Source organism: Diadema antillarum, unplaced genomic scaffold (assembly GCF_040938485.1).
Source record: "Diadema antillarum isolate AM-2024a unplaced genomic scaffold, OU_Dant_1.0 seq00001319_RagTag, whole genome shotgun sequence".
NCBI classification, from domain to species: Eukaryota; Metazoa; Echinodermata; class Echinoidea; order Diadematoida; family Diadematidae; genus Diadema; species Diadema antillarum.
The window spans coordinates 299,994-444,172 of record NW_027272091.1 but is presented as its reverse complement, the minus strand read 5'-3'; the positions used below and the strand labels follow the sequence as shown (position 1 = coordinate 444,172).

At 39.8% G+C, this 144,179-nt stretch overlaps 3 protein-coding genes across 3 annotated transcripts; 1 reads left to right on the top strand and 2 right to left on the bottom strand.

Moving 5' to 3' along the window:
- Positions 1-14,409: 14,409 nt before the first annotated feature.
- On the bottom strand, positions 14,410-15,408 carry LOC139708209 (beta-1 adrenergic receptor-like). Its single transcript, XM_071620181.1, has one exon. The coding sequence runs from the start codon at positions 15,406-15,408 to the stop codon at positions 14,410-14,412; it is 999 nt and encodes a 332-aa protein (XP_071476282.1).
- Positions 15,409-23,231: 7,823 nt separating this feature from the next.
- Positions 23,232-24,248, bottom strand: LOC139708207 (trace amine-associated receptor 6-like). The gene has a single exon (XM_071620180.1). It carries the CDS (start codon positions 24,246-24,248, stop codon positions 23,232-23,234), a length of 1,017 nt encoding a protein of 338 aa, XP_071476281.1.
- An 8,794-nt stretch (positions 24,249-33,042) lies between these two features.
- LOC139708193 (transformation/transcription domain-associated protein-like) lies at positions 33,043-120,940 on the top strand. The gene is made up of 80 exons (XM_071620168.1): positions 33,043-33,125; positions 38,989-39,161; positions 40,087-40,136; positions 41,056-41,166; positions 41,581-41,769; positions 43,999-44,055; positions 44,469-44,603; positions 44,876-45,042; positions 46,847-46,943; positions 47,695-47,833; positions 48,676-48,754; positions 49,847-50,051; positions 54,765-54,856; positions 56,225-56,634; positions 57,174-57,236; positions 57,823-57,950; positions 58,479-58,668; positions 59,060-59,154; positions 59,872-60,037; positions 60,950-61,116; positions 61,923-62,123; positions 62,600-62,689; positions 63,113-63,264; positions 63,828-63,928; positions 64,437-64,532; positions 65,175-65,356; positions 65,943-66,140; positions 66,870-67,058; positions 68,101-68,337; positions 69,302-69,398; positions 70,332-70,453; positions 71,470-71,640; positions 72,069-72,254; positions 73,020-73,139; positions 73,878-73,970; positions 74,917-75,039; positions 75,984-76,108; positions 76,972-77,083; positions 77,489-77,641; positions 78,209-78,393; positions 79,091-79,244; positions 80,008-80,189; positions 81,098-81,293; positions 82,602-82,700; positions 84,910-85,155; positions 86,663-86,737; positions 87,561-87,699; positions 88,710-88,803; positions 89,421-89,590; positions 90,093-90,268; positions 91,056-91,198; positions 91,767-91,869; positions 92,871-92,981; positions 93,819-93,995; positions 94,503-94,640; positions 99,402-99,521; positions 100,462-100,605; positions 100,973-101,125; positions 101,739-101,897; positions 102,525-102,752; positions 103,495-103,590; positions 104,243-104,457; positions 104,915-105,083; positions 105,724-105,839; positions 106,492-106,704; positions 107,397-107,507; positions 108,130-108,324; positions 108,974-109,122; positions 109,674-109,738; positions 110,482-110,757; positions 111,436-111,535; positions 112,650-112,950; positions 113,717-113,918; positions 114,089-114,196; positions 115,438-115,554; positions 116,654-116,869; positions 117,412-117,553; positions 118,231-118,427; positions 118,851-118,998; positions 120,831-120,940. The coding sequence occupies exons 2-80, from the start codon at positions 39,065-39,067 to the stop codon at positions 120,938-120,940; spliced, it is 11,823 nt and encodes a 3,940-aa protein (XP_071476269.1). The 5' UTR covers positions 33,043-33,125; positions 38,989-39,064.
- Positions 120,941-144,179: the final 23,239 nt, after the last annotated feature.

Below are 144,179 nucleotides of genomic sequence, written 5' to 3'. Positions count from 1 at the left end.
CCGGGTTGATATGGAATTAATAGGGGTCGATATGGTTTTAATACCTTATGGACCCTGTTCAAAATCCGGCCGTGTGTGACTGTAGCATGAATTACCCTCCATTCCGGGACTAATCCGGCTCATTTTCACCCGGATCAAATCCGTTTTGTGACCCGGCCGTATGTGACTGTAGCTTTACTGTGAAGAAGGCAAGCAGACAGCAAGTTATGATAAAAAAACTGTGGAGAAGTGGTAGAGAAAAAAAAAACCAAACACACACACAAAAAAACCCCCAGTACTTTAAGAAAGGATCTCAATTGCTAGATTATCTATATTCAAGGGAGCACATTCTTAATTTTCATAAGCATACATAACAAAATGATCTGCCAAGGACGATCAAAAGTTAAAGTATGTATTTTTCAGAACATAAAAATTACAAAAAGGAAATGTAACAATAAACTGTAATTAAGACAGAAATAGAGAGATCAACATAGTGTGGCTTGTAAATTTCGTGGACTGCATTTAGTGTGGCAGTTATACTCGTATAATTGCAATGCATCCATCTTTTCTATCAACATTTTCTTTGCCACCTTATCTAAAAAATGATCTGCCAGTTACAAAAAAAAAAAAAATATTACTTCCTGCGTTTCTACTCCATGTCCTGAAGATGCTGATATTACTTTTCTTGCTGAAATTGCTTGCATAAATAATTGTAAATTGCACTGCTTATAAAGAGCTTACAAAGCCCTATACTAAAACATTGTTGTAATTAAGAATATGATAGTTATGTGATTGATATAAGCATAACTTTTCTTGTTTTTCAATGATATTTTATTGATTTCATTCAAATCATTCATAAATCAACCCATTCTGGGTGTACCATGAACATAAAATGGTACAAATGCCATTCAAAACACAAATCCATTTATCAACTTATACTGCCAATCATCTCTCTTCAACATAACAACTTGATTATAAATCAATCCTACTGACCATTAGTTTGTGACCCTGCATCACAAAACAAACAAAAAGTCGCCAGACATGGATTTTTAGTTGAGGACAGATTCTTAAAGAGCAGACTCTAAGCTATAAAATGATGTGTAACTCACACCAAATTGACTCCCCTAACCTATCTATTACAGACTAGAAAGAAAGTGCACACTCTGGGAAAGTGCGAACTGAAAAGAGGCTCTGAAGAACAGGGTCTATTCAGGCGCTTAATCCGAATACCGAGCCGTGCTAGCTGTGCGATGAAAGGGACAAAACACAGGATGTAAACTAGCGGAGCAACAACAATGAAGAGAGTATCAGATTAAGCTAAAATTGAGCATGTTCTATTAATACATTCTACCCATAATTAATGCCAACATCCTTTCAAAAGTTATTAGACTTGAAAGTGAAGAGTGTGTAAAGGATTTCAAGAAATAAAAAGGGGACGCTATAGAAGACATACCTGATCATTCTATTCTTCCCTCAAAATGGGTAGTAGAAAAACTGCGGAAAACACACTTTCCCATTCATGTTATGATCCCACACTAAAGAATAATGTAGAAGAAGGATAGCTCTTTCACAAAATATGAAAAACTCAAGATTGATTAGGTTGACCCATTTCATCTTTTTTGAGTCATTTATACATGAAATCAAGGGGTGCAACTTTTTGTTCGTTTTGTGATGCACGGTCACATTTCTTCACGAGAAAGTATTGACATGTACAAAAAATATATTCTTTGACTATACTGAATCACGTTACTCACACTCACAAGGGTATATACATAAAAAAGCAACAAAAATACGTTATACAAAGCTAGAATGAAATCATTTCATTGAAAATCAAATCCCCATCCCCCCACCCCGATTCACTGAAACCTACCCCACACCCACACCCACAACCACCAAACACATACACCCACAACCACCACACACTTACACACTAAACACCAACACACATACACACATACACCCCACACACAAACACACCCGAAGCGATCCACCTTCCTTCCTAATGAAAACGACTTCCAAATGTTGATTGATACGTAAAATATACAAGCGTGTATTGGAACGTATATGCAGAAAAGCATCGTCCGCCCGCACCCAAATACCGCTCCAAATTCACATTCAAATTCATCAAACAAATCTCATCAAACTCCTAACTGCTGATAAAATCCTATAACCTTTATGCCAAACAAAAACTTACCCCTCCCCGCACGCGGCCAATAACACATTATATTGCCTTCACCACTGATAACAACACTGTACTAAAAAAAAAGAAAAACAAAACAAACCAATACTTAAGCTCTTGTTTCAGAAACATTTTCCCATTTCAGCAAATGTAATCCCAACTTATTTCTTTTCAAAGCAATTTCTTTTTCTTCATCCCGAAAAGTTATTATTCTTTTACAAATTTCCTCAAAAGTAGGAATTTTCCCCTCCGACCTAGATCTAAAAATAATATATTTCAAAATGAAAATTATTGTATTTTTAAATTCTACTTTTGGATCCCTTCCCATAACACCAAAATGAACATCTCTCCACTCTATATTTCGAACATCTGCCATCTCAAACCTATCTATCACTTTCTGCCACAAATTCTTAACATACACACAATCCCAAAATAAATGTTTATATGTTTCTACCGATTGCTCACAAAAAGAACACCGGTTCTTTGCTACGAAACCAAACTCAAAAAGATTTTCCTTTGCATAAACAACTCCATGTAATAATTCATACTGAACTTCTCTAAGTTTTGTTAGAAGTGTTGTCATTCTTGGTCATAAAAATATATCTGTAATTTCCTTTTTCGAAAACAAATAATCATTTTGGCCATCTTTCATTCGTAAAATATACGATTGCTGTAAGTTTGTAACTAAGAGTTCATACACCTTTCTAAATGAAACATCAATAAAATTACATTTTCATTTTTTTTTGAAAACACACACACGCACACACTTTAATACTCACATACATAGTTCAATAGCAAACGTCCACATATTGAAATTTATGTGTGCTTTTATCATATATACGCATGGGAATTAAAGGTTCTGGTTACCTTTGGCAACAGTGATCTAAAATGGCTCAAGATATCACATTTGATCCATGTGTGTTGGTCTGTTGTGTCGCAAAACATCCTACTACATAACATTTTTGCAATAAAACTTGAAATATAAGGAGATATCAGTGTTATTTCCCAATAAACCATAACTGTAGACGGTTTCGTCTGGAAACATTCTTATTATATATAAAATCATTGTTCAAATTTTGTGCATTTAACAATACTTAAAATCGATTATACGGATGCAAATTTTCACAGTAGTTGTTTCTATCCCTAACTATTATAAAGCACTAACGCTGGGTTTTTGTTTCACCTGCAAATGGTATTATCTAGGTATATGGCAGGCTTAAAGTGACTGTACTGGACGAGGTGAGGATTCAGGTTTATAACATTCCTATGTGAGATAATGAGAAACCTCTTATGAAATAATATGAAAGAGCATGTAATTTTAAGAAGGATTCAACATTTAATTGATGAAAATTGGTTTTCAAACGGATGAGATATCCAAAAAAGTGATAGTAATAAAAGGCGACAGGCCACGCCTGTCGCCTTTTATTTTATCTCTTTGTTTCACCTTGTTTTTGGATATCTCAGCCATTCCAAAACTGATTTTCATCAATTGATACCCCTTAGAATTGCATGCTCTTTGACATCTGATAGAGTGGTTTCTGAATATCTCGCAAAACGTTAAAAGCTAAATCCTCACCTCAACCAGAACTACAGCCCCTCTAGCACTGCATCTGTGCCGTTATGATTCTTCATGACAGCAACTGTGAGAATTTTTTTTTAATGATATCATACATGTACTTTATATACGCATTACATGATTAATGAATGGTTGAGTCCCAGTCTGTCATGAACACAAACACACACACGCACACATATATTATGTATATATATATATATATATATATATCAACAGCATGTGTATTTGAATTCGTGTGTTTTTAGCAGGATTTTCAGATTAGATTTTGCTGTTGAGTTGATTGTTTCGTGCTACATTGCACGATCTTAATAATCTGATGCATCCACAGTACTGCATTGCGCATAAAAAAAAGATAATAATAAAGTCTTGTATGTTAACCGCACCTTCCCCCTCAGTTGAAACAACACCGCGTTTGGGCTGAATACCATGGGCGTCACCAGGGGGGGTGCGTTGGGTGCGAACGCACCCCCCTTCAGATCCTTCAAAAAAAAAAAAAAAAAAAAAATCAGTCTGCGAGCGACCTCAACGCCGGACGCTAAATAATTATTCTTTTCTATTTTTTTTTTTATATTTTTGCACCAGGGACCAAAAAAAGAAATTAAAAATTCGTGGGTAAAAACAATTCGCACCCCTGGTTGGTTCTGGCAGCAATGATTTTATACATATCTACTAGTATTCTGTTTTATCGACCGTACTGTACATCCGTACGATACGGAGCAGGGGATGCTCTAAAGTGCAGATTTTGGACATCCTTCCCCCGCTTGGTCACTTCGACGCCACCTCGCTGGTCATACCTCCCCCAGTCATGGACATAAACCGACACCCTTGACTACCAGTGGCGGATCCAGGGGGAGGGGCGCATCGGGCGTCCCCCCCCCCCCCTCTTAATTTCCAAAGCGAAAAAATATAGCTTCAAACGGCAGTTTTTGGACTGTAAAATGTCAAAATTTCCAAGCTCACTCGCTCCGCTCGCTCGCATTTAGTCGTAATGCTATTCTCCTGAAGTTGCTGCCAGTAATTGCCGGCAGTTGCGCCCGGTGCGCCTCCCCCCCCCCCTTAATTTCCAAAGCGAAAAATATACCTAAACGGCAGTTTGGGGACTGTAAAATGTCACAATTTTCAAGCTCGCTCGCTCCGCTCGCTCGCATCTAAATTCTCTTGATATTGCTGCCAGTAATTGCCAACAGTTGTGCCCGGTGCGTCCCCCTTAATTTCTAAAGCAAAAAAAAAAAACAGATATAGCTTCAAACGGCAGTTTTGGGACTGTAAAATGTCAAAATTTTCAAGCTCGCTCGCATTTAATCTTTATGCAATTCTTCTGATGTTACTGCCAGTAATTGTCAGCAGTTGCGCCCGGTGCGCCCCCCTCCCCCTTAATTTCCAAAGCGAAAAAATATAGCTACAAACGGCAGTTTTTTACTGTAAAATGTCAAAATTTTCAAGCTCGCTCTCTCCGCTCGCATTGAATCGTTATGCAGTTCACCTGATGTTGCTGCCAGTAATTGCCAGCAGTTGCGCCCGGTGCGCCCCCCCCCCCTTGATTTCCAAAGCGAAAAAATATGGCTAAGAACTGCAGTTTTTGGACTGTAAAATGTAAAATTTTCAAGCTCGCTCTCTTCGCTCGTTCGCATTTAATCGTTATGCAGTTCACCTGATGTTGCTGCCAGTAATTGCCAGCAATTGCGCCCGGTGCGCCCCCCCCCCCTTGATTTCCAAAGCGAAAAAATATGGCTAAGAACTGCAGTTTTTGGACTGTAAAATGTAAAATTTTCAAGCTCGCTCTCTTCGCTCACTCGCATTTAATCGTTATGCAATTCACCTGATGTTGCTGCCAGTAATTGGCAGCAGTTCCGCCCGGTGCCCCCCCCCCCTTAATTTCCAAAGCGAAAAAATATGGCTAAGAACGGCAGTTTTTGGACTGTAAAATGTAAAATTTTCAAGCTCGCTCTCTTCGCTCACTCGCATTTAATCGTTATGCAATTCACCTGATGTTGCTGCCAGTAATTGGCAGCAGTTCCGCCCGGTGCCCCCCCCCCCCTTAATTTCCAAAGCGAAAAAATATGGCTAAGAACGGCAGTTTTTGGACTGTAAAATGTAAAATTTTCGAGCTCGCTCGTTCCGCTCGCTCGCATGTAATCGTTATGCTCTCCTGATATTGCTGCCAGTAATTGCCAGCAGTTGCGCCCGATGTGCCCCCCTTAAATTCCAAAGCGAAAAAGTATAGCTACAAACGGCAGTTTTTTTTTACTGTAGAATGTCAAAATTTTCAAGCTCGCTCGCTCCGCTCGCTCGCATTTAATTGTTATGCAATTCTCCTGATGTTGCTGCCAGTAATTGCCGGCAGTTGCGCAAAATATGGCTCCAAATGGCAGTTTTGGGACTGTAAAATGTCACAATTTTCGAGCTCGCTCTCTTCGCTCGCTCGCATTTAATTGTTATGCCATTCACCTGATGTTGCTGCCTGTAATTGCGAGCAGTTGCGCCCGGTGCCCCCCCCCCCCCCCCAATTTCCAAATCAAAAAAAAAATGTGGCTACAAACGGCAGTTTTGGGACTGTAAAATGTCAAAATTTTCAAGCTCGCTCGCTCCGCTCGCTCGCATGTAGTCGTTATGCCATTCTCCTGATATTGCTGCCAGTAATTTGTCGTTTCACACCGTCATTCCATAATCCATTTATAGGGGGACAACTCCCTCCCACAACCTCCCCCCTTGCTCGTTCCGCTTGCTCGGGCTCGGTCGCGTTCATGACATCAGTGTAAGAATTATTGCTAGAAGTTTATTTAGATTATACCATTTATAGGCAAATTGTTCAATAACAATTTACTTCAAAATGTACTGATACCTTAAACAAGTGGGACTGTTTCAAGTCGATAAAACACGCAATAAACTTGCATCAAATTGCACTATTTACAACATCAAAATGCAAAAAGTGCTCATCGTGGGAGGGGGACACTCCATCCCACATCCTCCCCTCGCTCACTCCTCTCGCTCTTGCTTGGCCGCGTTCATGATATTCAGTGCAAATATTAAAACAGGAAGTTTATTTGGATGATACTATTTTAGAGGCAAATTGTTCAATAATAATTTTCATCAAAATATAGTGCTACCTGAAACAAGTGGGACTGTTTCAAGTCGATAAAACAAGCAAAACATGCATCAAATTGCACCATTTACAACATCAAAATGCAATTTCAGTTCTAACCGTGGGAGGGGGTTGGCCCCCTCCCACATCCTCCCCCCTCGCTCGCTCCGCTTGCTCGGGCTCGGTCGCGTTCATGACATCAGTGTAAGAATCAATGCAAGAAGTTTATTGAAATGATATAATTTATAGGCACATTGTTCAACAACAATTCCCATCAAAATGTACTGCTACCTTAAACAAGTGGGACTGTTTCAAGTCGATGAAAACACGCAAAAAGCCTGCATCAAATTGCACCATTTACAACATCAAAATGCAAAAAGTTCTCACCGTGGGAGGAGGGGGACAACATGCACTTCCACACCCTCCCCCCCCCCCTTGCTCGCTCCCTCGCATACTAACACCCCCCCCCCCCCCCAAGATGAAATCCTAGATACGCCGGTGCCCTTTCCCTGCTTGGCTTCCCTAAAAAAAAAAAAAAAACCCGTAAAAGTCTAGGGATTGAGAGCTTCCTATGTTCCAAATGTCTGTCCAAAAAATCTCGTTACATTTAGTGTCAAAACGCACCCCCCCCCCCTTGAAAAAAAGCTGGTGACGCCCCTGAATACATATTTGTTATGCATAAATCTTGTTGCAGAGCGTATTGGACATCAAATCATTCACAATTATACAAAAACAAATGCAGAGCCATGACAGGTCTGAGTGTGTCAGTATGGATTGTGTGCCTAGGGTAACTATGAGAATGTCTAACCCTAGAAGCGAAGTCGAGTTGGGTTTTGACCAGTGTCCATAGTTACCGCATGCACCTACTGGCGCGCACACACACACAAATTATGTATTATCTGTTTTATTGAACGATGGACACATAAAAATCCATTTCTTGTCAACCTTTCGTCTGGTGATTACGGACGCATGTCAATAACATGACTAGCAATTCCTTTTTTTGTACTGATCATAATAGGAATGAACATGTTGTTATTCCTGGCTGGATACGTATGATGTATTCAATAACGCGCATGTCAAATTTTGAATGTTCCTTTAACAGCAGTTATTGTCAGTGATCGTAATAATTATTTGTTAATGAACGAGTGGCCAGTAAACAATCAACGCGCAGGTCTCGATCGATGTGAGTGAAGAGTTTGCTCGACACGGTTCCATAATGTTGTATAATGTAGTATTGTATGACTCTCGATAACTTGATATTACACTATGATGATAATAAAATGGCAAGCCATTCTGCACCTAGGAGGAGAGGGAATGCTGCCCTGAAGCCATGTGATGTATCAAGGGGCTTAATCATGGTGAACATAGCTTAAAGGGATGTACAGTTTTGGGTTTAGATAGGCTTCAGGTTTTCAATGGTTTTTTTATGAAATTTTTTTTTTGAAAATGAGAAACCTCTTAAGAAATATGGAAGAGCATAATGGAGGAATTCAACACTTATTTTATAAATATTGGTTTTGAAATGGCTGAGATATCCAAGCAGAGTGATCCTACTAAAAAATGGGATCCACCTTCTATTAGGATCACTTTGTTTTAATTTGTCTTTGGATATCTCAACCATTTCAAAACCAATTTTCATAGAATGATCTTTGAATTCCTTCTAAAATTATGCTCTTTAACATTCATAAAATGGTTTTAATTTTCTCTCAAAAAGTTAAAAGCTAAATCCCCCCTAAACCATGACATCTCTTTGAAGGGAAATTTCATCCTGATATTACTGTCGCTGTGTTATATGAAAACAGACGAGTTAGACAAGTATTTCTTTTTTTTTGTGGGGGAGGGGTGGTTTCGGACACATAAAAAAGTTATGGTTAACATCTAAATATTGTATTAACCGAACGGAGAGCTGCTCATCACCGAGATTACACAGATTTGACAATTTGTGTTGCTCTCTTTAGTATTACAGGCCATTACTTATAAATTGATGTGTCCGATTTTTCCCAAAAAATTTTCATTAATTTATTTCTCTGATTTTTCTGTTTTCATACAAAGCAACATAATATCACGATTAAATCCCTCCAATCTGCCAATTCCATCTTAAAAACAAAGATGAACTATGGTATATAATTAATTTTGTTTTATTTATTTGATTTTCTTTTTCATTTCCATATTATTCTATTGCAATTTGCTGACCAAACCACACAAAAACCTTTAGGGTATAATGTACTTACATTTCTTTCCAATTATGGATTTATTTTGTGATTTTCATATCATTTTGTTACATTCAGTTGCCAAACTATGGTTTATGTGTTTATGAAAAAGATGTATGTATTGTCATCATTACCACAATATTACCATACTACAAGCTTTGCTTTTCATTGGCTCACTATTTTCGATCGCCATATTTATTTGTTCTTGTTTGCAAAGTGTGCGTTGTTCTTTTTTCACTACATTATCATTCATGTATATATATATATATATATATATATATACATATATATATATACATCTCCCATCTTTCTCTCTCTGTCTTTATATATATATATATATATATATATATATATATATATATGTGTGTGTACATACATAATTATGTATTATACTGTATGTATATTTATCTATCTATCTATACTTATTTATGTATACTATGCCTGTGTGTGTTTGGGGGGGGGGTGTATGTATTCATGTGTGCGACATAAGAATATATCTTTTTATCGACTCTCAAATCAATTACTGCACTATATATTACTGCTAATTTCACTACGCCCAACACAATTACACACACTCAAATCTTCTATGAATGTTCGTATCATAAGGATAAAAACATGCATATCCTGCAAAGTAGCACATCTACACGTATATACACACATTATATTCAATGCATGTTTATATAATATTGTTCATCCTCAAGTATTGCAGAGCACTTTAGATGCGTGATTAGGAATATCATCCAGACAATATGATAATGACAATTATAATATCATCCAGGAAAATGATAATGATAATTACAATAACAAGAATATAAACCTATATCACTGTATATGTATACTTTTTGATAAGATGTTAATTTCTTTCTGGCAAAAACTGATCAAGGTTATCCGCATCGTGCAGACAACAATGCCGTCGCCCGAGGGTAGTCCCCTTTTTTTCATTTCGAAATCACTGACAAAGAGCTTGTGCTAGTAATCATCATCTCTGGGTGCTATTTGGAAGAAGTGTGGAAAATTGGATTCGGGATTAGGTTATTTGACTTGCGTAAGTATATATGGCAAAATTTGCAATGCGCCCTTGTAATATACTTGATGAGTATGCAGCCTCGGAACAAAGGAAAATGTTCCGCAAAATGGAGAGTGTTGGTTGTTGTTGGATTTTATTGCATTTCTGGCATACTATTTTGTGTGTACGAATGACATTACTTTATTCAGTTTGAAGGTGCAATATGCAATCGTCGCGTTTGGGATTTTTTTTTTAACTTTGTAAATGCGTGAAGATGTTTTCAGTTTTCACAGGTCATGTTTTCAATATCACTTCCGTTCTACAGATCATTGAAATAAAGCAAGTAACTATTCTCGTAACCAAAACAGTTTTAGGTAAAGCATGGACACTCTATACACACGACGACAATCATTTTTATGTCTACCTTAAGCCAGGGTAACACCAAAGCCGAATTCTCCCGAATAAATTTGGACCGATTCTGCCCGAATATGGCCTGAATCGGATGGATTCGGTGGATTCGGAACCTATTCGTCTCTGATTCGGGGAGCTCCCCGAATCAGAGACGAATAGGTTCCGAGTAGGTCCCGAATCAGAGCAAATTCGCCAATATGGCTATATTCGCGAGGCTATTTGGGTCATTCTGACCGCATAATCGACCTATTCGGCTACTATTCGGCAGCATTCTGGCCTATTCGGCTCACTCGCCTGTATTCTGCTCTGCATTCGGGTAACGATTCGGATGGATTCGGGGAGGTATTCGGGGCATTCTGGGCAGATTCGGCTCTATTCGTGATATTCGGGTCTATTTGGCTAGATGATTCGGGCCGTTACTCCCTTGATGATACGAATAGGCCCGAATCTGCCCAGAATGCCGAGAATGCCTCCCCGAATCCAACCGAATTCCATCCGAATACATCCCGAATGTAGCCCGAATGAATTTTGTCGGGGCCACATTCGGGAGTAGTTTTGAGGGTATTCGGCTGGTTTTGAACATTTCAAAACGAGCAGAATCCCTCCACGAATGTTCCAGAATCCCTCCCGAATTTTTACCCATTCAGGGAAGGAGACAGAATGCTCCCGAATCCACGCGAATACGTGTATTCGGGTGGATTCGCAGCTGATTCGGCTCCGGTGTAACTGAGGCTTTATCTTTGCCCATATATGTATTTGTATACATTACGTGATGCATCACGCGGCACGGACGGGTTACCGTCATGCCCTAGGGTTCCGCGTTGTGTGACCCTATCTCGTGTTCATAAGATGTATATTTCACAAACTGCCACCATGGTGATCAAATGTTTAGCAGTCGGCGATATTGATCCCAATGTTATTATTTCATCCCTCTTTTGAGTTTTTTTTCACTAATTGCAATAAAAATAAAGTGGACTCCCGTTATAACGAAGTGCTCGGGACCCGTCCGGCAGTTTTCTTTCGTTATATCGAAATTTCGTTATAACCGAACAAATAAACAATAAACAAACACAGAACCGATTATGTTGCGGCCTGAATTTTTACTTTGTTGTATAACCGGAATTCCATTATAACCGTGTTTGTTATAACGGGAGTGTAGTGTAGTAATGATAATTATAATAATCAACAATAATCTTCTTTTTTTCAACAATTTTTCCAGGTTAGCATGCCTGTACAGTGACGGGGCGATCGTTAACGGCCCGTTAACGATCGCCCCGTCACTGTACGGGCACGCTAACGTGGAAACACTGAACTGCACATTACTTGAATATGAGACCATTCTGAAGCAAATAATTTTCACACAAGAATAGATATACATGTATAATGTAATCTTGAATGAATCCCACAAGGATTGGAACAATCATCCCCTAGCATTCCCACTGATTCCCACTAATCAGGTACTAGCCATCCCCTTTAAGAGAAATTAAATTGATAGTATAGCCTATAGTTATATGTATATTGCATAACAGTTGCGCTATAATAGACGATGCACAAGAGCTGTGAAACAACTAAAAAGTTCGTAAGAACGCTATGTACAAACTTTCTGTATTGCATTGTATTGTATTGTATTGTATTGTATTGCGCATTGCATTGTATGTGTCAAGACGACAGCGGTTTGAATGGGCTGCGGATGTTTAAAACGGATGTGAGCGTATTTCAAGTGATTAGACTTGAGTCGGTCACCCCACGGTTGTGTAGCCGGGTGGAGGCCTTGAAGCAGTGTGCACGGTAGCTTGCCGACTTGTGCCGCGTTTCATTTTATCGCAGAAAAAAAGGTGCTCTTCACACACCAAAGCTCGTGCATGGTGCTCTGCAAGATCACGCCCTGTTCCGGATTTTTTTTTTTTTTTTTTTTAAGGGTCACACTACTGTATACGTTACACTTCGTAGATGAGAACAAAGGTTTGTACATCATTTAAAGGTCCTGTTTACCTTGGGAGCAGTGATTAAAAAAAATCAAGATATCATGTTTGATGCATATGTGTAGGTCTGTTGTATCACAGAGCATCCTACCATATAAAATTTTTCACAATAAAGCCTAAAATATCAGGAGATTATCAATATTTTTCTCAATAAACCATAACTGTTGAGACGGTTTAGTCTGGAAACATATTTGTTATAATTATTGTTCACATTTTGTGTATCTAACAATACTTAACATCGATTATACAGATTCAAATTTTTACAATGACTGTTTCCATCCGTAACTCAATTATAGAGCTATTTTAAAGCACTAATGTTGGGTGTTTTTTTTTTCATCTGCAAATGGTAACCTATGCCTTTAATGCGATTAAGCTAGTGAACATTGAAAGCCATAGACAGCCGCCTGAAATGGCTTTCGGTGGACCCTATTTTCAACAACGAACGACACGATAATAATATTGACCTTCCCCCTGCTGATCCTGAACATCAGAGGACAATTCTAATGGAGCAATCATGGATGTAGAAGGCTAAAATGATTCTCAGGAGAAATAAATTTTAGATTTGGTATATTTTCGTTTAAAATTTTGGTTTGACAACGTCTGTATGACAATTACCCTAACTCTGACAACAACGATTACGTAACAATCCCATGACCAACCACACAACAAGGTAATGGGATGGAAGTTACACTCCCTCTTAAAATGTTATCTAAAAGCAGTAAAAGCCATCTTTGCAAAGCAAGAAAAAGAAAAGATGATCCCTGCTGCTAATACGATCAATGTGTAGGTAGACGGTGGATAGGACCTTGCAGTGAAAGGAAATAAAAACCCCAAAACCAACAATGAATAAGCCATTTGTGAATGGAAATTTCTTTTGAGGACAGCGTGAATGTGCGTTTCTAACGTGATCGAGCATAATAATGTTATGAGTGTTCGTAAAGGTCACAGATCCCTCGAGTATGATATACGACGTCTTAATAAACCAACGTGGCCCCTAACATGACAAGCGAATCGTGCAAGTCATGATAGCAGTCAGTGCCAACCACTCTCCTCCCCCACCCGACCCCCTTACTGCTCTTGCAGCTTTATGCATTATAACTGCCATTTACATACAGATGATGTCAGCAGCTCACCATCCAAAAAAAAAAAAAGATTGAATTTCCAGAATTCCACCTTCACTACATGTTTCAGTGTTCGCAATAACACTCAACGATGATAATACACGAAGAATTCTTGCCATGCACCAGTTTGAAAGTGTCATTGTCAACCTACAGGTGCGGGTTACTTTACATTTATTTAGAATACTGTAAACTAAAAGACAAGGATGATAATGATATCACACAGCACTTACATGTCGCTACCACTCTAGATAAACCATACCGAGGCGCCGAGGGAACAATGGGAGTCAAGAATACTGCGACACACTCTAAATAAAACATGACATGAGGTGACAGTGATTGATTGAAAGTACGGCGAGTGAAACTACTGATTGTGGTACATCTCGTTAGCTATATGACACCCATTTGAACCAACAGGTGTGATAACGATGAGCTCCTCACGTTCAACCAGCGACAATAATGCTAGAACGTGAATATTACAAATGTTGTAGATGGGAAGTGCATTGACATAGATTACCATATACATCTGAAGAGCAACACAGTCATTCCGACAGTGGGCATGTTTGATACTGAAGCATAATGGTGACATGACAGAAGGCCATATAACTTACCATACAAACATCAAACTTTCCTCCATGTTTTTAGAAACAGTCCTTAAAGATTCCAAAACGTGTTATTGTTTCATGTCCAACTGCGAAGAAGAAAATGCAATTGCAAAAATTATGCCACTTAATATATGCAGTTACGATCTATACTCAGTTCACTTCTAGCATAGGAAAAAATATCTCTGTTGATATACCAATTTACCTTTATTTATTCATATGTTCACTGTGCTAATAAGACTAAGAAAAAATCAACCGTCCAGTCTAACGCAGTTCCGTAGAGAAAACGTCATTATCTGTAGTAGTGTGATCGGAGAGTTCTGGTCGCCCGATGATTTGGCCGAGCAAACGGAGAGCGACACGGCGGTAAGACGGGCTGATGATCCAGTAAATGATCGCATTCCACCAGCTGTTGCAAATGATGAGGTAACGTACTGTAAGCGTGACCTCCGGCGGTACCTGGACTTCGAGCATAGTTGGGATAAGCGACGCTAGTGTGCCGGGCAGCCAGGCGACATAGAAAGCTAGCGTAACGGTGACGATTGTCTTCAGACCCTTCAAGCCGGGGTCTGACATTGGACCCTCCATTATGCGGTTCATGGCGCTGATAACCGCGATGCGACGCCGCTGGCGCTGTGCTATCATCAGTAGACGGGCGTTGGCGTAGGTAGTGATAATAACGGCGCCAAATGGTAAAATGTAGTAGACTGCAAAGCTTGGGTGAATGGCAGACGTACAGATTCCTGCAAATGGTAGGCATTCACCAGAGATACGGCTATACAGTAAACCCCCTCCAAAATTGATGAACGAGATACATACGATCGACGCGATTGCGACGGCGCAGCGACGGCGCGGGAAAAGGGTGTGGTAGCGAAGCGGTCGGGTGACCGCGATGTACCTGTCGATTGAAGCGATCGTGAGAATCCACATGGATGACCACACAAACGCAGAGCAGGTCCAGGTAATCAGGAGCGCCAAGATCTCTGGCAAGTCGAACACTATGAACGTGATGCCGGAGCTTGAGCAGATGACGCCGACGAGGAGGTCGATCACCGCGAGAACCACGAAGAGGAGCTTCGTGTTTGCGCTGAATTGGTTTCTTAGTTTCGGCACGACGGCGAGATTGATCACATTTCCTACAATTGCGAGAAATGTGCTGATCGTATACAAACAAATAATTTGGTTTCTCCACTGACGCAACCAATAAACGGGATTGTCACTGGGAGATGCTGAAAAGTTGGACAATGTGCTTTCATTAGCCATAGCTGTGTAACGATAACGTGAGCTTTTATTACCAGCTAAACACTGACCAGAACATTGTGTGATCTGGGTGCCGGGATTGTCCCTAGTGTCTTCGTTTCTTGACCAGTAAAAGGATATCTGGAGAGCGCCACAACAATCTATCTTAATATCGCGTCGGCAGTCAAGATCTTACCCCGGTGTGAAGATTCGCATGACATTACGCGACACTGACAAGCAACTTCAGCGCATATCTCGTATTACTTTCATCGGAGATTAGTATCTTCTTTGGCTAACATCAACTGAAAGAAACCAAATGATCAGCAAATCAAAATCTGTGCCCGAGGCAGTTAATTTTATATGGTCGAAGTACGCATGCTTGTTAATGACGTAACTGCGTGATGAGTGAGCTGACAAGGTCTTCAGCGGTGCCTTTACACTGGTTTGAGAGGTGGGTCTCAATTTCAATTATTTTCCTTCATTTTTTTCTTCATCACTTTTCATTACTACTTGAAGCTATGTCGTGCTGCGAGAATAACAGTGCTCTTCTTTCTTTGCAATGATAAGAGATTGGACTTTAAATGATCAACCCACATCACTATAAACTGACCATTATTGTGAAAGCGCAGGGCGCACGGCAGACCTTATAGTATTATGAGCCATAAATAACTTATTCTCGCATGCCATGACACAGACAAAAGCTGTCACGGAAACAGACACACAAACAGACACGCCCAAATATATTTATGTGATTAAAACCTAAAATGGCATTAAAACGCTTTATCCTGGCGAGTAAAGCGCATGTTTTAGGATAAAGCGTTTTAATGCCATTTTAGGTTTTAATCACATAAATATATATGGGCGTGTCTGTTTGTGTGTCTGTTTCCGTGACAGCTTTTGTCTGTGTCACTGCATGCGGGAATGAATTATTCCCGCATGTATTCCCGCATATATATATATATATATATATACATGTATCATATGATTATAATCATCTGTAACTGTGTTATATACAGTATATCCATACTACGTACTTATCGTGTGCTTAGAAAGTTAACGATAGACAATAATCAACTCGGTTTATTCTTTGTTATCATAATATTATGTAAATATAACAGGCCCTATGCTTTTTCATGGTTTATTATATATATTATATTATATATATATATATATATATATATATATATATATATATATATATCCGTTTACAGATAATATGCATGAGAATGGATGTACAAACGCCACAATTGGTTGAAAGAGAAAAACTTGCCATGCTGGTCGGGTGTGGATGTCTCAGAACGTGTAAGGATCAGTCTACATGGCAACAAGGAGCACTGAGACTGTACTCCAGAATAATGTCCATCCTTCGCCTCATAATCACAGATGAATGTCGATGATAGCGCGACGGAAGACAACTGTCATGGACATGATGGAGAAAACAAAATTCATCCGTTACAGCCCCATTAAAGATGGCTTGGCTGGCCAGACGCCGTTGCTTGGAGTTGTTTGGTTGTTATTCTTGTATTGTGGTTTGCTATCGTTGTTGTTTTTTTTTTCTTTCTGCATGAGTTTTTCTGGTTTCTTCCCCCCCCCCCCCCCCGCTTGTTTTAAAGATCCCAGTACCATAAAGCGAGGCAATGCAATACGCATTCATCACGTCGGAATAACAATAACTCTCATTACCTAAGCCGCGGTCTATCACGGCTTTCTTAGCGGACCTGTGTGGACAATAACCATCGCTCACGTAAATGCAACACCATGCGCCAGAGATTTCCCTTCTATATGGATATTATGTAAAGGACGGGGCAACTTCTGCGGTTCGTGGAAAAGGATGTTGACCAGTTTATGAGAGGCACAGTCGTACATTTCATGGGGATGTGATACCACGACATCTCCAATCACTCAAATGTTAGTGCAGCCAATATAATTATGTTATACCCCGCACCATGAAAGCCGAACAAGTCGCAGAACAGAATATGTTTATTATTAAGAGTATATCCTGATTACGAATTTTGCAATCTTTGTCAAAGAAAGAGTGGCATACTGTGTTTGGGTTCTAAAGTAGGTTAATTACAATAATGGCTGTCTAACATTCCTCCGAGCATTGAAGCTGGGCACCGCTCTATGGTATACCTCCAGACAAAAAGTGGAGACGAATAAAAAGTTTTGCATTTCATAAAATTGCAAACTTTAATTCAACGTAAAGTGTAAATGTAATACCAGGATTTGTTTCGAACAGTTTCCATAGTTTAGTAAAGAATTAAAAGATGTACAAATTTATTTTTTCCTCCTCGTAACGTGCAAATCGAAATGAAAATCAAGATTAGGCAGATGCATAGGTCCTTTTAAAAAGTTATTAGTTTTCCATGATGGGCATTTCATGAAGCTTTTTGTCAAAAAAAATAATTGACAAAACGTTTCATTAAATGCTCCCAGTTCTTACAAGGTACTCCGTTAAAGTGCGCTTTCTTCCTGCCTCGAAAGCGCTATATCCCTGAATACTGCCTGTTCTCTTTTTTCTTTTTTCTTTTTCTCTAAACGTTTATGAGTACCATTTTGTAGTTGAATAAGCTCAGGAAACATCTCGGGGATGTCGGCAAAATTGTGGGGTTTTTTTTTCTACTTCATCTGTCACACATCCTTGGTCTAAATCTACACACAGGCAGGTGTGGTTTAATGTCATCACAGCGGATATTAACATTGTATCATTGCCAATGAGTGATCGACCCGACATACTTTAAAGGGGATGGCTAGATCAGTGGGAATGCTGGGGGATGATTGTTCCAATCCTTGTGGGATTTATTTAAGAGTACATTATATTTCTTTTAATGTGTGAAAATTATTTGCTTCAGAATGGTCTCATATTCAAGTAATGTGCAGTTCAGTGTTTCCAGGTTAGCATGCCTGTACAGTGACGGGGCGATCGTTAACGGACCGTCACTGTACAGGCATGCTAACCTGGAAACATTGAACTGCACATTACTTGAATATGAGACCATTCAGAAGCAAATAATGTTCACACAACAATAGATTTATAATGTACTCTTAAATGAATCCCACAAGGATTGGAACAATCATCCGCTAGCATTCCCACTGAGTCCCACTGATCAGTTACCAGCCATCCTCTTTAAGACGTCGCGTCGCATGAATCTCTCATCATTAACCTATTATACCTATGAAAGGAAACAAACACATCTTCCCACTCTGTATACACGCAGCCACACACTTGCCCCCATTCTTGGCGGAAAGTCATGATTAACCATATGTTTATTGACACAAATCTTTATAGTTATTACAAACACTGTCTAAACACTCTTTCCAAATAAAAGACTTGATAAACAAAGAGGAAAACAATAAACCTTGATGGTGTTTTCTTAATTCCACGTTACATCATTTATTTCATCGTGCATAGAATTAAAAAAAAAACCACAAACAAACCACCACTTGATGTACTAACAAGGCTCCATGGAATGCCGTCAAGGAATTTGACTTACTGCTACCTTCACTGTCTTGTCAGCATGCAACCCAACGTTAATATTAAGTGAATCGGAGCGACTATTTTGCAATTACTTCTTGCCAGAAAATACAGAACCAAAATTACCAATTCTAAGTACCTCACAGTGAAGATATTAAGCAAAAATGTTATGATTATCTTTCCGGATTTCACACATTCTGAAAGTGGGCACTGCTCATAATATTTGAAGCTGGCATACACAAACAAACAGACACATGCGTTACAATCTTACTTACATTTATGTATGATACATAATGTGTACGTGTGTGTGTTTTGTTTTGCCGTATGTATACGTTTTTGCACGAACTTCTTTATTGACATGTGCATCAATTTATGCATTTCCATAAATTTAGGGTGAACAGTGAATAACTGATTGTGAGATCAAAGCTGTCGCTTATCATAGGAAACTAAATATTGTTCAATGCATGAAACTTTCATGTGCATACGCAACACATACAAGTACTTACAGATGTATGCAACGATAATTTATTATACATGTAGGCAATGCACACAGAATGTCGAATAACCTGTCTATAGCGACCACACGTCTATAATGACCACTCTTTTCACCTCTTTTGGGTGGCCGCTAAAACAGGTTTGACTATTATATATATATATATATATATATATATATATATATATATATATACATACATATATATCCAAGAGGGGTCCACTAACAAGCTTCGTCTTTTCAGTGGGTCCCTCCGTGTTTTCACACAGTGCATATTGACAATTTACTTCACTTTTGTTTCCTCAGCAACCATTGCATTGTATTGTTACTGTAAGTTTTCATTTACTGTTGTTTTCTCTGTACAGATATACATGCATCATTTCTGTCACTGAAGAGTGAGATTTACGTTCATATATCATAGTTATTTTACTGTGGAAAAAAATGAATTTGGACTTCAACTTGAATATACGTAAATTTTACGTACGTAAATAAATAGCGTAGTGACACAAGACTGCAAGGCAAAACAGAACGAAGCAAAACACACTACGCAAAATCTAGACCCCCCCCAAAAAAAAAAAAAAAATGTCGGTTGCATTGCTTTCTAACCTCTATCAAGCTCAAACACACACCTGATGAATGTACAGAAAAAAAAAACACCCGACAAATAATTCGATACGCGACGTTTCTCAACACGTAGAAGCAAATTTCCCCCAAAATTACCAAATAGTGAGAAAGCTTGATACACTCATGAAAACCGTTCTTGAAACACAGATGATTGTGTATCACGTATGAGTTATTGTCAGGTTTCACTGGACAGGGTAAGAATAAAAAAATAACAACATTGTAGAACAGCTTGATTTTATTATTCTAATACTGCGAAAATGAATTCTATTGTAAGTCCATCAAAATTGATTCATGTAATAACCACTTATTTCTGAATCGCTCAGATATGCAACTTTTAACTTTTAAACCAACTATATTCGTTTGACAAATTCTCGAATTTATAGAGAAAATACCACGATGGTGCAATTTTTTTCGGGGGGGGGAGTAAGTTTTTGTTAATGCGGGGAAAACCATAAGAAACGTGATGCTTGCCTTAAAAAATCGATGAAATGAAAAGGAAAAAATGGAGGAACTTACTGCGAACGTCCTAATGGACTTAGAGGCTTGCCTTGATATCTTGACAAATGCAGACTAGCAAAGTGTGCCTGCGATTTTTAAATGGCATCGCACTTCCTCCATGACCTTCAAATGCAAAAGGCGACAATAATGACTGCTTTGAGAAAGCTCTCGGGGTTTTTTTTTTTATTCATTTCTTTTTTGTGGCTATCCAGAAGAATATGTCACTCCATTATGGGGTGGGATTATAGAGATAGATCCCTCTATTATGTATTGAGTGATCTATGTTTTACAAGCCTTGCTTTTTATTCTTATTTTTCTGTCAATCTTGCAAGGTTTGCTTGCTGTTGCTGTTTATTCTACTTGAGTGTATATACATAATGTATTTCATTCTATACTCGACGAAACACATGCACTGGGTACGTATTTCTTTCACATACTTCAGACACTATTTGTGTCATGTAGGGGCCTGCGCATTTGATTTTGTTTCACCCTTTTGTTAGCAGTGGTTGGATGGAAATAAATGAATGATAATTGAATTGAATTGAGCTTAGATTCCATTTCTGTGGAAATGGCAGGGGAAAAGGATTGAGTTGGTGATTTACAGTAACTATGTATTATCTGGACTTGATGGGGGTGATTCATTTTCCGTGCTTCATATCCTAAACGTTAGCTGAAACTTGGGGGATACTAGTAACACCTACCAGAGGAATTCAAAGTTCGATAATCTCTTATTGTATCTGGTGAATTTGTACTCTCAGTGCAGAACCACATGATGGTGATAGTACTCAAAGGGATGATAATTTAATCTTTATAACTTGTGTAAAAAAAAATCGCTTTCACATTTGCCAAGCAAAGTATCATTAAAGTTTAATTGTTCACATACCGCAAACATTAAGAACAGAAGACTGTTCTTCTGAAAATAAAAGAGAGAAATGTCTATGCACTTTTGTCGGTTCGTCGTCGCAAACATAATATGCCATCAAAGAGTTGCGAACAGAATTTCTGCATGCCCACCAGACAATACAGCTGTACTTTCATAATAGATGTGCCCATTCTTCTCCCCATTTTACCCTAGAAGGGGTGTGTGAATCGGATTAAGGGTGGTACATTAACAAGCAACACCGAACGTCTCGTATAGATCACGTTGTATGTAGAGACGCTAATGTTCAATAGGGTAAGACCTACCAGATAGTTACTTAAGTGCATCCATTACTCCCCACACTGCGTCCCTTCAAGCGCTCTCCAGTCTGGTCTGAAACCAACGTATTGCACATCATTCGATATACAGAAACATGAACATGATATTGCCTACAAAGGAAATCTAAGCCACGAAAAAGTTACAATCCTGATTGCTCATAATAATCTACCCGATGATGAATTACGAAATGCCCCGCAAACAACGGTGTGGTCATGCCCGCAGCTCGCGGTTATTGCATCGGTTTCGTCCCATTTCTGTGGAATGTACTCGTTTTTAATATGATTTCGTCTTGTTTTGACTGGCAGTTTTTTACAGTCCGCACGCGATTTTCCCTTAATACCCATTGCAATTTATCACCTTCGAATATATTCGGCGGACAGGTCAAAAGTATCCCAGTCTCACCGATCGCCATGGGTTTGAACAATTGAGAAGAAATGTATGGAAGTAAATGTGCATAGACAGAGTATAAATATTGTATAATCGACATCGGAAAACTGTGCTTTAGTTTCAAGACGGGTGTTTTATGCAATTCTGCAATTCGTAAGCATTCAGAACCAGAGAGAGAGAGAGAGAGAGAGAGAGAGAGAGAGAACAAAACCCCGTGAAAGATGAGCTCGACTTGCCTCTGGCAAGGAAAATAGTATAAATGCTTCACTTTAACAGGTGTTATAAAATTAAGCAGTATATAGAGTCAATATCATTCAGTAAAATGGCCAAGGGGATCGTTTTATCGATGCATTCATATTCGATTTAAGATTGCTTTACCTCAAATAAAGGCAATATTGAACAACGTTGAATGTCCAAACAGTTTCGTTAGTTTGATTGTATGACAATCGATGTTTTTCTTTCGACTCTCCCTTCCTCTTCTTTTGACGTGTTTTCCTTTCAAAGACGCTCATTAGTAATGGCTTGTGAAAAAAAGAGAAATGATATATCTCTTTGCCTGGTCATTTAAACGAATGTATGCAATACAGTTACACATTCACATTACATTGTTGTCAAACACATTTTTGTATGCCCTTTCGTGATGTGCAAAGTACATACTTTAGGTTGCGATTACGATTCTTCACGATTTCTGACAACATTTACACAGTCTAATCATATTGGAAGTTTTCAGTGCAAAAATCTGTTGTAATTTTTTGGGGACATTAACTGTACATGTATTATAGAAACGTTAATGTGTCTATAATACATGTACATTATGTCCCCAAAGAAATTACAATTTGGTTAAGTTGTCACAGAGAAATGTGGATCTTTGTAAAGCATGTCTTGGGTTTGATTCTTCCAAATTTAGCACTCATGTACTCATGGATACTCTCGGTAGGGCAAGTAATGTGCGAACACAATGGACAGAACTTGGAGGGAAGGGATTCCCGACATGCTCTACAAAACTCCTCATTTCTCTTTGACCACTAAGGGGCTTTCAGTAAGATGTGGGTAATACGTTACAATTTCATACCCTGAAATTCTATTTGGATTGATTCACTATTTTTAAAGTTACCATGGCGGAGGGTCCCGTTGTAATTTTTTGGGGACATATTTTGTACTACAATTCACACTTAGTGAGATTCCACTGAGAAAACGTTATTTTCGGTGCTTGTGAAATCAACTACTTCATGGCGCCCGATCATCTGTCGAAGAAGACGAATGGCGACCCGACGATAGGACGGGCTGATGATCCAGTAGATGATGGCATTCCACCAGCTGTTGCAAATGATCAGGTAGCGGATGATTATAGTGAGTATTGGTGAGATCCTAACTTCAAGCACCAGATGGAATATGGACGTGAGGGAGCTGGGTAGCCATGCAATATAAAAAGCTACAGTGACAACGAAGATTGTCTTCAGACCCTTCAGACCGGAGGGAGGGACCCCACTCTCAGCCGCCGCCGCCGCGCTGACCGCTACTTGCCCGCGGGATGCGATCTGACGCCTGTGGCGCCGCGCTATCAACAGTAGACGAACGTTGACATACGTCGTGATGCACTCCGCGCTCACTGGTAGAAAGTAATAGACCGCAAAGCTCGGGGCGACGGTGGACGCGCAAATGCCCGAGAACGGGTAGCATTCTCCGGAGAGGCGAGCGTGGAGCAGACACGCTCCAGAATTAACGAATGAGATGACGACGATGGAGAATATCATGATAGCGAAGCGTCGGCGCGGGAAAAGAGCGTGGTAGCGCAGCGGTCGAGTGACGGCGAGGTACCGGTCGATCGAGGCGATTGTAAGAACCCACATCGAGGTCCATACAAAGGCTGTACAAGCCCACGTGATGACTAACCTGAGGCCCTCGGGCAAGTCGAATACACTGAACGTGACGCCAGAGCTGGCGCAAATGAGGCCCACGAGGAGGTCGGTCACCGCGAGAACGATGAAAGATAGTTTGGTGTTTTCACTGAACTGGTTTTTCAGTTTGGGCACGATGATAAGGTTTGTGACATTTCCTAAGATGGCCAGAATTGTGCTGATGGAATACATGCAGATCGATATTACGCTGATTGTCCACTGCATCGAGAGATATTCTGGATTTTCGGCAGAAGCCGATGTAGAATTGACGAATTCGTTTTCACTTCCCATAGTTAACTTTTAACCCTGCGTCACACTGTTCAAACTGAAATTGAAAGTGGTGACGAACTCTATTCAGTATTTGACGTTGACTGAATGACAAAAAAAAAAAAAAAATCTCATTTATTCAATTCAGGTGGAGTTGGATATACTTCGTCCTAAGAAGCGATTGATTTTGCTCTTTTTTTCTCTCCGTTCATAGATCAGTAGTCGGTTGAGAGAGGGGAGGTGATGTAGTCTGTTGGTGCGTGACATCTAAGGAGGTTGTTGAATTCCGTATCGATTTTGCACCTCTTCCTGCGAGTCGGCGATTGCTTTTATTTGATCGTAGCTATTGCTATGATGTATTCGTTGAAGCATCGGCCAAATGTTGCTCCTTCCTTTTTTCCCTCAGCGGCAGCACATTAAATACTCACTGTCAGTATCCAGGCACAGCGAAATTCTCTGAGGTGCATGTCAATATAGGTATTGCACCAATTTGTCGCCTGCGACCTTGAAACAATAGTATATTGCACGTTTACAGCAGCAAGAGCTGTGAAATCTGGCTGTAAATCGTTCTGTTCTCTCAACCCATCACCTCTCCCTTCGTGGAAACTTTATGCCCCATTATCGTGTCAATGTCACTACGCAGGTGTGTCAGGCAGCCATTATCACCGGCGACGTCAACGACCATGATTACGGGAAGGACGAACTCTTCTCTGCTTACCCGAGCTCCCTCCTTCCCATTCGAGGGAAAATAATGCGCGGCGTTGCGAAGGTGACACTAACGACGAAAAGCAACACTCAGAGAGGCTAGGGGCAAGGATTTTTTTTTAAAATAAAGAAACTCGTGGAAACAACTTCCAGCTCAAACACAATCATAATAGCTTATGTGAATTGGTAAGAGGATGTATTGGGAGAACCACACAAAACAGACAATGGCAAGACGGATATGAAATGCAAATTGCAGTTACTACGAACTCTTGCTATATACCCCCACAATCCCTCAGGGGAACGTCGGACAAAGATTTGAGGTTAATGGCGTTCGATAATACGTAGACAGCCAGCGGCTTTCTGTCGCAGACTTCAGATACTCTGAAGCTGGGACAAAGGGTAACTTTAGTCCAAGAAAAGCACAAGAAGAAAAAAAAGTACAGTCCTCCTACAGTCTCCTGCACTTACACAAAAGCTTAAACAAACACACAAATATAATTATAAGCGGCTTAAGCGATTGATAAACGAGGCGAAACTCTGCAACTCCTGCACTTCTATAGTATTCAAAGAATGATAAGAATAACGAATGCAGTACTTTCATAATTATGTTGAAATATGATTTGTGGTATTTTCCAATGCAGACAATGAAAAAATCCTCCAGAGATAATTAGATTATTAAAGAATGTCAATGAGATAGCATAATTTGGAACGTAGGACCCTATACTTCATTAGTTAGTGAATTCAAATCAGACAGGTTTTTAATGAACGTGGGTGCACACTCTCCGCTCTCACCGCTCTCTCCACTCTCTCTGCTCTCTGTCTCTCCTATATACTCCTCCTCCTCTTCCTTTTCCTCATGTTTAGTTTGTTTTAGTCTGGTGGATGCCCTCCTCGCCAGCTCAGACATGAAAAACAAGTGGGACAATATTGTCTCTTTAACAGGATGGTAGTTTCGGTTGAGATGGGGAATTCAGATTTTTTTTTTTTTTTTGCGAGATGATTAAAAACCACCTATGAAATATTAAAGAGCATGCACTTCTAAGAGGTATTCAAAGTTTATTTGATGAAAAACAGCTTGAAAATGGCTGATATATGCCAAAACAAAGTAAAATAGCATTATTAATATCTTTAAGATTTCATTGCAAAATAACATCATTAATAATGATTTTCAACATTGACAGACAACAGGATATACAGTGTAAACATAACTTGATTTGATTTGATTTATTGGTTTCTGTATCATCATTGTACATACACATTCATATACAAACATAAATATTAGTTGCATTTTCTTCTTCATCGCCTTTGCTATTATTAACGATGATTATCGACGTCGAAAAAAAAGGAATGTTCATGAAGACAAAACTGTATCACACCCGCACATATCGAAATTGTATATACATGCTGAAATGATACCGTGATGGGCTCAGGGGCAGATCTAGGAATTCCGTAATGGAGAGGGGGGGGGATTTCTGGTGCCACTCCCGGGTTTCATCGGCTGACAAGGAAAAAAAAAGGCTTCAGCGCAATTTTCTGATGCCATGCAATCGAATAGAAACATTAAAGGGGGCGCCCGGTGCGCCCCTCCCCCGGATCCGCCACTGGGCCTGAGAAAACGTGAAAAACTGGAAACAATAAGGGAGTGGGAATACAATGTGCCTGGAATTGTGCAAGGTGCATGCATCGTGCCGTGTGCAGAAGTGCATGGACCTCACAAGAATACTTCCACGTCAAATAAACTCTAAATTCCTCTTGAATTGTATTATTTATGCTCTTTCATATATTTGAAAAGAAATTTCTCATTATCTCACAAAAAAGTTAGAAACCTGAAGCCCCATTTCAACAAAACTACACCCATCATCCGTAGTCATGGTAGTGATATCAAGTACATCCAGAACAAGTCAATATTGGCACTTAAAGGGAGAATTTCTGACCAGTTAAACGTTATAGTCTTGAAAGAAAGAGTAAAGTATTACACAAGTACAAGAGTTAACATTTTATCAAAATTGACTAAAATTATGGAAGTTATATGTAAAATGTTTAAGTTTCGCTGATCAAAATCTTTACTATTGTGCTTGTAAAATGTTATACCCTTTCTGTTGAGACTTATTTCAGCAGATTCGAAATTCACCCTTTACACGTCGAGACCCTTTTATTCTTTCTCCCGTGTTTGGAAAAAAAAAAAGCTCCACGGGTGCCACTTTTTTTCAAACTTCGTCTCATTAAGGCATCTATTCTCGTCAAATTACCAGTTACCCGAGGGAAGCAATTCGTCTTGCACATGATCTATGGGAATTAACTTTCAGTGGCCCATTGCATGGTCCCCAAATCTAAAAAAAAAAAAAAAAAAGGTTTAGTGTAGGCCTATAATGTCAGTTGATTCGCATCGATTCGATTCGATACTATTAAATTTGATTTGATTTGATTTGATTTATGGATTTGATTTGATTATTTCTCAAGCTATAGGCTACATGCACACGTAAACGATGAATAATAAGTATAATGTACAAGAGAAACAAAGTATGTATTAGTAACCATTCAACAGGAACGGGGTAGCATTTCAATGATTTGGTCTTAGTATCTTGTGTTATCATTTTACACAGAGGAAACCAGGCGTATGACCTATATAGGCCCTACTGCCCATGAATAATGTAGGCCTACAGTGCGCATCACACGACAAAGACGGCTTTGTGATACATTGTCCAACTTGGCTTCTTGAATGTTAAGCTGACCCACCATCAATCATAATTATCCTTCAAGATTCGCTTTATCCATCGGACATGTCGGATTTTCTCCAGCTTTGTCTTTTTTTTAAATGATAATTTCCTGTATGACAAATTCTGCTTATGTAGGCCTATTAATATCATTCAGCCTCCTGACTATACGGAAATATAGGCTTGACCTGCCAATGATATCAATTCTTAAACCGGGAGCGCGGACCTGTAGGCTATAGTCTTCATTATGTATGCCTCACAGTCAAATAATTGCTGCTAAATATGGGTAGGCCTATAGGCCTACTCGCTCAGTTCAAGTCATTTTTTTTTTGATTGTCCATCCAACAAAAAGTGAAACGCGCTCTACAGTGCATAGACCTATGCAATTCTCATCGAGCTCTATTCAATTCAATTAATTTATTCAAATCATTTATTTTCATGCTTCTCATTTATGAACATTACAACAGAATTAATAATACAAGTTCTTTTACCTTGTAAACAATGTGCAGAAAACAAACAATATATGTGGTGATAACACAGTAATTGTAATGATAACTGGTAAAAATCGAAATAGGGTTGACCAAAGAGAAGTATGACGGGACCTACATGAAAGCTAGCTTGTTTGGCTGTAAGCCCCGAGTAATAAGTGTTTGTGAAAAAGAAACGGAGAACGGATAGAAGATAAGACCAGGGGCCCGTTGCATAAAAGTTATTATTATGGTAACTCTGCCATCCAATGATAACTACCATGGCAACAATACTCAACAGCCAATCAAAATCAAGAATTCCATGGAAGTTACCATTAGATGGCAAAGTTACCATAATAGTAACTTTTATGCAACGGGCCCGTGGTGATTTAATGGTACCAAATAAGAATAAGAAAAGCGGGATATGCCTATGTGATTAAAAAAGAAGAAAAAAAAACCCACTATACTAAAATGTGAACCATTACTGTGACCAAGCTATCATTGGTTTCCGGAGGAGAACATGATTTGCATATAAAGCCTACTTTGGAATAAAACTGAACATTGTTGCATTGAAACTATCACAAGGATAATATGATCAGACGGTAAGACACAAAAAGTAACATGTATAGCCATTAATTCATTTGGTGCCTGTCGTCAAGCTCTGGTAAGAAAGTGAGAGAGAGGTAGAGGGAAGGAGGAAGAGAGGGAAACGAAGTAGAATGTGGAATTGCTAATGATCAATTCAGTGGCGTATGAAAACCGTGGGTCAAGACATGGGGGGGGGGCACCTCGTGGAAAAATATTATATTGAGGGTGTGTATTGTGCGTGCGTGCGTGTGTATGTGTGTGTGCGCGTGTGTGCGTGCGCTGTCAGTCTGCAAACTTAATGGGGACTATACATAACGATATGTGATACATTCCACAGCGCAGTCATTGAGCAACATTGTAAGTATTTCCTTATAATACATGGATTACGGAATGACGGTGTGAAACGACAAATATTACTGGCAGCAACATCAAGAGGATTGCATAACAATTAAATGCGAGCGAGCTTGAAAATGTTGACATTTTACAGTCCAAAAACTGCCGTTTGTTGTTATATTTTTTCACTTTGGAAAGTAAAGGGGGGGGGGGGTACACCGGGCGCAACTGTTGGCAATTTATACTGGCAGCAACATCAGGAGAATGGCATAACGATCAAATGCGAGAAAGCGGAGCGAGCGAGCTTAAAAATTTTGACATTTTACAGTCCAAAAACTGCCGTTTGTTGCTATTTTTTTTTTTCGCTGTGGAAATTAGAGGGGGGGGGGGGCTCCCAGTGCGCCCCCTCCCCCCTCGATCCGCCACTGGTTGTCAAGGGTGTCGGTTTATGCTCATGATTGGGGGAGATATGACCAGAGAGGGGGCGTCGAAGTGACCAAGCGGGGGAAGGATGTCCAAAATATGCGCTTTAGAGCATCCCCTAATTGTTTGTGTTTGCGTGTGTGTGTGTGTGTGTGTGTGTGTGTGTGTGTGTGTGTGTGTGTGTGTGTGTGTGTGTGTGTGTTTTATATACATGGGAATGTTAGGAAATTGCCTAGGTCAAGTCTTATTATTGGCAATGCAAGGCATTTTAATATAGACTAGTATGTAAAGCAACACTGCAAAATCAATGATCTAGCTTTGATATAGCGAAGCGTAAGATACAAAGATGTACATTCTACATCACATTGGCAACATTGCAGTGACTCTTTTTGCCGTTCGGATGTTCTGAGTACACTGCGCACATCCTGCTTTGATATTCAGAATTCCAACCAGGAATCACGCTGAATCACAATCTTTTGTCGGCTCCGGGCTTTTTGAATAATGTTTCACACTATATTATACCCGTTTTATTATGGTTAAGAGAAATCCTAGAAAAATATTTCATTTCATGATCACCCTTTCATGTCGATTTCAAAAGCAGTTTACTAACCCTTGAATAACCATTCTAGTAAGGTTTTTTGTTTTTTGTTTTTTTTTTTTTTTCAGGTGAGAGTTTCTTCACTTTGTCTCCCTCTACAAATTAAATTTGTTAAGATCGCAACTGCTGATCTGTAAATAATATATCAACAAACATGTCGGGAAAAGGGAACCAGTGGGACTCGAACCTGCCATCTACTGCTTTCCGGGCAGCGACACTACCACCAGGCTGTCCCTGGTTGCCGACAGTGACACGATGAACATGGAACAAATACCCAAGCTCCAAAATTCCGACATTGTTATGTTAAGTAGTCCAAGGCGGACAAGGCATTATAGGATAAATGAAAGAAAGATATTATTCAGAGGAGTGAAGGTTCAGGTGAGAGTTTCTTCACTTTGTCTCCCTCTACAAATTAAATTTGTTAAGATCGCAATTTGCAGCGTGTTGACAAGAATGTTTGATCGTACAATAACATACCACAATATTACATTCGAGTCATAGAGTCATACAGCCCATGAGTTATACAGCTCACGAGTCATACAGCCCATTAGTTCGACACTAAGCTAACAAGAAACCCCGTGTTTTATCTGTCGAAATTATGAGCTGTTTTTTACCTAGTGTCGAACTTATGGGCTTTAGTTGCCTAGTGTCGAACTCATGGGCTGTATGACTCGTGAGCTGCATGACTCATGGATCGTGTTTTCAATGTCGAACTCGAGGGCTGTGCATGTGACTCATGGGTGTCGGTCTAGTGCAATAAACCCCATCGAATACGGCAATTCTATTTATTCATTTATTTTATTTATCTATTTATTCATTCATTCATTTATTCATTCATTCGTATTATTTCATTCTTCAGATAAAAAAAAAGTAATATAACAAGCATTCATAATATATACACAATATGTACTGGTATAAAAATGTTAAAAAACATTTCAGCAACCAAATACTAGTACAGTAGAACAAACGGAGTGCATTATAATAAAGAAAGATGAAATAGGATGTATCAGTAAAAGCCTATGAGGCTTGACAGGAAGATACACCAATTATGTATGACATTAACATGATAAAAATAACTACAGCACAAAATTACACAACGTGTGTTTGTGTGTGAGTGTTTGTGTATACATGTAAAGGATGTTTTACCGAAAGTTGGGTTAAACAAAAAAAAAAGACAAACGATGACTTAGTTTTAAATGAGTTCAGAAATTGGATATTAAGCAACGATGGATGAATTCCACATAATTGGCCCAAAATACCGAACTGACTTATACATGCAGGGAATGGGAAGTTTCTCTTAGATTTGTGAAAGAGTTGTCTACTTGTGGTATCACATTATGTACATCCAGATTCAAAGAAAATGTTTCTATCAGATACTCCGGTGATGTGGGCCTATTCGAAAAATGAAGATGCACAATCATACAAATACTTAATTTATTAATATCAGAAACATTTGAAGTTTGAAGTTTTCAAACTATAAAGGTATAGATGAAGCAAAGAATTCGGCTTTTGAACAGATATACGCAGAGCCTTGTTTTAAGACGCCAGTGCAGTTCGGAGAGTTTGGACTGGTATGCAGTATTGCAATACCTAATATAAATGGAAGAATAAATGCATTGTACATCATAGTCAAAATCGAAGGGGGACAAAATGCTCTATAAATATGTTGAAGTATACCAATAATGCTGGATATTTTCGAACTGACATGATTGATATGAAAATCCCGTGTAAAATGTTGATCTAATGTCACTCTCATGTACGTTACTACTGAGCAATGTTCATTTTCAATGTCATTTATATATAATGATATATTATCATAACTTTCACTCAAATTTTCCGAATAACGAAATGCAATACATTTTGTTTTAAGAACATTTAATGATAATTTATTACAAAGAAGACAAGTGTGAACTAAAAATCAAATTTTCATTTTTTTTAATCAATCAAAACTGAAAAATCAGAATGGGATGATATCAAAGTAGTGTAATCTGCAAATGATAAAAACTGAAAAAAGGTGCACATTTTACATTATCATTTATATAAATCAAAAACAAAAGGGGTCTTAAATATGGACCCCTGGGGAACACCGCATATATGAATTGCTATCAAAGTATATTGTACAAAGTGTATTGTTTTCGACCAGTTAAATAACTATGGAACCACCCGTATGGTATACCACGAATCCCATAACATTGCAGTTTTTGACAGTAAAACTGAGTGGGAAAGGGTAGGCCTATAAAAAAAAGGCCTTCGATTAATCCATAAATACCACAATTGCATGTTTATTTTTATTTATCATAACATTTAATACCCTGTCATGTAAATCAATTATAGCAAACTCAGTTGAATAATGAGAACGGAAACCAAACTGATTGGAACAAAGAATGTCATTCTGATTAAGAAAAGTATAAAACCTATCATATACTATTCTCTCCAATATTTTTGCAAAAAACGGTAATATGATATAGGTCTGTAGCCCTATCGCATACTTGCCTAAGTGGCTTATTGCAATTTATTCTATAGTTACTCGGTATCTATTTATTACATGATCAACGCGTTTGATTATCGGTATCATCATTATGGCTATTGTCGTTGTTCTTCTTATCATGATTGGTAAACGCTCAATACTTTTAGGGTTATTATAGTCATTCGATCAATACAGGTAATCTTTCTCCAGGAAGCTTGGAATCTGATAATGCTCCCCAGTACAGTGTACTTTAATATAAGGTTTTGAATCATTCACAATTTACGTTACATTACATATTTTTTTATTGAATAATGTTTTCAAGGAATTTATAAAGTTTTGTAATTTTTTGAGGACATATTTTGGAAAATATTACTTTAAAACAAGAAATACAATTATTACATGTATTAATAATGAAGTGTAAATAACTTATTGTGACAGAGCCTGAATTGACCGTCGATTCTGACCACGAATGAGATTCGCATTCAACAGTACATACATAGCGTGCAGCATAGGCGCGGATTACCGATCGGTCGCATGGGTTTCTGTATGTTCAAATGGGAGAGCGAATTGATGGGAGTGGGATTTGAAGCCTCAAAGAAGGATATTGTAAGTAGAATGTCGCTATTACCATGCACCTGCATAGTAAAATACACATTTAATGCGTGAATGAGTGTAGACTTACACAGTCAAATGTTCGATTTTCAGTTATTTTTATGCTAACATGTTAGACTTAAAATGTTGACCACCCAAAAGCTCGCAAGCTAGAGTAAAAGCCCTGTCCTACTCTCCAGGGGGGTGTTTCATAAAGGCCTTTCATAAAGCTGTTCGTAAAGTTACGAACGACTTACGAGCGACTGGTGATAAGTTCTTGTGCCAAATTATGGAAATTCTGATAAGTATAGCACATCAGAACTGATCACCAGTCGCTCTACAAACAGCTTTATGAAACAGGGCCCAGGTCTAGTACGTGTAGGACTCCTACTGACACTGCACTGTATACCGCTACGCTACGCTATGCGCTAATCCATTGACTTGGCTTGCGCTTGGGGACCTCATCAAGTCTTACTCCTACTCTTAGGTAGTCATACACCTCTCCTTCCCTTCTTCGTTATCTAATTTCTTCCAGTATGGAGAAAAGGGTAACCTCGAAGCGCTCCATTTTATTAGTTTTTGTACAGTACAGGGCTGTGTATAGTTAGTTATTTGAATAGTATGGAGGTACATATATCCTAAAATTGCCAAACTCTTTTTATTTTAATAATTTCTCCAAATGGGCAACACAACAGTATGCATGGCCATGAATCTAATTCAACTAACTGTCAAAGATCTCCTAGCTAGTAACTCCTCAGCATAATTGAAATGCTGAGGAGTTTAGCTGTAAATCGTAATCGTATTGTATTACCGAACATGTGCCCTCTGTATAGGGAAATTTATGCATTACATTTGTAGATCTGTATTTTCAGTCAATGTTATTAGTGCAGAATAAAATGAGCATGGACATTTTAGCGATTATTACTAAAATTTGAGGTAAATATGTACCGGAGCAGAGAAATATTAATTTCCCACTGTGCTCATTACATTCCTCACATTTTGGTAGTTATATCTACCGAAGTATTATTCATTTATTTATTTTTTTTAGCAAATCTTGAATTTCATGAATGTCAAGTGACTTGTGAAAATTTTGCATTGTGAAAATAAGAGCACTGCGCATACACGTGTGACTACACAGAACCTCTAGATAGTCTACTGTAAAACATGATACATGTATATTTGCGGCATGAAATTTTCGACGGCCTATTTCACAGCATGAAATTTTCGCGAATTGCCACTGGCATTCTATGCATATAATGTAGAAAAGAACTTCCGCATGCATTTTGATTTCGTGAATCTTGGCGCTCGCAAAATTGGCGAAATTAAAATGCACGCGAACATTCCTCGTTTTACAGTATCGCATACAGTACCGGTATGCAAAGATTGTTGGTCTAGATCTACACGTAGATAGATCTACACTATAGATTGACAGAGCTCTGCTAGCTTGCTGGAATGCCAAAGAAAGGATGCAAATGATAATAAATAATAATAATGATAATTCTTATAATAATAATGATAATAACAATAACTAGAAAAGCACTCTGAGAGCGCAGACCTCCGCCAAGCATGAAGCATATTTCCACCACTACACTGATCTTGTTCTTCCATAGAGATATCATACGTACACACAACATCGGCACTAAAAGTCGCCACCAGATTTCCAAATATAGAAACCTTTGTGACGTCATAAGCCTTCAGCTGCACGGCGCGCCTCGCCCCAGCAGAAACTGGATCACGCACTTTAGTGCGCGCAGGCAAACCTCAAATACGCGCAGCCTGAACTCCCAAGTTCATTGACCCTACCTGCCAAAACATCAAAAATCCTTCATAAATTCCCCCAAAATTCTCGGATCATTAACAAAAGTTAATCGTTTGTTACTTGTGTCATTCTCAACCATTCCTGCAAGTTTCATCCCAATCCGTTAACTACTTTTTGAGTTATTTTGCACACGGACAAGCTACTAGTAACTAACTAACTAACGAACGAACGAACGAACACACAAACCAACGGTAACGAAAACATAACCTCCTCCCTTGTCGGAGGTAATAATAGAAACTGCAGAATCACTCAGAGAGCGCAGACCTCCGCCAAGCATGCAGCTCATTTCCACCCCTGAACTTGTTCTTCCATAGAGATATCAGTGATTTCCACCCATACGTACTTATAGCATTGTGTGCTGAAAGTCGCCCGATACTGTACGAGCTGAAATTTTCGCGTACAGATATTTTCGCGAATTGCTACTTGGAGGACATTTTCACGTCTTGTTAATTTCGCGGTTGCGAGGGTTTAACTGATTTGCGAAAATAAAACCACTGCGGAAATTTCAGCTCGTACTAGTCGTACAGTATCCCAATATAGTAGCGTTTGTTATGTCATAAACCCTCAGCTGCAGGGCGCGCCTCGCCCTAGCAGAAACTAGAGCACGCACTTTAGTGCGCGCATGCAAACCTCAAATACGCGCAGCCTGAACTCCCAAGTTCATTGACCCTACCTGCCAAAATATAAAAAATCCTTCATAAATTCCCCCAAAATTCTCGGATCACTACCAAAAAATTTACTCATCTGTTTACTTGTAGGTCATTCTAAACCTTTCCTGCAAGTTTCATCCAAATCCTGTTAACAACTTTTTGAGTTATTTTGCACACTGGACAAACTAACTAACAAACGAACAAAACGAACAAACGAACAAACAAAACCAACGGTAACGCAAACATAACCTCCTCCCCTTGGCGGAGATAATAACTAGAAAAGCACACTGAGAGCGGCAGACCTCCACCAATTAGCTACTTTTCCACCAATGATCTTGCTTTTCCCAAAGAGATTTTTTCCCATTTCCGCCACTGGGGGAAAAGCTCTTTGTGCGGCTCTTATATAGAGATCAGTGATTTCCACCCATAGTCGTAATACTAGTACATGCTGAAAAATCGCCCTCCGATTTCCCAATATAGAAGCCTTTGTTTTGTCATAAACACTCAGCTGCGCTGTGCGCCTCGCCCCCTAGCAGAAACTACAGCATGCACTTTAGTGCGCATTTGAAAACCTCAAAAATGCGCAGCTTGAACCCCCAAGTTCATTGACCCTACCTGTCAAAATGTCAAAAATCCTTCATAAATTCCCCAAAAATTATCAGATCACTAGCAATATTTAATCATATGTTTCTTGTGTCATTCTCAACCTTTCCTGTAAGTTTCATGCAAATCCGTTAACTACTTCTTAAGTTATTTTGCACATGGACAAACAAACAAACAAACAAACAAACCGACAAACCAATGGTAACGAAAACATAACCTCCTCCCTTGGCAGAGGTAATAATAATGGAGTCTTGTAATGTGCCATGCCTGTCACACATTGGCACTCCTGGCACAGAAAGGTGAGACCTCTTCTCACATTGCTTCATTCAGGGAAAGATTATAATTTAAAGAAAGCACACAGTTACTGAAACAAAAAGGTTTTGAGTTCCTTCTTGAAGAGAGGGAATGAGGTCTCCATTCTCAGTTTCAAAGGCAATGAGTTCCAGAAAGAAGAGTCAGACTGGGTGAAAGCTCTGCTGCCCCATGAATGATGAGTACCTGGAACTCGAAGGATATGAGCAGTGGATGAACGAAGAAGTCTAGTTAGTCTGCCGTGCCATGTAAAGAACGGAAAACCAGGATTAAGATCTTGCAGACAATTCACTCGTCAACTGGAAGCCAGTATAATTTATGGAGGATGTGAGAGATGTGTGCGGTTTCATTCGTTAGAATGCATGTAACAATCAGATATCTTCCTCACCTCTGGGGCTACCTGTGTTGAACGTTTTCCAAGGCATTTTCCAGGCCCCTAACTAGGATCTTTTATTGGGGGGGGGGGGGGGGGGGGGGGGGGGAGGGAGTCAAAATTAGAAAGAGTGGACCTTTTTAGTTCAAGTTTATGTTCAGTTCTGTTATTTTACACATACGGTGCACTCCCGTTATAATGAACACGGTTATAATGAAATTCCGGTTACAACGAAATAAAAATCCAGGTTGCAAAATTATTGGTTCTATGTGGTTTTAATGTTTATTTGTTTGGTTATAACGAAATTTTGATATAATGAAAGAAAGCTGGCAGTACCGAGGACTTCGTTATAACGGGAGTCCACTGTACTGCGCAATACCAAGGAGCAAATGGGGAGGGGGGGGGCTGTTTTTTTTTATTTTTGTTTGTTTGTTTTGCATATGCTGTACATTATTTATCTACAATGGTACATGTACAATATGTGTAGCTACAAATTTAAGCAGTATGCACGTGTATGTTGTGTCTCAAAATGGGAGCTTAAAGAATCCATCTTTAGAGACAAACTCAAGATTTATACAGTATGACCAGGCTAAGTATCATAACTGTTGCACAAAACCAGTCAACTGCTCGTGTTTGATACAAATGTTTCTATTTTTGTTTTTTTTTTAGAAATCAAGAGGAGTACCTATAGGTAACCTCATATGCATAATATTCCTGTGGAAAATGACAGATGGATGAGGAATGATATTAGAGATTGATGAAAATTCTCATTCAGCAAATTTCACTTAAACCATTTATTTAATGTACGTGTATATTCAATGACAAGTTTCTGGGTTTGGCAGTGCAGATGTGGACTAGTAACTTGATATTACAGAGTCATGCAATACAGAATCTGCTAATTAAGGGCTCTCATATATTAAGCTTTCTTGTGGCATCTCGCACTGTGCTTAAATGCCAAATTAATGAACATCAAGTGCAAGTTGTTACTCCTTTTCAGGTGATACAGTCTTCAAAAGATCCGCATTGAAGCTGAAGTGATCAACATGTACAATGTACATGTAAACCATCCAGGGTTCCCAGCCCATCTGGGAAATCAGGGAAAATTATTTTACTTTTTTCCAGTCAGGGAAAAGTCAGGGAATTTTGATTGGCCCAAAAATCAAAAGTAGTCAGTAAGACAACATGTATTGGATGACACGGGATGAAAATTGGATTGAAACTGGATATGAGTTGAAATAGTTAATATGGAAATTTGATACTTCATCAGGGAAAAATCATGGAATTTTGTTTTCTTGAAATGCTGGGAACCCTGCTATCTTTAATAGAAGCAGATGACATCTATCTTTAGTGCAATATGGAAGTTTGCCCAGTGTATAAAAAAAGCAATGTCCTCAAAGAGTGCCTAAAATATATTTCAGTGAACAGTAATCTAAATTTGTGCATGTATTGCTATATAGGGATCCCAGGAAATTTTGTTTGTTGAATTTTTTTTTTTCTAAACTATTATTTGGGGGAGGGTGGGCAGATAGTGCTCATGATTGGTTGGGTCCAGGTCAATGACCCCTCCCCTCCTGATGGGAAGGATCTTTGAGTTGAGACCTTCCAAGTCATGGTTCTTCTTTTGGTGTTTGTTTGTGCGTGTGTGTGTGTGTGTGTGTGTGTGTGTGTGTGTGGTTTTACTTTGTTTGTTTGTTTTTACAACCCCTTGAGGATGACACCTGAGAATACTTGGGCAGGTGTCTATTGGAAATGCATGCTTTAAATAGCAAAATCTGTCTGTCCTCCGCGGGTTAAGGAGCCAAAAGGGGGGGGGGGGGGGGGACTGCAGCCCCCTCTAGTGCCTGTAGTGCCATAGTCCAATTGTGAATGTTGCAACATTGTGAATGAATCAATAATTGCCTGACATGTACAAATTAGAATATGACTTTCTTGAGGCTGAAGGACAATATTTGGGAACAGAAAGGCAGAACAATTCACTCAGTTACATAAAGATGTACATAATATGATGTAAGATTGCACTTTTGAACAAAGCTGCCTTGTTTTTCTTTTATGTGTTTTGGTTGTTTTTTTTTTTCCATCTCACTTGACTTTATTGAAATCTGAATGTTGTATCCATCACAGGACCTGAGAAGGGAATGCTGAAATGCAGTCATCCACCAAGTGCTGAAGAGAGAATTTTGCCGCGGAATAGTTCTCAATGATGCCAGTGCCAACAGGCTCAGGTGGAAACGACCCTACATCTGTGATGAACAAATATCGTAACAATGTTACAGTCCTTGCAGACTCGAGATCAAGTGAGTCACCCCGTGTTTTTTCCCCTTACTTTAAAAATCTTTGGCAATGAGTAAAATTACTAACAAAGAAACAAACAAACAGTAAGTGAGTTCAATTTCTTTGCCCCTTTTCCCCTTGATTTTTGCTGCTGGGTCATAATGAATGAATTTGTTTGCACACATTGAAACTTCTTGACAGGAATAAAGCCTTATTACGGAATGGGGAGGGGGAGGCTAAAACGTGGGGGAGCTTTGAATGCTTCTGGAGAAATTTTGCATTTTCACCTGCTCATGGAAATGATGCATTTGCATGATGATGATGACCACAAGTATTGGAGAAGCTGGAGGCAAGGTTCTTTGTTTGACACTTCGGCGACGTGCAAGCTCACTCATTCTGCTTTGTGCTGCTATAGTGCACATGTTTTATAAGGATGATGTGCTTGCGTGTTGTTGGGAGACATTTACAGAGTGCTTTCCAACTTGCCAGCCATGTTTGTCGAAATAAGCTGAAAAGATCTGAATGCAAATGATTTGTTTGGTGAATGAAAGTACATGTAGGGCATATTCACCAGAGGTGATGCACTTCCATGATATAACAGATTTTTATTTTTGTTGGGATTTTTTTTTTTTTTGTCATCGCCCGGCATAATGTTTACTTTTGTTATGTGTAAACAAGGAGTGTAAAAATGTAAACAAAGCAATTTAAATGTTTTTCAGACATAATCATTGGTATCTAAACATTTGGATAACATTCACAATACCAGGAATTTCAATACCTAGGTATTAAAATATGAAGGCCAAGTATTAGCAGTGAACAATTCTTCCATTCACAACATGTACATTACCATAAGTCTAGCTGCATCATGTGCTTGCTTGATTACAAATGTTGTATGCCTATGTGTGTTGTGAATAATATTGCTATATTTTATCATCTGATTATACACAGCGGATGAAACAAGGCTTAAAGCAGCACAAGAAATTAGTGAAAATTTTGAGGTGAGTGAATTTCAAATAGTATCCACTTTTCCGATGGCGGTTATATAAAATTGTAGCAATAGTTCTTGTGACGAGAGTCTGTATAAGAAAAAGAAATCAAAGAAGAAGATACATTCTAAGAAAGAACAGCTGGTACCTGTTCTTTCTGAAAGCCACATAATACATCTTTTGTATTTCAACATTTTTTTCTTTCTTTCTTTCTTGGAACTGTCTCATCTACTTGTAAGAAAAATTTCCTTGCATTGCATGATACAATACCCTGGCATCATGCAGGAGCCAAAACATTTTGCTGATTGATCCAAAATCACTGAAGGATATAGTAGTCATAAAGCAATCACTGCTGACAGTCATGTGTATGACAAGTCCCGAATGAAGACTGATCTTTATGCAAATTTAATACATATTGCATGCAATATACTGGCGCGATAAGACGTGGACTGTCACTGCACACATTTATATGTAGTAATGAAAATGCAACCTTGGAGGTCCATTCATTTCTGCAAGACTGAGAATCCACAGTGTTTGTGTACATTTTGCAGCTCCAAACAAAATTGAGGCAAACATTGAACGAAAGTAGGCATGTTATGGCAATACCCTTGATATGTGTTGTTTTAATTTAAAGACCACATAGCAATGCCCCAATCCCCGAAAACAATACTACAATGGACTCCCATTATAACAAAGTCCTCGGGACCGGCAGTTTTCTTTCGTTATATCAAAATTTCATTATAGCCGAACAAATAAACAATAGAAATACATAGAGTGGATAATATTGCGGCCTGAATTTTTACTTCGGGTTGTTACCAGATTTTTGTTATAACCATGTTCGTTATAACAGGAGTGAACTGTATGTAGATTTTGTTCTGAATGTCACGGATTGCAATGAAAACGCTAACATTGTTCTTCTCTCGACAACCAGGTGATCATCTCCTCATCACAGTACCACACCTTCTTGGAGACGGCCATTCCTCATTTCCTGAAGGTCCTGAAGGATGAGAAGCCTCAGTTCATTGCCGAGTCACCGCTCCAGGTTAGTTCGAGTGCGTACATAAATAGAGTGCCAAAGTGTGATATCACAACCATTCATCACCATACAAACTGGTTCTAAACAACCTCACCTGGACCAAATGTTTATGTTCACACCTGGTTCCAACTAAAGCTATAGATTAAAGACTGTGATGTAATCACTTCCCCATCAGTATCTTCTGTGGTATAAAGATCTCACTTTATTTATGTGTGTATTTTGCTGTTTCTTCAATACTTGTTTTTTGAACCACTATTTCTTCTTCAAGATGTAATTTTGTGTGCAGTTCAGTCTTATGATTGCAAGACATGAATATCTCAAGAAAGTGCCTTTTATTTTCTATCTATCTATCTATCTGTCTGTCTATCTATCCATCCATCCATCTTTCTATCTATCTTTCTATGTATCTATCCCATCCAGCACCTGCGCAAGCTCTTGCTGGAGCTGCTCCACCGGATGCCGACCAACGAGCTCCTGCGGCAGTTCGTGCGCCAGATCCTGGAGCTGATGTTCTCTCTGCTGGAGACGGAGAATGAGGAGAACGTGTTGGTTTGCCTGAAGATCATCATCGAGCTGCACAAGTACTACCGGCCCACCATGCAGCCGGAGGTGAGATGGGGAAAACGTGTGGAGTGGTATAGGGAAGGGCATATCTGGGCCTTGTTTTATGGAGAGTTATAATTGATTATATAGTTGATTTCTGTCATAAGTCTATGGCAGCCTGTGTGGTAAGGGAATTTACAATCAATTATATCTTTTGATAAAATGGGGGCCCCGACAACTATGCACCCCCACACAATTATGTACCCCCGTACAGCTGCCACCTATGGACAACTACCCCTGCCGGACAGTTAACCCCCCAAGATGAACCCTGACATTTTTGCGTGCATGAAACTTTTGTGAATTTTGTGAGGAGCTGAGATTTGCAAAAGTCTTTGTACACACAGTGCATTTAATGCCAGCAGCACTTCACAAAAGTTCCATGCTGTGAAAAAGACTGTCGGCTCCAATTCGCAAAGTTTCATGCCATGAATATTTTTGGTTTTTGGGGGATAATTGTTTGGAGGGTAATTGAACAGGGGTTAGGAGTTGTTGAATCAGATAAGGCTCTCCATAGTCCTCCTCAATGCAAAATTAGCTGTTGTGGATGAGATCACGAACTATCTACCACAAAATCCCTGGTTTGTGCTCTGTGGCTGCAGTGGTTGGGCCCCTATTGCTGTGTTTACACCATGTTCCCAGCGGTCATGGCAGTCAAGTTTCAGGCCACCGTGGACAAAATGGGATGGAAGTGAGACCACGCGGTGAGATGGGATAGGCAAATGTGACAGGCTGTGATACCGTGGATGCCTTGTCAGATTTTTAAGCTATCAAAAAATTTGCCTCGGCAGTCCCAGTGCCGATGAAAAACCTTGTATGCCGTAATAAAATAGGGTGAATGCAACAAAACACGATGGCATGTAATAGGCCATAACAACACTTGGAGGTGGTGCGTAGTGGGACACAACAGAAAATATTGATAGTTTAGCCTGACCAGATGCCGTGAGAAAAGCGTCTGATAGCTATGTTCACCGCGGCGAGGACTGGAAGGAACAAGACTAGAATACGAAGAGAGGAAAATCCGGAAAATGTTTCATCTACCCACGGCGCATTACACATTTTAGGCAAACGGGGCTGCCGTGACCGCCGGAAACATGGTGTAAACGCAGCATAAACAAGAACACTTTGCCTTTACAGCTCAGTCCTTCCGAGGAAACTCAAAGCTGTCAGTCTCATTGCTTCCTGAGCGGTCACATTAGACAAATCAATACAAATCAAAGATGTAGCCATTGCCTCTCAGACTTGACATCTCAGGATATGACAGCACGAATTATGTACCTGATTAGAACACGTCTGAGTGGCATTTCATGAAGCGTTTTGTCAGATATTTTTTTCTGACATACTGTTATAAATTACTGAAATCCCTGCATCTGATTGGCTGAATGCTATTTTGTCAGAAAAAAAAAATGTCTGACAAAATGCTCATGAAATGCCCTCCCATTCCTTATATGTAGGAAAGGTATGCATTCAAATCAATGAAGGAGGTGAAATGATGTGGTGGTTGTATGTGAGAAAGCGAAAGCATCATCTAAATCTAGTAGGGGTTGCTTTCTGTGTTTCTTTTTTTTTTAGGGAACAGCTTATTAAAGAAATTCCTTTCTCATATTGGTATTGCAATGAATTTATCTATGTCAACATGTCAACATGCAACATACAGCTCATCACATTACAAAAATAGATATGTAAGTAGATGAATAGAATTAAAAGAAAAAATAGCCAGTATTGTGATCCACATTTATGTACTTTTTTTTGACCAGAAAAGAATATTTATTATGGCACAGAGTGAAGTATGTCTGTTGTACTTTTGCTACACATTACATGTTATCACACACATCGAGTGGATAAAATGAAGATTTAAATGAATGCTGAGATCAGGGGGGTGTTTCATCACCGTTTGTCAGCGATGACAACTTGAATCACCATAGTAACAGTCAGTGACCAGAGCATCTCAGCCAATCAAAACCAAGGATTTTGCTGAAATTGTCAGCGCTGACAAACGTTGATGAAACATCCCCCAGAAGCCAATGGGCACAAGGTCGCATAGTTTCGTAAATAAAACTTTGATGAGTTTCATCAGATATGTACTTGTAAAGTGGAAAAAAAAAAGAAGACAGTGAGTTATAGATATAGCATGCAGATCCTACAGCTGCAAGACTTCTATTGCAGTATGCAAACATTGCTCTTGTCATAGTCAGTTTACCGTTTTGCTCTCCTAACCTTCCCATATTTCATGTACAGGTGCAGCATTTTCTTCAGTTTGTGAAGACAGTTTACAAGGACATCCAAGTCAACATGGTGAGTTCTCAAACAGAAACTCTTTTAAAATGGTACTATTTGACATTATTAATGATGGAGCCTTTTAGATCTGGAACTTTTTCGTCATTCTGTTCATGTGAGCACATGTTATTACATATAATATGTCAATAGTCATTGAGGAGAAGTTCAAGACAGTAAACATTCATCTTAACTGTGTAGGCACAAAATATGAATCACATGAAAATACAATGTAGTCATGTTACCTGTAGAAGACTTTGTAAGTGTCATATTAAGCAGTTCCCCATGTTGTAGGGATATCAGAAAAATAAGTTTGCTGTAACCATACTATTGTCATTATCAATACATTACTACAAGAAATGTTAAGGTACAACAATATTGCTGTGTGTCCGTCATCAGCATTGTAACTCCCCATTATATTCTTTCATATGCAGAAAACCTACTTCCTCGATGTGATTCCGGGCACTCCGGCCCCGGACCCAATGAACATCCAGCTGTTTGTGGACCGTACCGGCTTCTCCTGTCAGACCATCATCACCATACAGCAAGGGGACGGCCAGAAAGTGCAGGTAGGGTGGTGTCATAACATTTTTGATGTCACAATATTTGGGATGTCACATGACTGTAATACACACATTAGCCGGAATTCACGAAGATAGTTGAAATTAAGTCTATGGTTTATGCAGATCTCTTCTGCAATATAAAATGCACGTGACAGACCGCGCACAGGAGACATCCAGTAACGACCATGCACTGATACTCAGTGTGAAAGGTATGCCTATTTCATGCTTGTTTTAACCTGATCGGTAATTTGTTTGATTTCTGTTCTTCCAAATCACAGCAAACAATCTTGCCCAAAGGAGTGAACTCACTGAAAGTTTTGGCCGAGTACCCCATCATCGTGGTGTTGATGTATCAGCTGTACAAGCAAAACGTCCACAATGTGGTGGCCGACTTCATTCCTCTGGTTATGAACACCATCGGTCTGCAGCCTACACAGCAAGCAAGGTATGGGACTACACGGTAACATGATGAAGCAATTTTTGACATTCAAAATAAACCTATTCTCCTTCCTTAAATCTACAAGGAGTATGTGGTTACCATACTGCTAACTTGTCTGTTCTGCCACAATATTCAACTTAATCAAATGAAATATATGTATAAAACAAACAAAATCCTGTAAAGTTGAGCGAAAAAGGGCCATAATGTGGGAACTTTAGAAGAGAAAAAAATTGTAATATTAGATAATGTTTTATACTACATTGTTTTAAAGGACAAGTTCACCTTCATAGACATGTGGGTTGAGTGAATGCAGCAATACTAGTAGAACACATCATCGAGAGTTTGAGGAAAATTGGACCATCCGTTCAAAAGTTATGAATTCTTGAAGTTTCAGCTCAGTCGTGGCTGGATGAGAAGACTTCTATAGCTTGTGATGTCACATGTGTACAACGATATAAAGAAAGAATAACGAAAAATAAACATATTTTCAATTTTCTCGCATAACAAAAGAATACTCGACTGCTCTCTTTCAGTAGGCAGGGGAAATAATATTACCCTTAACATTCACGTCAGTAACAAAGTTGAAGAATCATGCACTTTATTCAAAAAGTGAAGTTTTGTAAAATTCTTTTTTTATTTTACTTATATCGTTGTATGCATGTGACATCATACACTATAGTAGTCTTCTCATCCAGCAATGACTGCGCAGATACTTTAAAAATGCATAACTTTTGAATGGATTGTCCGATTTTCCCCAAATTTTCACTGATGTGTTCTACTAATATTGTTGCATTCACTCAATCCACATGTCTATGAAGGTGAAATTGTCCTTTAAATAATGAAGGAAAGAATAATTGCCATATGCCAGCAGTGAAGCAATCCCCCCCCCCCCCCCCCCATTGCTTACTGTAACATGCACATTTTTAAATGTCATCTCAATTGCTTGTCACTGCAGAAGTTGCTGGCATCACATATGTCCGTCTGTCTATCTGTAGCACCACCAACATGTGAAATGCCCTCATTGTTATCAATTCCCTGCCTGACAAGGTTACTCTCTATATATTTTTTAATGTGGAAACCATTACATATATATGTGACCCTGCACCACAAAACCAACAAAACGTTGCAAGACATGGATTTTTAGTTAAGGGCAGATTCTGAAAGAGCAGACTCTAAGGGTTAAAATGATGTATAACTCAATTCAAATGGATTCTCCTAACCTATATAGATATTGGAAAGAAAGCCCACACTCTGGAAAAGTTTGAACTAAGAAAAGAGGCTCTGAAGTACAGCGTCTATTCAAGCACTTCATAATCTTTACTAAAGCCATGCTACCTGTGCCATGAATGGGACAAAAAAACATGATTTTAACCACTGTAGCAGCAACAATGAAGGGATTATCAGATTAAAGCTGAAATTGAATATGCTCTGTTAGCACATTCTGCCCATGATAAATGCCAGCTTTCAAATCAGTAGCATTATCCTTTCAAAAGTTATTAGACTTGAAAGTGAAGAGTGTGCAAAGGATTTTCAAGAATTGAAAAGGGCCTCTGAAGAAAAACCTGATCACACTACTCTACCAAAAAAGGGGGTTGTAGAAAAACTGCGGAAAACCCACTTTCCAATTCAATACATGATCCCAAACTCGAGAATAATGTAGAAGAAGAATAGCTCTTTCAGAAAATATGGAATATTTCTCACGTAAAATTAAGGGGTGTAACTTTTTGTTTGTTTTGTGATGCACAGTCACATATGCAAACACATGTTTCCAGACCTGTGTAACCTGCAATGCTTTTCCATATGTGCGTAGAGCTTCTCCAAACTTCAACAAGGAGATGTACGTGGACTTCATTGCTGCTCAAATCAAGACACTCTCATTCCTGGCGTACATCATCAAGATATATCAGGTATGAAGCTTGTGAGATATATGAAAAGCATAGCAGATCGTGAAGTTAGTGTATCTGTGTACCCAGACATATTATGTACTCTTCACAGTTGATAGATATCTTTAATTGTAAATTCGTTCTAAGTAATTCTCAGCAACTTGGGAAATATGAACTGGATCAAGAGAGGTGAACAACTATTTTACCAAATTTGAGACAATCCAAGTGATATGGTTTATGCTTATGATCATTTTGTTGACTTGCATAGTTTTCTTATCTAGAAGATAATTTTTACCGGACGTGTATAAGATGCTAACTGGTGTGTAGAAGATACATGAAAATATGCTGCCCTTGATCAGACAATAAATTGCTACCACACATATAGTACACTATATCATGATAGGTGTTTCAATGGTACAGTCACCCAGGAAGAAAACAGATTGATATGTATATACACTATTTATCTGTACAATGGAAATGTAATGTTCCAACAATGGGAATCCTTACTTTGAACAAAATTGTCAAATTCACAAGTAAACAATTGCATAGTCTCCGTGAATTTGTGGTGTAGAAGTGAACTGTTGCAAGTGAACACCTTTCACCACATTGTTTTTAAAAATGATTGAAAAGGTGAGATACTGGTAGTATGCAGTGGGATATACTTCTTTTCTGAGAAGTGGCAAGTGCTTAGTGGTGCAATATTCATATTTCTTGTTTTCCCATTTATCCTTCTTACATATTTCATGCTTTCCACCCCCCCCCCCCCCATTCTTAGGACCTTGTGAACTCGTATTCATCTCAGATGGTGAAGGGCATGCTTGGATTGTTTGCAAACTGTCCGAGCGAGGTCGCTCACCTACGCAAGGAGCTTCTGATTGCAGCCAGGCACATTCTCGGCACGGACCTGAGAAATAGTGAGTAGACTCCTCACGTCACACTTGACAAATGTCATGAGGTCATATTTCTCTTTATAGTGGGAAGAAGTATATGATTGTCTTTAAAAAACTCCCACTGAAATGATACAATGTTTTTACCTGGCTGTACAGAATATGAATATGTTAATCTGTGCACTTTAGCTGTACAGGACTTTTTAAAGTTCTAGCACAAAGGCACATAGTGGGAGTTGATCATTTTATCAATGGAACAAGGATATATAAGAGTACTTGCAATGAATATAATGTTACATAAATATAGTACTGCCAAGAAACCATCATCTGATATTACTGATTGTGTTGATCATAATGATTAAAGCCTGATTCCAAGTGTAACATTAGAAATCAAAACAGTTCTGTATTGCATGAATTATTTAACAGGCATTCACATATCGTCGCTGGGGCGACAAGACCTCGTTTCTACAAAATGTCAAATGTTCAGGAGAGCCAAAAAACATAGTGGCCAAAGCACTGTAGCGAATGGGATAGCCTTTCCTTTGACATGCTGTGGTGACTTCATTTTTGGAGTGAGAGAGTTGGGATTTGGCCAGGTCATCACTTAACCCATTATTTGACCATTAATCAAAAAAAGTCATTTTCACCAAAATTTCAGATACAAGGTCTTGTCACCCCAGCGACGATATTGAAAGAGATGACACGGGAGTTTTATATAAGAAATTTTTGCCGAGTATTAATGTTGTGTAGATTTTTTTATCACGCTAGCCACACCCTACCCAAGAATAACAGTGCATGAATGAAATGATCATACATCCAGACAATGTAAGGATTCCTCACCAACAAAATTTCTGTTTCTGTCTCCACAGAGTTTGTTCCCAGCATCGACAAGCTGTTTGAGGAGAATGTCCTGGTGGGAAGTGGCTGGACCAGCAAAGAGTCCCTCAGGTAAGAACCGGACACCAGTACCCTCATTTCTCTCAAAGCAGAACAGCAAGATAACCAGAGATGTGTCCTAGCAGGGCACTTTGCATTTATAGCAAGTGTAGATCCTTGGCTTACTAGCTCAACTGTGTCATTTAAGATAGCACTGTCCCCTAGAGCCTGAAATATTTAGGATCATAAGAGCATTCATTATCGGGCAAGCATTTTCTGTGAGGTTCATGTGCACCTCCAGTTTCCACTGAAAGAAAATTGTTGTTTTTCATGTGAATGCTTCATCTAATGTCATGCAATTCTTATGATGCAAGTTTGTGCATGTGCTGATTATCAAACAGACAAATTATTTGATTTTTCACATTTTCATTTTTACTCTAGATACAGTTTGTTGCATTATTTTGCATCTATTTCGAAAGTAAGCTGACAGCAAACAGACCTTCTGTTGCAACAATAAATTCTTGAAGTGTACAGACTTTACCCAAGGGTGGCACCCTTCATGTTTTGGTTTTTTCCATTTTCTTTGCTCATGAAGAGATGAAACTGGTGTCTACCAGTTTATCAATCTATATGTACATAAGTTTTGAGAGACGCAAGTTTTCTGAATAGTAATTCATGTTGTAGGCTTGCTAACATACATGGTTGCAGCATATGAGAACGAAAATCAACTGCATGTAATACTTGCTGCTGTGGATGGTTGATTGAAAGTGTTCTCTTTTTATTTTCCTACCCCATGCTCCTTCTCCTTCCACCCCATACCACCTCCATTCCCACCCCATACCCCATCTCTTCCACTCCCATGACCCATCTACCGCACCCTCATGCCTCTTCTCTTTCCCCACGCCCCCTTCGCCCACACCACACCACCTCTATTCCCGCTCCATACCCCCTCCCCTCTACCCCTACACCTCCTCTCTCGCACCCCATACTCCTACTCCTCCTCCCATCCCACACCACCTCAATCTGCACCCCATACCCCCTCCACTTGTACCTTATTCCTCTTCCCCTCATACCTCACACCACCTCTATTCCAACTCCACGCCCCCCTCTCCTTCACTACCACGCCCCATCTGCCCCCCCCCCCCCATCACGCCCCTCTACCAGGCCCCTTGCATACAGCACACTGGCAGACCTGGTCCACCACGTGAGGCAGCAGCTACCCCTCCAGCACCTCTCCATGGCTGTGCACCTGTTTTCCAAGAATGTCCATGACGAGTCCCTGCCCTGCAACATCCAGACCATGTCCTGTAAGCTGCTCCTCAACCTCGTGGAGTGTATCAGGCAGAAGAGCGAGCAGGACGGTGCAAACGTAAGTCTCTCCTGCTCTTTCTCTCTCTTTCTGTCCTTCCTTTTATTAGCTCACCTGAGCCAAAGGCTCAAGTGAGCTATTGCGATCGCCCTTCGTCCGGCGTCCGTCGTGCGTCGTGCGTCGTCCGTCGTCCGTCGTCCGTCGTCCGTCGTCCGTCGTCCGTCGTGCGTCGTCCGTCGTGCGTCGTGCGTAAACTTTTTACATTTTCATCTTCTTCATGAAAACCCCATGACCGATTTTCATCAAACTTGGTAGGTAGCATCCCTAGGGGGTTAGGAACTCAATTTGTTAAAATGGGCACCATGCCCCACCCAGGGGGCCCCCAGGGGGGCCCAAACCCCCCAAAATTAAGGAATCTGTAAAAATCTTCTTCTCTAGAACCAGAAGTGATAGAGCTAAGTTAATACTATGAGTTAGTACATTGATGACTGTAGTTTCAAGTTTGTTCATGGCAGAATCAGGGGTGCCCCCCTTGGGACCCAGGGGAGGGGGGTGGGGCAGGGTTCTAATGGGGCCTAAATTGTACATTTTCATCTTCTTCTTGAGAACTCCATGACCCATTTTCACCAAACTTGGCAGGTAGCATCCCTAGGGGGTTAGGAACTCCATTTGTTAAAATGGGCACCATGACCCACCCAGGGGGCCCCCAGGGGGCCCAAACCCCCCAAAATTAAGGAATCCGCAAAAATCTTCTTCTCTAGAACCAGAAGTGATAGAGCTAGGTTAATACTATGAGTTAGCACATTGATGACTGTAGTTTCAAGTTTGTTCATGGCAGAATCAGGGGTGCCCCCCTTGGGACCCAGGGGGGGGGGGGGGGGGTGAGGAGGGGTCCTAATGGGGCCTAAATTGTACATTTTTATCTTCTTCTTGAGAACCCCATGACCCATTTTCACCAAACTTGGCAGGTAGCATCCCTAGGGGGTTAGGATCTCAATTTGTTAAAATGGGCACCATGCCCTGCCCAGGGGGCCCCCAGGGGGCCCAAACCCCCCAAATGAAGCAATCTTTAAAAATCTTCTCTAGAATCAGAAGTTATAGAGCTGAGATAATACTATGAGTGAGTACATTAATGACTGTAGTTTCAAGTTTGTTCATAGGAGATCCAGGGGTGCCTCTCTTGGGGGTAGGGGGGGGGGGGGTGGTTGGAAGGGTCCAAATAGGGGCCTGAATTGTACATTTTCATCTTCTTCCTGAAAACCTCATGATGGATTTTTGTCAAACTTGGCAGGTAGCATCCCTAGGTGGTCAGGATCTCAATTTATCAAACTGGGCACCATGCCCCACCCAGAGGGCCCCAGGGGGCCCCAATTCCCCCAAATTAAGGAATCTTGAAAAAATTGGGCCCTTATTGTACATTTTCATTTTCCACTTGAGAATGCCTCGTCAAATTTTGGTAGAGCTGTGAATAATGTAGATTAGTGATTGCGTGAAAGGTGAACTTGCGATACTCAGGTGAGCGCTAGACCCGCGGGTCTCTTGTATCTTTCTCTCTCTATACCTTTTAATATCTTGCTTTCTCTTCACCTTTTTATATATTTCTCTCTCCACCTTTTTATACCTTTCTCTCTCCACCTTTATATATCTTTCTCTCTCCACCTTTATATATCTTTCTCTCTCCACCATTTTATATTTTTTCTTTATCTACCTTTTAGTATCTTGCTCTCTCTCCACCTTTTTATATATTATTCTCTCCACCTTTTTATATCTTTCTCTCTCCACCTTTATATATCTTTCTCTCTCCACCTTTATATATCTTTCTCTCTCCACCATTTTATATTTTTCCTTTATCTACCTTTTAGTATCTTGCTCTCTCTCCACCTTTTTATATATTTCTCTCTCCACCTTTTTATATCTTTCTGTCTCCACCTTTCTAGATCTCTTTGTCTCTCCACCTTTTTATATCTTTATTTCTCCACCTTTTTATATCTTTCTCTCTCTATACCTTTTAATATCTTGCTCTCTCTTCACCTTTATATATCTTTCTCTCTCCACCGTTTTATATTTTTCTTTATCTACCTTTTAGTATCTTGCTCTCTCTCCACCTTATTATATCTTTCTCTCTCCACCTTTTTACAGCTTTCTCTCTCCCTGTCCCTCTATATCTTTCTATATCTCTCTCTTCCAACCTATGTACAAGAATCTAACAAATCATCGGTCTATTTGTTGATCTACACATCTATCTCTCTATTTATCTTTCTCTATTTCTTTCCATCTCTTTCTCTCACTCTTTCTCTCTGTCTCTGTCAATTTATCTATCTATCACAATAGATTTATCTATCTACAATGTATGTACAAGTTTGTATATATCTGTTTTTCCAGTCCCCAATCCCTTTCCAGTTTTCCATGTCAATTTTATTCTTCTCTCTATCATTTCCAATCATTTTTTCTTTCCTATCTCCCTCTTTCCCTCATCACTCTCTTCTTTCAATCCTTGTGATGTCAATGTTTATTCCTCTTTCTATATGTTTTCCTGTGGCACTCTTGTATGTTTTCTCATCCCTTCTAACTGACTTTGCACATTCTTCCAACTGGGTGTTCCTCTCCGTCCAGTCTTTATCTTGTTTCTTCTTGCCATTGCTCTGTTCTATCATCGTCTGTTCTATAAGCATTGTCTTGTATCACTTTCTCTATTTGCTTTTGTTGTGTTTATCTGTGCTGTCCTTTCTATTTTGGCTGTAGTCTCTTCTAACTTCTCCCTTAAGTTAAATACTCCCTGATGCCTGTGTTTGAGGCATCCAAAAGTTTATTCTGTACTGATAGAATCTCTCACAGTGAATCAAACTATTTTTTTTTTAAGAGAAGGTGATAGTTAGGCATGTACCCCCTTTTTTCAATATCTCTCTGTTCCTCAAATTGACAGTTTCTCCTTGTTTTTTCACAATTTTGTCATCTTTGTATTATACCAAAAAATGGAAATGGGCAAAAGCAAATGAGATTTGACAAATTCTTTCTTCCCTTTCTGTCATTTGCAACTTGCAGTGTACTTTGCTTGTTTGTGTTCACAAAACAATGCCTGTCACACACAAAAAAAAGAAAAAAAAAGAAGAAGTGATATTTCATATCATCTGGTGCTTTGTGCAACGTATCATAAAGTTACAAATCATTTTTCCCAATATCAAACTGCGCAGAAATTTGTCTTGGCTTATCCATATCACATCACATGCATACGTGTGCAGACTGTGAAATGCCAGTGATGTAGATTTAAGGCTGACAAATAGTTAACCCGATCTGTTGTATCTGCTTTACCAAGTGATTCAATAGATTACAAAAAACAGACAAAACATCATCAATGTGTATATGCCTTGCCATGTGCAGGTAAAAGGTAAGATCTGCCAATGTGTAGTGTTCATAAATGTTTGTGTGTTACTGAAGTTGTACATTTACTGTGAGAAATCATTCTTTACATCTTTGTGAAGATACATTATGTACAGTTATCCTCATTCTCCACCTTGAAGCTGCTGTTTATACTGGAATCAATGCTTATAGCATGACTTTCCTGTAACATCTTTATTCAAATTGTTCATTTTATGCTGTGGTTGGTGTTTATGCTTTTATGTTTTTATCATTGCCAGCTGTAGTTGATTTTTTTTTAAATGTTGTGATTATTTTGTCATCTCATGCAAAATAATTGCCAATACCCAATCTGGAATGTGCTTTAGTGCTTCATTCAAACTCATCAAGAAAATGCTTTGTTAATCTGTTTGTTTAGGGGTTCATGCTTTCAGTTTATCAAATGTTAGGGCTCGAATACTCATATCAACACTCTTAACGTGTAAACCTGTGTGAACTTCATCTAGGGTTTATGATATAATTAATGATGCAGCTGGATTAGGAGGGCGAGGCAAAAAGTTTATGTTATGCATGTGCACTAACCTATCAACAACAAATCCTTTATTTCAGTTTGATTTTGCTTGATTTCTGGCATTCATTGATATAAGAATTATTATCATGTTATTTGAGCCATTAATGCTTGGTATGTCTTACTCTCATTCAGTGAATGTTTGTTTTAATCAATTAATGTCTGAAGATCAACTCTGAAATAATCTGGCAGCCTGCATATGCTACGCTTTTGATATTATTGCCTTTAATATCAGCTGATAGCAACCTGTTATTTTATTTTAATTATGCTTTTAATGGTTCTGTACCTATCAGGAAATTGGCAAGACCCATCATAAAATGTTTTTCCTGCCATATTTTGATCAGTGGGGCAAACCACACAATTGTTTAAAAATAAAAATACCAAAAGTTTTTGCCCATGTAGGCACAAATTTCAAAAACACAATGTGTGTTGGAATTGCATTAAGGTAAAAACAAAATGCTATGAAATGCAGACGATATGGGCATGATTAGTTTACCTCTAAAGTTTTGATGCTGCAGGGAAAAAGTGTCATTATATAAAGTGGAAAAATTCCCTAAATAATCTATTTTAAGCATCCTTGCTGGTTGTGATGGTCACCGCACCAGGAGACAAACTCTGCCTCTTGAAACAGTCTAAATACCCATTTAAAAAGCCAAAACCAAACAAATACTGCATCAGCTCATTTCATTCAATGGTCTTTGCGCTTAATACTCACTCACTCATCCCTCCTATCTCTTTGTCTCTTTCCCCCCTCCCTTTCCTGCCTCTTTTTTTTCTCCCCCCCCCCTTTTTTTGTCCCCTTGTTCCCCCCTTCAAATCTTCACAAACAGCAGAAATTGTTTGTATTGCAGGCCCGCGAGATCCTCATGAGGATGCTGGAAGTGTTTGTTCTCAAGTTCCACACTATTGCCGAGAATCAGCTCCCAGTCATCTTTGAGAAATGGTGAGAGAGAGAGGCTCATCAGTGTAATTGCCATGGCAACCAGTGTTCCCTTGCAAGATGCACACCTGCATAGTCACAAGTGACACATGTATCTTTCCCTAGTACATTTTACTCAGTGAGCTAATATCTGGATATAGTATGCAGGAGGGGGAGGGGATGATATTAGAATGCTTCAATATTGATCACTAACCCTTAAAGGACAAGTTCACCTTCATAGACATGTGGGTTGAGTGAATGCAGCAATATTAGTAGAACACATCAATGAGAGTTTGGGGAAAATCGGACAATCCGTTCAAAAGTTATGAATTTTTGAAGTTTCTGCTTAGTAATGGCTGGATGAGAAGACTACTATAGCTTGTGATGTCATATGAGTACAACTAGATAAAGAAAGTATAAAGAAAATTCAAGATATTCTCACTTTTCTCACATATTAAAAGAACGCTCGACTTCTCTCGTTCAGAAGTCAGGGGGAATGATATTACCCCTAACATAAGTCAGTAACAAGTCGAAGAAATGTGAACTTTATTCAAAAAGTCAAGTTTTGTGAAATTCTCTTTTTATTTTCCTTATATCGTTGTATGCATGTGACATAATACACTGTAGTAGTCTTCTCCTCCAGCAGTGTTTGCACAGATATTTAAAAAATTCATAACTTTTGAACGGATTGTCGGATTTTCCCCAAACTTTCACTGATGTGTTCTACTAATATTATTGCCTTCACTCAATCCACATGTATATGAAGGTGGACTTGTCCTTTAAAGACCAAGGTCTCTTATGTACCACTGCACTTTACATTTTGTTCTAATAATCTAGCAATTCTAGTAATAATAATCTTGATTTTACACAGGTAATTGGGGCTTGGAATTTTATAGAGTATAACTAGCAGAATCTTTGTGTATTTTTTATATGCGTGTATGTAGAAGAATAGTGCAGATGCATACTGTATGTGATTTTTCTGTCATTGAATGAATAAAGGTGTGGAATGTCTGTTGAAATGTAATGTTATGACCATTTTTGCTGTGGATTGACCTTTGACAGTGGCATGAATTGCTTTTTCTTTCTTCAAGCAACTATCATAATGAACTGTAAATTCACCCCCCTAAGCCCATCCCCTCACAAAAAAAGAAGAAGAAGAAGAAGAAGAAAAGCCAGGTTAAGGTGATGATAGTATTAGACTGCAGCTTGTGAGTCAATTTTGATATTTTTTTCAAGGAAGTAGAATGCTGATCAATATAAGGTGTACTATGCTCATGACAGAAAAGTGTACCACATCATGAAGTTGTCACCACTATGCTGTCTGGAAATGAAAGCTGTTAATCTTGTGAGGTCAGCTATCTTGATCCTCTCTCTGTTTTAATCCTTTGACAGCCGACAGCAACAGGAGGCAGCCCAGGAAAAGATGCTCCCACCTGCTCAACGCTCCTCATCCACTGTCTCCAGTGCGGCAACCACTGCTGCCGCGTCGCAGCCCCCACCCACCCCGACCACGCCCCAGACGCCGGTGTTTCCATCTACCCCCAGCACGACCGTCCCACCCTCCACCCCGACTACCACTGTGCCTCCCCCGACACCAGGCGTGTCCTCCATCACCACCGCGCCCCTCTCCTCCCTGTTCCCCACCCGGGAGAAGGACGATTCGAAACCCAAGCGGTACCTCCCGACCGGCCTCACCCACTTCAACAACTATTCGGTGGTGGACTGCCGCAGCCTGGTCAAGACGGTGGTCTGCGGTGTGAAGACCATCACCTGGGGAGTGAGTGCCTGCAAGGTGGTGGCAGGTGAGTCCTTCCTCCGGTCCCTCATTGGATGCCATCTCCTAAATCCTGATTCAGATGTTCAAGCCAAGTGCAGAGTTTCCACCCCGGTGTTTTAACAATGAGATGAGGTCAAGATAGCAATGGTTTAGACATAGTGGAGCAGTTTACTTGTGATATGGTATGAACCCAGTTTCACTGTTTGGGACTGTCTTGGTTAAGGGGGGCACCACTATGGCGACAGAACTTTACATAAGTGTCAAGATTACACCTGCTGTTGTGCTGTCATATGACAGGCCATATGCTTTGCAAATCTAAGGTATTTCAATGTTCCAAAATGCCTAATGTCTCACTTAAATATGAAACTATTCACAGAATCTTTCAGAGTGAATGATGGCAGATCAATGTTTGTTATCATGGGTGAGTGAATATTTGTTTCACACGAAGTTCTGACGAGCATGTAAGGCGATATTGTCGTACTTGACATGAATATGGTTCCATCATGGATTTGCTCCAATTAAAGGTTTCCATGTATTTATTGCATACCATGGATTTTCTTGCAGATCCCCAAAGTAAACAGTTTCATCCCAAAGAGACTGCTGTATTCATCAAACTGGTCAAACATGGTAAGTGTAGTGCTCTAGGTATCGTTAGTTGTAACTGTATAAGCACTACTTGGTGTTATGATGCCTCTTAAATACTTATAACACGTGTCTGTCACACCACTAAATTTCTCTCCTGTGGCTTTTGCACATGAAATTCAACACATTTCACTTCAATCAGAGGAAGCTCTTGTCCATTGATGGCCAGTGCCATTATATAAAAATCAAAAAAAAAAAACACCTTTTGATGGTTTTGATTTTGAATAAAAACACAATGAGGAACATTATATGAGATACTGTGTATCTGTAGATGTGCCTATTCCCCCTTCCCACAATCCATCAGTGAAAATGACATCAGTCTCACCTGCAGTCATCTGTTTTGTTTTGGTTTTTTTCTGCAGAAGAAAATAAAATCTAATTTTTTGTACATGATTGTACCTGATGAGCTCCTAGAAGTGTCTGTGTAGGAACTTGTAATGTAATTTGGAATCTGTTCACAAAATTCCTCATGTTTGATCCAAATGATTACTGGTAGCCATCCCCTCACTCTCTTTCTTTCTGCCCCTTCCTACTCCTCCTCCTCCTCCTCTTCCTCTTCATCACCCACCAGCCTTGAAGGCGCTGGACATCTACCAGATCCAGATCTCCCCGTCCGGCCAGACTAGCATCAGGCCGGCGAACACCCAGAGCGTCCGTCTGAAGGAGGAGAAGGAAGTTCTGGAACACTTTGCAGGAGTGGTAAGAGAAGAATACTACCTCCCTTTAAATTTCATTTCACTTCTTCATGCATTTCCTGTTCATCTTATTTATATGTTCATGGATTGATACATTGTCTGTATGACTGTATGTTGCAATTTTTATGGCCAAATTAATAAATAGATAGTGATGATGATGATGATGATGATGAAAATAATATAAATAATCTTACAAGCAGTATAATCAAATACTTGCAGGATAGCCTCTAATGCCCTTTTATGCCCTGGTAATAATGGTTAACTTTCATTGATAATTTTCGAGGGGGTCAAAAATTGGTTGAAGACTGCCACAACAAACCATCTGTTCTTATGACGTACTGTGTCTTGTTTTGTCGATGTTTGTGTGTGTGTGTGTGTGTGTGTTGCTACAGAAGGGTAGAGCTCAAATTTCAGTCTTTGCCGCTCATAATCTGACTTCTTCACTAATGCCTCCTAGAAAAATTGCAACTCACTGCATTTACCTGAAAACTTTCACACCTCTGCCGTTTACTCCCCCGATCCTTTTTCCTAGTTCAACATGATGCACCCGCTGGCATTCCGCGAGATCTTCCAGACCACCATCGAGTACATGGTGGAGCGCATCTACAAGAACTACGCCCTGCAGCTCATCGCTAACTCCTTCCTAGCCAACCTCTCCACGTCGGCGACCTTTGCCACCATCCTGGTCGAGTACCTGCTGGAACGCATGGAGGAGATGGGAAGTGAGTGTAACCTGTTTACTCGAGCACAAAGAATATGTCACTCATCAGTCCTGAAAAGAGACCTGAGGTTTGGCGGGGGATAATTTAGGTTAGCCATCTTCTCTGCTTGAAAGATCTCTTGCTAATGATTGTTCTTGCACTACAAAATTAATATTTGTGCATTTTTTTTTGTCTATTTCCTTCACAACATACAGAATTTTTAAATTTAATGAAAATGTGCAATAACGGCTTCACTATCACATTCTTTGCCATTCCATCACTTTGGAATAGTTGCTTCGTATATTTCACATTCATAGTGTTACATTTCTGCTATTGTTTAGAGCTTTCTAACAGAAATATGGCAAAATTACACCATGCTTCATTTTGATTAAATTTTTCTTCCTCCATCCAGCAAACCAAGAGCGATCCAACCTGTACCTCAAGCTCTTCAAGCTAGTCTTTGGCTCAGTCTCCCTCTTTGCCAACGAGAACGAGCAGATGCTGAAGGTAAGGGAACCTTGAGGCATCCTACCACTTTGTTACCCCACTTGAATATGATGTGATTTTGTTTAACCCTTACCATGCTGTGTTTGCTGTTTGGTAGTCATGCTGAAGTGCTTTCTGCACCAATTGACACAGATGTCGGGGAAACTAATTGTTAATGAATAGAGATTACCTTATCCCCCTAATTCCTATTGCTACACCTGAATGGGCTTGCCAACTATACATAGGTCAAGTTTGAATGGATTACTGAATACTGATTTAAAAGCTTGGCAAGTGAAACCAAGGACCTGGACATGTAAAGTGTTAAATGGGCATTCTGTGCCAACCTGAACCAAAGTGTAGTTTGGATTACTACTTGTCCCGCGTGGGTCAGTGGGGACGTTCACGTGTGTGACATTTTTGCATAATGTGATAATGTGTAATTTACTTTCTACCATTTATGTTGGGAATGTCTAATTGGATCAAATTTATGCATGCTTTTATTATTTCAGTGCTACGCATTTATTCAGATAGTTGAGATGCAATTTAATAGAGTAGTCAAGATAAGATAACATAGAAAGAAGTTCTGTCTATATCTTTAAAATTGAATCGTGCAGTATGATCTGTCTCCTCAGTATTCCTCACTGAGATCTACATTATGTAAAAAAGTGATATCTTTTTCATAATTTTGGTTAGACCCACACATGTAAGAAAGTGTTATCTTTTCACAAATCCCTGTAGCCCCACCTGCACAAGATCGTGAATCGCTCCATGGAGCTAGCGACTACCGCTAAGGATCCCTACAACTACTTCCTCCTCCTGAGGGCGCTGTTCAGGTCAATCGGCGGCGGGAGCCACGACCTGCTGTACCAGGAGTTTCTGCCGCTGCTGCCAAACTTGCTCCAAGGTAATAGTCTCATCTAATGTTGTAGATGAGGTGCTATTTGATCATCATGTTCGTGCGTAAGAATCGAAACCTCACATTTGCACATTAGATGATTTATGTGCCGGGCATACGGAGTCATTTTCATAAAACTAGAGTGAATTTCAAGGAGGTTTGGGAGACCACAGACCTTGAAATTCTAGATTGAATGTGATAAGTTGTAGCAACAGGACGAGTTGCCATCTTGTATTTCTTGTGTGGCACTATTTGTGAATCATCAAGACAAGGAGAGGGTTTGCGCTTGCAAATTTCTTTCTCTCAATGCTTTAATCATTTCATCAAGAAGAAAAAGAAAGAAAGGTTGCTATTTCATTGCTACCTCTGCAGAGGAGATTATCTTTTTCTCAGCAATTGTTTCTTTGCCTGTCAGCAATATTGCTTAAAGAAGTTGTGAACTGAATTTACTGAAATTATCAGGATACATCCGTTGTGGTCAAAAGAACAGGTGATTACCTTTTGTAGTGATTCAGATTCAGACTATGGTATGCATCGTGATCTGGATCCAGGATTTATTTTCTAAAGGCTGCACGCACAGTTCTATGGTGTTAGTAACCCTATGGCCTATGTGGAAGTCTTTGTTAGTTTTCATTTTCCATCTGATGAGTTAAGTTGGCTGTATAACCCATATTCAGCTGCACTACATTTTAGCTGGTTTTATATGAGGTCAAGTCTGTCCTCTCAGTGCTTCTAGTTTGTGGAATATTTTTGTTGCGTTTTTCTTTAATTCTATGTGTGCCATGGTGTAAACTCCTGCGTGGATAAGATACATAAAGAGTTGATCTATACAATGCTCCCAACCAGAGGGATGTAACCCCAGCCAGCCTAATTAATGCTGTGGTTTCTTCACTCCCATCCCCCCTTTCCCTTGTCTGCCAGGGTTAAACCAACTCCAGAGTGGCCTCCACAAGCAGCACATGAAGGACCTGTTTGTGGAGCTGTGCCTCACTGTGCCCGTCCGTCTCAGCTCCCTCCTGCCCTACCTACCCATGCTGATGGATCCCCTGGTGTCGGCTCTTAACGGCTCACAGACCTTAGTCAGTCAGGTAAGCCAGCAGCAATCTGGACCCAAATTTCCAGCAAGAAGAGCAAAGCGTGTACTCCCACATACTGTGTGTCTTTTTATGAATTTTTAGGGATTCTTTAACTGCTCTTTCCTTCTCTTTCTCTTAGTTTTTTTTTCATTTTTGGTCATGATTATCCTTTCCTTTTTGATCTCTTTCAATCTCTGTTAAGTTGTTTCCGTGGAATATGACAATAAGTTACATGACCATCTATTTGCAAGTTCCCCCTTCTTTTTCTGTTATGCTTTGTGCTTTGCCTACTTGTAATAGTAATTGATAGAGTGACAGAGATCATCTTTTTATCATGGGATGTCTGTTTCAAGGTATTGTTTTCATCCATGCTTAGATTGGCAGATTTTTCTTCCCCCCCCCCCCTCAAAAAAAAAAAATAAGGATGCTAGTTTGAAGATACCAGGGGATCTCTTTGTAAGCAATTTACTTTACTATTACTGAATGTCAGAAAGGGTTTTAACATTTTGGGTAATGTCAGTAATACAATGTATGTCCCGTCAATACGTCAGTCATCACTGTCACGGCTCGAACACAGTCAACTCAGCGTAAGTTGATGGTGGATATGTTAAATAATTTGCCGATGAGGTCAGTGAAAATAAAAGGCCTTGATTTATGTTTATAGTCTAATATATATTACTCCTCTGTACATGCAGAAGTTGAATATCACCTAAGGCAGTGTGTTTTTTCTCAGACCCGCCAAGTGTCAACTTACACGGAATTTACTGTATCTTGAAAGCTGCCCCCATCACCCTTAATACCCCCTGATATTTCCACAGGGTCTGAGGACGTTGGAGCTCTGTGTGGACAACCTGCAGCCAGACTTCCTCTACGAGCACATCCAGCCGGTCAGGGCGGAGCTCATGCAGGCCCTGTGGCGCACACTGCGTAACCGTAGCGACCAGATCGCCCGAGTGGCGTTCCGGGTCCTAGGCAAACTCGGGGGAGGCAATCGCAAAATGCTGAAAGAACCGCAAAGGGTAGGTTTGATTTGCATGATCTTAGTTGTTGCTTCCATGTTGTTTAAACCCTTTCCTATCTGTATAAAGACTATAAAGCAAAATGTCTTTTTGGGCAGTGAAGCTGCTGTAGTTCAGAGTATTAGCATGCATAAACCGATGTCAATTTCACTCAGGTTTTTTTTTAATTGTATTTATATAAAATGTTTTTGCCTAAAAATCTGAATTAATAAAAAAATTTACTGTACTTCAAAAAAAACATGAACTCTGTTCACATTCAGCTTCTGTTCACTTCTTGTCCAAACTTTGATCTTGTAAATTTTGTATACAGTTCCATTTGGAAGGTTATGAAAGCTTGATAATACCATTTATTTTTAAATTAAAGTATTAATTATTAATATCATTAAATTTATAAGTCTCTCATTTCTGCACCTGATCATGATCGATGTAATGAACCATCATACACTAAAAGTCTCTCTAAATTGTATGTCTTGCAGCTTTCCTACCAGGAGGATGAGAATGATGGGCCTTGTATCACCATCCTTTTTACTGACCACAAGATGCCTGTCCATCTTCCCGTATCCAAGGTAACGAGTTTGTCTTCACATTTGAGCTGCTGTTTTCTCATTATCTCTCTGTCTCAAGAAGTTTTCCCGTCCTGAGCTTGACTGACTTTTTGTGCATCTGTTCTTTATATGTTTTCAGTTGTGTTCTGCACCATTCCCTCACATTTTTTTGGTGTGAATTTGAAAAGATGGTTGGAAAACATAGATATGTTTACTTTAATATTTTGCATGGCTTTAGTGAGAGAATTCTGAGGATTACTGAAATGATTATTTGCATCACAAGTGAAATAGCCAATGAAAATGATACTAGAACACTGGTAAAGTATGGAATCTCTGCGCTGTCTCAACTTTTCAAAAGTTGTATTTTCAGATGGAAGTCATCTGTAGAAGGTAAGAAATTTAAGTGAAAGTAAATTCCAATTATGTCACTTGTGTTCATTCCAGGTGATTGAAACTGCACTCACCAAGTTGACATCCCCAACAACGGACGTCTTCTACCGGCGTCAGGCGTGGGAGGTCATCCGCCATTTCATCGTCAGCATGCTAAGCCTCGGCGATGATCAGCGCACCATTCAGCAACTTCTCTTCCACACGAGGTGAGTGGCATACTCTTTATTCGTCCTCAGCAGAAAATTTGAAAATGTAATGTGTAATTTGTGTATTAATCAATAACAGAGTGGCACTGCAATTTACACAGATCTGGGGACTGTTACCTCATTATGTTTTATCACCTTCTTTAAGATGGAATAGACAAATTTTTGTTGTCCTCAGTCTTTTCGTGGTGCCTGCAGTCACAGCAATTAGACATAAAATTGTTGTTTCGATCAATACATTTGCAAATACAAGTTTCTGTGAGATTTTTTTTTTCTTTCAGATTTTACTTTCATGAATGATACCCTGCAACTGTCCATATCCCTACCATCACTTTCATTTCAACCAATCCAATTTCATCTTCAATTTTTTAAGAACCTGAAGTGGGGGGATTTACTTCAGCAAGTTTTCATCAGATGTAATCAGCTGAATTGATCTCAAATACTATGATTGTCAGCATGGACCCCCCCCCAACCAAAAAAAAAAAAAAAAAAAAAAATGAAGAGAAGATCAAACCAAGCCATTCTATTTCATAATTGTGTCTCCATGTCATCAATCCCATGTGCAGTTTCCATGACGGTGAGATCCCGAGGACAACAAGCCACGCCTACAAGTGCCATGACCTCCTGTCCAGGACATGTTTCCAGAATGCACTGACCTCCATGATTGGTGAGGATGGCCCTGACACTGTATAAAATCTTGATGCGATCATAAAAAGTCCAGCATATCAGTTAGTGCATATTTTTTAGTGGCCAGAGTAGTGATTACTGAGATGAGGCAAATTTGAGTGCCATAATGTGGTGGAAAGGTACAATTGTACAAGATAGAATATTATGTATTCTTCTTGTTGATGCTTTCTGTTGTTGTTGTTTTTGAAAATGATGATGATAATGATGAATGTCATTGTTGGCATTATCCTCAATTTTATTGATGTTATTAGTGCTTTTTTTATATCCTCACTACTAACTGTTATGATAATGTTGATGATGATGGTGATGATTTCTATTGTTATTATTATTATTATTATTATTATTATTGTTATTATTATTATTATTATTATTATTATTATTATTATTATTATTATTATTATTATTATCATTATTATTATTGTGATTATAAATGATGATGATGATTGTTTTTCCTGTTGTTATCATTATCATCTTTTTGTTGCTACCAGTGTCTGCTACAATCAAGGATCTTCGTCCCAGCTCATTGCCCTTCATGATGAATGTTGTGAGACACATCACTCTAGTGGCCGTGGCACAGCAAGCAGGTACGTGATTTAAGGGAACCAATCGGCAGATATTGTGGTCCTTCTGTTGAATCGAGCCTAATGCGCTGCCCACCGTGGTACATTTGAAAGCCACAGCTTGCGTATACCTACTAGAATAGAATTGCCCATCTTGCAAATATGTACACCGTAGCATATTACGCTACAGATCGTAAGATTGCTTTACGAAGAGTGAGGTTTTCCAAAAGAATCTATAACCACTTGATAGTCTTCTCCTCTCGCGAGAGCTAGTAGTGTGAGCATACTCAGAAGCATTCTGGGGATTCCCACAATTATTTCCATTGCCAACCCATAACATTACATGGTGTAACCATGTTACAGTTCCTTTAAAAGAACCTTGACGGTACACATGCTAACAGAAACTTCTTTGAATGAATTCTACAACCATCGTATTTCTGTCCAATTTGCGTAGACAAACTGTCTCAGTTCTGCTTATTTGATTCTACTTTTCGTAATTTGAATTTGAATTCATTTCTCGTTTTTCACAATAAAGTGCATTACATATCACTAGACAAAAATGAAAGTATGGTACTTAATTCAAAGCTGGATAAAACTTTAATTACCACATAGTAACTTCATGATTGTTGATTCTGCTATTCTTCATTTCTCCCCTTCCCCGCCAAGGCCCACTGCCGACAGCGCACAGCCGACAGAAGTCCCTCAATGACAACATGGACCCCCACGTGTTGGTGGATGCCATCTCCGCGTGCATGGCCCACGAGGAGAAGGAGCTGTGTAAGACCGGTCAGCTGGCACTGACCGTCATTGTGGAGACCGCTGCTGCTGTCATGGGCAGTAAGGCCAGAGTGAGTACGAGCCGACGACGAAGACTAGATGCAATTCCGTCACATCTCAGGCTTCTAAATCAGTCATGTGTCAGCTAGTGTCAAACTTGCATTCAAATTTTGTTGTTTCTTCTATTGCTACCTGAGAAATTTATCCAAAGATGGAACAGGCTGTCCAGTCATAGGAAAAGAGAAAGTGGAGTCCCTTTTCTGCCATATCTGTAATGAAACCAATGTCAGTTCATTGTCCACCTTGCCTGGTTCATTCCTGTTGTGTTCTGTAAAGACATTTGTTGCATGCGTCCAGTACTAGTGGGGCCCATTTCAGCCCCATCTGTAGAATGCACAGTCTCATATAATATTAAAATCCAGTCTAACGACAGTTTTGTGTAAACGTTGCTTGTGTGAATAATCCCCATTGCTCCTTTTAAATTTCTGTGCCTCATGACAGTTTCCTCATTGTACATTTTGATAATGAAGGCAATGATAATGATATCATGATTACGTGTGCACTTTCTTTTGTGTTCTGCAAGTCGTGGTTAGATTTCTTTCGGTATGATTAATATTACGCTTCACTCGACTTCTTTCCTTTGTTTGTTCGTTCCAGGCCTGTCAGCTGTCCATCTTTGAGTATGTGGCCGACCGAATGTGCAACTGCTGCTACGAGAGGGCGTGGTACGCCAAGCTGGGCGGCTGCATCGCCATCAAGTTCATGATGGAGAACATGGACATCTGCTGGGTGCAGAGCCACCTCTACATCTTCCTCAAAGCCCTCCTCTTTGTCATGATGGACTTGACTGGAGAGGTACGTGGGTCAAAGGTCATTTTTAAGTACTGTACAAGCTGTTATTTTCGCGTACAGATATTTTCGTGAATGGGGAGGTCACAGACATTTTCGCGAGATCTTGTTTCGTGAACTGACACAGAGGCTATTGTAAATGCGCTATAACCCTAGTGCATAGCGATGTTTTTTGCGTGTTGTTAAATTCGCGGTCCTACTGTGATTCGCGAAATTCGTGAAAATTAAACCCTCACGAAAATAACAGCTTATAAAGTCATTCCTTTGTTAGTTTTTTAGTTTGATAGTCGTGTTGAGGATGGTTGTTTAAGAAGGAGACCTTCTACAATAATGTGCCCCTCTGGATTTCAGCAGAATCTATTGCTCTTTCTGACATTTGAGTTTTTACATCCCTTAATTGTCAGCACTTACATAATTGTAAGATGGTTCTCATTAATGAAGAGGATGGGGGGGGGGGATGAGGGGTAGGAGCGACATACCTTTGATCAGGGGAAATATCTTAGGGCAACAGCACAAATTTGACAACTGATATTTAACATGATTTATTTTGGATTTTCAGATGTTTTTACTCTGTTTCAGATGCTTTTACAATGTTTCAGATGTTTTTACACTTTCGAATGGTTCTCGATATGATTAAATCTTATCATGGTACACACCAGTGGTGCTCAAGACGTGCTGCATCAGAAGAATCACTGAATTACTACTTTCCTTCTCGTTTTCCCATCCATGGTCCAGGTATCAAGTGGAGCTCTGAGCATGGCCAAGAGTAACGTGGACCTGGTCCTGAAACTCTGCGCCACCCCAGCTACGGGGGCAGATGCCGAGAACCCCAAGCTGGCCGCCGCCCAGCAGAAGGCCTTCCACGACGTCACGAGGGAACTGGTCAGGGAAGTGACCTCACCAAACCAGACGGTCAGGGAACAGGTCAGTGTAAATGACGGTTGCAATTGATTGAAAAGAATTCAAGGACTTGTTCGTCATTTCTATTGCTTTCCATGTTGAAGGCCAAATATGGAAGTTTAGGTATTGTTGCTGGATACTGATGTGTCATTCACTTTTAGATTAACATTATCTCAGTAAATAAAGTTGATTTCTCTTTTTGATTTTGAAACTTGCATTGACTCAGAAAGTTGAAATTGTAATGATTTTATGAACAATAAGGTGCATCATATCCAGACAGATATGAATATGGTGGATTATTCATATGTATCACAAAATGATACATGTATGTATGAATGTATACGGATGTATCACACAATGATACGTATGAATGTATGTGTATGTATCAACCAAATGAGGAGCAGTTGTGGTTCAGTGGATAAGACATTAGACTCTGAGTCTTGAGGTCCCTGGTTCAAGTCCCCTGGCAGCAATGGTTTATTCCCCTGGGTAAGGCACTTTATCCTTGTTGCTTAATTCTTCTGAGGGCACTCAGAGCTGTCGATCCTCTTTTTTCTTGCCTACAAGCATCCATTGCTTCCAATAACGGTCACATGTAAAAAGAATAGTAATAATAGTGGTAAAATGCAACTTATGTTGCACCAAGTCCAGTCTGTTGAGTGCTCAAGGGCATACATGCTATTATTACCCCAGTCATTGGATACATAATTTCCAACAAGCACTGACAGTGCTCACTCTCCACTCCCTGGGGAGCATTCCAGCCAGTCGCCATGTCACAGGCGCGCACATGCTGATCAACCAAATTCTCATGCTACTGGATACCCATTTATAATTCCTGGGCGGAGAGCAGCAATGTGGACAAAGTACCTTGCTGAGGGGCAAATGTGTCGGGCTTTGTTGGATTCAAACTCATGAACCCATACCACACTTGTGTGATTCAAAGACTAGTGCTCTTGTCTACTTGGCCACTACATCTCCACTTATACAAGTTTGTATGATAGTAGGATGATAGTTCTGTTCAATTCAATGATCTGTTATTCCTTTCCACCCATAACGAACCCCAAAGGCCATGGAGTCGCTGCGCTGGCTGGCAGACTTCACCAACAAGAAGGTGATGGAGATCATGTCGCCCCACAAGGAGGTCCTGGCCGACATGATCCCGCCCAAGAAGCACCTGCTGCGCCACCAGCCGGCCAACGCCCAGCGGGGCCTCATGGACAGCAACACGTTCTGCACCACGCTGGAGCCGCGCCTCTTCACCATGAACCCCACCATCCCCGAGCACAAGCTCTTCTTCACAGAGGTGAGCCATGGGTCTTTCTGTCTTTGTGTCTTTGTGTGTCAAGTTCGCATGCCAGACTAACCATATTTTGCTCAAAAGCACAACTATGCACAAACAGATCTGACAATGAATTACAGTATTCCACAGTACATGTAAAGCCATAGCTGTGTCAGTAACTTTGCATCACAGCAAAGCTTTCTATTTTCTCTGCAACTTTTTTGTGCTCTATTTCTGTCATACATGCTTCAAATCAATGTTACATGGCTTTGAAAAATCAAAGTAGCTTCCAAAAGCACTCATGCATTGCATTCTTAGAGTAAAGTAATGTGGCACATGCAGGGGTTACGAAGAGTTAAGGAAAACCTTTTATATGGACATGCACACAGCTATGACCTTGCCTAGCTTGGCAGCTTGAAGCTGATGTTATCCTCTCCTTCACTGGGCGGTGATGTGACTGATTTAGACAAACCCATCTGGGTATAACATTGTGATGGTCCAGCATTGACACAGATAACAGGGATTGATTAGGTATCATCGTCCCATTTATTGATAGTTTCCTTTCGGGATGCCTGTACCAATTTGCAAGGAAAGCAAGAAAGTGTTTTTTTTTTGTTGTTGTTTAGATCGAAGTTGACTTTGGCATCACAATTTGAGATGTGTCAGGTCTTCTCCGTGAGCTTGATGTCCAAACAAGAGAGATAGATGACAAAGTGGTACATTGAACTTCATTGAATTCATTCATGGCAGCAATTTTGATTAATGCTGCCACATATTTCTCTCAATCTTTCATCCTTTACATCCTTGTATTGTCTTAATTTTACCCTCCTCCTTTTCTTGGTTATTCCTCGCTCTCTATGCAAGTCTACTTCATATTCATTCCTCCTTTGTCTTATTTTCTGCGAGGCTACTGTCATTGAAAATCATTTGTACACACGTAGGTGCAAAGTCAACGAATAGATGTTATGCTTTTACTATTTCTCTGCAGCTAATGAATCTCTGTGAGACGGAGGACTCAGGGCTGGTGAAGCTCCCCTGCTACAAGTCCGTCCCGTCACTGGTTCCTCTCCGGATTAGTGCCCTCAGTGAGTTGCCGGCCATTTTCCCATTTTCTACATTCTTGTGATTTTGAAATGACAATAATGTTCAGTGCAGAAACTGTGTTTATATATTTTATCGTACTGCAAGAGCTCGTATGTGCTAGTTTTCTGCCCTGTACTAAGTTATTGAAATAAGGAGATATTGAATGAATATTACATCCATAAAGCATAACAATCTACATTGTTCTGAACCAGTTTGCTTGACAAAAAGGATGAATTAGATAAATAACATTATAATTTATCTAATTATGGTGAATTAATTTTAGAAGGTGTGAAGATGAAACAAATTCATGATGACGACATTTTGCGGCAGTGAGATATGATTGGGTGAAAAGTGTAAAGTGTATATGCTAGTTTCTCTACACAACTCATAGAATCAGAGATATTGTCCATGATCTCATGCATGATCCTTTGTCTGCATGCCCTTCTACTGCAAGTTTGCTCCATGGCGCACATTTGTGCACTGCTCTTTTTTACCACAGCAACAGCAATAGCTTCCAGTGATTTCTGACAGTAATTTCTGATTTTCTTGAATGCTGCATTACAATTCCTTGCTGCAACCACTGGTGTATGTCTAGTCAAAAGCGTAAATCACATATTTCTGAGCTCTACATTGGAGTATATGCCTCTACGAGGGAGCATGTAATAAAATAAATATCTGGAAGCATTTTGCTACTTCAGTTCTTATTGCAACTGATTAACAAATTGTCCTACATTGTCATAACATAAGCACTGAGTTGATCAGTGTTTTAGTAGTTTTTCTTTTGTCATGGCTACTACCAAAACACTGATCAATTCAGTGCTTATTTATGTCGATGTAGGGCAATGAAAACAACTCAATGAAAGGATTTCATGAATTTGAGTAATTTAGTTCTTTTTCTTTTTTTTTTGCTTTTGCCTTCTTTTTGTCTTATGCAGATGCACTGGCAGCATGCCGATACATTCCGCAGGCCCGGGAGAGGATCTTTAAGATCCTCTACAACGCCCTGAACTCCAGCATCAATGAGCTCCAGGAGGCAGGGGCTGAGTGCATGAAAAAGGTAAGGGTGTGGCAGGGTTGGTATAGCCTTTGTCAGAGACCCCCCTCCCACTGCAGTGATTGTAAGAGGAGCTAGCATAGGGTTGTCTTCATTCCAGACTAGTTAAGCTACTGTAAACGCAGAAATTTTCACGTATTTCGCGCTACTTCTGGCTAGCACGAATTCTTCCTGCAAAAATATCGTCACAATTTTCTATGCACATTGTGAATGGGTTGGCAATCACGCATCGCATATTCAACCCGCGAATATGTTGCTGAGCTGCTCAGCGCAAAAAAAAATTAATCACGCGAAAATATCAACATTAACATTACTGGCGTACTACGTCTACGAGAAGAGGACCTTTTGAGATCTGTCAGAATTTTTTGAACCCACCCCTTTGAATGACCAAATTTTGCTGCCAGTGGTTACTAGCAGAAATCACTACCAATTCTCAGAGTGCCATCCAAAGAAGATCGTTGCACTTTTCCCATTTGCAGCTGATGGGCGAATTGAGCAATTGCAGTGGTCGAAGCGACTAACTGAATTGATCTGTGAATCAATTGTATAATTTTTGATGTGTAATGTTTCGGTTTTTTCCCCATGCAGAAAGTGAATTTTATCCGTACTTGCACGAAAATGGAATTGATTTATCATATGCCATGTGCGATGCATACACTTTATACCATTCTGAATGTCTGTAACCATGAGACAATCATTTGATGAGCCAAACAAGTTGAATTTTGTAGGATTGTATGGAAAGATCTATCACATCCTTCTTCTCTCTTTTTTTTGTTAACATTGCAGTCATTATTTGCCAGCACAAATTGTCGCCATGGAGGTCAAAAATTGGGAACTGCACAAGCAGCACAATTTGTCGCTATTAAAAACATTTGATTTTGTTTAAAAAGAGATCCCTACAGGAAAGCAATTGTTTGAAGTGATTTTTTTTCCCAACAAAAGAAGAATGATGCAGTCTTGATTTTTCATCTACCTGCCCTTGTCCCTCTACCACCACCTGTACTATATCTCCTCCACAGTTCATCGCTGGCCAGCCGGTGGAGATGGAGCTGGTTCACACCAGCGTGCGGCCCCTCCTCCTGACCCTAGGGGACCACCGCAACCTCAACCTCAATGTCATCCAGCGCCTGCACAGCCTCAGCCAGCTCTTCCCCAATGCATTCAACGAGAAACTCTGTGAGCAGATGTTGGTAAGTGACACCACCCCCCCCCCCCCCCCCCCCCCTCTTCCTCCGAGTATGCGGGTTTTGATGCCGGGTGCTTCAATTTAGGGTTGGGTTTCTGAAGTCTTGGTTATCATTGCCAACAAATGATGCTTGACTTTGAAGGTTGATTGAATAGCAAGACTTAAATCATGTCATTTTATTATAAAACAAATGATACACAGTACTTATTCGGGTGTTAGTAAAATCATCCACCCTCCATAACTTTTAAACAATCCAATGCATACTCGCATTCACCTTGTGTATTTCAAATTATTGCAAGATTTAATAGTATCATGTGCATTATTCTTACTAATGCCCTGTGCAAATGTGGATTATTTCTTTCATAACGTATGGATGTTCTTAGAAGCTTTAATGTATCGTTTTTCTCCGTGGTTACTTCTGTCACATCGCAGAGTCACCTCAAGAAGTGGCTGGAGAATGCCGTGCTCATCCAGAAGAACGGCCAGAAGTCGACCGACCACCTCAAGATCTGCACGGCCATCCTCAACCTCTTCCACGCCATCCCAGCCGCCTCGGCCAAAATCCTTGAGCACCTGCTGCTGCTCATGATCAAGGCAGAGGCTGCCCTTAATATGGAGGTAAAAACAGCCACCCCCTTTTTCCAGCTGCCCACCTTCCCCTTCCCCTTCTTGTCACCTTGTCCCTCTCCAACTGAATATAATATTTTTTGTTTATTTTGACAAAATTTCTCTTTGTGAAGATCCCTTTTGTTTCAAATCATTCCATAACAAAGTATACTATCCACACTGAGATAGGCATTGATACAAAACAGAAAAATGACAAAACGTAATCAAGTGATGCATCTCTATTTTCACTTGTATCTGCAAATGCTTTAACTCTAAACTGTGCTTTGTTTGCGGATTGGCATGAATGTCTGGAAATGAATTGTCAATAAATTTAGATTCCGTAATCCATCCAAACCGGACTTAGTTATGGATTAGCAAGCACACTAAGTTGTAGTAGTGTGCCTCAGTCCAACAGGAAGGCCATGATTGCACAGTAGGGATTAGGAGGAATAGGTAGTGCTGATGGAAAAGCTTGGTGGGTTAATTAAGCAAAGTACCTGAGCACATAACAGGTTAACAATGAGGGATACATGCTAGAAAGCAAAGCATTCTGACAGCTTGCTTTCCCCGACTTATAATGTACACAACTCAAAGGCGGTTTTGTGGTATGTGATACCAGCAACACTCAATACCACCTGAATATCATGTCCTGAGTCCAGTATGAGAGTATCACACTGTACATTGTATTATATTCCATGTCATGAATGTTTCATACCTCGTGGTGGGCCGTAAGAACATGCTTCGAAGTGGTGAAGTGTTCATCTGATCCCTTTGCAGGCTGGCAGTCCATTCCGTGGGCCGCTGCTGAAGTACCTACTGGGCTACGCCCAGCAGACCGTGGACTTCTTTCTGCAGGAGAACAACCTCAAGAACCACCAGCTCAGCCGCACATTCAATGTAAGACACAAATAAAATTATTACATCTATAATCATTTTAGAGACATCTAGTGATGTCTCGTCTGTGTGTGGTATTTTGGCTTGGTTTGTTCTGATTTTGCACCTCAGATTGAATGGAATTAACTGGTGTCTGGTAAAAAGATGGAAACAGCCTTTCCATCTATGAATATAGCTGCAAAGGGTGTTTGACTGACTGACACAAAGTCCAATTGAAAACAAACAAACAAACAAACACACACACAAACATATCTCTTTTGGAAATAGATAAAAGAAACAACAACCTAAAACAACATTTCTCATTCTGTTCAGTGAGTTAATTTCTCATGAAAGACATCAAAACTCTGCAAGAGATATAATGCAAAATGTGAGGATGGGGATGATAGGGATGTTGATTATGATCATGGTTGTGATGCAATCAAAATCAAAATACCTTTTACCAAATGCTGGTCAGGTGAAAGGAAATCAAGCATTGACGTGAATTGAGCAGTCAAAGGGTGTATGAAATAACACTCCAAAGTATCAAATGGATCTAGCAATTGTGATAGTCATGAAAGAAAATCTACTGAACAAGAAGTTATTGCATGTATTCTGTGGAAGAGAATCAATTCAAATTCTGCCCAGTCCAACCCATTATTTGCGTTGCACGTATGTCATGAGAATTAAATCGGAACTAAATCTCAGTAGCTTGGACAGGTTAGTAATATCTCTGTATCATTGCTATCGCTTCCTCCACTCCAGTACCTGCTGAAGCAAGAGTCGGCCAAGCCTTTGAGAGAAGCCATCCAGAACAATCCCACGAAGCTCATCAACCTGGCTTTCAGCAAGACTCAGGTATGAAGAAACAGTGACCTTTTCGTCTCCCAGATACTCCAACTCCCAAGCATCTTTTTAAACCGGAGATTCTCCTGCCCAGACCCCCCCTAGCAAGCTGGAGGCTGTCATTGCGCAAACATGCGCACAATGTTCATATTCGCATAGAGCACATCAGGAGCGTGAAGCGCGACATCTCTCACGGCGGGGGTCCATTAAGGCCTCTAGAAGCTCCAGCATTATAGATGCCCTCTGATGCTATCTTAGCCTTTGTGTTAAACACATGACAAAACTAGAGCTTGGTGGGAGAAAGTTGAATTTTTAGGTGGGAGAAAATACATCTGTAACCACTTGTAACATCTTACCTTTACACTGACTGAACAACGAGCTTTAAAGTTATATATTCAACAAGGCGCCACTTCTTATTTTAAATTCCTTAAGATTCCTCTTGCTTATCAATTTTCAGCTCAGTGTGTTTGTTTTATTGTTTTATTAGAGCATGACAATCTGTACATTATGTTTGAATCCTGAGGTTTTGCATCAGTGAGTACAGTGTACAAATATATATATCACTCACACAATGAGATAAAGTAAAACAAGAACATCGTACTAGGTCTACACTGTCAAATTCCATGGCATTGATGACTGTATTTGATTTCTAACAGGATTGTCTGTAGATTGTTTTTCTTGTTTTTTTATCACTGTTTTTTTTTTTATTTCAAAAATTATTCAAATCAAACAAAATCAAACAAACCATGCCACAACTTAGCAACTAAGTTACTTCTGGTGTGCTTCCACAAGTTTGCTTGGAAAAGTAAAATAGCTGATCACCCTGGCCTTTGAGCCTCTCCCAACAACTTTGAGAATTACAACAGAGTAACAACATGTGTGCATAGTTGTCTGAGATTTGTCAATTTCAGAATGGCTTACCACTGTTATTATTCCCCCCACCACACCTTTCCCCCAGCCTCCAGCCAGGCCAACCAACCAGGCAGAGAAGTCTCTCCTGGAGCTACAGTTCCAGTCTATCAGGATCTGCTGCACGCTGGTGAAGCATGACAAGGAGTGGCTGCCTCAGACACCGACTGTGGTGAGTAGATGGATGAGGGAAGGGAGGGAGAGAGGAGAGGGAGAGAGGGATAGAGGGAAAAACCAAGAGAGGGAAGGAAAGAATTACAAAGAAAGGGACAGAGAGGGAAAGAGGGGGTTAGATAGTCAAGAGAGGAGAAATTATCTCAACTATATCTTTCCCCCAGTAGGATTGCCAATCCCAGACAAGCACAAGCACAATATGTAAAAACAAACCATGGGAATGGTAAATAAACTGAGGATTTTGGCAGCATTAATTCATATACAACTGAAATGGGATGGGGGGGGGAGGTATTTGGGAGGGAAGAAATAAAAGGGTGAGGGGGTTGTTAGGCAAAGGAGCACCACTGATATAAAGTCATCTTGTCATGGAGCTACCTGAGTTCAAATGAGGGAGACTTTGTGAAGGATGTATGAAGTGAAAGTCTGTGTGGAATTCCTGTGACACAGCCATTCAAAATGAGGAGGAACTGGAAAAAAAACAAACTAACAAACAAACAGGAAAAATCTGTGCCGTTCTGTGAGGAGATGGGCACCTTGATGTGTCAAGTCATGAAACATGGCCAGAAGATACATGTACACGATAGAGAAAGTCACTTCCACTATTTTCCGCTTTGGTACATGTAATTCCTCTGAAATGACCTTTTTTTTTTCTCCATTTGGTATTCACCAGCTATATTGATTTGTGATGGTTTATCACATTATTTGTTTGTTTGCTTGTGTGTTTATATAGTGTCCAAAGTGTAAACATGGGCACCTTTTCATGAAACTTGTCAGCCCTGGCAAGTTGTCAGTCTCTGAGAATTACCATAGTAACAGTTGGTGACTAGAGTCTCTCAGCCAATCAAAACCAAGGATTTTACCGGAATTTTCAGAGACCGACAACTTTCATAAAAAGGTGCCTTGAACTTGACACCATCTCTTCCTCTTCATGCTCTCCTGTAGTTTGTTCACCTGCGCCGGATCTGGGTGTCGGATGCCTTCCAGGAGAGACATCGTCATGACAACCAGGGGGTCCCCCACTGGGAGGAGCCCAAGCTCCTTGTCAAGTGTCTGCTGAACTATGCAACGTAAGTTTGTCCCCACTGTTAACCTTTTGTATGCTTTGAGTGCTGATTGACACAGAAAACCCTATAGTGTTGTACACACTGTCCAAAGTCCCCGGCACAGAAAGGGTTAAACAAGTTGTACATTGCACTTCCCATAAATAGTAACATATTTGAATGTGCGTTTGAAACAAGCGGGTACACGCTGTATCAGTATTTCTCTCTCCGCATGAACTTAGTAATGTGTCAGTATCATGTTTTAATTTAAAGGGAAGCAGTCCTGAGATTTTCACTGTACTGATAATTAAGAAGAGTAAAAAATATAACCTTTCACCAATTTATACGCGTGGACATCAAAAATTGTCTCCGTACGTGATTTAAAAAAAATAATTCCTGCAAGCGATCGTGTAAGAGCCTGCCAAAAGGTGCAACGTCATTGATGCCCTACTCTCAAGTTGACAGCCGTGCCTCAGAAAACCAATTTAAGTGTTCAAAATGATCATATCTGATTTTTTCATAAAATGTGACAATATGTGGTTTTATTATTTCAAACAAAATATTTCAAGCTTATTTATATATACAATTAATATAAAAATAAATAGTAAACATGTATTTATAAATAACTAGGGATGACGAGCAGAACACCGCTGGAAAGAGTTGTGCATCGATGACGTATGACTCTCCGCCAAGACTTGTTCATTTGCAGAGTCACACTTTTTTAACTGAAATTTACGAGCTTATTTGGTGATTTGAAAGTTTGTTTTTGATGAAAGTAGTTCATTGGAGGTACCAACAACAACATATTTTTTTTAATTTCGTGAGGACTGCGTCCCTTTAAAGGATGGGAGATTAGTATCTGTTGTTATCTTTCTCCATCTTTCAATCAGGCACCACCCGTCCAACGTGGAGCTTCTCTTCCAGCTTCTGAGAGTCTTCAGCAACCGGTACCTGCCCAACTTCCAGTTCCTGCGAACATTCCTGGAGGAGAAAGTGGCCCAGGTCAGTCCAGGATTTGTAGAAATTTTCAGCACTGTATAATTTTTTGTTTGTGTAAAGACCAATTTGTCATTAAATGTTCTTTTGTGGAGTACTGTATACACCATGTATTTTGCCAGGATTTTATATTTGCAAATTTCAAGCATAGGGTGCTGTTCATGAATTTGACAATACTAAGAAATATTTGCTCTGATCCAGATATAGATGCGATGTGTATTCGTGTATTTCTCCGTTCATTACTGTACTCTTATGATGGCGAATTTGACTGTTTTCGTAAGTTTTGGAAAGTGCCAATTTGTGAAAAATGAAACTCGCTAAATATATGCTTGTAGATTTCATGCCATAACACACGAGATGGAAGTGGAAGTGGAGCCATTATTCATGGAATTCCTCTCTTCATGTCTGCAGGGCTACACCTTTGAGCAGAAGAGGCACATCTTCTTCAAGTTTGTTGAGCTCTTCCACGACAAGGTCTTTCCCCAGGAGCTGAAGGCCAAGGCGCTGCAGTACGTCATCAGTCCGATGTTTGCTGCCTCTTTTGACAAGGGCGAGGGTGACAGCGTGAGTACCAACCCTGGTCCTTCGATTTTTTGCATTCGTTATCAGCCTTGAGAATGCCCTGGATGGCTAGTAATGTCTAGGGTAAAAGATAGAAAACTAACATGCAAAAATGTGTGCATCATGGAGAAATACCAATTTTTTGAGAGAACCTAATTTTTTAATTCATTTCAATTTGGACATTACGAGGAATACAGAAATACATGTTGATAACTTTTGAATTCTTTCCTCAACTTTCCTAAATGAATTCTACTTTTGTTTGTGTTTGGTTTTTTTTTTCATATGTGCGAGGGTATCTCTCAACAGTTTTGTGTGCAATAAGTTAGGAAAAGTGAATGATAAAGATGCATTTGAAGAACATTAAATTGCATGTTTGAAGTCACTGAGCACCGATATCAAATGAAAATGATACAGAGGAATAAAAGCTACCTAAATGACGTATATTTGAAGATCTGACAATGAGTTTGCTTAGAGAGATAAACTATTTTTAAAAAAAAGCAATATTTTTTGAAGAGGAACATCACAGGACATACATCATAATTTTCAAATTCATGCATGTGTTATCCACAGCTGATCGGGGGTCCCTCCAACCCGGGCCAGGACAGTCCCGACAACCTGGTCAGCGTCTTCATCAGCAAGGTCATCGATCCCGAGAACCCCTACGGCACCTCCGACTCTGTGCGCATTCTCCTGCTCCAGTTTGCTGCCCTCCTGGTGGAGAGGGCCGCCCCCCACATTCACGATGCGGCTGACAAGTGAGTACACTCATTCGTTAATTCAATCTCATTTGTATTCATATCTCCCTGCTCTTTCCACAAAGCGCAAGCACTCTGAAAGACATGCCTCTGTTTCTGTAACAGCTGAGCGCAAAGGAAAGAAGCAATATCTTGAAACTATCAATTTTGATAATAACCAATGTTTTACTAGTGCCTTTTCTATACAGACTCAAAGTGCTTCAACAATTTCAACAAAATACAAGAAATCAACAGTAATTACTGAACAAAACAAACAAGCATCCCAGTTAATATCTTGTGTGCTTTGAGAGCTAATTGGTACAGAAAAACCTCATAGCCTTGTACACACTGTTCAAATTTCTTGGCACAGACAGGATTAATTCATGAACCTCTCAAGTTTCTGATTGCCTCACTCCTTTTGCCTCCACGTGATAACGGTTGCCAGGTCATTGTGTTTTGGGGGTTTGTGTATCTGGCAATCTTTTTAGACATAATAGAACTTCTTTTTCTGTGTTGTAGTTTTGGCTATAGACTAAAGACACATAGCAGTCTTTTAACGAGAAAATGAAGTTTAATTTTATGCATATTCTAAAAGAGCAATAGCCACATTTAGTTATGGCAGACCACAATTTTGTTGGACGGGACATCAAATTAATTATTTCATTCACAATTGATGATGTTAATATTCGCTTCCGTCATGTGGCATCAATCAAAACAGGAAGCAGGGCACGAAGCTACGCCGCCTCATGACGTTCGCCTGGCCTTGCCTGATTCAGAAGAACTGCGTGGACCCGACCACCAAGTACCACGGCCATCTCCTGCTGGCCCACAACATTGCCAAGTTTGCCATCCACAAGAGGATTGTCCTGCAGGTGAGTGGTCTAAGCCAAGATGGGGGGGGGGGGGGGGGGGACTTCCTTAGTCTTAACTCTTCAAAGTCCCCTGATAGGGATTATTTCTCCAAATTGAGATGAACCTACAATTTTGGGTTTGCTTTTTTTTCTTTGCCAGAAGTTTTATGGCACATTTAAAAAGGTTTAGGATGATAAATTTTCCTGTTCGTCTTATGCTGCTGTGATATCTTTTTTTGATGAGTAAGGGACATCGAGTCACAATGATACTTTGTCAGGATAGTGGTTTACAGAATCGAGAGTCCCTTCTGGTTGAAGTGATGTGCCATTTGAAACAAGTGGGATGATTTGAACACAAAATACAGTTTGTGTGTTAGGTAGTTCACCATTGTTTCTTGCTATGTGATATGGATAATTTTTATGCTGATATTTGATGAGTGTATTACAGAATATTAAAATTGTCTTGTTCTTGTTTGTTCATTCACTCATACATTTATTATTAGTTTCCTAGCTTCTCCCATTTTCTGTCCACCCACACATTGCCTTCCATGAAATACAAAGATCCTCATTGTGCATTTGCATGAAATAAACAAATTTGTAGCCTTGGTAGTGTGCTTTTGAAGTTACATATGCATATACACATATTGACATTTTTAATTGTCTCTATATCAAATGTTCAGTTGTGTATGGCCAGATATCATTTGTGTGCCAGTGGAGTATAAAACGGTATTCTTTTTAAGCAGTGACTAACCGGAAGTTCGATGACCGTTACCCTTTTCCCTAGGTATTTCATAGTCTGTTGAAGGCCCACGCAGGGGAGGCCCGGTCAGTTGTCCGGCAGGCCCTGGACATCTTGACCCCGGTCTTGCCCCAGAGGATGGAGGATGGCAATGCCATGCTGACCCACTGGACCAAGAAAATCATTGTGGAAGAAGGCTACACCATTGCTCAGCTGGTCCACATGCTGTGAGTTCCTCAGTATGCCAGTTTTATCTGACATAGTCCCCAATACCACTCCAACAAAAACTTAATATTTTGTGGGCGTAGACACTGTTGGTGCAGAATGATTTTTCTACGATATTGATGTCGAGAAAGAATGATGATTGTATGTTGCTGTGAAGGTTTATAAGATCGATTGTAAGTGATTGGTAGATGGCGATGGAGATGGTGGGAACTATTACAAGAGAAAGATAATGACACTAAGAGTGATGGTAATGGGTATGGTGATGAGAATGAGAAAGAGGAGGTTGAACAGTATGATGATGATAATAACTATGACGATGATGATGGTGATAGTGGTGATGATGATGGTGATGGTGATGATGATGATGAGGAGGAGGGGGAATGATGATGTTAGGATTGTGATGATGATGGTGATGAAGATGATGAGAAGGAGAAGGGGAATGATGATGATTTAGGAGGAGGAGAAAGGAGGAGGAGGAAGAGGAGACATGATGATAAGGATTGGGATGATGATAATGATGATGATGATGATGAGGATGATGAGGATGATGAGGATGATGAGGATGATGAGGATGATGAGGATGATGATGATGAGGATGATGATGATGATGATCCCAAAGCAAAATGTGTATTGGAAAGGTAGGTATTGCATTGAAGTGTGTCATTCCACAAGTTTGACATCAAAATGTCTTTAGCATCTTCAGGTAATCAAATCATGACATTCATTTACCTGGTTGTGCCCATACTGTCATTACACTCACACTTGAGAGAAGGATTGTTTTTGCTGATGATATTTTGGAGGGCAATACGCGAGGTCGGGAGAAAGAAGATTTATTAAAGCATAACTTGGCAAGAAATACACTACTTTATATTGGAAGTCTGACCTCCCTTTCTGTGTGCTAAACCTACAGTCAGCTCCTGGTGAGGCACTACAAGGTGTACTACCCCGTCAGGCACCACCTGATCCAGACAATGGTCTACTCCATCCAGAGACTTGGCAACACGCCAAACGCCACCCTGGAGCACAGAAAGCTGGTGGTGGAGCTGGTTGAGGTCATTATCAAGTGGGAGGTGCAGAGGATCAGGGATGATGAGGGACCAAGTGAAGTAAGAAAATACCAACCTCTTTCATTAACACTGTATACTGTAAAACCAGAAACTTTTCGTGATATGAAACTCGTGAATTGGAGCCGACAGCCTGTCTTGCGACACGAAACTTTTGCGAATTGACGACTGTCATTCAATGCATTGTGTATAGACAAAAACTAGGTTTGCATGCATTTTACTTTCACGAATCTTGGCTCTTCATGAATTTCGCAAAAGTTTAGTGCACAAGAAAATTTAAAGTTTTACAGTACCTGTACACAAATGCTGTGGCATGGTGGACTCTTATTTTGTACCCTGCTAAAAAAAGTGTAGTTCTTAAGTGTTATATATATGCGGGCAAGTTTTTGTGTCTTTAAGATGGTGATCGCATAAACACTGACCAAAAAGTAAATGCATGAATGGGGAAGAAGATTGCAAACTGATGGAAGGTGGCTTGTAATTCTGTACCGCAGGTTTGCGTGTCACGATTATCTCTTTCAGATTATTCACCATGTATGGTACTTCTATTCTCGTGACATGCACAAGGAGCTGCCGTAATATAGTACTTGTGCTTTTGTCTCAAGTTTTCACACAAACTCTTCCATGCTAGGTAAAGGCAAATATGAATTTCTTGGGGTAGGTTATTCGCTGAGAGACATGTTTTGCAGGTTGGTCATCCACACTCTTGTTTTTTCTCGCTCAATACTGTGCAGAGGCGCATCTGTAGTCATTAGAGTGTTATTCATAGTGTTGATGTTAAAGGGATGGTACAGTATTAGTGGGGGCGAGGATAAGGCTTTTAACTTTTTGTGAAATACCAAGAAACCACTTATGAAATAGTACAGAGCACACCATTCTAAGATGAATTCAAAGTTTGTTTGATGAAAATCGGTTTTGGAATGGCTGAGACATCCAAAAACAAAGTAGAATGAAGCGATCATAATAAAAGGTGGGTCCCACCTTTTATTAAGATTGCTCTATTTTGCGTAACTCGGCCATTTCAAAACCAATTTTCATCAAATAAACGTTGAATTCCTCTTGGAATGACATGCTCTTTCATATTTCGTATGTGGTTTCTCATTATCTCACCCAAAAATGTTAGAAACCTGAAGTTAGGTCTCAGCCAAAACTATACGATCCCTTTGATACTTTGTCCTTTGCCCATCTGTTACACTGTCTACCTTCCATTGTCTTTCTTCTTCTTTTTTTTACATTCTCTGTATACCCATTTTTCACACTTCATCTCAACTTATCTGTGTTGAAGTGAGGTAATGTTCTCCTTTTGTCTGCATATTTGTTTATCATTTGTTTGTTTTGGTCATTTTCCAGGCCACATCTTCAGAGGAAACGCCCGTCGCGGGGCCTGTCAAGCGAGCATCGTCCACCGAACTGCCCGACGCCAAGAGATCGAGACACACCTCGGGAGCGGTGAGTACATTCCTGCCGGTCTGCCCAAAGTTTTGTGTGTGAGAGAATGGTCAGCTAAAATCAATTTGTGTCTGTTATCATGTGAGAAAAAAACCAATTGATGAGAATATCATGAGGGCTGATACTAAAAATGAAGGTGAATATGTTATTAAGAGCAACACACATGCGTTATCCTCCTTGCCTTGTATATACATTTTATGGTGTCATAGATCTAGAAATGTTTTAGGTTGTGAAGAGATTCAAAACAACCATTATGCCCATAGAGTTGAACTGTTGCATTGTATATACAATTGTATTTAGGTGTTATACCATCAAAGTGCATTTCAGGTTGGTGGATATTAAAGAGCTCATAGATTTACTGATGGAGTCTTCTAGACCAATAATGCGTTAAATTTCAGTTGCAATGACATTGACTATTAACTGATGAAAGCCAAAGAACCTTCAGCCCTTATGATCAAGAGAGAAAGAATTCGAACTGGTCTGGTGAGATCAGTTCTTGTGTTGTAACAAAGCAGCTTTCAGGAGAGCTCTTCAAGTGTTTTATCATGAAGTCACAGACTTTCCTAGGCTCCGGTGCTCTTCTTTATCAGTCTGTGTTGTGCATGTTGTCTTTTCCACTGCCCACGGACAGCCGTCGGCACACTCTGCCTCACCCGAAGCAAGCAAGCCGGTGGAAAAGGTAACACGCCCCCCCCCCCCCCCCCCCCCCCCCCCCAAAAAAAAAGGTTGTCATGCAGTGAAGCAAGTTTGTTCACCCCTGTGAAGTTTTGTGGCAGCTGTAACCCCTCTGTTTGTGGATCAGTAGTGAAAAAGATATCCAAGCTGCTGTGTATATATGTTTCTAATATACGTCTTCTTCTTTTTCTTTCTATTTTTTTTTTCTTCTGTTGCTGTGTATTCTCTCCCTCTCTTTCTAATCTTTCTGTTCTGTTTCTGTGGTTCTTCTGCTCAATATATCTGTCTTTATCTTATTTGTGTGTGTATATATATCTTTCTTTGTTTCTATGTTTCTGTTTCTATGTTCTCTTCCCTGTATCTTTTCCCTCTGGTTTACCTTTTCTTGTTTTTACTCTCTCTCTCTCTCTCTGCTATTATCTGCTTTCCCTTGCCCTGGATTTGACTTTGTTTTTGTGTTGGCATTACTTTGTCTGTGCTCCTTCTACCTTTCTCCCTCTTTCATTGTATATTCATTCCTTTCTTCTGCTCCTCATATCTTGTGTGTCACCTGTGATGTTACGTCTTTCTTGCACTCTGTTCTTTTTATATATCTCACTATGTCTTTCTCTCTGTCTCTCTCTCTCTCGTTGTGTATCTTTCTCCCTTCTCTCTATTTTCTCTCTGATTCTGTCTGTCTATCTGTCTCACCGTCTCGCCGTGTCTTTCTCTTTCTGTCTCTGCCTTTCTCTATTTTTGTGTCTGTCTCTCTGTTTTTTTCTCCAATTCTGTCTGTCTATCTTTCTGTCTGTCTCTGTCTCTTCTTTCTCCACCTGTCTCTTCATACATCTCTGTCTTTATGTTACTGTCTCCCCTCTCTCTCTCTATTTTCTCTCCGATTTTGCCTATCTGTCTTGTTGTCTCTTGCTATTTCTGTCTCTGTCTCTCATTGTGTATCTGTTTCTCTTTTCTCTCTATTATCTTTTTGATTCTGTCCGTCTATATGTCTCCCTGTCTTTTTTCCCTCTCTCTGTCTTTATATATCTCTCCCTTCTCTCTCTAATATCTCTTTGATTCTGTCTGTCTGTCTCTGTCTTCTTTCTCCATCTATCTCTTCATATATCTCTTCATATATCTCTCTCTATCTGTTTCTTCTCTCTCTTCATATATCTCTCTCTATCTGTTTCTTCTCTCTCTTCTTTCTGATTCTCTCTATCTGTCTCCCTGTCTTTTTTTCCTCTCTCTGTCTTTATATATATCTGTCTCTTCTCTCTCTATTTTCTCTTTGATTCTGTCTGTCTCTGTCTTCTATCTCCATATATCTCTTCATATATCTCTTCATATACCTCTCTCTATCTGTTTCTTCTCTCTCTCCTTTCTGATTCTCTCTGTCTTGCTGTCTATTTTTCTCTCTTTATATATCTGTCTCTTCTCTCTCTATTTTCTCTCTGATTCTGTCTGTCTCATTGTCTTTTTTTCTCTTTCTCTCTCATTTTCTGACTCTCTTTTCCTCTTCTTTCTCTCTTTCTGCCTTCGCTTGACTAACCGACAGCAGACGGCCCGTAGCATCACATCAGAGGCCAGCAAGCCGATCGAGAAGGTCTACTCAGACGCCGTTGTCAACTTCCTCATCCGGCTCGCCTGCCAGGTCAACGACAGCAGCAACACGTCTGCTGTCGGGTCGCCGGGTGAGCAGCTCTCGCGCCGCTGCATGGCCCTGCTGAAGACGGCCCTGCGGCCGGACGTCTGGCCCAACAGCGAGCTGCGCCTCAACTTTCTGGACAAGCTCTTTCTCTCAGTGGTAAGGGAGCACTGTTCTGCCAGGTCTCCGGCTTTGTGCTGAGAGATTCATGTCACAATCAATGTTTATCTAGATCTATGTTTGTGAAAACTGTATAGACACTGCAAACCCATTTCAAGGCATTGCCTTATTATCATGAAACGGCTAAATAGAACAGTTTCTGTAATCTGCTAAAATCCATGGACGTTTCTTTGGCTACGGCCTAGTAACAAACCATTTTATTCACCTTGTCTTTCCAATTCAGATTCCCTGGTAGGAATTCACTTGATAATTTTCATTGGTTGTTGCAGGATGGGGCAAGTCTAGGCAAATATTGGGGTTCTTATTAATGTTAAGGTCATCTTTTATGAACAAAGCATGCATAGAATATGAATACAGTACAAAAACTGCCTACCAGTATTTTAGATACTGATGAACTGTGCTGACTATCCTGTATGATGTTGTTCAAGTGTATGTAAAGAAAAAAATCCCTGCAAACACAAGTTTTGAGACTTTATGCTGTTACTATTAACCAATCTATAAAGAATCACCAAGCTATTGAATTGTTCACAATATAATCTATTCTTACACTGATGTCTATGGAAAATAGTGAGTATTGTAAATCAGGTCATTCATAGGTTTTGCACTTTTTTGGAAGCATGGAGCGTTAAATTTCGACCCAAAGTTTGTCATAGCTTTGTGTGGCGATACACAATATCAGATGCTTTAGCTGCATGTAGAACCAAGCAGCTCAGATATAAAAATTTCAAATTACACACAGTGTTTGATTGTGACTTTAACCTGTTTTATATGTATCCACAAAGACTATATTTTTGTATGTATTTGTCATATTCTTGTGGAAACATCAAGTGCAGATTGTATTACTTGCTGATGTTGTTAGATGTTCATATTTAGTTCAAAATGCACCATGTTCAAAGGTTTGTGTGTGCTTTGTGTGTTATTGATGTGCCTTTGTGTTGTAAGTCTTAGTAGTGAGAGTAGTAGAGCACCCATGGAAGATGAGATTGTTTTATCTTCACTTGGCTTCCTCTTTTGGCAATAGAGAGATAAGTCTGTGTGGAAAAAGAAATTATGTCTTTGGAGGTAGTTGCAAAGCATGATGGTAAATCTCTTATGCCAGGAGAAACTGGAGTAGATTGGACACAGTCAATCTGTTGTTTATGTTTTTTGTTTTTTGTCTAGCCCATATTCTTATTTGCTGTGTGTTGCATAGACCCTGCTGAATGTTATCAAAAATTCATTCTATTTGACCTATTTGTGACCTTTCATACCTTTTTTTTGTTGTTGCAATGTTCCCATGTGAATGCATTGTCATATCGTAGACTTGTAAGAATGAAGTGGACTGTAGAGGGTCATATTAAGACTTGAATCCAATCCAGAGATGTAATTCAGTGCATGTTTTATGATTCACTGAACAAGCTTGTAGTGTGTGTGTATTGGTGTGACTCACGTGAGGTGGGGGAAAATTACCGTCTTGTATTTGTGTCTCTCAAATACTCGGGCCAAGGACCAACAAGCCATTGGCAACTACGGAAACCACTGCGCCGGACTCGATGTGCTCAACTTCTTACTGGGTGTGATGGTGAGTCCACTTGCCTGTTTTCTTTAGAAAGAATCCTTGTAGGATTTGACAAAAGGGATTGTGTTGTGTTAACAGCATTTCCAAATTAATCATAGAATCTGTTGCTTGTAGCCTCAGGAGTGGATGTTACTTCTTCATGTAGATGCAGGAAATGCGTACTGTGGAGTTGTGGACACAGATTTAAGCATGTGGGACTACCATATGTACCTTTTGCTGTATGAGGGGTTTTTCTTGTTGTTGTTTTTCTAATGATCCACACTTTTTAATATACAAAAGCAAAAGAAGCTACCTTTAGGGATAGTCTTGTAATTCTTCACAACTCTTCCCTACTCTTCCCACTGCCAGTAGCATTCATATTACAAAAAGAGAATAGCTTAAAGAAAAGACAAGTCAGCTGATGTACAAGGTTGTACCTATAAACCTTACATACTAGTTCATGTTTATTGTACAACAATTTCAATGTGGAGATGTGATGTTGCTGCTGGTTTCAATTGCAAAAAGACTACTGTAAAACCAGAAATTTTTGCTTGCATTATAATTCAACAAATTTTGTGAGAGCTAAGATTAGCAAAATGAAAATGCATGCAAAGTTCTTTGTCTACACTATATACATCATATGCCAATGGCAATTTGTGAAAATTTCATGCAGCGAAAAAGGTCGTCAGCTCCAATTTGCAAAAATTTCATGGTGCAAAAATGTCTTCCTTTACGGTACAGTACTTGCTGAACAGTTCATTTTCACTTTGAGTGTCACTGTTTTTGTACCTTTTGTGTCATGTCTTCACATCTGTATGATATTTGCTTTCACCCACCAACACGCCAGGACAAGCCCACCATCCTGTCCAGCTTCAAGCCCCTCCAGCGAGGCATCGCGGCATGCATGACCTGTCCGAGCACAAAGGTCATCCGCTCCGTCCACGCGCTCCTCGTCAAACTCATGAGCACGTTCCCGACAGAGTCGAGTGAGTTTTTCCAACCACCGTAGAAACCAGAACATCCATTTAATAGATTCTTTTGATGGCTTTTTGGATGTGCATTCCTGCATCCTTCAGCATAAAGCCACAAAAAGTATAAGAATGAATCTGTATTCAAATCATGTGCCCATTCTTCAATGCATGAGTTGATAAACAAAGATAAGATTACCGAATATCTGTGAGAAGAAACAGGTGATGATTATATCATTTGTTTGTGCTCTGTTTTCTTGAGTAAAGGTGAGGAAGTTCACATAGTGCCAGGGAGTCAATTTTTTTAGCACATTCATTGCAAGTCACAAGAATTTTCCTACCACTGTACAAGATGGATTTTGATGTAAGAATTTATTGTTTACAGGCAGGATATGAACACCTCACCATGGTAATTTCTAAATGCCTAACCCTTAAAATCTATTCAAATGAATACAGGACAAACTTGTGGGCATATTCCTCATCAAGTTGAGGAGTATAATCATCTAATCAATTCACAGATTGGAGTACAGCAAGAAAACTGTTGAAAATAAAGAAGGATCATGCAGGTGGCCATATGTCATAAATACTGTAGCCCTTAATACAAGGACATCTTCTGTATACACCATGTATTTTACAAGTCTAATATTTTGTGAATAAGACAGTTTCGTGAGTGATTGAATTTGCCGTCAAGAACCACAGTGATGAAAAGAGAAATATGTATTTTCCCTTTTCAGGAGAAAATTTAGTGATTTTTTACATCTCTTGATGACAATACACAGCTCATTTGATGCTGGGCTGTTTCGTGAGGCAGTATTTTCACAAGCTGTTTGTGTATTTCATGAATATCACCATACACACGTGCTCACAAAATTTGCAAAAATGAAAACACTGCATACAATATACAGTGTTCATGGTACTAATATCAATTTTGGTTGTACTTGGAGGCTGTTTTTCTCACCAAGAAGGCAAGGTTTGATGCTCTCCATCAATCTCGGTGCTTCTCTTCCCTTTTTGTCGCGACACCACAGGTACGTCAAACGTGGCGTCCAAGTACGAGGAGCTGGACAGCTTGTACGCCAGCGTGGGGAAGGTCATTTACGAGGGACTGACCGCTTACGAAAAGTAAAGTCTTTAAATTGTCGGATTTGTGGAATTAGCCATTATGTGTTTGTGCGGGTGCGTGTTTGTATTTGCGTGTGTTTGTGTCAGAGAGTGTGTGTGTTGTGTTGTATTGAGCCTGTGTTTGTACAATTTTCACAATGTGATAAAAGTTGCAACAATTGTCAAATCTGCAGGAGGTCAGGTTCGATTGATGTCAGTGCATCATCATTAGCTATCATCTTGGGCGGGTTAATTTGCAGCGACATTCAAAGATTTTAAACTAAATGTGTACCTTTCTCAGTTTACACTCCCATCCCCAACAAACAAGAACAGTAAATAAATTGGTTATCAACAAAGACTAGGGGTTTCTCCTTAAAGTCATCGAAAATTCCATGTTGAGTGAACTCCTCTCAGTTACAAAAGGAAATGCTTTCTGTAAGGTTTTGATTTAAAAGTGATAGACTTTCTCCCATTTTCCTTTTTTCAAATTGTGATGACTTTTCATTGGTATATTAGAAGAAAATGGAAAGGTGTGAAAGGAATTTTATTTGCTCATGGAGTAGTCTAGCGAGTTGATGTTCCAGAACATCATCACAAGTGTGTGTGTGCAATGCTTCTTCTTGTTCTTTCACTTAAAGGGCCACCAACGGCTCCCCCACATCGGGTCTCTTTGGCACCCTCATGATCCTGAAGGCAGCCTGCACCAACAACATCAGCTACATTGACCGCCTCATCACCGTCTTCATGAGGGCGCTACAGAAGATGGCGCGTGAGCACCTCAACCCCAGCAGCACCGACGCAACCTCTTGTGAGTTTGCGGGCATTTTTTTAATTTATTTATTTATTTATTTACTTATTTGTGTTTGTTTGTTTGTTTGTATTTATCTATTTATTTATTTGTTTATTTACCTATGTATTTATTCATTTGTTTATTTGTTTGTTTGTTTGGTTGTTTGTATTTATCTATTTATTTATTTACTTATTTATTTATTTATTCATTCATTTATACATTATCATTACTATTATCATCTCTCTTTTTTTGCTGTTGGACTTGATTTCATTGTTGCTCCTCAAAGAGGGAAATTACATGTGGGCCTATCTCAAATGCAGAAATATGAGTGATGCAGGTTTATAGTGAAGTTTGAGGAAAATCAGTCAATGCATTCAATAGTTATGAATCTTTACAGTTGGTTTACAAATCCATGTCCCATCATTGCTGGATAAGAAGATCACAACAATTTGTGATGTCTCTTCGGTTATGCTGCTAAAATTCTCTCCCCCTCCCCCCCCCCCTTCTCTGCACCCCCCAGTGGCCTCGGAGCTCCTGATCATCAGCCTCGACCTGGTCAAGAACCGCGTGGGCGTGATGAGCACCGACATGAGGCGCAACTTTGTCCAGGTCCTGACGTCGGTCATTGAGAAGTCCCCCGATGCCAAGGTGCTCAAGACCATCGTGAAGATGGTGGAGGAGTGGGTCAAGGCAAAGGTCAGTTTGGAAAAAAAGTTCATTCTTCTGTTGTTGTTGTTGGTTGTTGGTTGTTGTTGGTTGTTGTTGGTTGTTGTTGGTTGTTGATGTTGTTGTTGTTGTTGTTGTTGTTGTTGTTGTTGTTGTTGTTGTCGTCATTGTCATTGTTGTTGTTGTGGTGGTGGTGGTGGTGGTTGTGATGGTTCCCTTTGATTCTCACAACATGATCAGTTTTGTGATTCTGATGTATTGGTGGATGTGTGACTGCCAGGCAAGTGCTCACCTTTTCACTTTATTTGGAATCTTGTAGGTAGGATCACTTCTTGAATGAGGGTGTAAAGATAATTTGTGCTACAACTTTATTACATTTTGTGTTCATTTGCTACTCAAACCAATACCCCACTATAATAAACTTTTTTTTCCTTGCGTACAAGCTCAGAAGTCGAGATATTTTAATGAGAATGTATTACAATGAAATTAATGTTACTTTGTGCTTCTATTGCTAAATAATAATGTGAACAATAATAATAATGATAGGAATTACTCATATAGCGTGACATTCTATATCCACAGAAGTGCATCAAGCACTTAGAAGTGAAAATGGGAAATGATACAAACAGGGAATAATGCACAGCAAACAAACAATACAAAATATTTCAAACTACTTGATATGGATGTTTCTTTTTGACTGTTTCTTTTCATACCTTTCCCCCATGCCTTTCCCATGCCTCCCGTGCCTTTCCATTTTTCCTGTCCCTTTCCCTCCCACCCCCCGGGCATCCCTGACGTGATAACCCACCCAAACCAGACGGCACTGATGGTAAACCAGTCCCCTTCCCCCAAGGAGAAGACCATCCTCCTGGTCAAACTGATGCAGTACGTGGAGAAGCGCTTCCCGGAGGAGTCCGAACTCAACGCCCAGTTCCTTGAGCTGGTGAACTGGGTCTACAGGTGAGAAAAGCCAGCCATTTAGTACAGAAAACACATGTTTGGTTGTGGTAAAGCTAACCAATGGGAAACATTTTTTGAAGTTACTTTTCCTTTCACAATTATATTTCAAAAGACACCATCTGATATATATAGGTGACATTTTTATTAGAAGTTGTATTTGAACCTATTTTTTTTTTTTTTAATAGCTGGATAAACTTGAGAATAAATTCTTGATGATGAACAAAATATATAGAGCAGAATGATCATGTCAGTCTCACCTCTGACTAATATTTACGCCTGTAATCTTCATCGAGGTTTGATATATGAATTCCTTTCAATTTTGTCAGTGTAAACTCCCAAGAATCGTAATAAACTAGCTTTTAAAGTATGTTACTCTTATGTTGTTTGTGATCATAGTTTTACCCAAATTTGTGTGAGCCATGTCAGTACCTAGACAGTTTATTGTTAGTGTTTGTTTCATTACAAATGTATCATCGAAACAGTACTAGTATTCATTGCAAATGCAATCTGTGCAGCATAAGTCAGTTTTGCATCCACTCTGTGTTTTGTTTCGCTTTTTACATTCCAGGGACGATTCTCTGGCCGGTAGTGACCTGACGTCCAAGCTAGAACCAGCCTTCCTGGCCGGTCTGCGATGCAGCCAGCCCCACATCCGGACCAAGTTCTTTGAGGTCTGTTGCAGTACTCCAGCAATGCATCCCCCTATGAAAAAAAAAACTAACAACAAATAAAAATAATAATTACTGGTTTACCTTTGATAGTTCGTAGTAATAATTTGAAAGAAAGACTCCGAGAAACGAGAGTCAATGTTTATGAAAGAAAAGTGCTTTTACATTGTTTTTGCTTTTGTGAGTGAAAACATTCAATGATTCTTACAAGATGTTCTGCCTTGAAGATTTCATGAGATAGCTCCTCTGTCACCAGAGAATTGCAAAGTGTGCATGGAATGTGTAGGGCTTCTAGTAATGAATGCTTACACGTTCTGAATGTCAGATATCACAAGGTATTGAGGTGAAATTCATTGTTATATGCTACCCCAGTCCTATGTGGTGCTAAATACAAACCTTTCCAGAGAGTTTCAGGTGATTGGTGTTTCCTTGTACACTGTGTATTATTATTCATTGTTATATGCTACCCAGTCCTGTGGTGCAAAATGAAAACCTTTCCAGAACATTTCAGGTGTTTGGTGTATCCTTATACACTGTGTATCCTTATTCATTGTTATGTGCTACCTAGTCGTGTGGAGCAAAGTGTAAACCTTTCCAGAGCATTTTGGTGTTTGGTGTATCTTCTACACTATGTTCCTTTTTCATTATTATATACTAGTACCCAGGTGTGTGGTGCAAAATGAAAGCCTTTTCAGAGCATTTCAGGTGTTTGGTGTATTCTTATACATTGTGTAGTAACTTTTCTTTTACACCAAGAATAGCCAAGTCGTGTATCTCACTGTCATATTTCATGTGTAATACTGTATTTCTCTCTTCTTGTGCTGCATGCATGCCTTTTTGCTCTATTATTTTGTAGAATCCTAATTTAGAAAAGTACTATGTTAATGTGATTTGTGATTTTGCTCTAGAAATATTCGCCTGTCTCTATATACCAGAGTTTCATTATTTGGTGAGTACTCATTATAACACAAATATTTGACACCGCCCATCTGTGTTTTCCGTAGGTGTTCAATGCCAGCATCAGGAGACGACTGTTTGACCGACTCCTCTACATCATCGACTCACAGAACTGGGAGGCAATGGGCTCCCACTACTGGCTGAAGCAATGTGTGGAGGTAGACATTTCTTTTGTCATGTATTAACTTTTAAGCTGTGTGTGTTTGTACATGTACATAAGAGCGCATCAGGAGTAATATTGAATATTCTTTAGGTTATGAAGAATAGTCATAGTATGATACATGATGCACTACTGCAGCTGAACTTGATTTTTGAAGCATTTTTTTGTGTGTGTCTGTGTCTTCTCATTTTTCTTCATGTGCTCTCTTGTAAGTGGGTGTAAGACATTATATCCTAATTATCCTTCATTTGATAATGAAACCCTGTTCAGTGATAAATCTACAAAGCATTGAATGTACACTCTTGTATGACCAAATGTAACAGTGCCGTGATGATGATGATGTTGAAGACAAAGACCTACAATGTATATCTTCCATTTCTCTGTCTCCTCTGAGATATCCACTTTGTTTTCCTGTTTGCTTGTCTTGTAGTCAATCAGTCAATCAGTCAATCAGTCAATTAATCAATCAATCAATCAATCAATCAATCAATCAATCAGTCAGTCAGTCAATCAATCAGTCAGTCAATCAATCAATCAATCAATCAGTCAATCAATCAATCAATCAATCAGTCAATCAATCAATCAATCAATCAATCAGTCAGTCAGTCAATCAGTCAGTCAGTCAGTCAATCAATAATCAATCAGTCAGTCAGTCAGTCAGTCAATCAATCAATCAATCAGTCAGACAATCCATCAATCAATCAATCAATCAATCAATCAATCAATCAATCAAACAATCAAATCAATCAATCAATCCGTATGTTTTAAATCAGTCTCTGTTTACACCCATTCATATCCCACTTACCTGTTGTCCTCCTCCATTTCCCCTCTCCAGCTGCTGATGTCGTCCAGCTCCAACAGCACGCTGATCTCCACCATCAACACGTCCCCCCTGCCGTCCATCACGTCGGTCATCAACCTGGCTGACAGTCAGGAGAAGGCAGCCTTCATGCTGGCCGCCCATGTCAAGGAGGAGCCCATGGATGTTGAGTCGGACTCGCACAAGGAGGAGGTGAGTGATAAGATTCAGCAAAGAGCGTCTTTAATTATACATTGCATCTGGAAGGCCACAGATGCTGAAACAGTACTTTTTAGGCTTAAAAAGATCATTTTGTTATGGTGAATAGAATCTCAAGTTGAGAACAAAACATTACAACCTTGTCTCAATGTGTTAAGCAAAGCTAAATTTGCTACACTGCAAAGTTTGACCATCCCTGTTCTCACAACAACATGATACTTCAGCCAACTGAACACTGCAAGTCAAATGTACTACTTGAAATGTTGCTATCTTCTTTAGTAAACCAGAAGTGATTATGATGCTATTACCCAGGTCAAATGCCTATTTGAAGAGACATGCTCAGTATGTAATGAAAGCGTATGGCTTTTCACCTTGCACTTATAAAAGAACTGTGATGCCTGAGGAAAGACTCAATTGGTCATTGTCATTTCTTGATTTTAGTCTGAATTGACAAATTCTTGTCAAGCTCAAATGCTCCTTTATCCTTCCCCTTCCACCCAGGACGTCGAGATCGACATTGAATTACCCCAGAATGAGGGTGGTGTGTCCTCCACTGCCCCCTCCTCGGAACCCAGGCAACAGCTACAGCAACTCATCACCAGGGACATCAAGTTTCTGGAGAGCCTCCGAAACGTCAAGGTCTGTTCACTACTTGATCAATGACCCCTTTCCACGACGGTGACATAACATTTGCTACTTGTGACAATTGCTTTGGTCTTCTTTTCCCCAAGGCCTTAAGGTTAGAGTTGTGATAGGGTTTTAGGTATAGTTTGATGTGAGGATTAGGATTAGGTTAGGCTTGTGTATGTGGGTAGAACTTATGTTTGGCTTAGCGTGCAGATATTTCATGGGAGCAATTGTCGCAGGAGCAAATGTCATGGAACCATCACGACAACCTGCTACATTCACATGCTTTAGACGGAAGTTCTGGTTTTTCATCTGTTGATACAAAGATGTCTCATGTTAGACAGGGCAGAGCCAGGCAAAAACTGCCTTTTTTTCCAGTCAAGGTATTCTCACTTGATTCTGGTACTTTAGACCATACTTAACAAAATAAGCTTCTGCGCCATCTTGAAATCTGTCCCGAATCCAAGATGGCCGCCAGAGGACCTAAAAAGTGCCTTCTGTGGTTAAGATTTGTCTGGGGATGGGTTTTTTTTTAACTGTATTTAATGATAAATGGTAAGAGAAATAAGATTCAGTGGATTAAAATCAAAATCAGTTGTTTTTATTGCGAAAATCCAAGATGGCTGCCAGACGCGGCTCCCGAAATTAATAAATGTCATAACATCTGTTCTGAAAGGTTTATGACCATGATTTTGGTGTCTACCCCTAGGTTTTTAGGGGTGAGGAATCTATTTCTGCATGTATTTTGCCAATTTGAGTGTTTGATCTTCGAGAAAATTCAATATGGCTATTACAACTGGGCCCTCGTTAACCTGAATTGGACTATGACATTCTCTGAAGCCTTTTTTTCAGGGTATGGTTTTGTGAACTAAAGAGACTGTAATGCTAACTTAAAGGTTCTGCCCCATCCAGATGCATGGATTACCGGCAAAAACCCAGGTGAAACACTATTTCAGATTTCAAATGGAAATTCCCATGAAGTTTGAAAATTCAGATCAAGGTTGGATCAGCTCTTGCCCAGCTGTACTAGCCGTAGGCCTATTGTATTTTCTGGCTTGTGGTTGTCCAGGGTTCTAAGTGTCCCACAGGTATGCCAACTGTTCCGATTTAGCCGTATTTTTCCGATTTTTCTGATAAAAATACGCTTGTACGCTTTTTTGTGGTTTGTCCCGATTTTTTAAATTTCTGATCAAGGCTGACCATACCCACTCATTTAATGCACACTTGGCAGAGATACATTGCGCAGGCAAAGGCTACTGCATATGAATAATGTGTACGTGCGTGTACTGAAAATGCAGTGCTAATGGACTTAAGTAAAACAACCTTTTTTTACCTGACAGGCTGCCTAATTTGTGAATTAATTTGTGACTTTGCGTAGATGTTGTGAGTATAAAAATACTTACGTGGGCATGATCATCATGTCTGTCATAAATATTTACCTCTGAAAATGAAAATTATATATTTTTAATGCATTTTATTCAATTTTCTCCTGATAATCTTAATTCCCATGGCCAGTCCCATATGAGTAATTTTTATGCCTCCGCCACGAAGTGGTGCCGGAGGCATTATGTTTTCGGGTTGTCCGTCCGTCCGTCCGTCCTTCCGTCCGTCCGTCCGTCCGTCCGTCCGTCCTTCCGTCCGTCCGTCCGTCTTTCCGTCCGTCCGTAATGAATTTTGTGGACAAGGTAACTATCAAAAGCTGTTGAGGTATCCTGATGAAACTTGGCATGTATGTGTATTAGGGGGTGAAGTTGTGCCTATCAACTTTTGGGTGCACGTGCTCAAGGTCAAAGGTCAAAAGGTCAAGGTCAAATACATAAAATTTCACTATTTCCACCATATCTATGCAATGCCTGAAGATATTTTCTTGAAACTTAGTGTATACATGTATTACCCAATTTAGATTCTCTGGTGAAAGTTTGGGTCATGAGGTCAAAGGTCAAAGGTCAAAAGGTCGAGTAAAAGTATTAAAACTTCGTTTTTTTCTCTGTAAATTGGAAAATTGTTCAAGGTATCTTCATGGAACATAGTATATATACATGTACTGACTGGCAGTGATTATCTAGAGAATGTAGGGTTCATGGGGTCAAAGGTCAAGTGCAACACTTCAAAATTTTACTATTTCCCTCATGTTCATGCAATGCCAGCAGGATTAGTATTTTTTTTTTTACACTTGGTGTATGCATGTGTAACCTAATAGAAATTCTCTGGAGAGTTTTTTTTTCTTTTTCTTTTTTTATTGCCTCAAAGGTCAAAAGGTCAAAGATCAAGTGAAAGTGCTGAACTAACTTTTTCCTCCATATCTCGGAAGTGGCTCAATTTATCGTGAAACCTACTGCATATCTATGCATGTTCTACCTGAAAGTGATTATCTTATGAATTTTAGGGTCTAAGGCCAGATGAACATGGTGACAATTTACTATTCAGTACAGAAATTGCACTTTTTCTCCATACTGGTACCATGAAAATTACTCAATGCATAAATGTATGAATGGGTCAAAGTCAAGTTAAAGTCCTTAAATCCCCAAATACATGCTCTCCTATTCATCCAATTAAACCAAGTTCAAGGAAGGTGAACATTCAACACATTTCTGACAAACTTGTCATTTCAATATTTTGCCAGTTTTGTGAAAATGTAATCACTCATTGTCCACATGGACTATCTAGACCTATTAGGAGAATCATGCATTATGGCGGAGGCATACCAGTCGCCATAGCGACATTTCTAGTCTGTTATGTCTTGTGGTTTAGTCACAAAAACTTCAGAGTTTCAGGCAGCAATAATAGCCATATATTTATGACAGAAATGAATGTAATATGTCTCGTGTTCCATGAAATGCCAGATTTTTTAAATAATTGATATTTTGATTAAATAAATGAGAAATAACATATTTTTATTCTTTTCTTTGTGCTTTTCCCCAGGCCATTCCTTCAAATATTGTACAAGCGATATACTGGTGTAAAATATATACCATTTAAGCCTGAATTTTCAAGTTATGACATTTATCAATTTCGGGAGCTGCGTCTGGCGGCCATCTTGGATTTTTGCAATAAAAACGACTGATTTTAATTTTTATCATTTGAATCTTATTTCTCTTACCATTTATCATCAAATACAGTAAAAAAAAAAAACCATCCCCAGACAAATGTTAACCACAGAAGGCACTTTTTAGGTCCTCTGGCGGCCATTTTGGATTTTTTGGCGGCCATCTTGGATTCGGGACAGATTTCAAGATAGCGCAGAAGCTTATTTTGTTAAGTATGGTCTAAACACAGAACTATATAGGTAGAATGATCAAGTGGGGTCTGAAAGCATAGCCAGCGCACGCGATCTCCGCCATTTTGGTTAGTCTTTTGTTACGTCACGGCTTGCGTGCGCAGAACAGGGTTTGCAGGGTTACAGCATAGCGCAGGCCTACGCTGACTTTTTTTTTCTTCTTTTTTACCTCCCCTGGCCCTGTTCATCGCAAGCCGTGACGTAACAGAAGACTAACAAAATGGCGGCATGTAATGTGCGCGCAGCTGGCTATAAAGCTACGCATGGGTTGTGAATGGGCTTGATCAATCTACCTATTTATATCTGTGGGTCTAAAGTACCAGAATCAAGTGAGAAAACCTTGACTGGAAAAAAAGGCAGTTTTTGCCTGGCTCTACCCTGTCTATGTATGAGATCATAATCAGAGATGTACATCTTGTAAATGAGAGAGAGATAAAAGAAATCATTTGAATGTTGAATCAAAAGATCAGAGGTTCGAATTCCCTACTCTGTTTTTTCTGTCCAAAACGGAGGATAGGATTTGACATAATACTTTATCCTTATGGGAAAAAAATCGTTTGAGGAAATGTTTGTGCCATGGTGCTGTATGGGCAGAAATGTGAGTAAAAAACAACAGCAGACCATTTTAACCCTAACTTACCTGGGGGGGGGCCATAATGGCCCCCCCTCGACGAATTCCGCGACCATTCCGCCGCGCAAAATTGTTGACTGCGTTGCTCGCTGACTTTTTACTTTCAAGTCTCGCGCAACTTTTGAGACCAAATTTGTCGTGCCCGGGCATACCCTTCAAAAAATTTTCGTCAACCCCAAAATTGCTCAAAAACGTGATTTTGTGTACAAAAGTCAATACAAATTGTGTTTTTTCAATTGATTCATATAAAGATTCATATTTTTGATTTTAATGGCTGAAATCAATTTATTTTAGTATAATTATGCTTCTAAAGATGTGTATGACAAATTCTGCTGAAAAAAACAAAAATAAAAGTTCGAAAAAACAGAGAAATATATAGAAAAATGATAAAACAATAAAAAACATAAGAAATTAATTTTGATACCGAACTTTTTTTTACACACAAATGTTCGAAATGTCACTAGGAATATTTACACCAAAAATCAGCATTCCATAAGCTTTTATAAGCCAATTACAGACGAAAATGAGGTTTTTTGCATATATTTGCATAATTAATTAATTTAAAATAGAAAATGCAAATTTTTTGAAAATTTAACTTAACAGGCTTGTAGATTGCATCCGACTTTATGTTCATGCAAAATTTTGCTTTGATCGCGTGATCAACGGCCGAGATCTGAAGGGGGGGGGGGGGGGGGGCCATAATGCCCCCCCCCCCCCCCCCCCCAGGAATTCAAGCTTGCTAAATAGCCCAGGTAAGTTAGGGTTAAAGGACATGTAGATATTACACTACCTGCATGATTCAAAATCCGCATCAATACATGCTGATCATGGTTGTTTGTCTGTTTGATTGTTTATACCTTGCCAGACCTTCACTTTCCTACAAGCCGTCTCCCAGCTGTGTCACAGCGACACGGAGCTGACCCACTCCCTCTGGGTCAGGGCTTTCCCCAAGGTCTGGAAGATTCTCAACGAGAAGGAGCAGACGGTGAGTGGTGGCGCTGTACTCGGCCAGAATCGTTATCTTTGTTTTGGGTCATGTTTTTAAACCCTACAGTGCTTTGTCTACTGGTTGGCATGTTCATTGACAGGTGCTTTCTTTGCCAGTTAGCAAAGATTTCAGGAAACTATCTGGGGAAAGAGTAGAGATTACCCGCTTCCAATTCTGGAAACTACTTGCCAAAGAATAGAGATTACCTAGTCTTCATTCTGGAAACTATTTCTTCAAGAATAGAGATTAAGTATTCCTCCCACTCTTTCTTGTGTCTAGCCTTCCATTTGGAATGAGGCATTGTTATATCTCTCTAGTGGGCTGGCAAACTTTTATCTAATTAGGTCAAGTGTGGAGGGGGTAATGAATACTGGTGAAAAGGCATAGCAATTCATAGCTCCAAATGTGTAGAGTCTTCAGGCACATAAAGGGTTAATTGGATGACTCAGGCAGTAAGGTGGCTCTGTCAGTAGCGTGCCTGCCTTGCACTCAAATGGCTCATTTTGTGCCAGTAGGAGACAAAACACTCTCCTCCGTAAAAATCTGACCCCACTTCTCGCAAAGAGTGAGGTGCAAAGCCAATGATGTGGTCAGTCCTGCACACACATACCCACAAATTGGAATCTGTGAAGGGAAGTATGAGATAGCTCATAATTTCAACAGGGAGAAGATGAGAAGGATGAAGAGGAAAAGAGGAAAAGGAGGAGGAGTTGGAGGAAGAGGGAAGGAGGAGGATGAAGAGGAAGAATACAAATGAAATAGACAAGGAATAGCTTGTACAGCCAGTGAGGATCAAGATAATAAAGTTTCCATTCACTAAAGTTCTGGTAATTTGAATGGTGCTGGTGATGTCAACTGAAGGTGACTATGATCATGAAAGATGATTGATCAAAGTGATGATTTCAGATGTTTTCACTTCTCTTTACAATCCCTGCAGACCCTATCCCAGGAAGTCAGCCCGTTCCTGTGCAGCGGCAGCCACCAGTACCAGAAGGACGCCCCCAGGAGTACCATCCATACCTTTGTGGAGGCTGTGTCCAGATGCACACCAGCCATCAGTATCAGACCATGTGTGCTGAGGGTGAGTGACCCTATATCATGAGACAAGTCTCACTGAATCCATTTAAGAGGACTATGTGAGCAGTTTGGAAAACAGCCATTAGTAATGAGTAAGAAAAAGTACCTTTTTGCTATCAAAATTGAACTTCTGTGATAATGGATGTCATTGACTGCAGTATTGGCTGCTTGCTATTGAAAGGAATATGGCAAATTCTTGATAAAATAATTTGTATTTTCAGGTTAGTCTGTGTCACCATCTTTTCCACCAAAGTAATCTAGTTTACATCATAGAAATAGCTTTCATATAGCAATGTTATAAATGACATGCATGTGTGGCTGGTTCTTATTGCATTTCACCGTGTGATTTTTTTTGTCTTGCGAAACCCCAGTACCTCGGCAAGAGTCACAATCTGTGGCACCGCTGTATCCTGATGCTGGAGCAGAACGCTATCACCAGTGGCTTCAGCAGCCACCACCACCGGCCGCGCAGCTCAAGCGTCTACGACTTCTGTGAGCCGGACAACACAGCTGCCATGCAACAGGTAGGTTGGGGGCAGGGGGAGGAAGTCTGTGAGAAGTTTTAATCCCCTGAGTTGATAAAGAGAACGGAATCTGTGCTGGTTAGCACTTAGCATGTGTGATTGAGTACTACAGTAGTCACAAATTTGGTTATGCAGTGATGTCTGTGCATGTTAATGTCATATGCAGGGCACTTCATGAAAGTTTTATACATTATGTGCTCACATTAGATTTCTTATGTAAGTCTCCATTTTGGAGACGAGTGTTGTACTTTTTGAAATTCACTGCCAGTGAGAGTCAAACATCTCTGCAAAAAACTAATCAAGATTGACGTTATTAAGCAATGTAGTGATATCTGTCCGTCTGTTTTACAGGTAGTTTGAGAACGCAGACTATAAACTTTATGGTTGTGACGAGAAAGTAAATGTTTTTGAGCAAGCATCAATTTCGCCAATAAACGAGTATAATGTTTGCAAGTTATGATCATAGTGATTTCTTTCCACATTGTGCATCTTTAGAAAACACACACACACACAAAAGAAATTTGTATGATGCCTTTCAAAAAGGCTGACAATGGCGTATGTAATGCCAGATTTGTTCTCCGAAAACCACACATCTCTCTTCCGAATCCCACAGGAGACCCTGGACTCTCTCTCTGAACTGTACGAGAGGCTGGAGGAGGAGGATCTGTGGGCGGGGCTCTGGCAGAGACGCTGCAAGTTCCCTGAGACGGCCACGGCCCTCTCCTACGAGCAGCAGGGGTTCTTTGAGCAGGCCCAGACCACATATGAACAGGTGAGTGGGACTAAAGAAAGATACCACAGGCTCTGTGGTAGTCCACCCTATGGACAGTCGATGTCTCTCCTTTGATCACATGTAATCAAGACATGTGAAGAAGTAGCAGTCAAGCAAAGTGTTAAATGAATATTCACTTCCTGTGGAGCCGTGCTCTATTGGAAACAGAAGCAGAAAAGAATGAACTTCCTCTACCAGCTGATCGTTTGTACTTCTTTGTCACACTGATATCTGCGACAACTTATCTTTGAGTTGGCAAATGTATTCCAGGATGGTTTGGAGACATTCAATCTGCATGTGTTTGCTTACCAGTGATGATATATTGATGCACAATATCTTGCTGTTACAGCCAAGATGGTATGATTTCTTCAGCAGCATCAGTTGAACTATGAGATTTTAATCCACAAGATACTACCCGTAGCAAAACTTCTTTTTTTTCTGATGTATCAAACAGAAGTTATGTAAAGTGCATAGAAAATCTTCTAGGATATTATACCCTACATGTATATAAATGCAAATTATGATTATCATATTATTACTGCTAATAATGATGTGGTTCGTGAGAATTGAAAATCATGAATGAAATGAATAAACTCGTCTGAACCTCTTTTCCTGTGGTCTGGCCAGGCAATGGCCAAGGCGCGGTCGGAACACAACTCGGGGCCGGCGAGCAACATGCTCTTCCCGGAGTACCACCTGTGGGAGAGCCACTGGGTACGGTGCTGCAAGGAGCTCAGCCAGTGGGACATTCTGATGGAGTATGGTAACACCAAGGGGCAGACCAACCCCCGTCTGGTGCTGGAGAGTGCCTGGAGGGTACCCAACTGGGCTGCCATGAAGGAGGCTCTGGCACAGGTGGGCGTGGCACCTATATATCTCTCTCTCTTTCTGGTTTGATATGTTTGCTACCAATACTGTTAAATTTGACTGTATTTAGAACAATGCTTCGTATCGCATATAAATGTAAACACTTCCTCGCTAGCGGTCAGGTCCATACACTGGCTGTACACTACATGCTAATGAATGAGGTGATCTTATGCACCCACATGCAACACACCAGAGGTCTAGTGGGGTCACACTTTCGACGTTGATTCCTGCACTTTCCGGTAATGTGGAGTTACTGTGCAGCAGGCACGGGCAGAGCATATATGCAGTAATTGCATCTGATACTTTCCTTTTTATCTTGGCTGAAACATTGTCACTTCACAACAGAAATGCATTTTCAGAGCTTATAACTTTATATTTCTTTTCCCACATGCAGCAGTTGCTCTAAAAATCTACTAACCTATGGTAGTTTGGAGCAAGAGATAGTGGTCCATGTTTTTCCTGTACAGTCAAATGGAGCTCGTGCTGTGCACTGACAGCCTTGTCAACACATTGTTATGGAAATAAATTAGCACTGCCGCTGTTCGAGTTTTACCGTTTTACATGAAGTTTTTACAGTTTTACTCGATAGGGAGATTTGGCAGCCATTACCTGGCAAGAGAAGGATTATATTTGTGTATCCCAAATTGTAATTAGGTGGATTGTTCAGTTATTGACTTGCCTCTTTCCATGTGCACCAAGCTATCCTTCTACTTCCATTACTGTGCTATAGGTGGAGCAGAGCTGCCCCCGTGAGATGAACTGGAAGGTGAACCTGTATCGTGGTTTCATCGCCATCTGCCACCCCGACGAGAAGAATCTTACCCTGGTGCGTGAGGTTTATAATGTTTCAGTTTCTCTCAGGCAATGGTGAAGATAAAGTAGTGAAAAATAGAATGGATAGACAGAGGAATGAAAGTTTTAGAGTTGGATTAATGAATGAGGCCTTTGAATGACTGACTTGGATGAATGGATGAAGTAAATAAATTATTTTGCAAATGAATGGATGAGTGGAAATGTTGATTGATACAGGACTAAATATGTAGATTCCACTGATGTGGCACTTTTAGTTTCAAGACTCCACAGTTTTGAAGCTTGTAGATGCACATGATATGGAAGATTTTCTTCTGCCTTTTCTTGCTGAATATTTGAGTTATCATACTCGATCATACCCGATATATGTACATCTGTATGGGAATACATAAACTTTGATTGTTAACTTTACCAATTTTGAAGTTCTCCATGATACCTTGTTCATTCTGTCTTCATGGGAAACCTGCCTTAACTTGAATGCTCTATTTGAATGGTGCATTTACTTCAAATGCAAGAGCGATTCATTGAGCTTTATCAATTGCAGGTAAATGATGCCGCAGGAAAAAAAAATGTTGTAAGATATGGGGGTGGGGTACAATGCTCTGTAATTTGAATGTCACCAAATTGAGATCATTCGGGAGATGTATTTTTTTTTTCACTCCACCCAGATTGAGAGGCTGGTGGAGATGTCCAGCAAGCAGGCGCTGGAGGAGTGGAGGCGTCTGCCCCACTATGTGACCCAGGCCCACACCCCGCTCCTCCAGGCCACCCAGCGCATCATGGAGCTGCAGGAGGCGTCTCAGGTCCACCACGGCCTCCAGCCCTCCAACCTGGGCCGCACACAGAGCCTGCACGACATGAAGGCCATCGTCAAGACTTGGAGGTAAAGAAAGAGTGGTGGTGGTGGGGGTGGGGGAGTACTACCGGTAGAGATGGAAGTGGTACAGGTAGCGGGTGTGCTAAGTTACTGCAATAGTGGGAGAGGTAACAATAGTGTCAAAGTAGATGTGGTAGTAGCAGTAGATAGTAAGTAGAAGTAATAATAGTAGTAATAGCAATAAAAGCAATAAAAGTATTGTTATATCGGCAATGGATAGTGGTAACAGTAGAGGTTCTAGTAGTAGTAGTAGTAGTAGTAGTAGTAGTAGTAGTAGTAGTCGTAGTAGTAGTGATAGTAGTAGTAGTAGTAGTCGTAGTCGTAGTAGTAGTCGTAGTAGTAGTAGTAGTAGTAGTAGTAGTAGTAGTAGTCGTAGTCGTAGTCGTAGCAGTAGTAGTAGTAGTAGTAGTAGTTCAAGTAGTGGGACAATTATCGTTATATTTTGACTTTACTATATGTTTAGAAACCGTCTGCCGATGGTGTCAGATGACTTGAGTCACTGGAGCGACATATTCATCTGGAGGCAGCACCACTACCAGGCCATCGTACAGGCCTATGACAACTCCTCCAATACCTCCGGGGACAATGTGAGTGGTGAAATTAAGTTTCCTTCTTTAGCCAGTGAGACACCTGCAACACCTTGCATACACTGTATCTGCGGAAATGGATGCAGTGCTCACCCAGTAATTGGGAACCACTTTAGTGGGAACACTGGAAGCCCTTTTTTAACCAGAACAAATTTGTCTTCCACCCTCCCAATTAAGCTTTGACCACTTTACCTCCAATTTTTTTTTTCTCTGGAGGGTAATTCAAGCTTTGTCTAGTCTTCAGCTCCTTTTAATGTGATAGAAAAACATGATGTAATAATTTGTGACTCAAATGAAAACAATAATCTAACACCAAGTATGAAAGGAGTATGCATGTTATAGCAAAATGAGTACATCTTCAACAGGTTAACCACACAAACTATGTACACATTCAATATGATCTAGTTGAGGTGAGGCTAAATGCTGCTGCAAATGATGAATCTGTTTAATTGTATATGTAGCAGAATCCAGTAAAAATCACAGATTACAGATAAGAAGCATGACTTTCAGTTGGACAGCATAGTTGCTTTTAGCCCTTTCTGTGTCATGGACTTTGGACAGTGTGTACAACGCTATGGGGTTTTCTGTACCAGTTGGCACTCAAAGCACACAGAGTTAATGAGATTTGTAGGTGTGTGTGTGTGTGTGTTGATTCTACTATTTTTTTATTTCTCTCTTTTTACAGCAACAACACAACAACATCATGCTGGGTGTGCACGCTTCAGCCCAGTCTATCATCAACTATGGCAAGGTGGCCAGGAAGCACAACCTGATTGGACCAGCCCTGGACTCTCTCAGCAGGTATGGCTGTCCAAGGGATTCGCCTTTTTACTGGGGTACCTTTCGGAGTTCTGCCCTCATTCAACCTCTGACCTTAATGCCATGCCACATTCTCATGTGGATGACTTCGAGACAGGAATTAATCACAGAGTGCCCAATTTGCTAGCCATGTTAAAGCTGTTAACCCTAGTGTGATGATACTGTGGTTATCTTTCTCTCACTATTTATGACGTCTTTCTGTCCAAATTTTTCCAACGGTATCAATCCTTGTCACGCATGTGAATGGCTATAGGTATGCACAAAGCATCTTTCTTGCATGCAGTTTGACATAAAGTCTAAGAAATATCAGTAATGCAGAGAATCACATTCCAGCAGTCTGCAATGTATTGAATTGTATTGACAATAATTGTCATTTCAGTTGCTTGTATGGATAGTTCTCCAATGACTTTGCCGCTGGATGGTCCGCGTTTTCAACATGTTCCTTTATCGCAAAGTCCAACTAATATCTTTATGATGATGTGTTGCTTAGCAACACTTAATCTCCATCATCTGTCTGTAGTACTTTTGTTTTATGAGAAGAAGTTACCTGTTATCATCCTATTCCTTATGTTTTGAAATTTACAAAATCACTGGTGATAATGGATGCTCTTGACTAATGATGATGCGTTGCTAGGATACACACCATCCCGAGCGTACCGGTGGTGGACTGCTTCCAGAAGATCCGGCAGCAGGTGAAGTGCTACCTGCAGATGGCGGGCACCATGGGCAAGCAGGAGCTGCAGGAGGGGCTGGAGGTCATCGAGTCCACCAACCTCAAGTACTTCAGCCGGGAGATGACCGCCGAGTTCTACGCCCTCAAGGGCATGTTCCTGGCCCAGGTTGGGAGGTGGGTTTACTTACCTCTGAGGAGTGAGAGATTGTAAGTTGATGATGTGATCCTGCTTAATGAAAGGAGAGTTTATTTTGCCATTTCGTCATGGTGAAAATATTCTGTCCTCCACGCTCCATATATAGCATGTCATCACTGTTCATAAAACAGTGCCAAGGAAATCAAGAGGCAATGCTACAGCAAGATACGCTAATACATGTATGTACTTATTGATCCTGTGTGGAGGATGCATGTGTGAGGCTGAAAGAGGAACATATTTCAAAGAGACTGTTGACTGTATAATTGTGAATCTCATTAAATCATGATAGTTTACAATGAAATATTCGTACAATTCACCTCTTTTTTTCATCACAGTCATAGGACACCCCTTCTATGACATGACATGCATTACATCATGCGTACTTTAAAAAGATGGATTTGGGGCCAACATTTGTCCACCATTTTATAAAACAGATGATGCACATGTTTTTTATTTGTCAGTAAGAATGGTATGCATGCAGTAACTATGGAAACTAGTCTATCCCAATTGGCTGTGCCTCATGAGTTAAACAATTCCATAGTTAACCGATGCGCACAATATTCCTACGGACACACTCATAGACACTTGGACCTGTGCATCATTTGGATACTTACTGAATATCATATGCAAGTTAGTTCAACCGTGACAACATTTTTCTCCGCCTGCCCAGGTCTGATGAGGCAAACAAGACGTTTTCCGCCGCCGTCCAAATGCATGACACCCTGGTGAAGGCCTGGGCTCTCTGGGGCGACTACCTGGAGCAGATCTTCTGTAAAGACAAGTGAGTGTCTGCACCTAGCGACCCTATTTCTGTAGTGTGATGTTTTATCTTTGTGTTATCATTTTTATTAGCATTCATTGCTAGTATCTGATATAAAAGTAGAGTACTTGTGATTTGAACTCTGCCTTTCTAGCTATCTGCCTATATATTTATCTATCTTTCCATCTATCTGTCTATAAATCTAATCTATCTTTCTATCTGTCTATCCATCTACCTGTCTATCTAATCTATCTTTCTGTCTTTCTATTTGCCTATCTTTGCATATGTATCTTTCCATCTGTCTATCTGTTTATCTATTTATTGAGTTATCTATATATATTTTTCTCTGTCTATTTGTCTATCCATCTACCTGTCTATCTAATCTATCATTCTGTCTATCTATCTACCTATCTCTCTACCTACAATGTATCTTCCTGTCTATCAATCTCCCTATATATCCATTTCTCTATCTATTAGTCAATCAATCTACACTATCTGTCTGTCTATCTACCTATCTGTATATCTGTCTATCATCTATCTACCTATATCTCTATCAATCTTTATATTCATCTATCTGTTTTTCTGTGCATCTATTTACCTATTCATCAATCTAATTCTGTCAATCTCCCTCTCTCACCCACAGACAAATGTCTCTTGGTGAGTCAGCCATCACCTGTTTTCTGCACGCCTGCCGACACCAGAACGAGAGCAAGTCCCGCAAGTACCTGGCCAAGGTGCTCTGGCTCATCACGTACGACGACGAGAAGGCTGACCACCCACTGGCCAAAGCTGTGGACAAGTACTCTGTGGGTGTGCCCCCCATCCAGTGGTTGCCATGGTAACTCATCATCTCAACGCGATAATCTTTGTATCCCTACGCTGTACAGATTCACAACAATCCTCACTTGTAGAGACAGCCATTTGTGTCTAGAGTAAATGGTTATCAGCGAGTTGATGAAAATAAAGACTGATTAGTTGCAAAATATCTGTATTCTGTCATCACTTGACCACATGCTGTAAAAGAACAAATGAACCAAACTGCAAAAGGAAAAGATGATAAGATGATGCAGATGGCTGCAAATTTAATGCCACTGAAGCCACTTGATTATAATCCTGGCAATGTTGATGAGAATAATGGTACACAGTAATAGTGACACTTTATTCATAGAGAACCAGTGAGGGTGTTGGCATGTTCTAGCAATAATGTCGGCTATATATACATGTATAAGAATGGTACCTGGGATGCTAAGTTCCCTGAATCTTGAACTATTTCTTCAAGTCTGAAGAGCAGAATATAAAAACCTCTCTGATTTTAGAATTGATATTGTCCTTGGAGATGAAAGTAATCACACAAGTATCTACCAGAAAGCTATATGGAGACTCCATGATTTTGAGGCTTGAATGTTGGCAGTCCTTCATGAAGCTACAAAGCTGCAGTGAGTGTCGCAGGATGATGCTACAAGTCATGCCTTTTTGTCCACGTTCAGGATTCCACAGCTGCTGACGTGTCTGGTAGGAGGGGAAGGCGACCTCATCATCAGCATCCTGATGCAAGTCGGGCGTGTCTACCCCCAGGCTCTCTACTTCCCCATCAGGACCCTGTACTTGACCCACAAGATCGAACACAGGGAGAAGTGTGAGTGATGGACATTAGGCACAAAAACTCACCCCTTCTCTCTTCCACCACCCCTCCCTCCTCCTGCCTTCCCTCCTAAACATTCCAAGCATCAGAGTCCCATTTTACAAAAGTTGTAAGGAATAAAACTCTCACTAGAATAGCAACTTCTCGCATCAACAGCCATTCAGGAAGCTGAATTCTAATTATTAGCGTGACAATTGTCATTCCAAGGCAACTTGCCGACTGAAGATGGTTGCATACATTTCCTTTTTGCTGTATTTCTGTGTGTGTCTGTGCATGTGTGTGTGTTTGTGAGACTGATCAAAGTCAATGAGTGCTAAATTTGATATTGAGATGTGTTTTTGGAGAAATAAGAATGATTTTTTTCTGTTATAGAGTTATAGCAAATGGCATTTAGAAATAAAGTTGCTCTTCAAGTAGTAAATGCTCTTTATTTATCATGTGATTTAGGATGAGTCAATCTTAAAAGAAAAAAAGGTGTTCTTGGAAGTGTTGAATGTATGAGTGATACAGTTTTCTATGTTTACTCTCTTGCTCTCTTGTTACAGTTAAGAGTGGGGATGCATCCATCGCCCATCTGCGTCGCCTCTCGTCCACCTCCCTGGCTGCCAAGGCCGCTGCTGCGACAGCATCAGAACCTCCCACGCCCACCACCAGCGAGGCATCTACCACGTCGGCAAAGCCAGCCGCATCCGGCAACACCGTTGGCACCGGTCAGCCGGCCACCAGCAAGGATGAGATCAAGACGGAAGGAAACGGGAGCACCGTTGCCACGACAACTGCCACCACCTCAGCTGCTGGTGGTAAGTGATGTCACTGTGGGAGAGATGATGATAGCATCACAGTTGAAGTGATTAAACCTCGTCTTGAGGATGGATTAAATCTTGGGCATATCTTTAATGTGATGTTAATATGTAAACTTAAAATTAGTGATTCTTGCATCAAGTTTCTATTGCAATTGATTAGCAAATTGCCCTTTATCAATGTAAATAAAGACAGATTATTCAGTGTTTGAGTAATAACCACAATAAATATCAGAGGCATGCATACTTGGGTTGGATTTAAACCCATGTCCTCCTGATAGCTAGGCAGGTATTGTATCCGATAGACTACCAAGCCTCTACTCATAGCCAGTGATGGTTCTTGGGGGCATTTCATGAAGGGTTTTGCCAGATTTTTTTTTTTTTGACAAACTGTTACAAGCTACTGAAATTTGTTGCATCTGATTAGCCGAGAGCAAATTTGTCCGATAAACTAACTGACCAAAATGCTTCATGAAATACCCCCCTGATCCCTTTCATCTGTATGAAAGAGGCACCAGTAATCTCCATAACGTTTCTCATTGTAGATGCCAAGAGCAGTACCACCACATCTGCTGTAACCACGGCAACACCTGCAACTACATCCTCCACCACCACTGCTGCCACTACTAATGGCACGTCAGCCACAACCACCACAACCTCCACCACCTCCACCACGGCCACTCCGGCTCCAGGCCTGGGGAGCAGCGTCAGCAACAACCCCGGCCCCATCCGCGCCTCGGTCCCGATGGTCAGGTGCTCCAAAATCATGGGGGTGCAGCGGGACCTCCACCCGATACTCCTCTCATCGCTGGAGGGCATCGTGGACCAGGTATGATTGCCTGCAGCAAAATCATACTAAACTCTTTCAATCGACAGAGACTGCATATTGTATATGCTGTTTATTTTGCGAGGTATTCATTTTCGCAAAGTTCGCAAGTTAGATGCTGATTGCGAATTTAACAAGACACAAAGATATAAATGCTAAACCTGACAAAGACATGCACGTGTGTATTTTTCTGTTCTTTATGGTTTCCTACGATCGCAATTCAACCCCTTTGCAAAATTGTTCGAAAGTCCTGATTTGCAACAAATTAAACTCGCTGAATATATGGCTTATGAATGATGTGAGTTATTTGACAATAGAGAGCATTGTGATTTCAAAATGCATAATGATGTCCTGAAGCTGAAAAGGTATTGAATCAAAGCATGTGATTGAATTTCAGTTAGAATTCTTTTTTGTAACATGAGATATATACATGCTATATCAATGTGTGTTGGGGACATCCTACTGGAACTGTATAATGCAATCAAAACAAATGTTTTTAATTTGATTCACAAAATTGTACTTATTGTTCTTCATTATGTATTGATTTATTATTATTATTATTTGTAACTGATTTGATATAGCTTCAGGAGGAACATATATCTCCTTTATTTTTATTCCCCTTCATGCATTACGCATCCCTACCTCATCCATTTACACTGCAATCTGTCTTTCAATCTCCAGATGGTTTGGTTCAGGGAGAACTGGTACGAGGAGGTCCTCCGCCACCTTAGGTTGGCGCTGGCCAAGTGTCAGGCTGTTGCCTTTGAGAACAGAGGGGCAGGTAAGATGAGAGAGAACCGCACACCGTAGAGTTTAGTGATGACAGCCGCAACAGCTCGCCAACAAAGTTGAGACATTATAAAAGGATTGTAGCCATAAGAGGCATACTGGAATTGACTATGAAAACTTTAAAAATGTGAATGCGTTGGGAAAAAGAAAAAGCGTAAGAGCAGTCCGCCACTGTGATATTTGATGGAAGTTTTCCGCTCAGAGTGTAGAAAGTGGACCGCAGATGATTGATTTGTGTCACAGCAAGAATCAGATTTAACTTCATACATGGAGCCAGGCAGAACACACAGTGAATTTTCAATGCCACACTGCATGCATGTGCATATGCAGTACAAGTTTCCAGTGTTCTCCAAGTATGGTGACAATATGATGATATGGGCATATATACTTGGTGTAGCCTTTGAGTTATTTCACTGCTCTTGCTGAGGGCCTTGTGGCCATTAAAGACATTATTTACCATTTGCAGAGGAAACAAAAATCCAGCTTTAGTGCTTCAAAGTACTGTAAAAGTTGAAATTTTCGCGATGTTGAAATTTTCACGCATTTCGTGCAACCAGAAATTAGCGCGAAAATAAAAGCACGCGAACGCTTTTGTTTGCCATATGTTCCTGTGCGTGATGTCGTGATTCCGCGGAGTTAAAAACACGCGAAACTCTTCTTACCCAGCCGAGCGCGAAAAATTAGTCGCGCGAAAATATCCACTTTTACAGTAGTTATAAAATGTGAGTTAAGGATAGAAATTTAAAAATGTTAATCATTATAATCATTGTTAAGTGTTGTTAGATATGCAAAATGTGAACAATAGTTATAATAAGATTGTTTCTAGACTAAACCGTCTACACTTATGGTTTGTTGAGAAAAATAGTCATAACTCCTTATATTTTAGGCTTTACTGCGAAATTTTTATATGGTAGGATGTTTGTGATACAACTGACCTACACATATGCATCAAATGTGATAACTCAAACATTTTTAAATCACTGCTCCCTATGGTAAATAGTACCTTTAATTTTACACACGTTGAAGAGGTACTTGCGGACAGCGACTCATGTGCCATCTTTACTTTCCTCCTTGTATGTGTTTGTGTGTTGCATTTGTACTGACAGTCGTGGAAGCCAAGGTCACCCCGCACACACTGAGCTTCGTCAAGAAGCTGGTCAACACGTTCGGTGGCGTGGGCATTGAGAACGTGAGCAGCGTGACGCAGACGCTGTCGACCGCCGCCTCGGAGCTCCTGGTGCGGCGGGCCCAGGCCACGGCCCAGGACCCCATCTTCCAGAAGCTGAAGAACCAGTTCAAGATCGACTTCGACTTCACGCAGCCCGGCGCCACCAAGCTGCGCAACTTAATCTCCATGCTGAAGAAGTGGATCAAGATCATCGAGACAAGGACCAAACTCCTGCCAAAGTGAGTCCATGGTGTTCTTGTCCTCATTTTCTCATACTAGTTATGTTCACACTCTGTTCCTAAACTTTAAGATTAGGTCGAAAAACTTAACTCTTGATGCTTAGTGTAGCTTGTAGTTTAGCGCCATGTGAATGCTCTCAAAAGTTAGCAATTTTAAAGTTTAGTCGATGATTAGAACCACAAGACATCTTAGGGTTTATGCTCTATCCACAAGCCACGGGGGGTCCCCACTCGTAGTTTCACTCTGTGTCAACATACATTGTAGTAATCAGCAAGCTTATGAATTAGCATGAACCTCGCTTGTTTCCAAGTCAATCTCCACGTTTGACAACTGCATGTGAACGTAACTACTGATAAAGCAGAGATTTTCTTGTGAGTAAATCGTAGTGCTTGGCTTGTTACAATGAATTTCATGGATGGTCACGCCAGTTGAGTGAGTGCTTCAAACAGCTCACCGCTGCAGCACACACATGTAATATGGTGAAAGGTAAGTGGTCTGTATTATGGCAGCACATTCACTTACACTACAGGACTAGTGAACGTGAAGAAAACTTTGAATAGCAGTAAGCCCCTGTATACAATATAGCTCCCTTGAAATCAAAAGAAAAAACATAAGATGTTATTAAAAAGATGTAAGAATACTGGCAGCATTTATCAGCATGACTGACTGCATGTTGCTGGGACTGCATGGCCTGGGGACAAACTTGATAGAAAAATGATTCTGCTATGTTAATGTGATCCCCCTCTCTCTGTGCTTGACCACCAGGTCCTTCCTGATTGAGGAGCGATGTCGCTTCCTCAGCCACTTCTCGTCGGCAACGGCCGATGTCGAGCTGCCCGGCGAGTTCCTGACGCCGAAGCACAGCCACTACACGATCCGCATTGCCCGCTTCATGCCCCACGTCGAGATCACCCACAAGCACAACACGGCTGCCCGCCGCCTCTACATCAGGGGCAGTAACGGCAAGGTGAGTGTCGCCCTATTCGGTCCTCCCTCCCACCAGACTTTCTTTGATCATCTTCAAGAAAAATTAGCATATAATCAAGAAAAAGAGAGAAAGATGTTAAATGATTTTTGACACCAGCGTGTGAATCATTTGTCTCATTTTGTTATCATTCTTCTACTTTTATCCACCAGATCTATCCCTACCTGGTGGTCAACGATGCCAGTATGGCAGAGTCACGACGAGAAGAACGTGTCCTCCAAGTCCTGCGAATGCTGAATCACTACCTTGCCAAGAGGAAGGTGAGGGAAGAGAAAACAAGCCCTATTCTCTCACATCTCCACTGTACCGTTTTTCGTTGTTATCAGTCACTAGTCATGAGTAGTAGTCATTGATATAAGACTTTAGTCATTAGTCACTGATAATAGTCATGTGACATTATTTTCACTCAGTACTGTCATTGTAGCCTCACTGTATTGTGTTTAGTTTCATCCGTGAATTTTAAGATCTCTTCTCAGGAGGGTAAAGTGCGCTTGTTGCTCAGACTCAACTTACTGTAAAAGTGGAAATTTTCACGCTTTTTGCGCAACCAGAAGCTAGCGTGAAAATGAAAGAACACAGATATTTTTGCAGACCATATGTCCCAGTAGTTTATATCCTGATTCAGCGGAATCCAAAATATGCAAAATTCATCTTACCAGGCCAAGCGCAAAAAGTTACTTGTGCAAAAATAGCCACTTTTACAGTACTTTAGCTATTATGTTGTCACTAGCAACTGCTGTGCAATCACAAGGGAAATAGTGCAGGTCTGTTTGTGGCGATGACATAGTTAGTTGATTGATTTGATAGAGTCCTGCCTTAGATTTGTGTTCAGGTGACTTTTGACATTTCAACGCATCAAGTTCTCAACTTATGTAGACGCCAGTTTTTTATTCCAAGTGCCTGTCCTTGGTTTTTTCCTTGCTTCAAATCTAGTCGTTAACAATCTGTCCAGCAGTAAAGGAACATGTGTGATTTCCCATGAAACATCAAACATGACAAATTAAGTATTTTTTAAAAATCATTATACAAAGGGACTATCTTGTATTTGGGTTTATGCAGTGTCCATGTTACCATTCGTAGTATTTTCTTGTGTCGTGCTGATTAGTACATGTATCTCTTTGTGTGCCATGATGTAAACCCTCTTGCATCACATTATTCTCAGACCGCCATGCATGAGTGCTTTTGGAAAACATTCTGTTTTTCAGAGCCATGAAACAGTTTATGGAAACATTTATGCTAGAAATGTAGTACTGCAAAGTTGTAGAGGAAATTGCAAGCATTACCATGATGTACATTTTTTGACAAGGCTGTGTGGCTGTGACGCTTTCAATGTACTACTGTTGCATATTGCAATATGTTGATCTGTTAGTGCGCGTTGTGCTTTTAAGCAAAATATCTAAAATAATAATCGGGCGTATGAATGTGACACACATGCAGGTAAGAAGGAAATGAAATGAAATCATGTTTGTTTACAAAATTAATATTTTTTCCTTTCCTCCAGGAAACTGCGAAGAGACAACTGCAGTTCACTGTGCCCAGGGTTGTGGCTGTGTCCCCACAGATGAGACTGGTGGAAGACAGCCCCTCCTCCTTGTCACTGCTAGACATCTACAAGAAGGTATGTTTGAGAAAGGATAACCAGTCTGCAAATGACACCTTGTTAATCTCAGTCACCTGCTTTGCAAAGGCAATAGTGAGGTTCCTAAGGCATTTCAAACCATGTTCATCTGTCACACTCTTTATCTTGATGGGAGCTCTATGGCTATAGACCGATTCTGTGACGCGCTATGTGTATTTTTGGCATGAGCAGCGCCATTAACGAGGTGTCTTAGCCGACCCCCCCCCCCCTCCTCTCTCCCCCACCCCCTTCCGCGCGCAGAATGAAAAACTGATGCATGGTCGTTTTAGCCAATAGGCGTCTCATACTGAGTGCATGAATGCTTGCTTAGTGCACGAACCTTTGTTACATGTGCACGATAAACATGTTGCCTGTGGGGGGGGGGGGGGGGGGGGGGGGGGGCGGCTAAGACACCTCAAAATGAGCTTATGGCTGCGCCCAGTGCCACAAATTGTCTGCTGCCCTCAACCAACCCGAATCGGTCTATAGTGGTTTGTTATACTGTTACACTGAGTCGATAATCACAAAGGGAAAGAAATACAATACTGCAGTGCACGTTGGTATATGTATGTGGATATCAAGTATTACTGGAATCTGCTCTTCCTCATACTATTGTCATCTGAAAGGCAATATATGATATGGTTCCAGATGTCAAAATGTATGATTATGATCTCAGTGTTTGCCAGTGCAATGTACTTCCATTCATAATTATTGAGACTTTGTGCTGTTACAATGTGGTAGCAGCTACATAGATGTTGCATGAACCGGCATCTCAGTGGAAGACATGCAAAGGTCATATTTAGATTTGCAGAAAAATTGTGCTTCCCTTTTACCACAACATACGGACGGTACAGTTGGCCATACCGCAAGAGTGTAGTCACCCTCCCCAGCCCTTCAAATCCTGAGTCAGCTTTCTGTGCAAATTGGAGTCACATCCCATCAGCCATCTTCATTCCGTACAAAGATATCACTTGGAATATTTTGTTTCCTTTTTTCATAATATTGTATGATGTCCCTGCATACAAAATACGCTGTGCATTCAGCTTTGTTTATTTTCTTGTGTTCGTCATCTCCATCCTTGCTCTCGTTGCCATGACAGTGGTGCACCAAGCAACAGGTGGAGACGGACCCGCCCATCAACCGTTACTATGAGCGGCTGGCGGTGGTGCAGCACCGGGGGTCGCAGGCCAGCCACCAGGTGCTGCGGGACATCCTGAAGGAGGTGCAGACCAACATGGTGCCCAGGACGCTCCTCAGGGAGTGGGCCCTGGACACCTTCCCCACCTCCACCGACTACTTTGCCTTCCGCAAGATGGTGAGTCCCGGCATCCCCACCCCCCAACTAGCTATCTTGTCAGCTTTCAAATGTGTATTCGTACATGTGTATTTCGTATTACATTTGACTTCTTGAAAGTATCATATTTGAAAGAATTAATATGATATTGGTAATAAAGTTTATATTGAATGGGAAAAGAAAAGAATAGAATCTGTATCCTCTCCAACTGATATTGGCACTTCATTGAGGTTGAAGGATTTCATCAAGGCTGTATCATTTGCCAACTCACTTTCCCATCAGTAAACAAACTGAATGGATCTGAACACTGCACACTCTCTCATTTATATACTGTGGCTTTGTCATTTGTTATTATGACAAGCATGCTTTGTATACCATGCTTTATGGTAATCAATGAAAAGATTTGTTGGTGTGGACTTGGTAGAAGTTTCCAGAAAACTCCACGACAGCTTTCACAGACTGCAAAAGTTAAATAGTAAAGCAGTTTTTATCTTGAATTTGAACGTCTAGCCATGGGTGCTTGTCCATCTCCAACTCTATATTTGTCTGTCTGGCCCATCCAGATGACTGGTCAGCTTGCCCTCCTTGGTCTGGCTGAGTTTGTCCTCCATCTGACCCGCCTCAACCCAGAGATCATCCAGATCGAGCGCAACTCAGGCCTGCTGTCCGTCTTCTACCTCCGCTTCGACATTGACGACACGAGTGGTAAGTCTCACCATTCAGTGTTTGAATACTATAACACTATTAAAGGTATAGTAAGCTATCACAGCACTTGGTGCCTGGCATTCGTAGCTGTTTTTTCGTAGCTGTTTTTTAAAATTGCACAAACACACACACACACACACACACACACACACAAAATCCAACAAAATGAATTTGAACATTGCCTTGAAAATTGGAGATGTTATGCTTGTGTATGCTTCTGTGATAATTTGATGTGAGAATAATCAGACTTTCCTTATTTACCACCAGAGCTCATCATCTATTGCAAAATGTATGCACACACACATACACATACTCATACACTCTCACACTAAACTTCATGAAAAATGTGCCAAAAAAAACCCCAGCAAAACAAAACAATAAAGAACAGTACCCAAAAGACCAGTAGCAGAATCAATGTTTTTTTAATCCCCTATTAAAATTCATTTGTTTGTTTCTTTGGGTTTTTTTTTTTTTTTCTTTTTTTTTTGGGGGGGGGGGCAGAAAACGGGGGTTGGAGGAGGAGGACCAATTTGCTTCTTCAAAACTAACCATAAAAAAGACTTTGCCATCACATAACATGTCTTAGGTGTCTCCCTATGATAGGCCACTGTAAGACATTCATGCCTCATAATGATATTTTCACTCTCTCTTGTCTCTTTCTCTCTGTCTTTTAATAGGGGAGCTGGACGCCAATCGGCCAGTCCCATTCCGGCTGACGCCCAACATTGCCGAGTTCCTGACCACGGTGGGAGTCAGCGGGATGCTGAACGCCTGCATGATCTCCATTGCTCGGTGCCTGGTCCAGCCCTCCTTCCAGCTACCAGCCATCCTCAAGGCTGTTCTCAGGGATGAGATGATTGCCTGGCACAAGAAGGTAAAGGTGAAGATGAGTCTCCTTCTTTTTCTTCTTCATCATCGTCTTCTTCCTGTTTGTATGGCGCGATGTGCCAAGCTGATGCAATTTGTTCAGATCAATGATTCGTGCATTGAGTTGCTTTCATTCCAACTTATTAGCAAATTGCCCTATATCAACATGGATACACACTCAGTCCGATTAACCAGTGTTTTAGTAGTAACCATCATAAACGTCATTGGCGTACATACTCAGATCTAACCTGAGTATGAATGTACTATTTAATATGAAATTTCAGTCAATCTTCATGGTTCTGGAAGTACAAATAGATTGTGTCTCAAGGACTAAAACTTTCACTCACTGTTGATTAGATTGTTGTGTTCAGGTGATTATGCTCAGTAACTTAAATGTCTCAAAATCTCCTTTTTTTTTTTTTTCTCCCAGAAACAAGACGATCCATCTTCCAACTCATCATCATCCACTTCATCCTCCTCTTCATCTGCCACAACTGCGCAGTCGTCTCAGTCAGACAGCGAGCTTCTCATCACGCTCGTCACCAAGGCGATCAATGCGATCATGACCAGGCTGCAGAGTGAGTTCACCTCAACATGACTCGCTTTGAGTTTCTACAGTTCCATGCATTTCTCTTGTTGTAGGCTTGTGTGTATACGAGCTGTACATCTGAAATCCCACCTTTCCGCAGCCTGCATACATGAAGCAGCTTTTGTGTTCTTGTGTGTGTTTTTTGTTTGGTTGGTTGGTTTGTTGTGGGGTTTGTTTTTTATTTTTTGGGGGAGGGGTGTCAACACTAGTTTTATAGATCCTTTGTTGGGTGACTGTAAGATTAGTGCTCTGGATGAGAGGAGTGTATTTCTTGTATGATGACAAATTAAGTGTATGTATGTGAGCAAATTGTGCATGTGTATGTTTGTGTATGTGTGTGTGTGAAAAGCCACCTCTCTGACAAGGGAGTTCATTTGCAAAGATGTAATTGCTTATGTACGTTGCACTTATTCAGTGTTTTAACAGACAGTGCAAGTTTGGGCAAGGTTTCTTGGCCTATCTCAACATTTTCTTTCTTGCCAAGTATTGTAATGCACCTCTTCACAAGTGTGCAAATGCTTTGCTTGACTTTCTTAATCAGTCAAATAGTGCAAAAAATTCAATGATTGCATACGGTATGTAACTGAATATATCATATTCTGATAATCAGAGAAATTGGAACAGCTGCAGTTAGACCTACCTAAATCTTGTATCATATTTCTTTGTTGCTGATGCATATCCCTCGCTTTTTGTTTTGTTACCTCCGCCAAGGGAGGAGGTTATGTTTTCATTGCCGTTGGTTTGTGTGTTCGTTCGTTCGTTAGTTAGTTAGTTTGTCTGTGTGCAAAATAGCTCAAAAAATAGTTAACGGGTTGGGATGAAACTTGCAGGAAAGGTTGAGAATGACACAAGTAACAAACGATTAACTTTTGGTGGTGATCCGAGAATTTTGGGGGAATTTATGAAGGATTTTTGATATTTTGGCAGGTAGGGTCAATGAACTTGGGAGTTCAGGCTGCACGTATTTGAGGTTTGCATGCGTGCACTAAAGTGCGCATGCTCTAGTTTCTGCTAGGACGAGGCGCGCCGTGCAGCTGAGGGTTTATGACGTAACAAAGGCTTCTATATTGAGAAATCGGGCGACTTTGCACTGGTATCTCTATGGAAGAACAAGATCAGTGGTGAAAATGATTTGCATGCTTGGCGGAGGTCTGCGCTCTCAGAGTGCTTCTCTAGTTTTTTCAATGCTACTGGAAGTTCTGCATGAAGAAGAAGTATAAGAACAAGAAAATTAACCAATTTTGAGGGTGTTCATTTGGAATTCATTTTTTTTTTCCCATTGTCTCCCAAGTAGTTTTGACTTTCACAGAAAATTTGTATTCCATTCATTCTTTGTGTTGGAATAGAAATATATCTGAATTGATATTGAATTCCTCTACATTGAATAGAATGAAATAGAATTGAATTGAACTGCATTGAACTGATTTACCCTAGATTGACTTAAATTCAATTGAATATGATGGAAACGAGTGATAATCTAGCTCAATTTAACAGCCAGATTAAATAATCGAGCTCAATTAAGTACAATTTAATTGAGCTAGATTGAATTGAAGGGTATGAAATGGCATTAAAGGGATAAATAGAATGAAATAGAATTGAATTGAACTGCATTGAACTGATTTACTCTAGATTGACTTGAATTCAATTGAATATGATGGAAACGAATGATAATCTAGCTCAATTTAACAGCCAGATTAAATAATCGAGCTCAATTAAGTACAATTTAATTGAGCTAGATTGAATTGAAGGGTATGAAATGGCATTAAAGGGATATTAAATCGAAGGAAATTTTAGTCTACAATTCATCTATTTCCTCCTCAGACCTGGCCCAGTTTGAGGGTGGAGAGAGTAAAGTCAGCACCCTCGTGGCTGCAGCCAACAGTCCAGACAATCTGTGTCGGATGGACCCCGCCTGGCATCCATGGCTCTGAGCTTTTCCTATCTCCTCTCATTGGATGCCCACAAGGTGAGCTGCTTTTTCACCACATTTTGATGCAGATGATTATGTGCCTTTGATAGTAGAGCAAATTTTAAAAGGTTTAAATCAGAAGTAAATGGACTGTGAAAACATTTGACCACTGATAAAGTTTCTGAAGTCCTGTGTTGCACTTACAGCACATCAAAGACATGAAATAATTTAAATGGGAGAAATCCTCGTATAGGTGCAAGCCTTCCCACTCTGCAGGTTAAGTAATTTATTCGCAGCATGGATATTTCTAACTTCCATTGAACTTTTAAATATGAGTTGTTCAATCAAGCTGTTCCTACAGAATAGCATTTCATTTGATGGATTCTGGTTGCTTGAAATAGTTGTTATATCAGGTAAGCCTTTTGTGAGCTTTGTGGTTGTCAGGAATAGCATTTTTTTTTAAACAAAGGTATGCTAGAATTGTCAGTGATTATACATCTATATGTCTTGTACATGTACATCTATTTGTAACAATCTTTGTGTGAATATGAGTCAGGACTGACGAGGCCATAGTGATAGTGGTAATCATAATCGATGATGATAATTGTGATTATAGTGGTGATTGTTGTGATAACTCTGATAATGATGATGATTCTGTTGGTGGTAATGGTGGTGATGATGGTGATTATGGTGTTGGTAATGGTGATGGATGGTGGTGATTATGGTGATGGATGGTGGTGATTATGGTGTTGGTAACGGTGATGGATGATGGTGATGATGGTGATTATGGTGTTGGTAATGCTGATGGATTGTGATAATGGTGGCGATTGTGGTGATTATGGTGTTGGTAATAATGATGGATGGTGGTGATTATGGTGTTGGTAACGGTGATGGATGGTGATGGTGTTGGTAATGCTGATGGATTGTGATAATGGTGGCAATTATGGTGATTATGGTGTTGGTAATGGTGATGGATGGTGGTGATTATGGTAATGGTAACGGTGATGGATGGTGGTAATGATGGTGATTATGGTGTTGGTAATGCTGATGGATTGTGATATTGGTGGCGATTATGGTTATTATGGTGGTGGTAATGGGGATGATTATAGTGTTGGTAATGGTGATAGATGGTGATAATGGTGGTGATTATGGTGTTGGTAATGGTGATTGTGATGGTAGTAACGGTGATGATGATATCAATCATTATTGTGGTGATAATGCAGATGCCCATGAAAACGACAATGACAATGATGCATCTTGTACTTCCAACAATGCTGGTGACAGTTGCCATGACGATGGCAAAATGATGGTAGTCGTGGTCTTAGTGTGTGATCTCAGAATATAAGAGAGGAATTATTTTGTGTCATGAATGCTTTTAGTTATTACAGAGTGTTGGAAGCCACGACTGTCTTTTCTTCTCTGAAGCCCTTGTCTTTCACACCTTGTTCAGTTCCCCTAGCATGATGCTTTCTCTCCTTGCTAGCATATTCTGAAGAGCAAACCAGATGCCTATATAGATTGGTTGAAGGGCACTATAGTCCATGGAAACTGTTAAAAGTGGTATCATTTGTATACACTTTGTCTTTACTGGTCAATCCCATTTACAATGTAGATGTGTTCATACATGTATGTATAAATGAATAAATAAGTGAATGATTGAATGAACGGTCCGATCGATCGATCAATAGATAGATAGATAGATAGATAGATAGATAGATAGATAGATAGATGGATAGATAGATAGGTAGATATTTTCATTTTTTCCTCCTTTCATTGCAAGTGAAGCCCCATTTGGTTTGAGCAAAATAAACTCTTGTAGAGCTGCGGAGTTTAAATGAAAGCCAGTACCTGGGTATTAAAAGATAAGCCTGTTCCCAAGAGTGAATTTGTGCATTAACAGCAAGCACAAAGCGAAACATCAGACATGAAGTAATGTAGACAATAAAATGTGTTTGGGAAGGAGGGGGGATTAGCGACCGAAAGCTTTTATTTCAATTTTCCGGAATGCTGGACATTTAATTTTCTCTAATCTGCTTATCCTAATCCTCTCAGAAGGGATCACTCTTCAATCATTTAAAGGGAACTTCATGAATTTTATTATTATTTTTTTTAATGTAAACTATCTCCGCTTTTTGTTGAGTGAGTTAGTCACGTTGAAAGGTTGCCACGTGCTTACAGTTTGATATGCAGAAACTAGTGTTGCAACTGTACGCTACCAGATGTTGACGCCATTTTACGAGGGAACATTCCAAAAACTGTGTAGACACAAATCAAAATTCTTACAGACAATATAGAACAAATCAATACTGCTTTTATCATTTCCATTAGACTCTACATCAACTTACAAGAAGATGCAATGCACCATCCAGTTTCTTTGACAATATTTGAAAATATGTTAAAGGATCTGATTGGATCTCTCTAACAAGTTGAGATAATTACACACATTTTTCTTCTTTATTTATTTATTTATTTATTTATTTATTTTGCTTCCAACATTTGCATTTTTTTTCGGTCAAGCAATCATCCTAAGCCCTGAATATTTGTTGAAGATGTGACAATATATGTTGTTCATGGTATGCTGAAAATCATCAGTGTTCATTAAATATCATGGGTACTGACTAATTAACCCTTTAAAGCAACACGAAGTCCCTTTCTCTGATCAAGAATGTTCTCCAATCCCCCCAACCTCACCCTACCCCCACCTCACCCTACCCCCACCTCACCCTACCCCCACCTCACACTATCCTCTGTACGCTTGAAACCGTCATGGCTTCTGCCAGTTTAAAGTAGACACAGAAGGGAAAAAAGGTCTCAAGGAGGCCTAGATTGAGAAGCCCTGCCATCTGATGGATTCTATGCCTACACAAATATTCTTTGTGGTATTCCATTCCCAATGGGTGCATTAAGAAATGTTTTAAGGATTGTCTGTCTGTCTGTCTGTCTGTCTGTTCATTCCTGTGGGTATCCACATTCTTGAGCAGATCTTGCAAACATGGAACAAACAATTTAAACAACACCCCCGTGGTTTGATTTTTTTCTTCATATCTGGCCCAGATAATCTATATGAGTTGTGGATGCACTGAGTCTGTGAAATATATTAAGTTAAAAGAGTGTGGATGAAACTCTGTCCATATCAAATGTCAAACTCCATCTATGGTCAGTGCACTTTTGCTACAACTGTCATTGTTTTGCCATTACTTCAGCTTTGAACGTCTTATGGTATTGTAATATGTGAGGAAGGGCAGAAATGAATTAGCACTAAATCTATTGCAGATAAACTTACAAGCATGAAAGGTTCAGGGTCACAGTATTTTGACCCAATATTGAACAATTTTCCAGCCATAATTTTTGCTAGGAATGCACATTGGTGCTGCAATCTTGCAAGGAGGATGAGACATGAATGCACTAAGAAAGGAAGAAAGGAAGAAAGAAAGAAAGAAAGAAAGAAAGAAAGAAAGAAAGAAAGAAAGAAAGAAAGGAAGGAAGAAAGAAAGAAAGAAAGAAAGAAAGAAAGAAAGAAAGAAAGAAAGAAAGAAAGAAAGAAAGAAAGAAAGAAAGAAAGAAAGAAAGAAAGAAAGAAAGAAAGAAAGAAAGAAAGAAAGAAAGAAAGAAAGAAAGAAAGACCAGGGGTGAAAGGTCGTGGCAAAAAGAAACAAAACTGAAGGCATTAAACATCGGCTGGAAAGGCATTTTCAAGCTCTGACTTCAGCTACGAATGTAATATGATTTGGTAGGAAGGATAGAAATGAATGAACAATTTGTTTGAATGGATTGATATTGGACAAAGTTCAAAGGTCACCAAAGTTTTGTCCTGAGGATGCCATTTTCCAGCCATAGCCCTAGTTAGGAAATTCCAGTTGTTTGGTGAAACGGTTTGTGGGGAATGTTTCAGTGAGTCAAATGTAAGAATAAAGGTCAAAGGATAACAGCAGTGAACTTGAATCTGAAATTTACAGAGAGCTGGATACATGTGGCTTTATACAGACATTGATTTGAAATTTTGAAAAGTACTTGTAGAGGCATCCCATTTGATTTCCTGCTACGGATGAGTTGATCTAGTCTTTCTGCTGTTAAGAGTTGTTACTTGATACTAGTTTGGATTTTCTTTCTTCTATCATTCATTGTTTATGTAGACTTGCATCAGTAACTAGATGTGACCTACATTTGTGTAACCTTTCCAATGATCTATCCCTCTTCGTGAGCCACTAAATTTGTATATTTTGGCCTTTTCTAATCACTTACTTTTTTTGTACTCTTTAGTCTTCTCTTCTATTTGGTTCATTTTGATGGGAGAGCCATCATGTATAATCTCCTGTCTGAGTGACTGGTTCCCAGTGTTGTAGTTCCTCTGTCTGCAAAAGATGGAAAGAGTCCTTTGTCCTCTTCCACACAGTTATTACTGTGATGCAGGAGCAGTCACGTGAGCCCCGTTTTCAGCGTGTACACAGCTGTTTTGTTGTTGTTGTTTATTGTTGTTGTTGTTGTTGTCGTCGTCGTTGTCGTCATCGTTGTCATCGTCGTTGTCGTCGTTGTTGTTGTTGTTGTTGTTTTGGGGTTTTTTTATGCCTGTACAGAATGTAAACACACAAGCACATGTGATTTGGGAGTAACAATGGCTTGGAAACTGTTCTGCAGATTAAACTTTTCAAAGAGCGTGTCAAGCCGTGCAAGTGAGCTTTTATGAGGGATGGATTTTTCTTTTCCTCTAAATGTAAGAGCATGTCAGTTATTGATGGAAGAAACTACGGTAGTAATGTGAAATGCAGTTCCCCTGTACACATGAGGAAAACCTTTGTCGTATTATCTCTTGCAGAGAACACAGGGTCAAGTGGTGTTGTTGTGCACATATTGTGGTTCTTACATTTTTACTTGCTTGTTTGTGGTTGGTTGCAAATGTGTGATTGGTGCCATATTTCTAGGTGTTACATCACCCTTACAGTTGTCAGTCGGCAAATCATGAAGTGCACATTGAACTAGAGTCCAGTAGTTGTGTAAAGAAACTTACAGTACAAGAAAACGTTGATCATATCTGACATCTGATTCAGAGGTACTCTTGGAATGTTATTAAATGTTATGATTGTATCTAGTTGCGACATGATACAGTTGTGTATACTTTGACCAGTAAGTGCACAAAGATCTGTGCACAGAAATTTGAGAAATATTTCTAAATTTCACAAACTGCTCCTTTTGTACGGCACGGACTGCTATTTATGGATCCAAGAATATATGCAAGCATATATATTTAGAAAGCTTGAACAAGAAAAGGAAAAGCGAAGAGGTGTACTTAACCATCAGATTGCCTAACTTGCAAAGCCCCCATTAGAAACCAGATGCCCGTCTCCATGGTGTCGCCATGGAGACAGATTCAGCTTACCGCCAGGACGGCTGTCCCCGTGGCCCCATCACGCTCTCCCCATCAGATAACAGAAAAATGCCTCCTCGAGTCAGCTGTCCTGATTTTATGGCCTCCTCTACTGCAGTCATCACAGTTTTGAAGATAACTTTTTTTGTTGTTTCATTGCTGTGTGCACTTACGAGGAATCCCCTTGTGTTTCTCCCTATTTTGTGCCTTTTTTATGCATTTTTTTTTTCTTTTCATTGCATCAAGACCATGGAACAGCTTCACACATGATATGTTGAATTGTTTGGGGTAGTCACACTTCTGTGACCTGTGATGTGAGTTTGTCCCGTGCTTGTGCAATCATCACTTAGTTGTCCTGCTTTTTGTAAATCTCTGCGAGTAGTTGAATAGGGGGAAAGCAAACATGTATCAGTCTCCCAGATATTGATATGTACAATTGTATTATGCTTCATTTGCTTTTCAGTTGAAATCTTTGATCTAACTGCATTTATCTTCTAATCCTCCAATGTCTTCATTCACCCCCCCCCCCACAACAGGAGCTTTTATTCACTAATTGTTTCAATATCGTTACACTGGAGCTTTCAGAACAAATTCAGTGAGCATACTTTGTTATCAATGTACTGTATTATTTCTGTTGTGGATTCCCAGCAATTACACATCATGTTTATTTCTTCTTGTTGTAAGAAGGGAAATTTCTTCCAAAGCAGTTGATTAATGAATTTGATAAGGGAATGAGAAGGGTAATAGGCATATGATGCATCACGCGTTACCCCGGGGTAACGTAGTACCCCGGGTTACCGCGTCGTGTAGCATCACCTCACGTCCACTCGAGGACAGCCGCAGAGAAATGCATGCACTGTGTGTGCGTGTGCGTAGTCACTCCCATGCCACTGCATGTTACAATGCATGCATGTCACGCTGTGCTAGCAATAGTGTGTGCTTCAGTGCACTGCAGTGTAGTGGCTAGCGCCACTAGCTCCAGCACCAAAATAATTTCCACTTTTTGGCCATCCAGGGTACAACCTTTTTAAAAAAATAAATAATTCAACAAAATGGCCGATTTTCCTATGGTACCCCGGGATACCATTTATGTCATCATATGTGTATGTGTTATACACATATATTTCGATACATTTGAGTAGATCGAAACATGTTTGTATTATTAAAGCGCTATATAAATATTTCATATTATTGGTAGATAGATAGATACAGATAGCAAGATAGGTACAGTAGTGTGTTTGTGTTGGTGTGTGTTTTTACTATATCTCAGGCGGTAACACAACATTTGCTCAGGACTGCAACAATTGCTGCAGTATTATTTCCTCAAAGGACTGCGGGTTGGGGTTAGGGTTGTGATAGTTTCAGGTTTAGTTTGATGTGAGAATTACGATTAGGGTTAGTGTTATATTTGTGGGTAGAGTTTATGTTTGGCATAGTGGCAGATATTTCATGAGAGCAATTGTCGCAGGAGCAAATGTCATGGAACCATCTCAGACAGGGAACTGCATTCTCTTTCAATGTTTGCCAATCACAAGTGCTGGAACGAAGTCAAGCATAGCCCTGTTTGGATTAAAATGTTGAATATACACAATTTTTTTTGGAGAATCACATTTGAGCAAACACTAGGGGAGACAAATGATAAAGACATTGGGGTCATTTTGATGTGGAATGTCAGCTCTTGCAGTATATTCAGGTGTATAATGGCCACACACACATGTATACACCAACAGGAGCTCGCAATCTGGTTTTTTGCGTTGTGATGCGAAAATTGATTTCATTGGCCACTGTTGGTCCCCCCCCAAAAAAAATAAATAAATAAATAAATAAAAAATATGTCACTTGTTTGCAAATGAAGTACTTTGAATCTCCACACTGTACATGCCTAAACAACGAGACGAGTTTGACCACAGGCACCCGAGTGGATGGACCTATTATGGGATTTTAAAAATAGATACAATGGTATGGCAAGTGGGAAAAATTACTGCAAACATTTCCCAAGAAAAATCAAGATGGAATGATTTGTGCATCGCGATGCTTATTGCAAGATTTAAACAATTTTGTGTGAGTGTGTGTGTGTCCATAAAAAGTAAGAATCAATGATTTTGCATTGTGTTGTAAAAACTGATTTTCACATTTCATGTATGTGTGAACAGGCCTCATATCGCAGTGTTGAATTAGAGATGGTGACCATGATGCTTGCCTAATAAAGTGACCCGTTTTATAGTGTGACGTGTGGACTGTGCATTTAGCATTGTAAAGGAAAGTACAGAAATCTCCCTATTACAGCTGAGCTTTCATTTCCTTGCAATACAAATGTATATAAAGGGTATGTCTAGCCTTTGGGCAATATTGTATTAGCTGTGATTGATTCGGGATTTGTCATAATTGACTGTATTCAGTGACAAATCTCGCGAATATGCGGAGGTAGAAAAACCAATATACAGTAGTACTAGAAAAAATGTAGAAACTAGCTGGCTGAAAACAAATGGAAAACCTGTTTGTACTTGTGATACTTTATTTAATATAAGCCCCAAAGGAACATCATAATAGTCACACAGCCACAGGTACATTGTAGCGATGTTCTTTCAAGCGAAAAAAGAAGGCTCAGACTATACAGTTTAGTGGTGGGATGGGTTAAGGTTGTACACATGTACTTAGATGTGGGAAGAGAGTATTCACATGCCATGGCAAACATTTTCTTGTTTACATTTTTTTTTTCTGTTTGATTTTTTTTTTCCAAAAATATGGAAGAAGGTAGGATCAAAGTAAGAATAAGCTTTCTTTCCTGCAGTTTGTAGGCAATCGTCAGCAGCTTGGACACTATCAGAAATTGGCAATCTGCCAACTTTGAAAAGCTCGAATTACAGAATTTACAAAGTATGCCTTCAGATATTTATCAGACAGCTGTGAAACGAAAGCAAACCAACCGCAGACAGCTGTAAATATAAAGTACTGATTCGGTCCTGTCTGCCGGAATGACAATTCACAACACCTTTATTCCGTTGTCGGATCTGGCTGGAACCAGTTTAATTTTTGTTTTTTTCTTCTTGTTTTACGTGGTCCTGTCAACAACATCTGCCGATTATGAAGATTGTCTTTGACACGCGGTGACGAAATGGATGTCGCCATGAAAGGTGGCGCATTTCTAGCCAGACATCCTGTGCATCCTCTCTTTAAAAACTCTGCGAAAGTGTTTTTGCACGTGGTATGTGAACATAATGTGTCAAATCCTTGCGCGAAATATACATTGATTTCATCATGCAGCGAAAAAGCAATTCGTGAATTTCCTGTCGCTCCCTCCGACTTCTTGTAAATAGCAGAAGAGTTGGATTCCTCTGTCAAAGTTCTTCATATGCTTACAACCTCTAGTGAGTTTAAGAACGACATACACTCCAACTTCTGGCTCCCAAAACATTACTTCATGAAGATAGCCACACCCCCTCCTTAATTTTGTAGGGAAGGGTACCCTCCCTTAAATGCAGAAGGCACTGTTGTCAATGCAGGCAATAGGAATGATTATTGTGAGAACTAAAATATGCTTGCTATCAGAGCGACGTCTGACACGGTTTGGGCACGGGAGACTGAGGTATTTGCAGTCCTCCCATTCAGCAATCGATATCGGTACAGCTGACAACTTATTCCCCCCCTTTCCCCTCACCTTTTCCTGTGAATCAATACTTATCAACACGCAAATAGGTCAAGCCTGTGATTAGTATATAAGGGCAAAACAAGTCTCCCTTTTGTGTCATTGTAACTACTGCCCTCTTTTGTTGCTGTTTGTTATATTTTTGTTTTATATGTTCTCATTCTCTTTCTCTCAGTCCTTGTGTCTCTTTCTTTTTAAATATTCTCTCTGTGACAATATCAAGTGTTCATATGGATCTCCTTCTTTTTCTTCTTCTTCTCTTTCTATTCTTCCTACCTTTTCTCTCCCAATAAAAATTTTCATGCTTTTATCAGCATCATTACCATGTACACAATGTCAAGAGACTTGTTGTTATGAAATTACCATGCTAGGAGGGCAGTAAAGCTTATCTGACATACCTTCAATCCGCAAATTTTCTCATCCACCTTTGCCTAGTAACCTGTTAAAAAATAAATAAATGAATGAAAAAATTCACTGTCTGTCCAGTAACTTTCCTTGCAGATCTTTGCAAATGTCTTAAAACTATTTTTTAATGGATGCAGATCAAATAAGTGTATGTTGAATAATATTAATCCCTTTGGATTATCAAAATTAATGTCATAATATCGAGGGCTGCACACTAACCATTTTTTTGGACTGGACCAACCTGTCCCTGTCAAACTAGCTAGTTTTCCTTTTTAAGTGGTCTGAACCTAGAATTTACTGGTCCTTCAAATTCATGAAATTCTTTCATTGAGTTGACTAACACTGGTTAATTCGATGCTTATTTTCATCAATTTTGTCAGTCAGTTGCAATAAAGAATTTGCTGGTCCTGATTTATTTTTTTTTTCAACTGGCCCCGACAATGCTTTTTTACAGGTCATGTCGGACAAGTTAATCCCAAAATGGCAATTACTGAAAAGTTACAGCGGGGGTAGAACTCTATGATCGTGCTTTAAAACACGCATTATGCTGGTTCTTCGTCCATCTCATTTGAACATCTCAGCTTGTATAAGTGACCCAATTAGAGCCAAACACTTCATATTACATGTTAATGCGTATTCCATAGAGTCCTACCCCCGCCAGCAGTGTGTGTATGCGTGAGCCCTTAAAGGAAAGACAATACGCCACCGCATTATGCATCCAGTGTTCCCACCAGATAACGAACGGACCCACTCCATGGCAAGTGGGAGCCGCTGCCTTCTAGGTTACCCCAGGTGTGGCACCTTGCGCCATCGGTGGCTGCTTGGCACCATAGACAGCCGAAGCCCATGCTGCAGATAGAGTTTGGGGGGGGGGATATGGGGCAAGGAGTAGGGCTGCCGGCGAGATACAAGTTGTGTGCCTGCATAATTTATGGTCAGGCTTGAACTACGGCTGTGACCCAAGCGTAACCGGTATTGTTTACCATCCAAACTCACCCGTGGCTCTGGAGGAGAAAAAAGAAAATACAAACACAAACACGAAACAAAAAGGAAGAAAACAAAGTAGAAAAAGAACAAAGTGAGGCCAGTCTAAGTCTGAGAAGTGGTTTAAATATGTTTGGAGATCAGGGTGGGTTTTTTTTTCCCACTTGCACTAATGTCAACAGTGAGAGACCTCATTTGTAACACCCACGGAAGGTGAAAACTTAGGAAAAAGTTTACAGTGAAGCCGCAACTACTGAACTCTTAGTCATGCAAACTTTTCATGTTTTAACAGACTCAGAGCCAGAAGAAAGTTTTACCTAATCTTTGAGTGATGTCATTAGATTTAGAGTGTGATGTCATCATGATCACTTCGTCTCTAGCATGACATAATGATTTCAAATCATTTTTACTCTACTCTCAATGTCATGACCCAGAAGGTGCCAGTAGGTCCCTACTAAAGTTTGATTTGATGGTGATTTACAAAATATTAAAAAATCATGTATCAACCAGAAGGCATGTTTGTTCTTTTTTCCTATCATCACTTAATATTACTCTCCATGTAGATATGGGTAATTCCATTAAAAAGGGTCCCACTAGTTAAATGCCCCTTCTATTTGCTTCATATTGTCATTGCTTAAAAATTACATACCCTAAATCAATTTTACTTCTGAATACTCTTAAGTATCTTCCTTTTCAAAGTAAATTATAGAAATTGCTTCTTCAAAGTTCCACATGAATTTTGACAAAAAGTGCAAAATCACAACGTTTTTGGGCAAAATTGTGTGACATTTTACTGTAACACCAGTTAGACAGATTTACAGCTTGTTTGTGGATTAAACTCTATTTTAAGGGGTCAAAAATGATAAAAGACGAGCAAATTTTGAACACTATAAATATAATTCATGCATCAATTGATACACATTTGCGCACGTAAATCCCAAGAAAGACGTTTCACGTGTAAGTTTTGGTGTCCCCATAATTGCTTACACGAGAAACCTTAATTTATGAGTGTGGATCCATATTAAGGACCAGTGTTGAACTGTTTGTTGTTATTTTGGTAGCAATCACATAGTTTGAAAGATTTCAAGAGAAAATTGGGGTAAAACAAATAAATTTGAAAAAAAGACCAAATTATAATTTTCACACACGTGGCTTTGGTGTCCCCCTAAATATTACGTCGGGGCACAGTGATAGCTAATTTTTTGTGTCTTATCACAACAATAATTGCTCCTCATTGGCATATTTTACAATGTAGCTGTGGTTTCTTTGTAACAGGTATCAAAAATTGACCACTCTATTAATTTGAAAAAAAAAATGCAAAAATAATACTTGGTGTCCCCCTTACACAAGAAACATTTAAGAATCTTTTTCCTGGCCAAAAATAGGGGTTGTGTCATTTTTTCAATAGTATAGACAATTTCTTACTTCAAAATAATCACTTCTATTGAAACAAACATAGAACTAGTTTGAAATATGTGGTAAGATACCAAAATGGATGGTTCACCGTGTAAGGGGGACACCAATGGTGTCCCCTTTCCATGGTGAACCAGTTTTTCCCCATACACTGCAATTTTGTATGCTGACTTCCTTCAATTTCACTTAAGAATGTTAATTTTCAGTCAGTTTTCAAGGGACTTACTCAATATGAATGTTTTTTAAAGTTATGTTGAACAAAAATCTGATTTTCTGATTTTATTGGCAAAATAGGCATGTCACAAAGTGGGTCCCTATTTTATGGAATTACCCATAAGCATAATTGTGTACACTTGAAATATATGCAATCAAATACGCTGAAACAAAAATAATCCTGAGTTATTGCCATTTACAATCAAATAGATGGTTAGTCAGAAAAAGAAAGTTCCCTCAAGTGCCTTGAATTTCATTTCAAGCAACAATGCAGAATGAAAGCTGTCCAAGAAATCATGAAATGTTTAAGTCCCTCCCCCCCCCCCCCCATGTTGATGCACTGCATTTGATATAATGCAACTCTTGCAAAAACAGCAAAAGGGGGAAAAAAAAGAAATTAGAAGATTCAACAGTGACAATGACTTAGAACCAGAAGGGCCTCTTATTTGTATGTTCATGTAAACACTTCTCTGAAGGAGATTTGCCCATAATAGCATCTCGTGTAGGCACCTGTCTGTCGCCGCTTTAAGTGTGTGCTCATTCAACCATGTCAAAATCTTTTGAGAACATTTATGGACAATGTTTTATGTAAACCCTGTTCTACCTCATAATAGACAATATTTAGATGATTACTGAAGTGTTGCATAAACAGAGAAAGCACGGGTGGGAAAACAAGTATTTCCTGAATGTATTTTTTTTCTTGGGGGGGGGGTGGGGGTTTGGGTTGAAAGTTATGTAGTTTCCAGTAAGATCTCTTGTTTGATCTGTACTGTAACAGACACAGTGAAAACAAAACAAAACAAAACAAGAAGAGAAAAAGAACCAATCCAGGATTATAACCCATCACTTACTGCTATACTGGGCAGTGACATGACATACAATGTACCAAGCTGAAAACAGACTTCATGGGGGTGTTTCATCAATTTAGTCAGCGCTGACAAGCTGTCAGTCTCTGACAATTTCAGCAGAATCCTCGGTTTTGATTGGCTGAGATGCTCTGGTCACTGACTGTTACTATGGTGATTGTCACGAGACTGACAACTTGTCAGCGCTGACTAACTTGATGAAATACCACTCAGAAGTCTGTGAATTGATCTTTTACTGAGAGAAATGGCAGAAAGTGTCTATTAATGATAGTTCACTCTTTTGAGCGAGAATTATTTTTCTGTATTTTCATGTCTGCATTTTGTGCTATCATCGTCTGGTGAAGATAAGCCCTTTTTACACTTGTGTTTCTTAACCCCGTACTTTCTCTGACCCAGGACTATCGTTAGTCCCGTACCAATTTTTTCAGCTTTTTACACTCACCAATTAGTCCCGTACTAAGCTCTTGTCCGGGGCTAAGGAGAAAATTGACCTTTTTACACTCGTATTTCTTAGTCCGGTACTTTCCAAACCACATGAATATTCATGATTACGCTGTGTACTGTAAACGTACACGCACCCACCGGCAGCACTTGATTACCTCGTTTCTGATTGGTCAGTGAGGGTCGGACTTCGTCTCCGTCGCTTAGCCCAGGATTATTTTTTCGTTCTGTTTACACTCCCTTGCTTGGCACCGCAATTGCGGTGCTAACCCTGCTATTTTGCAGGGCCAGATAGTACGGGATTATCGGTGGGGCTAGCCCACTTTGGCAAAAACGAGTGTAAACAGAAAGTGGGCTAAGGATAGCCCTGTACCAACGGTGGGGCTAAGGCCCCCCCTTAGCCCCACCGTTGGTACGGGACTAAGCAAAAATTTACGAGTGTAAAAAGCCCTATAGAGGGCTAGACTTCCTGTGGTCTTCCCAGCCAAACAGCCTCTCGCCGCTTTCAGCGTGCGTTGACGTGCCTCGAAGACGCCAGACGTCTGCTCCAGTAAATTTGATGGCACCTGCTTCCGCACAATTTTGTAGTGGTTTTCACACTCCAGTCGTCATTTTACATTACCCTGTGGCGCGGTCATCCTACGGCTGTGTGAAATGCTACAAACACACACACACACACACACACACACACACACTTAAAAGAAAGAAAGTCTCAATGTGCAAAGAAATGAGACATGCAGACATCATAAGATACTCAATATCGTAATTGTTAGCTGTGTTCAGATTTTGATATTGCTGTACTTAATTTTGTTGGAATTGCCTGGTAAAAAAGAAAAAGAAAAGCTGTGAGAAGTTTTTATGATTGTGATTAGGATTTGATGTGTGAGGTGTACATTATATTCATAGATGAAATGACATTCTTTGCTATTCAATTTGGATAGCAACCCGTTTTGATGAGATTGTGCACTGTAATGTTCATGGTCTCGTGAAATAACACAACCCTTTCATGGAGTCTTGATCCTTTTACGCATTCAAGCTCCAATGTTCTGATGCCCATTTATTTCTGCTGATCAGAGTAGTCAAGTACTCGGTCACATGAGAACGAGAGTTTTGTTTCCCTAGCCTCATTTTGGTTGCAATTGCGGGACAGTCCCCACGGGCCCTAATAAGTTGCCATGATTTTCAGGGGGTCACATGGTTTTAGCACAGCCCGCGAGATACATGTGGGTGTCAAACAGGACTGGAACTTGAAAGAGAGGCAGTTTGATGATGATGAGGGGCAGGGAGGGTATGTTAGATCTATGTAGAAATGTGCCAATTCAAAGAGTCAGCTTTTTTGTATGTAGATAACATGTACCTACCCTCTCTCTTGCCAGTTGTTAAAAACACTGAATAGAGATTTCAGTTCTTGAAACTGGAAGATAATTTGTGCTTCATACCATACATCTATAGATATTTAAAAAAAATAATATAGATCTATATGTGAATACTGTAAAAGTGGTTTCTTTTGCGGTGGTTTTATTTTCGCGCTTTTCGCGTTTTGAGGTTGAACCGCGAATTTAACATCACGCGAAAATGTCTTGAAAAGTTGCGCGAAATTAAAGGACAAGTTCACCTTCATAAACATAAGGATTGAGAGAATGTAGCAATATTAGTAGAACACATCATTGAAAGTTTGAGGAAAATCAGACAATCCGTTCAAAAGTTATGAATTTTTGAAGTTTTTGTGCAGTAACCGCTGGATGAGAAGACTACTGCAGTGTATGAATAACTTGTGAGTCACATGCGTACAACAATATAAGGAAAATATAAAGAGAATTTCACAAAATTCCATCTTTTGAAAAAAGTACACATTCCCCTGACTTGTAACCGACAAATGTTATGGGTAATATTATTCCCCTGCCTTTAGAAAGAGGCAAGTCAAGTGCTCTTTTATTATGCGAAAAAAGTGAAAATATATTGAATTTTCTTTTACATTTTCTTTATACTGTTGTACGCATATGACTCACAAGCTGTAGTAGTCTCCTCATCCAGCGGTTCCAACACAAAGATTTTAAAAATTCATAACTTTTGCATTGATTGTCCAATTTTCCTCAAACTTTCACTGATGTGTTCTACTAATATTGTTGCATTCTCTCAATCCTTATGTTTATGAAGGTGAACTTGTCCTTTAACCACGCAAGGAAATGTTTTGAACTCGCCGCTTGTTACAACACTGTTGCGCACACACGAAAATTCCGCGCATTGCAGGTATTGATGGTATTGATGGTATTGATGGTCAACACACACACAGATTTTGCTGACCGCGAATTTAAACACACGCGAAAAAGTCGGCACCAATGGAAACCACGAAAGTATCTGTACGCGAAAGAAACCACTTTTACAGTATAAATTTCTCCACTTCTTGAATTCTTTAATTTCCCTATTTAATGAAGTTTACTCTAATCAAAATTTTCTGTGTTAAATTCCCTTTTTTTTTTGTAAAGAAAATCTTTATTCACATTGATGATAGCATCGTGCCCTAACCCTGAAGTATGTTTTGATGTTAGGCCATAACATTTACAGGACCTGTATTTCAGATGAAGATGGAGTTGTTTTGATGGAAACAGATAAGCCCACTGCCGATTGGAACATGATACATGTAGGTCTTTTACAAAGATTCTGAAGATTTCAAAATATCATACACAGGGAATGGATGAAAGTGTCGAAGACTGCTTACCATCTGATGATATGTTCATAAATGACACTCCAAGGTTTTGTTTGGCATTGTTCAGTATCAAATCCAACACTTTTGTCCCCGGCCTTTGGAAGTCTTCATATGATTTATACGAATTTATCTTATTACCATTTCCACTTACCACTTATATTTGAACCGGTAACCATGTCCCAATGAGGTTTCACTGTAGAATAAAAGCAATTAGACATTGCATTTTACTCTTGTATGGCTCTTAATGGCATGTATTGGACTGGTGTTTTGGGCAGGAGAACTGTAGCATACTGTGAAAGTGGTAGTGGAAGTTTTTGTGCATTTCATGCATTATAAAACTAGTGTGAAAAATATAAAGCACACACATTTTTTGTTTAGTGTATGTACAAAAAAATGCTATTTTATATATCGATTCTGCAGAAGTAAGAAACTGAAATTCATCTACCCCACCAAGTGCAAAACATCACTCATGCAAAAATGTCCACTTTTGTAATACTGCATGTGTTCATAAAACCATCTTGAATAGAGCATGGACGTAAAGAGTGGAATGATGAATTTTTCTCACAGGGTCAGAATGAAGACATTCTGTAATGAGAAAAGAAAAGCAAAACTGCAAAGTATCTGGGAATGTCAACAGTTAAATCCTTTATCAGCTTTGAAAGTTCAAAAATTGAATATTTAAAAGCAGTCTACACAAAATGACCTATCATGTATGAGATGAAAACATATGTCGAGTGACGCATTTGTTAATGTCACCTGCCCAATGATGGACCATTAATGATGTACATTGTCGGAAGGTGAAGGTCTGTTGTTGATCGTTAATCATTGCAGGCCACCATGATTCAAAAGAAATACTGTCTTGTAACTGATTGACAAATTGCCCTTCATCGACGTAAATAATTTGTCAATCAGTTGCAATGAAAACACCTCAACGAAAGAATTTCATGAATTTGAATAATGCAGTACCCGCTGCATGCTATTTATAAGGATTAGAACCAACACTTGCTGTCCTGCGGAAGCTCGGTGGTCTAGTGGAGATGACGCCTGTCCGGAGATCAGGAGGTCTTGGGTTCGAATCCTGCTCAAGTATGTACGCCCATGATTTTTTTATCATGGCTACTACTAAAACACTGATCAATTCGGTGCTTATTTACGTCGATGTAGGGCAGTTTGTCAATCAGTTGCAATGAAAACACCTCGACGAAAGAATTTCATGAATTTGAATAAATACTGTCTTGTCAGTATGGGTTGTGGTTGGTGAGGGAGTTGTGAGCAAATTCCCAACTACAGAAGTATGCAGGTTTGTTTTGTTGGGGGGATTTTTGCAGATATGTTTATTAGAGTGTTTTCAATCCGTGTTTCCAACTGAAAATTCACATCAGTTTAAGAAGAAAAAAATACTTGCCATCATAAAAAAGGAATAGCATATAATATCACTTGTAACAGAGGGCTTTTATAGTGGAAGAGCACTGAATATTGTAGTATTTTTGTATTTGTGAAAGGTCCTGAATGATTTCATGGATTTTGCATTACACCTTAGTTTTTCCAGGTATTTTTTAATGCATATTATGCTGTTCTGAAGTTTGTGTTCCATGCTCCCTTGAGAAATAAGAATGGATAATATCGTATATATCATACTCTTGAATTGTGCAGTACATACTGAAGACACTAACGTATGAAGTATATTTGGTATGTCTGAAGTACATACTGAAGATACGATATGAACATATCACCTGTTCTATGTACTCGACAGAGTGCAAAAAATTACTCACGCGAAAATATCCACTTTTACAGTAGACCAGATGATGTGACAGAGAGAGAGAAAGATATATATATCATATAAAAAAGAGATAGAAAAAGAGAGAGAGAGAAAGATATATAATATATAAAGAGATAGAAAAAGAGAGAGAGAGAGAAAGATATATAATATATAAAGAGATAGAAAAAGAGAGAGAGAGAAAGATATATAATATAGAGAGAGATAGAAAAAGAGAGAGAGAGAAAGATATGTAATATATAAAGAGATAAAGAAAGTGAGAGAGAAAAAGATATACAAAAGTGTATATGGATATAATATAGATAGATAGATAGATAGATAGATAGATAGATAGATAGAGAAAAAGAGAGAGAGAGAGAGAGAGAGAGAGAGAGAGAGAAAGAAAAAGTAGGAAGAGGGAGAGAGAAGAGAGAGGAAGAGAATTAGCGAAGAGGTGAAGACAATGGGGAAAACCTTCACTACAGAAGTCAGATTCTGAATGACAGCCCCTGGACGTGTGTCGCTGTGATTACGTGCCGGGAGGAGGGTATTGATTAGACTTCCAGCAATGAAAGTTATAATTCCAAGGAGCATGCTCTGTGTTTAGAGTAGAGAGAAAGAGAGAGAGAAAGGAAGCATTCCCAAACAACCCACCCATATTTTGAGCATATTGAATGGGCGCGTACCCCATATGACTAAAAAAAAGGAAGCACAGTTGTTCTGCGCAGCTGATTATTCTTTTTTTTTCTTCTTTTTTTTCAAGTAAATTAGATTATATCACCATTTTGGGAAATTAGATGTCAAGCAGTATGAAAGTTCTTTACAGCTGTGGGAGAGATCAGAAATATTACAAGGACCGCCTTGCTTGGGTTTTCTACTTGTTTGTGATGTCATTCACAAATATTGTCCTCTTTCTTTTTTTTTTTGAGTGTGTGTCGTGAATAGAATCGTTATACCATAGGAATGATTCTGTGTATTATTTGACATGTCTTTTTATTCCAAACCAAGTGTAAAGTGAATGCATGTATGAAGACCTCTTCATCGTTTCAATTTATTGCTAGGCAGATTGCACTGTTCTTTGTGTGCAAGTATAGTGCAGATCGTTCCACATACTCAAATGTCTGATTTTTTTTTTTTTTTTTTTTAGAATTCTATGTCAAAGAAAGATAGAGAGATTATACATTTGATTTGGCACGCCGTACACAGGGGTACCATTGTATCCTAGGGTTCGGCGTTGTGTAGCACCATCTCGTGTCCATTATCATACAGTTGTGCAATGTTGTCATGGAGACTATTTTCTCATCATCAGAGCATGTAAATGAGAGAAAAAAAGTTATTATCAGCATGCATTATATTGTTGCATAATCACAAACAAGAAAACATTTTTGTACAAAATAGTTCAAAAATAATTTTTTACCCATTTTTTGTAACCCAGGGTACAACGCTGACAAATAAATGAATAATTCAACAAAATGGCGAATTTTCATGTGGTATCCCAGGGTACCAAATATTGCATCATTTACAGATAGAGCTCAAGTAATCCTGGTCAGTTAGATACTCCTGATGTGAAGATGAGAGGATATTTTGTCACCTTTAATAGTCTCTGGCAAAATCTCTCTCTTATTCATTGCTCTGCATATTGTCAGCCATGAAGATTATTTATTGTTATTCATTTATTATTATTATTATTTATTATTCATTCATTCATTCATTCATTCATTCATTGATTCATTCATACATTTATTCATTTATTCATTCATTCATGCATTCATGCATTCATTCATTCATTCATTCATTCATTCATTCATTCATTCATTCATTCATTCATTTATTCAGTCAGTCAGTCAGTCAGTCAGTCAGTCAGTATTCTTTATCCAGGGAAGCCCCAACAGTGGTTTATTATAAGTTGACATGTGTCTTTAGCCATCAATGTGAACATACTCTTTGAACACACTCATACACGACGTAAAGCTCTGTGTGTGTGCATAGGTGTGTTCATGCATGTTTCAGGTATGTGTGTGATAATGTGTATGACATATCAGTCTTTATGGATATATGAATGTAATATGTGTGAGTCTTTGTATATGTTCATATACACACAACTTTTTCTTGCAATATTGCAACTTCTTGCATTTCTCCAGTAGAGTACTTGATTTCACGAAAGACAAATTTATGCTAAGTCCAAAGCCCCGGTCTGCCGCATTTCCTGTAGAAGATGCATGGCACATAGATCGCCAGAAGTTGGTGTGATGACATATTAATGCAACTGTGTGCGTAGCCAGATGTTGAGTGCGGAGAAAGCCGGCACTTTTTGTCAGACTTGTTCAGCACAGTTGTAAAGAATGGGTGAAAGTTTTCTAGCCTTGTAATTAGGACAGTAGCTGCAGCGCAGACGAGTTAATGTAAAGAAATGGGCTCTCCCAGAGTGTTGCTTTCTGCTCTAGTTGTAAATGTAAGCTGGTATTTGGCATGCCTGGCGCATCATGTAAAGCAGACCTGTCACAACAGAAAATGTCACACTGTTTAAAAGCCATCCCTCGCTGCGTGACCGCTTTAGCTTTGCGAGTGCCCCGGCACTGGCGCCGCCGCTTGCCACCACGGAGATACGCGTCATCTGCGTGTAGATAGGACGTGCATCAGGTAATGCAGCGCCACTTTCTGTGTCGGCAGCGGCGCCTTAATTTGCCGTGCCCATCTGGAACTGCTCGTTACATTTGCAGAAGGCGATGTTCGGACTCCTTGTCAGCGACTCACATTATTTTTTTCTTCTTCTTCTTCTTGTTCGTATCGCTGGCAGAGAGGGGCAAATACTGTCCATTTCCTGGCATCGTCATGAAGTAAAAGGTTTGCTGATTTTTGCTGCAAGCTTTTGAAATTGAAAACTGCCATATCCTTGCATCAGTCCAAAGAGGATTCTATTACAGCCTGGAAAACTGGAGATGTGACCCACTAATTGAAATGGGTAGTCAAGACATTTTAGATCGGTAATAGATGGCCGACTGTACTGGGCAGCCTAGGAAATAATGCATGTCTCTCTTTTCTCTAACTCTTCTAGTTCTTCTTTTTTATCTTTCCTCTTCTTTCTATCTTTCCTTCTTCAAACTTTAATCCTGTCTCTTTTTGTCTTCCTTCTTTTAAGCCTGTCAATTTTGTATCCTCTGTGTTTTTCTTATTGGCTTTCCTCTTCTTTTCTGATTTTGAATTGTTCCTCACTTTCTCTGTCTCACACACTTCTTTTGTCTCTCTTTTCCTCAAGCCTCATCACCTTCCTAGTCTTTTCTTGTCGTCATTGATTTTTCTATTTCATCTTATTTCTTCCAGGATCATTTCCCATCTTCTGAGTCATACTCAAATGTCACATCATCATGTCACACCATTTTTTTTTCTTCTCTTTTTGAATGAAATTTATTTGCGAACAAATTTATGATTGAGCCTTGTTGAAGACGGTAATCTCGCATTAGAAATTAAGTAGATTTAGCCATTGTAGCAAAATGAGTGAGCTGTAGTTGCTCATTTCATGGCAAGCGGAGTAGCCTCACCTGCCCACTCCTGGCAGCTGTGTGACTTCTGCCAAGAATTAGCTTTGTTTGTACATTATTCATTAGTGCCCCCCCCCCCCCCTTTTAGGGAAGCAAGCTGGTTTAATCTATAATCTGCCTTACAAACAAGAGGGTTACTGGTTCAAAACCCAGGAGACCAGCTGAGCCAATTCTGTCTGTTTTCCTCCTTAAACTGGCAAAACATCATGTCCTACAAATGGCATATTAAAGGGACTGTACAGTACTGGTTGAGGTGGGGATTAATGTTTTGAACATTCCTAAGTGAGATAATGAGAAACCTCTTATGAATTATGAAAGAGCGTGTCATTTTAAGAAGGATTCAACGTTTATTTGATGAAAATTGTTTTTCAAATGGCTGAGATATCCAAAAAAGTGATAATAATAAAAGGCGACAGGCCACACCTTTTATTAGGATTTCATCGTTTCACCTTGTTTTTGGATATCTCAGCCATTTCAAAACCGATTTTCATTAAACAAACTTTTGATACCCCTCAGAATTGCATTCTCTTTGTCATCTCATAGAGTGGTTTCTGAATATCTCGCAAAACGTTAAAAGCGAAATCCTCACCTCAACCAAAACTGTACACACCCTTTAACCTATTTAGGATTATCTGATTTTGCCTTAAGACACATTTCCCATAGACACCCGCCGAAGTATACTCGTGACTAGTCTTCAACGGGCTAATTATTTGGAGGTCTCCTCGGATGAACAAGTTGTCATTAACCCACAAAGACACTAAGATGATCCTGATTTGCTTCCTGTGAGGATCAGAGCACAAACAGTCAAGTGGTCTGTGCTTGACATACCCTGGACAATGGCCGAATAATTCCAATCAACCCCATTCCAGTGGTTTGCATCAAATGGTGCAATTGGACACGTAATGCTACATTTGCTGTAAAGCCAAAAATATTTGCAGCATGAAACTTTCTTGAATCAGAGCCGACGGCACTTTTCGCAGCGTGAAACTTTCGCGAGTTGCTACTAACAGTCAGTGCATTGTATAGGCAAGACCTTTGCATGCAGTTTCATGCATGCAGAAATTTCTGGTTATACAGTACTTACAAATGGAAGGAAAGAGTTCCCCTACACACTCTCCATTCCTTGTGCACACTCACACCCCATTTCTACATCTCTTTTCTGCCAACACAGATCAACCTGTCAATCACCTTGAAGGATGATGATGAAGGTCCACCTTTGCTACCACCTGTCATCCCGTGAGTCGTTGTGCTGCCAAGTCTACCACCGGTCTGTGATACCAGGCGTGGCTGTACAGTGTTTGCCAACATCTTGATCCAAGTTGGGCGGGACTCACGCTGGATGGCAAACTTAGGATTGGACCATCATCGTTTTCTAGGCCAGATGAACCCACTTTTAGATACGTCCTCTGGTGTGTGCCAAATGGTGCTAGCTACATCTCGGGAATACTTTATGCCCTACTGCCACTGGACCTCAACATGATCAACTCAGGATCATCGAATCTCTACAGGACCACACTTGGGGAATGGTGTCAATGCAAATGATACCTAAATCAGATGAATTTGCCAACATCCTTTTGTGAGAGTAAACTTGCACCTGCAACATTTTATGAAATTGCACATGTACAATCTTAACAGTGATACTGACTGAATATGAATGGTTCTTGATCAGCAAATTTTTACTGGTAATTTTTTTCGTTCTTTCTTGTTTCTTGTTTGTATGGATATACTCTCAGCAAGAGGAACGTTCATACAGATGGGATTAGGTATCTTTTTTTTTTTCTGTCTAAACAGGGAAGAAAAGAATATGGTCACAATTGTTGTTTCAGCTACATTTGTCACCTGCGACACATCTAAATGTGCTGCTAAGCCAGTGTGTGAACAACATACCCTCTGCCACAGAATGCACTTTTTTATATGTTTCAAGTATTG

Coding starts and splice junctions, on each gene's coding strand:
- LOC139708209 (XM_071620181.1), bottom strand. CDS start 15,408: ATGGCTAATGAAAGCACATTGTCCAACTTTTCAGCATCTCCCAGTGAC.
- LOC139708207 (XM_071620180.1), bottom strand. CDS start 24,248: ATGGGAAGTGAAAACGAATTCGTCAATTCTACATCGGCTTCTGCCGAA.
- LOC139708193 (XM_071620168.1), top strand. CDS start 39,065: ATGATGCCAGTGCCAACAGGCTCAGGTGGAAACGACCCTACATCTGTG. Junction 41,167..41,580: donor TTGCCGAGTCACCGCTCCAG/GTTAGTTCGAGT, acceptor TATCCCATCCAG/CACCTGCGCAAGCTCTTGCT. Junction 59,155..59,871: donor AGAACGAGCAGATGCTGAAG/GTAAGGGAACCT, acceptor AAATCCCTGTAG/CCCCACCTGCACAAGATCGT.